Source organism: Abrus precatorius, unplaced genomic scaffold (assembly GCF_003935025.1).
Source record: "Abrus precatorius isolate BTA unplaced genomic scaffold, Abrus_2018 Scaffold10, whole genome shotgun sequence".
NCBI lineage: Eukaryota > Viridiplantae > Streptophyta > Magnoliopsida > Fabales > Fabaceae > Abrus > Abrus precatorius.
In genome coordinates, this window is record NW_020874292.1 from 19,100,824 (window position 1) to 19,219,858 (window position 119,035).

The 119,035-nt window shown below is 31.2% G+C and overlaps 11 protein-coding genes across 26 annotated transcripts; 4 read left to right on the forward strand and 7 right to left on the reverse strand.

Moving 5' to 3' along the window:
- Nucleotides 1–5,192: 5,192 nt before the first annotated feature.
- On the reverse strand, nucleotides 5,193–5,828 carry LOC113851997 (protein DMP3). The gene has a single exon (XM_027482258.1). The coding sequence runs from the start codon at nucleotides 5,826–5,828 to the stop codon at nucleotides 5,193–5,195; it is 636 nt and encodes a 211-aa protein (XP_027338059.1).
- Nucleotides 5,829–9,507: 3,679 nt separating this feature from the next.
- Nucleotides 9,508–14,680, forward strand: LOC113868907 (bromodomain testis-specific protein). 3 transcript variants are annotated; one of them, XM_027504905.1, is made up of 8 exons: nucleotides 9,508–9,753; nucleotides 9,933–10,614; nucleotides 10,716–10,793; nucleotides 11,306–11,549; nucleotides 12,388–12,484; nucleotides 13,013–13,145; nucleotides 13,643–14,050; nucleotides 14,208–14,680. In XM_027504905.1, exons 2-8 carry the CDS (start codon nucleotides 10,003–10,005, stop codon nucleotides 14,403–14,405), a joined length of 1,770 nt encoding a protein of 589 aa, XP_027360706.1. In that variant the 5' UTR covers nucleotides 9,508–9,753; nucleotides 9,933–10,002; the 3' UTR covers nucleotides 14,406–14,680. The 3 variants fall into 3 exon arrangements, with proteins under 3 accessions (XP_027360706.1, XP_027360700.1, XP_027360715.1); XM_027504899.1 differs by having other exon boundaries at nucleotides 9,509–9,753; nucleotides 9,973–10,614; XM_027504914.1 differs by having other exon boundaries at nucleotides 9,526–9,732; nucleotides 9,973–10,614; nucleotides 14,208–14,651.
- A 438-nt stretch (nucleotides 14,681–15,118) lies between these two features.
- On the reverse strand, nucleotides 15,119–19,692 carry LOC113852632 (tRNA pseudouridine synthase A). The gene is made up of 10 exons (XM_027482951.1): nucleotides 19,376–19,692; nucleotides 19,236–19,292; nucleotides 19,067–19,144; nucleotides 18,570–18,623; nucleotides 17,012–17,094; nucleotides 16,572–16,671; nucleotides 16,420–16,482; nucleotides 15,727–15,999; nucleotides 15,554–15,614; nucleotides 15,119–15,453 (listed from the first exon to the last, which is right to left on the reverse strand). The coding sequence occupies exons 1-10, from the start codon at nucleotides 19,598–19,600 to the stop codon at nucleotides 15,350–15,352; spliced, it is 1,098 nt and encodes a 365-aa protein (XP_027338752.1). The 5' UTR covers nucleotides 19,601–19,692; the 3' UTR covers nucleotides 15,119–15,349.
- A 13,545-nt stretch (nucleotides 19,693–33,237) lies between these two features.
- LOC113865031 (YTH domain-containing protein ECT4) lies at nucleotides 33,238–45,182 on the reverse strand. Of its 4 annotated transcripts, XM_027499393.1 has the most exons (10): nucleotides 45,060–45,182; nucleotides 44,829–44,879; nucleotides 44,077–44,132; nucleotides 38,259–38,441; nucleotides 36,913–36,991; nucleotides 35,990–36,210; nucleotides 35,163–35,684; nucleotides 34,536–34,748; nucleotides 33,865–34,038; nucleotides 33,254–33,653 (listed from the first exon to the last, which is right to left on the reverse strand). In XM_027499393.1, exons 6-10 carry the CDS (start codon nucleotides 36,092–36,094, stop codon nucleotides 33,531–33,533), a joined length of 1,137 nt encoding a protein of 378 aa, XP_027355194.1. In that variant the 5' UTR covers nucleotides 36,095–36,210; nucleotides 36,913–36,991; nucleotides 38,259–38,441; nucleotides 44,077–44,132; nucleotides 44,829–44,879; nucleotides 45,060–45,182; the 3' UTR covers nucleotides 33,254–33,530. The 4 variants fall into 4 exon arrangements, with proteins under 4 accessions (XP_027355186.1, XP_027355194.1, XP_027355178.1 ...); XM_027499385.1 differs by having other exon boundaries at nucleotides 33,238–33,653; nucleotides 44,077–44,879; nucleotides 45,060–45,098; XM_027499377.1 differs by lacking the exon at nucleotides 45,060–45,182 and having other exon boundaries at nucleotides 33,310–33,653; nucleotides 44,829–45,034.
- Nucleotides 45,183–52,099: 6,917 nt separating this feature from the next.
- LOC113865013 (probable ion channel SYM8) lies at nucleotides 52,100–59,036 on the forward strand. 6 transcript variants are annotated; one of them, XM_027499337.1, is made up of 13 exons: nucleotides 52,172–52,662; nucleotides 53,183–53,251; nucleotides 53,338–53,952; nucleotides 54,229–54,411; nucleotides 54,576–54,635; nucleotides 54,728–54,931; nucleotides 55,520–55,768; nucleotides 55,991–56,095; nucleotides 57,300–57,494; nucleotides 57,840–57,932; nucleotides 58,041–58,084; nucleotides 58,175–58,307; nucleotides 58,419–58,913. In XM_027499337.1, the coding sequence occupies exons 1-13, from the start codon at nucleotides 52,282–52,284 to the stop codon at nucleotides 58,635–58,637; spliced, it is 2,550 nt and encodes an 849-aa protein (XP_027355138.1). In that variant the 5' UTR covers nucleotides 52,172–52,281; the 3' UTR covers nucleotides 58,638–58,913. The 6 variants fall into 6 exon arrangements, 4 of the variants coding, with proteins under 4 accessions (XP_027355131.1, XP_027355148.1, XP_027355138.1 ...); XM_027499330.1 differs by having other exon boundaries at nucleotides 52,100–52,662; nucleotides 55,997–56,095; nucleotides 58,041–58,307; nucleotides 58,419–59,036; XR_003504954.1 differs by lacking the exon at nucleotides 58,419–58,913 and having other exon boundaries at nucleotides 52,170–52,662; nucleotides 57,856–57,932; nucleotides 58,175–58,261.
- A 1,712-nt stretch (nucleotides 59,037–60,748) lies between these two features.
- On the reverse strand, nucleotides 60,749–63,664 carry LOC113851254 (metallothiol transferase FosB-like). Its single transcript, XM_027481725.1, has 3 exons — nucleotides 63,374–63,664; nucleotides 61,006–61,337; nucleotides 60,749–60,908 (listed from the first exon to the last, which is right to left on the reverse strand). Exons 1-3 carry the CDS (start codon nucleotides 63,550–63,552, stop codon nucleotides 60,817–60,819), a joined length of 603 nt encoding a protein of 200 aa, XP_027337526.1. The 5' UTR covers nucleotides 63,553–63,664; the 3' UTR covers nucleotides 60,749–60,816.
- Nucleotides 63,665–84,406: 20,742 nt separating this feature from the next.
- Nucleotides 84,407–90,317, reverse strand: LOC113846136 (uncharacterized protein At5g49945). The gene is made up of 3 exons (XM_027474080.1): nucleotides 89,209–90,317; nucleotides 85,112–85,315; nucleotides 84,407–85,011 (listed from the first exon to the last, which is right to left on the reverse strand). Exons 1-3 carry the CDS (start codon nucleotides 90,157–90,159, stop codon nucleotides 84,781–84,783), a joined length of 1,386 nt encoding a protein of 461 aa, XP_027329881.1. The 5' UTR covers nucleotides 90,160–90,317; the 3' UTR covers nucleotides 84,407–84,780.
- Nucleotides 90,318–92,537: 2,220 nt separating this feature from the next.
- LOC113851998 (WEB family protein At3g51220) lies at nucleotides 92,538–93,260 on the forward strand. Its single transcript, XM_027482259.1, has one exon. The coding sequence runs from the start codon at nucleotides 92,538–92,540 to the stop codon at nucleotides 93,258–93,260; it is 723 nt and encodes a 240-aa protein (XP_027338060.1).
- Nucleotides 93,261–95,897: 2,637 nt separating this feature from the next.
- LOC113853125 (nifU-like protein 2, chloroplastic) lies at nucleotides 95,898–98,077 on the forward strand. Of its 5 annotated transcripts, none has more exons than XM_027483585.1 (4): nucleotides 95,898–96,130; nucleotides 96,231–96,330; nucleotides 96,630–96,940; nucleotides 97,626–98,077. In XM_027483585.1, exons 1-4 carry the CDS (start codon nucleotides 96,047–96,049, stop codon nucleotides 97,812–97,814), a joined length of 684 nt encoding a protein of 227 aa, XP_027339386.1. In that variant the 5' UTR covers nucleotides 95,898–96,046; the 3' UTR covers nucleotides 97,815–98,077. The 5 variants fall into 5 exon arrangements, with proteins under 5 accessions (XP_027339386.1, XP_027339385.1, XP_027339387.1 ...); XM_027483584.1 differs by having other exon boundaries at nucleotides 95,928–96,130; nucleotides 97,617–98,077; XM_027483586.1 differs by having other exon boundaries at nucleotides 95,928–96,130; nucleotides 96,231–96,321; nucleotides 97,617–98,077.
- A 456-nt stretch (nucleotides 98,078–98,533) lies between these two features.
- Nucleotides 98,534–106,662, reverse strand: LOC113853123 (ribosome biogenesis protein BOP1 homolog). 2 transcript variants are annotated; one of them, XR_003502483.1, is made up of 18 exons: nucleotides 106,427–106,639; nucleotides 106,199–106,333; nucleotides 106,003–106,092; nucleotides 105,752–105,906; nucleotides 104,560–104,677; nucleotides 104,327–104,428; nucleotides 104,048–104,204; nucleotides 103,828–103,936; nucleotides 103,640–103,742; nucleotides 103,352–103,502; nucleotides 103,138–103,270; nucleotides 102,895–103,001; nucleotides 102,404–102,474; nucleotides 102,265–102,325; nucleotides 101,526–101,753; nucleotides 101,328–101,412; nucleotides 99,809–100,618; nucleotides 98,534–99,044 (listed from the first exon to the last, which is right to left on the reverse strand). XR_003502483.1 is itself a non-coding variant. In XM_027483582.1 (18 exons), exons 1-18 carry the CDS (start codon nucleotides 106,628–106,630, stop codon nucleotides 98,959–98,961), a joined length of 2,274 nt encoding a protein of 757 aa, XP_027339383.1. In that variant the 5' UTR covers nucleotides 106,631–106,662; the 3' UTR covers nucleotides 98,534–98,958. The 2 variants fall into 2 exon arrangements, 1 of the variants encoding a protein (XP_027339383.1); XM_027483582.1 differs by having other exon boundaries at nucleotides 100,440–100,618; nucleotides 106,427–106,662.
- Nucleotides 106,663–108,574: 1,912 nt separating this feature from the next.
- LOC113853124 (ATP phosphoribosyltransferase 2, chloroplastic-like) lies at nucleotides 108,575–116,597 on the reverse strand. The gene is made up of 11 exons (XM_027483583.1): nucleotides 116,268–116,597; nucleotides 115,850–115,909; nucleotides 115,339–115,452; nucleotides 114,925–114,990; nucleotides 114,717–114,824; nucleotides 114,522–114,605; nucleotides 110,069–110,170; nucleotides 109,816–109,929; nucleotides 109,649–109,729; nucleotides 109,360–109,479; nucleotides 108,575–109,038 (listed from the first exon to the last, which is right to left on the reverse strand). Exons 1-11 carry the CDS (start codon nucleotides 116,475–116,477, stop codon nucleotides 108,943–108,945), a joined length of 1,155 nt encoding a protein of 384 aa, XP_027339384.1. The 5' UTR covers nucleotides 116,478–116,597; the 3' UTR covers nucleotides 108,575–108,942.
- Nucleotides 116,598–119,035: the final 2,438 nt, after the last annotated feature.

Here is a 119,035-nt window from a genome sequence, read left to right on the forward strand (position 1 = left end):
AGAAGTACGAGATAATGCAAGTAGGTTGATAAGTTTATAATTAGGCCCTTTTTTGCAGCCTATATATTCATATTTGACCTTTATTTTATTTGATTTTTACACTAATTTATATATTAATTGTGCAGTTTGGTATAAAGAGGCCGTAAGTGGATTTTGGGTGCATTCTAGGCCCAAATTGATGGAAGATTAGAGCTTCACAGCAGTCATCACGCCTAGACCCATTCAATAAGCACGAGGGTGCTTCGAGTCCATACACGGTCGTACTTAAGGCCTTGCATGGCCGTGCTCATCTGTGAGAAGCTTATTTATGAAGAGTTTTTAGAGTTTTCAAATCCTATAAAATGGAAGATCTGAGGCACCATTGGGGAACTGTTTTTACATCTTGGCTTTGGCTCTAGAATACATCTGATCTCGTCTCTCTTGCACGGGATCTTTGGCACATGCTTAGCGGGACTTGGAGTTTCGAATGATCGTACTTAAAGACCGGAAACACATGTTACACTCTAATTTGCTATTTCTTTTTATTATAGATTTGTTTATGATTGTTTTAGTTCTTTTCTTTAGCATGAGTAACTAAGTCCATAACTAGGGCTATGAGAACTATTGTTTATGAATTTATGAAATTTTGATGTTTGAATCTAAATTTGATTTCCATTTTATGGTTAGATTTTATCCTATTGCGCTTCTTTCTTAATCCTAATTAATTGTATCATTAGGTGACCGTACCTCAGTTAATTAATAGATCTATAGGGTAAAACGAGACAAAGGATTAGATGGACCAAACTAATCTTTCTCTTCTAATCGTTATTAAATTAACAAGTTCGTAGGCTCCTAAAGCTTTCTTAAATTAATGTCTTGCATGACCATTGGGGATGTTAATTTAGAGAAAAGAATATTAATATTGCATGATCATTAGGTATTAATAGTATTCGTAGGAATGATTGGTAATCACAAAGAAATCAAATTTAGAGTTAAATAAAAAAATAACATAAATGATTGAATGAGAAAACCCATATGCCCTAGGTTCCTCTCTGATAAGTTTAACCAAGACGTGCATTGTATTCCTTACTCTTAGTTTTATAATTAATTTTATAAATTTTTGTTTTTAATTAATCTCGTATATTTGAAGCTTAAACAATTGAATTAACAAATTCTTAGTAATTGAAAAACAATCCTTGTGGGACAATATTTCGAGAACTTAATTTAAGAACCCTTTATTACTTCTCAATTCTTCTCACGTGATCAACCTTGACCCGGTTCAAGTGAGAGAAGACTTATCCTACGAGGTGTACCTGGTAAGGATTGTGGATCACTGTATCAAGCAGCTGAGGGGCAAAAGGATCTCGTTGGTGAAAGTAATATGGAGTGCAAGTGATGAGAGAGACGCCACATAGGAGATGGAGAGTAGAATGAGAGAGTTATATCCGGAATTGTTTATATGATTTCTTGAATTTCAGGAACGAAATTCCCTAAAGGGAAGGAGAGTTGTAACACCCCGAATTTTATAATGATATTTTGATTATTAATATAAATATATGGATTGGTACTTGAATGTGCGTTTGACTTATGTGGTGATGTGTATATATGTGTATATTACAGTTGAAATGTGAATGTGGACTTGTGATTGAGCTGGAATTGATTGGAAACATAGGTTAGTGTTTACTATCAGGACATTCTCACTAGAGCGAGATGATTCTGAGCAAGTGGCGTGACTCTATTATGTTTTTGCTATAATGAGAGGGCAACAGAGAGATGGTGTTTTATGAGTGCAGTTTCGCTGTAGCGAGATTATGCAGAAACCATAATGTAGTTTGGTTTGATATTTTCACTATAGCGAGAAAGTGTCTCGATGTAACGAGAATATCGCAACTCCTTGGGTATTTGAGGGGTTTAGGGTTCGAGAAACTTATTTTCCATTCTTTCTTTTTCCTTTTTTGATTCTTTCCACCTCAACCCATTTTCACCAATTAAATAGCCTTCAAAGCCGTTTGTGCGCTTGAAGGTTGGAATCACGTTTGGCACGTTTAGAGGTAAATTTTGAAAGCTAAGGTTTTAGTTTTTTGTCTCTTTCTTCGTTTTCTCGAATTCTCATGGAGATTTTCCATGTGTTTAGGATGAAGCACTGTGTGGGGAAGGTTTTCTACCATTATTTCATATTGGGTCTTCATTTCGAGGTAAGGAAAAACTCTACCCTACCTCATTGTACTTAAAATTCGTTTATTGTGTTATGTATTGCAATGTGATTAGGATAAAACGTAGGATGATGTGTATTTGATGAGAATGGTTTGATTGTGATTGGATTTTGATAGAAATTTAGTGTGGAATATAATGTGATTGATTATATGTGCTAACATGCCATTGGTTGATAATGAATAATATGAGATGGGTGAGAATATGTGAATGACATGTTGAGTGTGATTGTGGTTGTATTTGAAAACATTGAAAATTATGAATGGTTACAGAGATATACTAGGGTGTAGAAAGTGGGGGTGATAGAAATACCTTAGGGAAGAGAGGGTAATAGTGACACCAACAGTAAGCGTGGGTGCACCATAGGCCATACATTCTTCTTCTGACTTGGCCTCTAACTAATACCTTTGTTAAGGGGCCTGTGACCGCATACGTTGTATCCGTAAGGTGGGGGTTAACCGGCGACCATCCATGGTATGAAACTAAGTAAGTTCTTGAGGTTGATGGCATCAAAAAACTATGATCAAATGTAGTGAGCGCACGTGAGTGTGTATATGAATTATTTGATGGTGAAGTAAGCGCATCTGTATGTGAACTGAAGGGGAATGTTAAAAAGTATTAGTTCATGTTTGTTTGACGCATGATTTGAATTATGTTAGTAAATGTGTGAAACATGCAAGGTGAGTCTCACCCTTGCATTTATTTTTCATGTGACAAAGATGATCAACATCAGACTCAATGAAGGGGATGAATGAAATTGCTATATGACTTAGGTAACTATTTTTTTTTTAAATGTATAAATTAAGTCTTGTAGCAATGATTTGATTCAAACTTATAACCCTCTTATATTTTGAAATACTCATTGGAATATTGCATTTGAATCAAATTGACTGAAAATTTTATTATTGTTATCCCTTTATGAATTGTGAAAAATGAATTGTACAAAAATGATTATTTGAAAATAATTAAAGTGTTACACAATTTCCTTTCTAAATCACAATTACTTACCAAACATAAACATAAACTAATGAACAGAACTAAAATTAAATTCAACATAATTATAAACTTAATTATTACCTAAGTTTGCATATTCTAACAACTTAGATGCATGCATAACATTAAGATCTAAAGCACGCATAAAGGGTGGTTCCCTAAGTAGATGTTGCCTAATCAAATAAGCCTCCTCATCGTCAGTGTCATCATCAAAATCCTCACATTCACTTTCTTCGTCACTTCCATATTCTCCTTCAAAGTTGTTGTCATCACTTTTAGTGTTGTTTTGTTTTCATTCTATCTCGTTGCTAAAACTCGCATATGCTTCTTGTATCTCATCATTTTTTAAAACAACATATAACTCAATGGGAAAAGTTAGATGATGACAATATTGGTGTATTAGAAACATTTGTTGAACATCATCATCATCATTGTATTGCATGAAATTACCAAATATTGAGGTTGGATATCGATACGTAATACTTTTTACTATTTTTGAAAACTGAACTTTAATATATTGACTAAGATAATACTTCAATTCTCCAAATGATATATTGTATGGAATATATAATGTAAATGTTATACTTACACTTGTATTTATTACAATCTCACCATTAAAGTATACTAAAATTGCCACACTCATCTTTTTCTAAGAAACACAGATGAATGAAACTAAAGAACTAACAAATGCTTCAAAAATTTTCATTTGTGATTTACTATTAATGAGATTGCAATATTTATAACCTCAACAATTAAAATTTACCAATGGTGATTTTATATTAGGTAAAATATTGTCATAAAAAAAATTTTTAAAAGTCACAATGACGCTTTTTTAGATTGATTTTTACTTTTTTAAAATAATAATTTTATACATTTAAAATCATTGATAGCAACTTTTAGGAGTAAAAAAATTTAATTTTATGTATTTAAAATAGCCAATAAAGTCTTTTAACTATAACTAATCAATTGACAATCAAAATTATGATTGGCGTTTTTAAAAAAATATTTATGTAATTTTTTTATAAAAAAGTTATATTTTGATAAATTCAAAATTAAAAAAAAAAAAGAGCTCTAAATATATATTGAAGTCTTAAATTTGAATTTTAGTAAATATAATTATATTAAATATTTGAAAAGCTTTTTATACATATGAGGTACTTTTGAATGGGACTGTATTTCCCAGCCCTAAAGGGATGGGGATATTTCACCAGGTTGATTTATGGCTATGCAGGGGCTAATCTCACGGTTCAAAGTTAAACAACCATGACCCAAGGATGAAGCCCAAATACACTCCCTGAAGCTAAGGCCGTACCTCTTGGGCCTTTCAGCCTTCTGCCTTTTCTGATTCAGCGCTTGACAAAAAATAATTGGAAATATTTTGTTTTCAATAAAAATACAATTCAGATCTATCTATACATTATCTCCTGTAATATCTTTTTCTATTAATCTTATAAATTAAATATTTAATAAAAATATATTTATATCTTAATATTTTATTCATTTAATAAATAAAAAAATATATTAAAGAGATTTAAAATTATTCTATTGAAATTCTAAATATTGTGAATGTACAGCTAAGTTGGAAGGCTAACTAACTTTTAAGATTGGAAGTGGAAGAGAAAGCGACAGGATCACAGTTTGCGTGTAAGCCAAAAGAATATGTTGGTAGAAGCGTCAAATTATTGATTAATATGATGAAGAAGATCCACAGTGCGCATTAAACAACAAAAGCAACAACTCCGTGTAAAACTAGAATCCCTGTCCATTACAACATGATTCTTTCCAAGTTTCAAGTCATCAGAAGGAGAACAGAATAAAATATACAAGAAAGAGAAAGCTGGAGGAGTCTAATAAACAAACAAACTCCCTAGTTCAATGGCAAATAGAACAAACAATCGAAAGAATCAAACATTTAAATTGGGGTTGTTGCCTGATTCCAACATAGTCAACTAATAAAAAACTTAAAGAAATCCTTAAAATCGAAATGTAGAAAAAAGAAGAAGAAGAGATCATTTGCCAGGTGTAACGGGGAAGCCAATCCCGTGCCTTGTGCTTGGAAAAACGAGGAAGAGCAAGCTGCAGATGAGACCAATCCCAAGAGGCACAATATCAAGAACCTCCTGAGTTTGATGCTGAGGCGTTGGGTAAAAGCAGCTCAACACGTTCCTGTCCCTCAAAGCCACTGCAGAGAACACCAACACGGACAAGAGCGCGTGGACACAATCGATGAACCTCAGCTTGTACTTCCTCAGGTCGGGTAGACTTGACGCCTCCGTAGGACTGTCAAATAGCCACAGGCCTTTCAGAGTGGCCAGCCCATGATACACCTCTCCATTCGAGGCCTTCACTGTGTCCGTCATGCAGGCCACGAAGCATGACAGGCCCAATAGGACAAGCAGGCCCAATGAGAGGGGCCGCGTAACGGAGTCACACACCCCGTTGTTCGTGAAAACGGGCGTCAGAATCTGGAATGCTAAGAGTGTCCCCGTGGGAAGCAAATTGGCCAAGTTCGCTGTGCTGCTTAGGGTTTGAGAGAGTCCACTTCGACCTTCTACTGCTACGGCTACGGACCTAGGTTCTGCGTTTTCCTCTGTGTCCGATTGCTTCCTCGGTGCGGGTTCTGTACCTCGTTGTCTCACCGACATTGATTCTATATATCTGTTCTTGATTTAGCTCAGTTCCACAAGAATTTGATCAATCTTCGCGTCCAATGTGTGTATGTATCCTTGGGGGTAGCAAGCTAAATTTGAAATACTTGTAGATTCATGGTTGTGGGTATATATATATATGAGAATGGATTATTAGGTGATTGGTTGCTTGTGTTGATGGGTTTTGCTGTTTCCATGGATTTTCCTTCTGTGTTGCCGAAACTCAATATATAATGATATCGTGTAAACTCAAGGCAGACACGCGTGTAAATGTATTATAAAAATGCATATTGTTAACCTAATTACGCATTGCATGTTGTTTGGTCTTGCTTGCTTCGTGCATTCCTCTCACTTTTCTTTTTAACTACCAGCTTCATGTTAGGAGGGAAGATATTAGCAGCTTTCATTTTTTTTAAAACCAATGTTTGATGTTATTTGCACGGCAATAACTTTTACACCAATTTCATGTTGTTGATTTTGTTTCAATTTTTCAATTTTTGGAAAGAGTTTGATTTTTATGAAAATATAACTTTTAAAATAACTGTTATAAAAGTTTCCGACCACTTTCCAGTTATACATCAATCAATAATTAAACACACTATAAAATTTTTACAATGATATTAAATTCTTAAATAAAATCGAATTATTTGATGAAAAATCGTAAATATATGTTTAAAATAAAAATAAACATTTTTTTCATTTAAAATATCATATGTTTAATAAAAGGATAGAAAAAAAAAGAGAGAGTTAAATAATCAAATGCGTGGCGTGTGGGAATGTTAAATATTCTCAACGGAGGGGTTGCGAGGATGATTAGGGCAATCATCAGTTTCAAGTTTCGGCAAAAGAAACAATTTTCATATAGCAAGTCATTAGAGGGAAAACTTCTACAACGTTTCTCTTTTAAAGGGGAATAATATAATTTCTCCAAATAGCATCTACCTTACTTTTTAGCAGTAAAGGTTGCATATATAAAGATGTGTCACGCGTCTAATTGAATAACAAAAGAAAAAAATGTCAAACTAACCAACATGTTGTGCGAAAATCACTTTGTAGTTGACCAAATAAACTAAGCCTGAATGATTTGTTTTTTTTTTAATTATATGTATCTTTCTCTAAAAATTTGAATTCGACGGAACAATTCTTATAAATTAATCTACGTTTCGACACATTTTTGTTATTAGTTTGAAAAGTCATTTTAATACATGATGCATATAAAAAAATTATAATTATTATATATCATATAAATATTTTCTTAATTATTTAAGATTTAAATTAAAGAACTGAAATAAAAATGTCGTATCGTAAACTAGTTAATATATACTCATGATCGAAGTTTAAAGAAAAAATTTGTCAAATAAATAGATAATTAATTACCGTGGATTTGAATTTACTTCAATTTATACTAAAATATATGTTTTATACATTATAATCCATAGTATTTAATAAATTTAAAGTTTAAATATGTTTTTAATCTCTATAAATATAAGTTATTTTGTGATAAATTTCTATAATTTTTTTTTAAGATTTAGTTTCTAAAAAGTTAAAGATTTAGATCTTAATTTTATTTCAGTTAAATATTGAGTTAATATTTTCACGTCACTGTCACTGTTATTTTATTATTTAAAATTTATATTTATAAATAAATCTTCTTAAATAAATTTTAAATATTTGCAAACTGGAGTTTCACATGTCGAGAGAGAGCAGGGGCAAGATCTTAAAACCCTGTGCATGGCCATCAATGACATATTATATAAGAATGAGGATATTGTGTGGGGTCCTTCATTTGTTGGACATCACCCCCGATTGCTAGTTGTCACTCTTCAATCTAATGTAATAACTATTATAAAGGAAGATTGTGCTTCTTACAAATATCCCTAACCAAAGGCACAATTTTTCTAATGTGTTAGTCTCTCTCTTGACAACTGCGCAAACATATGGTACTGCAACCCACCATGAAACCAATCCATCTAAGTAGAACACTTAGACATCACATTAGAATTAAAATAGTTCAAACAACTAGACATGCTGAATTCCAGCAACAGAAAAACTAGCTACCACAAACAAAACTTTCTCCCCCTAACTAGGCAAGCAAGAAACTAACAAATGGTACCAAATCCAAAAATGAACAACCCCAAAAGCTCCACAATCCTGTTAGGCACATCTTTCTTAGACAAAAATAATAGAAATTTTGAATATAAAATTAAAGATACCATAATTATATATAATACACATCATAACATTTAATTCTAACTATATGTAATTAAATAATTGCGTTAGACGCGTATTTGATGATAACCTCTAAATCATAAACAATCTGATGAGAATTTGCGTATTTTAAATGAGCGTGTACTACTTGATTGTTATTATTCTACATTGATAATTGTTTAATGGGACAACAGTTATATAAGCTTAATCAGATAAGAACAGAATCTCTCACTGAACACATAAAATGATCCAACTCATTACGAATTATTCACACTAAGAACTCAATTACAAAATTTATATAATAATAATTATTATTATTATACACATTTATTTTATATCATTATTAATAACAATATAATTATAATAATTTAATAATGCTAATCCACAAATTAATATAAATATTAATATTAATATTAATACTAAAAAATATAACACATATAAGATTATGCAAACAAATTAATCTTAGCAAAACACATCACATGTTCTGTCGTGGCCCTTGCATTCAAAGAGGTTAGTGCGATAGAGGTATTTCAAGAAGGTGCGATAATCAGAGGAGACGGTATAGTCACGGAAGAAATGGCCGATAAAGAGTGGAACGAGGAGGTGTGGTGCTGTCTAAGAAGGATAGAAAGGGGAAAATGCATCAATGGTGACTTTTCTGGCGAGGTAAGAAAAGTTGAGAGAAATTGATATTTAAAGAAAATTTAAAAATTTATTTATAAATATAAAATTTAAATAATAAAATCTTATAAAATTAAATTACGTGACATATAAGAAATTCTTAGTTTGCTTTCTATTAACTAAATTTAATAGTTAATAAGAAGGAGTTACTGTATAAACTAAATTTTAATATTAATAAAAAAATTTATAAAAATTATCACAAAATATATTATATTTGTAAGACAAAAATACAATTAAATTTAAATTTAAACATATGATATTAATATATATATATATATATATATATATATATATACTTTAATGTATTTTTTTCTTATAGATCCATATTTTAGTGTGCCAAGTTCGAGACACGTCTAACACCCAAAAGATCTATATTTATTCAACTAGTTAATTTTATGGTAAATTTTTATTTATTAATAAAGTGAATCTAAAAATACACTTGACATGTTTAAAAAATTTAAGTATTTAAAATTTTATGTTAAAATATATGCAAAATTTTTTTAGCATGATAAATTTATACATCATCGTCGAATCATAAAATTTTATGTAATTAAAATCTTTTAATTTTTATAATAACTATATAAAATATTTTATTTAAATAATTTTTTAATTTGTTATTCATTTAAAGATTTTTACACTAATAATGTATTAAAATTAATTTTTTATAATCACTTAAATTTTAGTATATATAGTTATCTAAATAATATTATGTGATTCATAAGAAAATATTAGGAGATTTACTAAAATTTGCACATAGTATATATATATATATATATATATAAAACCCTAGATCAAATGAAACGAGGCGTTTTGAAGCTGAGAAGATAGGAGATGGGGTTCCATGGCGTGGTTGTCTTCTTCCTCCTCGACACCGTGAACTGAAAGGTTGACAGAGTCAACAGTGCACACCCCCCTTTTCCCACACAACGAATTCCTCCGTAGCTGCGTTTCGGTCAATTGTGCAATCGAAAGATATCAACACTTTCCTACAAATACCGAATTTCCGTTCCTTGTAATTGCTCCGCTCAGCTATGTAATTTGCTTCCTTCTCTTCAAATATATAATCTTTGTTTGATGTTTTACTCGTTTTAGTCCATTCAAATCACGCTCCTTGTCCTTGGGAAACATATGCTACCATGAAAAACCTCTCTTTTCTGTGCTTAGTACATTGTTTTCTAAGTTTTTAATGACTTTGAAATGCATAAATTACAGAACTTTGTAGTATGGTGATGTAACTTGGAATTTGTCACAGTCACATTGGAATTTGGTTAGAGCATAGAACATGAAGCGCAAGCGCGGGCATAAGAAAGGGAAGGCGAAAGGCACCGCCAATCATGTAATTAGTGTTAATGAGACACTCAGAAATGAAGGGGGTCAAAACAACGAAGAAACCTCTGGTTTGGATGAGTTTGATAATGATAAAGATAACTCAGGAATGGAAGTTGACACACCTTCTTCCACTGGGACAGATCAGCATTACAATCTTGCTAACATAAATCCTGATGGATCCATTGATAAGGCCGTGGGGAAGTCGGTTGGGCGTGTTAAGGTGAAGCTCAGGACACCTAAAATGTTGGACTCCCAACCCACCTCATCTGATGCTCCTACACAAAGTGATACTGATAAGAGTAGCCAGCAACATGGGCTTGAGAAACAAGGTGTGAATGCCGAGAGAGTGGAAGATAGTGCAAATTCGTTGCCTAATATGAAACTGGGTACTCCATCAAAGAGAGCTGGTAGCATCAAAATTAAGGCCTCAAAGATCTTGGGATCAAATGCTGACCAGGCAAGCAAACCGTTGTCAACTCCCAGTGAGATTACCCACCCAAAAGAAAGAAATCCCCCTCAACAGCATCCTCGATATAATAAGCAAGAATTGGATGCTTCCTTAGTGGTGTGTTGGAGCTTTAATTTTGGTTTTCCTTCTTGATTTCATTTGCTTTTGTCCCACCATTAAATTCTCAATTACAAATGCATTTTGTTTCTTCTGCACAGGTTATTAGGAAGGTAATGAAAATGGATGCAGCTGAGCCCTTCAATGTTCCTGTTAATCCTGAAGCTCTGGGAATTCCTGTAAGTACATATTTTTTTACTCGTAGATTCTTTTTCTTTTCTTTTTTTTCATCCGGATGACACTTATGTTTGGTTCCCTTAAGACATTAGATATTTGTCTTCCTCAACTTCTGCCCTTAAACCTAATGTTTGCACCTTTATCTTTCGGTATTTTGTTTTTCTAAATTCATTTTGTTTAATCGTGTACATCATGCATACTTCAGAGATTATTGTTTAATTAAACTTCTCTTCATCCATTATGAAGGAAAAACAAAAGTGAAAAGTAAAAGCAAAGCAATTATAGTACTACATTTTACCTGACTGCTTTCTACACACACTGGGCAAATACTTGTTATTGATTAACATGTCTTAGCTGTCTTTCTCTTTCTTGATATGCATAAAGGTTATATTCTACTAGGATCTATGATATTTGTTCATTGATGGAGACTAACTTGATTTATTGTAGTACATGGAACCATTTTTTTTTTTAATTATGAAGACTTGTGTCTAATGTGATAGCTGTCTCGAACCAGGACTATTTTGATATCATAGACACACCAATGGATTTTGGAACTATATGCAGCAATCTTGAAAAGAATGACAAGTATATGAATTCAGAGGATGTATTTAAGGATGTTCAATACATTTGGGACAACTGTTACAAGTATAACAATAAGGGTGACTATATTTTGGATCTTATGAGGCGAGTAAAGAAGAACTTTATGAAGTACTGGACTGCTGCTGGGCTATACAGTGAACAACCAAAGGGGACCAAGGGTGAGAATTGATGTATATGTATGTATTTGTGTGTGTGTAAAATATTCCCCATCCTTTTTCCTTAGTGAGGATGATAGATTAAAGCATTTACTGATGTCACTCTTGGCTGTGCTTTATTGGGATCCATTTCGCATGAAATATGTATCTATTCCCTCCTTTTTAATATTTTTGTTATACAGTGCTTTTAAGAGGAATCATCTGCTCGAAGAAGATGCTTGCATAGGCTTCGTTTCTGTGCAGTTTTTTTTCCCTCTCGTCTGTATCTTTCTGTGTCCATCTTCTATATTTTATTTTATCTGGACAGGGTGGGGAGGAGAGAGGGAAGCTATAAATGATAAACTTACTACTGCCATTTATGAAATTTTAGAATGATGGTTCTATTTCATCTTGTCATGTTTGTCTAATTTCTAACTAGACCCAGGTATTGTCTAAAATAGGATGAAATGGAATGGAATCTGACTGAATCTATTCCATACAATACTTTTATTGTTTAGTAATCCCCTACCATTATGTCACTTCCCAAACAATAGAGTGGAAACTTACTCCATTTCATCATAAAATAGCCAAACAACTATATGGTAATTTTGTTCCATTACATTCTATCCCATGTCATTCAGTTCTACGCACCATTCAATATCCAAACATATTGGAGAGTCTGGGAGCTGCCTCCAAAGCTACCAATTCTCTTATCTTAACTGGTCATAGCCCTACCCCACAAATGAAGAAAATTACTTTTGTATACATATTCTTCTGAAAAAAGATGATTTTCATTTCATGTAAGATACTGCACAGTGGTATTCTGATAGCAAGTTGGGCATATGTTTTCCTTATGGATCAGGTACGGAGAGGACTACTGCAGAAGACAATGCACTCTCCGGTGATGGAAAAGTAGGGAAGGGTGGTCAATTGAAGCAGAAGACAAAAAAGCGTCATGGGTGTGCATTCCCAAACTGAAATTAACCCTATTTATTATATGATATTACAATTCCTTATGGGATATTTGTTCTTACAATAGGAATGAGTTGCTATCATATAAACTAAATGAAATCTCCTGTCCATAATGTTCAGTGTATTATGATCAAGTCAACAGTACAAGTTTACATATAGAGATTGTAGACTAATATACTTGTTTCCCAAAAATTGATATCGTCTGATAGTGTATTTTTCTTAAAGATGAATTATGAATCTTAAGTAAGATAGAGGAAAAGAGAAGCTTTCGCTAACTTTGGGGAATTGCATTTCCTTTAGGGTAATTTCTGTAAAATGTATCTTCTAGTTCATTTGTAAATGGAAGTGATTCAAAAACATATTATTAATAATAATGAGTTAATGACAAAGGTTGCCATGCTGTTAACTCTTTTTTCTCATCCCTTCAGTTTCCATTGTATTGATGGTGACAACTGTTAATGGATAACGTGGTTCAATAAAATTATTTGCATGCTCACGTTTTATCCTTTTCGCAGAAGACACCATAAACATGATTGTTTATGTGCTATTTGTGTTCTAAAGCGACGTAGGAAAGAACGGGAGGAGAATGCACGAATTGCTAAAGGCAGTTTTGGTGGTGATAAGCATGCTAGAGAGTTTAAGCAAGAGGTATTTTAATGGTTTATTGTCTAGATTTTATCTTTTTGATAGGGATATCTGTCTGGAAATTTTGGGGGCAGTTTTAGGGTATAGTTCATGTCTCACTTTGGTAAATGTCTTGTCTGAAATGACATGACGGCAACTGATTTGCTTATTGTGTTTTATAGCTTTTGGGTACTTCTTTTCTAATTTGATATTTTTCTTCATGGTTATTGTGCTGTGATTCGTTTAGAAAATGAAAAAAAAAAAAAGAAAGAATATAACTGAACTGGTTTTGTATCTCTCTCGTGGTGCTGTATATTGTGCCATTATCATTAGACAATGCTTTTCTAGTGGCTTGAAGATGATAGTCTGCTGTTCAATTTCCATTACCTTTGGTAACATCTGATCCCAGACATTAAATGAGGGCCATGGTGCATATATTAAAGAAATCCTACTTTAGTTTTTGGCCATGAAATCCAAATAGACGAATCATTTCAATAATTTTGTACTGTCTTGTTTTAAAGGAATCAATGCTAGTAGAGAGTCCTGGTGGTGAGGATTCGTCATCAAATATAGATGAATCAGTGGACACCGATGGAGATGTTGATGAAGACAAAGGAGAGGTGGTTAAGATGGAGATCAGTGAGAAGGAGTGTAGCCCTTCTGAGAGAAAGCATGAGGGCATTGATGTTGATAATGATGGTGACGATGATGACCAGGGCCTAGAGGAAGGAGAGGAGGAAGAGGAGGATGGAGAGGAAGATGAGGAAGAGAGTGAAATAAACAATCAGAAGAGAGAAACTGATGACACCTTAAAGCATGGTGGAACCTTGGCAGAGAAGTCAAATGTTGGAGATACAACTGTTCATGATGAATATAAAACAAATCAAGAAGGACAAGCTGCAGTAGTCCATCAACAGAAGCAGCATGAGGTATTACACACACTATTTGATCTGGGAAATTACAGTATTTGCTTAACCCTTCATGCAAGAAATCAAACCCTGGGATGCGGTTGCATTAAGTTTTGGTAATGATTATTTGCATATTTTCAGTTTCTGGGCGTACTTATTAGTTCAATCTATTTTGTAGGGGTCACAAGATAAAACTCAGAAAGCTAAGCTCCTAGAGAGCTTATATTGTGAAAACCCCAAGCTCTCGAGCTTATGTGGAATTCTCTTCCCCCAAAATAGTCAGTCTGTCTGGAGTGGACCACACTCACTAATACAGCGAAGAAATTCTGCTCGTACTAGTTCAATTCATGCTGCTATTAGGACTTTCATGGATTAGCTTCTTGTTTTGATCGATTCTCTATACTTCCTAGCAGTCTATGTTAATATTTAGGCAGCCATTGTAACCCTACCGTGACAGAAACTGAGTTAAAAATGATCTACCTTCTAATTTTCAATTTTTTTTAAGATAAATTTTAGGTTGGAATTAGTTTTGCTTATTTTTTATTTATTTTTCTTTTCTCATTGCTGTATTACGAATGGACAAATTACCAAATAATTTGTGCTTAACACCGTTTTACTATTTAAAATTAAAAACATACCGCCAGTTGAAGTCATAGTTCAAGTAGTGTTGAGCTTCTACGATTCATATTTTCCCGTACTCTTTTTGTAGATATCAGGGCCTTGATCGCTAGATTTTTAATTTAAATGAAAGAATATATTAGACAGTAAAACGAGCTTGGAAATTCTACGTCACATCATTTACTTAATTAACCACAAGACCCAACAAAATACATTGATCATTGCTTCCTCTAAAATCTCGTGTCAGACAATCTCTTTAGATCTAGAAATATTCTCCAAAATCCGATAACTGGTAATCTCTTCTAATTTTGAAAGGCTAGCCAATGGCTTAACTATGCAAATACCATATGGCTAATTTGCTTGAACTCTTGACGCTCTTCCGGCAAATATTAAACAGAAATCTTTTTTACCTTTCATTTGAATTTTTTAGAACAAAGATATTCGAGCAAAACAAAAAATATGGAGTTTACGAAAGACTTTAATCGTTCTCTTTTGAGTAAAAGAAAACAAAAGAAAAAAGTAATGATGGGAGGCTGAGTATCGGTAAACAAAAACTAAAGGCTCAACATTAATCCACTGCTAGTGGACCTAAATAAAATCCTTATAAATGGCACATTTAAACATGACAAATTCCAGTCCATCTCAACCTACGTAAGGTTTGCTTGAATCCCTGCGTGTTTCCGAAAGACCCTGAAATGTCTACTAACTAGTAGGTAGATCATATTTTACCTCTCCTAGGTAGAGACCACATGCCGGGGCCATTGGACTTGCGGCTGTAACAGTCTTTGCATTCAAAATTCTTTCAACTGAAATAGTGCACCAAGTGAGATAACTTTTAGCCCAACAAAATCAAGCGTTCGAGGATATATTTTAAAACGCGTGAATAGAGATGGGTAGCATGATTACCGTCTGGAATTGTTAAGTTTCCAGTGCCAACAGCCTTGAGAACGCCAACAAGTAGTCTAACCTGAAATGAATTAACATCTGTATTCAGACCAAAATGGATTCTGCATGCGGCATTTAAATCACAACGCAGAACATAGAACTTAGAGACCTCAATTAAAAAGCAGAAACCCAACCTGATGGTACAGAAAAGAACGTGCCCGTGCTGTTACTACCAAGCATCGATGTCGCCTTCTTTTGCCAAATCCTGCATCTTGACTAGATGATGTTACTTTATCAATGCTTGGACTAGAACTAGGAGGAATGTCAGTTTCAGAGTTGCTTTGGCAGCTAGGAATATCACCATTGACTTTATTATGTTGTTCTCTATCCGTAACAGATGGAAAATATGGACTTTCAGTTACCTCACTGACACTGAGCTCATCTAAAGTTCTAATGGGTGATTTTGCCTGTAATGGAGCAATTCTAAGTCATATATTATGCATAGTTTGAAGTGACTAGGCATGATATGTTATCGAACTTCAAAACAGAAATGATAATTTTGAAAAAAAATAAAATTCTAAAAACACTTCAAAAAGAATGTACACAAAGCATTAAACTAAAATAAATCCTTTTAGATAAGAAAACTCAAGAATGACTGCTATTTGATAATTGTGAAGCTTGTCATATAAATCAGTGCATATTGTGCTTCCTGCATGGAAATCATCAATAACCTTAAAATGTAACCTTCTAAAATACCTATATGCACTAAGATCATCCCTGAGAGGAATTTAGAAATGGCTTGCTTTACAAACAAGGTTACATATTGAGTTAAAACTACTTATTCATAGAATTTTATGAATTGTTGTTTATTGGAGAAAAGAAACAACCTGACAACCAGCTGCTCTGAAGGAACTAAAATCATGGTGTCCAACAAGAACTCTGCATGCTTCCTGCATCAATTTCATCAATAACTTAGCTCTCTTTTATGGAAGTTCTGACAGTATAACAATCTAGTAAATATAAGGAGCTATCAACTAACTCGCATTGCTGGAAGATTAAGCTCCTCAGGTATGTGCCATGCTCGATCTTTCTCAAAGGTTGACAAAGGCTCAGGCCCAGACAGCAAACGATAGGAGTATCTGAAAAGAAGTTTCCACATAATTATGAATTGTTACAAATGATCATAAACAAAACAGAATTCTATGGCAATGAATGGAAAAGTAGCCACTGTCAGAAAAACTAAGATAAACCTCACTGTATATTGACACTGTCACTATTACATATAATGAAGTACAATTTCACAGGTCAAGGAAGTCATGCATCAATAGTCTAATAAATGAGCTAAGAATGACAATTTTGTATCAAACAGAACTTTACAAAAGCCTGAGCTGTCGTATATATTACGACAATTGATCATCAAAGCATGCATAACTCGGTTTTAGTCTATAGAAAACAAAATCTAGATTCTTGAGTACTCACGTGCGCTCTTGTGCTTTATATCTGGCATGAAAATCAGATGGAACACATCGAACATCAATAACCATTAAGTCACTGTCATGCTTCTAAAATAAATCAAATTGCCAAAAAATATCTGTCAGGAGCCTTCAATCACAGACAATATACTCAAGTGACATCAGTTAATGAACAGAATTTTAGAAACAGTTTTGGTTTTCAGAACTGCAACTCCAACTTTGTATACAAGCAAATCATGAAGTTGGTAATGAACTTTGGTCAACAAATTTGTATAAAAAGATATTTGTTAATTCACTTTTCCCGCAAAACATTACAATTAACATCCAAATTTTTATCACAAAATAATTCTCTGTTTTTTATTTCTCAATTATATTGATACAAATTCTAAAATACGAAATAAACTACAAATTCTCAATTATTGCTCAAGAAATTGGTCCTCTTTCTTGAAGTTTTGTTAAATTTAATTAGGGTTTCATTATGACCTATTTCTTGGGTTTTATATGTGATTTTATGTAAAAAAAATTTTTTAAGTCCTAATTGGGTTATCCTATTGCAAGTAGCCTATTCTTGCAAATTGAACATGTATAGGCTTAATCTAATTTTCTTATGATGAATTTTGGTTGTGGTTTATTAGTGATATTTAGATTTATAATCTAATGGTTTCTTATGCCTAAAGGTGTCCTTATTTAGTCACATGGGTCATGGTTTCAAGGCTCAAAAATTTTCCTTAAGGTTTCAGATGTTTTAGTAATTTAATTTAATTCCTATTTTGTCAAGTGTTTATGAAATCTTATGTATTTATAATTTGTCTAAACTCTACCTTAGTTTAGTCCCAAATTATTCCCTGCAATTATTTATTTGGCTTACTAAACATCTGACCATGAACTTTGGTCCTTTCTGTAATTGCCTACGTAACTATTTTAAGTTTTCTAGTTTATTTCCTAATTTAGAATTTGTATCAAAGAATTGAGAAATACAAATCAAAGAATTATTTTGAGATAAAAATTTGGATTTTACATTACCAGGTTGACATTCATTCTAATTATAAACATAAAGAATCCACACAGATGGAAAACTGTCACAAACAACACATCTACCATGTATGCAAAAGTATTACACAAAAACCAATAACTCAGGCATTAGCTGTCATGCAAGTTTTGGTCTCAACAAAATGCCTCTAGCAAACAGGTCAATATGATTGAGATACTTTGAAGCATAAAATGATGGAAATTAAATTGCAATTTATATCTTTTTATTCAAGCCAATTACAAACAAATCGCAAGAATGTGCTGTGTGGCTAGCTGGGGTTCAAAAGCATGTTTGATTACATATTCAGTAATTATTTGGCATGGATAAATGTGATCTTGACAATGAAAAATCACAACAAAATAATTAGAGAACAACTTTCAATACTAGAGACTAGAAAGAGAAAGGGAGATACAGAACCCAGCTCTCTTTACATTTTCTTCTTCCACATTACATAAAGATTCATTTTGTGAAAAAGAGAAGAAGCACCATATTTATTTAAATAATCTACAACTTACTAGGTCTCAGAAGAACGTACCTGTAAGAAATGGTTCACAGCCCTTCTAACCACAGCAGGTTCATGAGGTGGTAGCTGAGCTTTTACAAAAAAAAGAAAAAGAAAAATGAAGTTATTAAGAAATAATACTAATTGCTTTAGTCATTCCCTTCAGTCAATTTAATCAATACACTAAATTAATAAAGCAAAAAATAAAAAATAAAAATGGTTAAGTCAATCAGCAATTATAACAATGATGGGGAGACACACCCAACTCCCACACATCTGAGGAAAATGCAAAGCTGACAGCCAAATAAGATGCAGAGAGTAGCTACTGAGCAACAATATGAAATACACCAAGAACATTAATTAATAGATTGAAGATGTTTGTAAAAACATTAAGACTAATCGAATATGGCTATGACAGGCACGAATAGCTTATTTACAAGTTCAAACTCAACATTGTGGATGGAGTGCAGCATCCATACAAGATGAGCACATATACGTTTAAAGGCAACATGAGCTTTAAATTAACATACCACTTCACCAGGCCTCCTTTTGCTGATGCGTTCAATATCCACGTGACAAACATTTGACAAGGCATGCACTCCAGCATCCTGCACTTGCACAGTTAAGATATATATGTAGTGGATTTCTTTTCTCATTTTGGGTCGAAAGAAAACAAAAATAGTGATTAATTACACTCACAGTTCGGCTTGAACAAAAGACAGAGACTGGCTGGCCAACAAATTTACCAAAAGCTTCCTACGTGACAAGACCACACCATAAAACGTTTTATTGTAGTTTTGGAAATGTCTATGTAGAATGTCCAAGGGCGATGTTGTTACCTCAAGCACACCAACGACGGTACGGCAATTTAGCTGTTTCTGAGAACCAGAAAAGCGAGTTCCAATATACTCAAATGCAACCAAATAGCGTTGAATCCTAGGGTTTTGGCTCATCCCTTGCTCTTCGTGGTCACCGTCACTAGGATACTCCACTTTTGATATCTTTGAGGGCCTATTATCACTGCATTCTTCGAATTCCAATGTATGCTTCGGAATCTGTGTCATCGAATTCACAGTTCCAAGCTCCAACCTCAACCCGATGGTTTCGAGAGGGTGTAAGGGGATTTTCCTTTCCTATTACCAGGCCACTAAAATATATAAACGTATTAAAGATCCAATTCTTTTTATAAAAATAAGAAATGATACGTTTTAAAATAATGGTTAGGATTTAGTTGTTGATATTTTTAAAATGGATAAATTTTTACTTTAGTTTTTTGAATATGTAATCCGATTAAAATTAGTTTTTAAATTTTAATATTTTAGTCATTAAAATTAATTATTATTAATTACATTAATTTTTGTTATTAAAAAATAATAAAATTGAATAATTAATTAATAATTTATGATATGTGACAATTTATTTTAAATAAATAATAATAATTTTTTATAATATTTTAATAATAGTTCATTTTTATTTATCTGTCTTACTTCATTTCAATTGTAATAGTCTGACCAGGATCCTCTCATGTTCGATTTCGAACATGACCGTCATGTTTGAAATCAAACATGAGAGGATTCAAATCCATAATAGTCTTATTTTTTCTTTTTATATTTATCTATTTTCTTTAATTTAAATTTTTTTTTTCAAACACAATTCAACAAACTCAAGTTTTTATCAACTCAAACATCATCTTTCAAAAATTTCTCTTTCATTTTCTCTCCATTATCATACCCATTAAAATCACTTTCAAATCTAACATTTTCATACAACATGGTCATACTCTCTAGATCTCATCGCCCTCTCGACCCTTTAGCGTTGTCTCTTCCAATTATGAAAAATCATCTAATTTTAACAAAATTAGTTTCTATTATGTCTCCTTTGTCATTCAATTCATTTCAAATCTTTACAAAAATCTTTAAGCAAGGCTTAGATATGGTGATTCAGATAATAAAACTTAAGACAAAAGAACTTTGTAGCATGAATGTCATTGTAGGGATTGTGAGAAGGAAAAAAAAAAAGATGTCATAGAAGAAGGACAAAGAGAAGTTAAGGAAGAGACCTTATTGACTAAAAATGTTAAAAGTCAAAGACAAAAATAAATTATTTTTGAAAAATTATAAAATACGTCATTTTATGTCTAAAATAAACTAACACATGTCACTTAATATGACATATTAGTTTCTGTCATTAATTGTACTCTATTAAATGATGAATTGGATAACAGAAATTTAATACTTTATTGTCTTGTCATCATTATTTTTTATATTTTATTATGTAAAAAATTAATATTTATATAAAAGTATCTAAATTTTTATTTTATTTTTGTCTCTGTCTTTCTTTTTTTCCTTTATGCTAATCCATACTAGCTACCTTAACATAGAAGGACCACCAACATTGATATATTAATAGTGAATTAAGTGGCAAACCCATATAATGCCCAAGTGCATAGCTGCTTAAGTAAGGGTATCCTATTGCTAAACACCCGGCTATGTATACACATCCTCTGTAGTTTTGCACGAACATGACCTTATAGTTTGTTTTCATCTAAGTGAAAATGCATAATATTCGCTTAGACGAAGAAAAATTCGCTTAAGTGAGAAAGAATTCACTTGACAATGTGTGAAACCCGTCTAAGCGAGATAGAAGATGACTTAAGATTATCTCACTTAAAAGAGTATTTTCTCACTTAAGCAAAATTGTATTTGCTTAAGCTTGTCCAAGCGAAAATAATTAATCTTAAGCGAATTTGGGATAAGAGCCTTTGATTTGAATCCCGTAATTTGTTTTAGTGAACTCATATTTGCTTAAGCAAAATGGGATTTGTTTAAGTCAATCCAAGTGAATTTAGTTAATCTTAAGCAGTATATTCATTCTCCTGCAGTATATTCTGACTCGCAAATCTTCACCAATCTCAGCTTCCCCTACAAGCATATATGTAGCATACACTACCCTATGCTCTTCATGACAACCCATCACATTAAAGATTTTCTCCACAGCAGCGATTCATCTTTGTGCTCTTAAGGATCAAATCCACCTTCAAACTTTGAAGGATTATGCTTAGTGAATGTAGACAGTCCTTGGTACTTTGCTGATTTACTTGCTTAATACAGGCTAAAATCTAATTGGTTGCTCCCACTGGTCTACCTCTACTTGCCATATTCTAATTCAAATAAACAACATCATATGTATGTTAGCAAATCCATTGTTCGCATATGTATACACATACACTTTCAATTCAAACAATTCACACAAATCTCTATTTAGGACTATCAAATGGATTATACTAATAAACAATTAACTTATATTCCTACAAAGCAAGAATATAAGTACACACCACACAAGCAAATTAGTCTCATACCCTAGACTTATTAGGACAAACTGCTCTGATACCATTTTGTAACATCCTTCTAAAATTTAAATAATTTCCTAATGTAAATATATAATTTTTGAATTAAACTTAATTGAAATCATAAGGAATTTGAATAGTTTTGAAAATTTTTACAGGTATATGAATTCAAATTGATAAAAGTTAGCAAATTTTAAACCTTCATTTGTATAAAAGTCTCATTCATAATAGGAATAAAAAATGTAATTTCATAACTTAAATTTAAGTAAAATGAAAGTTGAAATTTCATATTACATACACATATATTTCAAGTTCATAATATGGACAAACTATTTTTTAGTCAATTAAGTTTCTAACTATAGCTAGATATAAATTAAAATATCAAATAATTAATTACTAAGTATTACGCATACACTTTAAATCCTCATTTACAATAAAGTTTATCAATAGAAATATGAATTTTAAATAGAACTAAATTAATATCATTACATTCCTCAAAATAAACTAATCCTAATAGAGCAGTTCTCTTCCTTATAATTCATCGCAAGTATTATCCAAAGTCAGATCCATCTTTTTTCATCTCTTCATTACTTGAAAATGTTTGTAAGGGTGAGCATCCTTTATCCCACTAAGCTTCCGTTTAATTAAAACAGTTGAAATAATATAAAATTATTATCTCATATAACATGCATCAAGTTAGAAATAATATAAAACAATTTAAAGCAAACAAAGATCATTCATACACATCATTTCATAATTAATCATATATAATCCTTTAAACTCATGCCACTTTTTTCATTTTCATTCTGAATTATTCTCCAAATAAGAGTACTCTAGATACTCACGGGCGCTAAATAACTGTCAACATACTTTTTCTAGTTATGATAGACTTACGCTAGCTAGCATGGATAGTCATTGTCAACCACCACACACAGATACAATGTGTGCTTTATTAGACATTTATAGCAAATATATAGTCAGGAGTCTAGTCAGAAAATGTGTGAGGCCTTTGAATGCTTTCACTACCGATTCTGTACACATAAGCTATTAGCATTTATCACTCATTTTTCCAGATTTTCTAAATCGCCTCTGGACTCTATACCCTCAATATATCTTTAAATTATCTATACGATAACTCAACAATGACACACCAAAAAATTCATATTGCTCACATCAATCAATATTTCCCTAATACAGGTGTTACAATCATATTAATCAATGTATTACAACATATGTGTTATAATATCATCTGTCAATGTATTACAACACATATTATAATCGCACCAATCAGTGTTTTTATGACACGCGTATTAGTTTCTCTTTTTTCCTTTTACTTACATTTTCTCAACAATTCATAGATATCCATATCAATTTCATTTATCTCTTTTTCCTCATTCATTTCAATTATGTCAAATCAATAAATCATGCATCATCATACAATTAAACAAAACATGTCTTAAAAGTACACACATTCAAACTTAACCTAATTCATACATATGTAATACAATATCTTTTATCATTCAAAGACAATCAAATCATTTATATCAATCTCACCTAATAATCAAACTTCTTAGTCAAGCATATAATCAGGGAGCACATCACAAGTCCAATACTATGCACCGAAGGTCAGACACTTTCGGACTTAGACCAATCTCGCAATTCATAAGGTATTTGCTGGAGAATACACTCTCTCAGTCTTAGTAAAGTCTTCTATCATAAAGTTTAGCATTTTCAACTTTTTCATCATTCAACACATATATTATTCAAAAAAGATAATGACTTCCAATATATATATATATATATATATATATATATATATATATATATTTGTATATATGTGTGTGTGTGTAATGAGTAACTTGTCTATAAAACTTTTAAACTCATTCTTGCTCGTGACTTTTACAATAAACTTTGTCTTAAGTAATTTTAAACAAATCAAAACCCTTTTTTACATCAAAAAATCATTTTCAACATATAATTTCAAGAAAACTCTATAAATTTGCTATTTAGAATAAGTTAATATGGTTCTTTCATGATCAATATACATATATAGATAAAATCTAGAGTATGGGAATAACTCCCCTTACCTATAATAAGTCTCTAAAACTAACTCCCTTTACCTGGAATAAGTCTCTGAAACTAAGTTCTTTGTGAGCTCTTAGAGAGAAGCTCCACATTTTGACCAGAGATACTATCCAAAGACTAAAGTTCTTCCTAATATCACAGAGTGGAGTATTATTACAAAAAGAGAGAACAAATAAATAGGAATGAGATTCAAGAGCTAAGCTCAATAAACTTACTTAGATTTGAGTGGAATAGACTTTCGAGTTCAAATTCGAGGAAGATTCAAGATTAGGGAGACTTTCTCTTAGAAGGGAGAGAGGAAAAATAGAGAGAATAGAGAGAGAAATGTGTTTTGGTTCTAAATGAGGGTTTCTAAGACAGAAGTTCTTTAAATACTCATTAAACTCGCAACTTTCTCGTTATAGCGATAAAGTCAGACAACATTTTTCTCTTGCTGTTTGTCATTCTAAATATAGTGAGAGTGTTGTTGAGTCATCCTTATCCACTTCTCGCTACAATGAGAGGACTCCAGAAAGTATGATTCTAGATTATCTCTCTCGCTATAATGAAAGATGTCTCGTTGCAACAAGATTTCTTGCAGTTTACACCAATCAAACTGTCTCAATTTCAAACAACATGTACAGACAACTAACATACATTATAATAATATAAATAACAAAATAAGTGAGTTACAATAGAAAATTGACATGTAAAAGGCCTTATTGAGTTGTGTGTATGCCCGATTGTTTATTACTACAAGTTTTTCTATGTGAGTGATATGTCATATGATGCAAGAATCCATTTGTGTTATGTCAAGCATGGATGATGACAATGGTGGTCGTGTTGGTAATGTTGTAGGTGTTGCAGATGAGGGGGGTTAAGAAGGTCCAAAAAGATGCTCTAATGGGTTGATATAGTAATTTTTATGAAGTGGGCATTAATGAGTTTGTCCAATTTGATTGTTTGGTTGGAGCAAGCAGGAATGATAACACCTTAGGAAGCATAGAGAGCAGTGATGAGAACTAGGAATCTTAAAGGTTTTGTTGCTGCTGCAAAAGTGGATGGGTTGGAGATAACGAATTGGTAAATTTCATCTTAAATGATTATGACTATGTCAACACTTATCTTCTCCACAATGTCGCAAATGAGATATGCACGAGGCATACAAACATCTAGATTTGGTCCAAAATATTCAAATTTTGCCTCTTGAACCTCATTGGCTTCGTAGTTGCATTTATCTCATCTGATTTTTTAAGGTTGCATAAGGTCTTAACTATTTTTTCATCCAAAAACCTATTAATCGCTTTTTGCTAAAGTCATAGGGTTATCTAACAAGGCAAAAATATCCTCTTGCCATAAGTCATTGTGTGCCTTCGAACCCAAGACTTCCTCTCCGACTTGTCTTGCATCAATGACCATGCATTTGCATAAATTTCTTTGACAATTTCTTCATGAATTTGGTTGGAGAGATTTGCCAAGAATTGTCATTTTTTTATAATTATTTCTTGCTTAAAATTGTCATACTCTCACTCCTCTGAGACCACATTCTGCTCCGGAGTAATTCCCTTAACTCCAAATAAAAAATCTTTGACCCTTTGCCCTATTTCTAAATGTAATTCTATCCCATGATGTATGCATAGGTTGTGTTTATGCTAGTGATGGCTATTGTTGGTCATTAATAGGTTCCTCGTGTTGTTGGAAACCTTGGCCAACTTCAGACCTTTGCCTTTTTCTTTGAGGAATAGACTTCTTAGGTGTCATTCTAAAATAATATGCATAATTTTAGAATAAATTAAGCTTAGTAACAAGGTAGAAAAGGCATAGTATTTTTGATATTTTTGCTTAAGCGAAAAGAGTTCGCTTAAGTAAGACAAATTTACTTAACGAAACTTGCCTCCCTTTACATATATCTTGTTTCCAAAATTCGATTAAGTGAGAGCTCATTGCACTTAAGCAAATTTATCAATGTAGAGAACAAGCATGCAGGAAAAAGAGACAACATGCATCCAAATAACATATTTTCATCGGTTCAATGAAAACATGTGTAAGATGAAAACACATAAAAGGCATATAATCCAAATGAAACTAACTTTTATAATGTTTTAAAAATATTTTTACATCAAAAGAGATACCAATAACAACAAGAAGAAAAAATTGATAAATGTTTCAAGAAAAGTACCTAAGGTTGCAATGTGGCTTTGAAGCGATTTTGGGTGTAAGGTTATAATTGAGAAGACAAGAGTTTATTCTAAGAGGAGAGGAAAAGGAATAAATGAAGAAGTGCAATTGTTATTCTTCATTTTAACTTTTAAAAATTTTAACCATAGTAAAATTCACTTAAGCGCCCTACACTTGCTATAAGAAATTATTCTCTTAAGTGAGAAAATTAAAAAAAAAAAACACTAGAGTGATTCACTCACTTAAGTGAGAAAAGACTTACTTAAGTGGATTTTTTTTTTTTTTTGCGCAAAAGGCACGTATAGTGATGTATTGATGAAGAAATAGATATGTAAAAGCTTTCCTTCTATGAAACATTGAACTAATATATCTTCTGAAAAGATTGGGTAAGGAAAGGACCTATTTGATATTGAATGCCTTGGAATGTCCTAAGTATTTTTGTGTCAAACAACTTTTTCAAACACATTTCCAACCTTAGAAAAGTTACATTAGTATAAAGATGAACATTCATTTGACATTTTTCTTTTGTTTAAGAATAAGTGTTGGAGGAATAAATATTTATAATATTTCTTCTCATTTTGTTGAAGTAAAGAATAGATGTGAATATGGATGTCACATAGAAGCCAAGACTTAGGTTAGAATTTAAAATTTTTGATGAAGTATGACAATTTTTGTGTGAATATGGAAGGACAGTGAAACTTGGAGTAAAGAAATAACATTTTAACAAGTGAAAAGTAGATGATTTTATTTACATCTTATAGATATGTTTGTTGTAAAGATGGGCATCAAAAGGAAGATAAAAGAAATTCACAAGTTACTAAGCACAAACTATATACTAGAACTGAATGTCTTGCAAGAATAACATCATCTTTGACAAACAACAAATTTGTTGTACATGACTTTGTTGAAGAGTATAATCACTCATTACAACTTCTAGAGCAACACATATTTGATTTGTATCGTAAGACAATCAAAGTCCAAGCTCATGAGATTGATTTGGCTAGTCCTCAGGGTTGCAACAAAAGTTATCATTTTTAACTCATGAGCATACTTGCAAAGCATCGAGCTAATGTTTAATATACTCGTTGTAGGGTTGGGTAAAAAGTCCAATTATGCAAGTCAAATCTATAACTAATCTTAAACCCGTTTTAAAAAATTGGATGCAAGTTAAACTCATTTTTTTTTGTTCACCATATTTTTTTAACCAAATTAATATTTTAAAGCTGAATTTTTCTTTATTCATCCAAATTCATATTATTAATGGAGACACTACCTCATATCCTGATTTATTAGATCCCGCACCAATATTAATTGACAATTTTTTCATAACTATGTTTTACAATTAATATTTTTATTAACCTTAGTTGTTATAAATAAGATTAATTATTTAAAATAACAATTTTAAAAATATAATTATTACATTAAAGATATAAAAACTATTTTTAAATTAATTACTATTATTATTTTTATATATAAAGTTATTTTTTTAATTTTTTAAAATATTATAACATTATTGTTTATTATTTAATATTATTAATATTTATTTAAATTTAAACTTTCATCATAAGCTTTGTTTATTAAAAATAATTTAAAAATAATAATAAATATTTATAAAAAAATTTATAAAGTTTAATAAAATAACAAATATTGCTGTGATCTTTTTAAAATGCACTAATTTAATGCAATTGTGCAATACAACAAATTAATTTTATCTTAGATACTAAATTTATAAATGTATTAAAAATGAGTTTTACCTTAAAAATTAGATTTAAAACTAATTTAACATGAAACTAGATTAAAAATTAATTTAACATAAAATATTATATTTAAAATTAGTTTCAATCAAAACCAGTTTTAAACCAAATTTAAATTGTAAAACCAATTTTAAATTAGTTTTTTTTTTAAAATAAAATAGATTAGTTTAAAATTAAGCTCGTATAATAGGAATTAAAATGGAATCGGATTAGTTCTCTACTAATACAATCTATGCATAGTCTACTCACTTGGATGCAAAACATTATTTGAAGGTAAAGAGACAAAAGGGGATGGTATATGAAAAAGTTAGTTTTTTAATGCAATACTTTCAACAACAGTCAGTAGAAAATATATCATTTTTTATGTATACCAAATGGATATCAATATACAAATCACAAATATTTTTTGAGTGAATTCAAAGATGGTGATTGATTCTGGGTCATTTGGTGAAGTCATATTCTTGAATACTAAGTATTGTACCAATCGAGGTAATAGGTCTCTAACATTATGTTCAAGTTTTAACCATTATTGAGGTGTTGTTATGTTTAGGGCAACCTTGTTGTATGATGAAACAATAGAATCATTTTAATGGTTATTTGAGACATTCTTGAAAGCACACAATAAAAAAAAAAGAACAATATTTACAGTTCAAGATCAAGCAATGACCAAGCTTGAGACATATCATGTTTTATGCACATGACACTTAATGCAAAATAGAATAAAATACGTTAGCAATTTGATGAAATGAGTCTTTTTAAGATATTTGAAAAGATATGTGTATGAGTTTGACACTTCAATTGACTTTGAGGAGTCTTGGATGTCTATAATTACATAATACATGTTGTTAATTTATTCCATACAAGAGAAATTAACATAATGTTACCCCAAGAATATATTCATCCTTGGAATGCAAAGTACTTAACTAAGTGAAAGCTTAAATTCTGATTTCAAAGCGTATATGAAATTTAGTGTTGACATAAAATAATTTTTTGGACATTTTGAACGAGTTGGCAAGTGTACAACAAGTCAAAGTGTGAGTATGACTCTCGCCACAACTTAACTATGTTGCTATATGAGTTATCCCTAATACTAATAAAAATGACCAAGATTTACACACACAGTGTTGAACTTATTCCAACAACAATTTGCTCAATTATTGGCTTGTTGCATATAACAAAAGATTTAAAATTCTCCTTTGATTGGATATGTCATTATTAAAGCCAACTAACAAATATCATAGATAGTTACATTTTATTGTTCTTTAACTACTATATTTTACTCTTGTAAAAAGTCTAAAACATTTAGCATACTTTTTTCTCATGCTTTGAAAGTGTTTGAAGCCAATTGTGTAAAAATTGTCCCTAAAAAATACATACTTAAGATATGGACAAATGAAGGCCGTTGTGAGATTATTCACAATGTAAAAGGAATAGAGGTGGAAGGATATCCTAAACTTAATACCACACGCCAATACTATCACCTAGCATGTAAATTGATTAGGTTGGCATCTGAGGTGTGTCCTTTACAAGAATACTGTCAATTAGTTGAAAACAATTTTAATACTTTAATCAACAAAATGTGCAAAGCTTCACTCATAAGCATAAACTAATCACAAGAATAAGAATGATGCAGAAGTTATGGTCAATAATGATGATACGTAACCTCAGGGATTCAAGCAACGTCCAAACATCAAGAGAAATAGGCATAAAGATTAAAAAGTTGTGTTGGACTACAAGAAAAACAAAACAAAACAAAACTCCAATTTTAGGTCAATCCACATCTCAGTATTTTTTATAATATTTTTAATATTAATAAATATATGTATTTTAAGTTGCTTATTATAACCATATAATAATTTTTATGTGAATATATTTTAGGAATATCAATCAATGTTTTATAATCCATTTGAAGTACCATGTGTCACCTCCATGTTATGATCCACCTCACACATTAGTCAATCAATTTAGTTTCAGACTGTTCAACTTAATTTTACATCAATAAAATTCTCTCTTTTTCTCATGCATAGTTGTTAATAATTTCTCTTCTAGTTTTATAGGGACAATTTCATGATGCCAATGGTTCAATCTTTGATCAAAATTAATTACGCAACTACCAAAACTTCTTTTTGTTTCTTCATGTATTTATCAAGTGTAAGTTGAAATACTACGTCATCAAATGTATTTAGCTCAACCTTGTATGTCATCTGTTTCTGAATAATAATCACACTTTTTGCATTATTCACTTAAGCAAGTAAATTTTTCTTAAGCAAATCCCAATTTGGTGCATTTTAGCCAAGTTGGCTAAAGTGAAAACTACATTTGCTTAAGCAAATCAATTTAACTAAATGACACGATTTTCAACCACTGCTCTTTGTCTCAAATTTGCTTAAGATTAATTAAATTTGTTTGAATTAACTTAAGTGAATTACAAGATTTAAATCAACAATTTTCTGTTCCAAATTTGTTTAAGATTAATTATTTTTGCTTTGATATAACACCCTCAATTTTATTGCCTTTGTCTTTGAAAAAATAGGAATTTCGGTGCAAGGTTTCTCGGTCGAGGGTGTTTTGGACCAAGCATTCTAGGGCTCTCTCGCTCAAGCGAGAGAAGATAATATTACCCCAACTGTTCTCTCGTTTAGGTGATTATAATTCAGGTATTATAATACATTGACAGATGTAATTACAATTCATGTATTGTAATGCATTGATTAATATGGTTATAATATACGTATTATGACATATTGCTCAATTTAAGAATATATGAAATGATATGAGCCTAGTGTATGATTGAAAGTACTAATTATATGATTGTTATCGTGTTTGAACTGCTGTAGAATTCGTTAGTACAATATCTGAATTAGCATTATCTTAGTGCATATTGTATTAGATAATATTTATGTGTTACATGATTTTTTTTATAAAATAAAGGATTTGGTAGGGCGAGAATATTCACCCTTATAATTATTTTTCAAGAAATGAAATTGAAAAGTAAAGGAAGGTTGATTCGATCTAAAATCATACTCTTATTGAGATTGTAAGGAAGAGTTGCTCTGATAATGTTTAGATTAATTCAAGGACTGTAATAATTTTCATTAAATTCTATTTTTAATTGATATGATTATGTAGATATTTAGTAAAAATTTGTTATAATAATTAATTCAAAGTATTTGTAATATTGATAGTTAGTTAATTTAATTATAGTTTACATTCTTTTTACATAAAAAATTATCCTGCTAACCAGCAAAGTTTTCACTCTAATTATAGATTTAATTATAGTTTAAATCTAAATGTATACAATATAAACTTTTGTTTTCACTCTAATTTTTACGAATCTAAAGATTTAGAAATTATTCCTTTTAAAATTTTAAACGCCTTTGAGTTTTCATAGATAAAATAAAGAAATGTAATTTTTTCCTTTTCACTTATAGTCCTTAATCTATAAATATTAAATGAATTTATTTTATTTTTCTTCCTTCATTATAAATTACTATACGTATTTGAGATATAAAATAAGGATGTTACATTAGACATGCTTAAGCCATTTTGCTTAAGTTGCTTAAGCGAGATAACTTCAAATCTTTTTCTATCTCACTTAGGCAAGTTTCAGACATTGTCTTTTTTTTCACTTAAGTGAATATTACACATTTTTGCTCAAATAAGAAAAATTTTGCTAAAGCGAAAACTAACTCCAAGGTCATATTCATTCCAAAACTTTTAAGGATTCGTATCCTCTAGCTACCCATGTCCATTTGTGGAGCTATGCCACACTAGAATCATTAATATTTGCAAAAACTTTTAATATTCTCAGACACATCAACCAGAAGCCATATTTTTTGAAGGAAATGAAACTAAGAATGATATATAAAATGAAGTTAAGAAATATATAATTAGAAAAATCTAGAGTTAGGTATAAAGGCTTATAAATTAGAGATTCTGTTAAACATAATCTATGTTATTAACAATTCAGTGGTTCAGTAGATTCCTAACTATTGATTCACGATAAAGAACACCAAAAGGTACTACTCGCTTTGTTTCTCTTTACATGAGGAAGAGAACAACTTGATTATAAATCTGTAGAATCCATTACCCACTCCTAGTTCTTAGTTACTAGAATCAACTGTTTCTACCTATGCTCTAGTGTCGAGTTCACCTAGGTGGAAACCTAGCTCTATTTATATGTAGAAATGGTTGGTGAAACTGTTGGACAAACAAGACTTGTCATTCAGGCTTTATCCATACTAGAGGGATTCTAGAAGGATTGATGGGAGAGTTTCCATGAGTTAGGGTTTTAGTTGGAGAGTTCATAGATTAAAAAAAAGGAAAAGAAAGAAGAATCAAGAGAAAAAATAATTTTAATTTTTTAGAGACTTTTTTTGTAAATTTAATTTTTACATAATAAAATATAAAATAATAATCATGATGCAACAGTATATGAAAGTGATGAGTAAATTTTTGTTATCCAATTTATTACTTAACAAAACATAATCAACAACATGGACTAAATTTTTACATTTTTAAAATAGTGGGAACTAAATGCTAACAATTTTTATTAAGACTTATCTTAAAAGGTGCTACTTTTATAAGAAATAAAAACATAATTAAGTCTATATATAATTTTTGTGTATACTAAAAATTGACAAAATTAATTTTATTTATAATAGTTTATAATAAAATTATTGATTAGTTGTAAAAAAAATTATAGAAATATAAAATATAACTTTTTATACTCAATAATATAATAATTATAATACATAATAAAATATTTTTATATTCATAAAAGGTATATTATATCATTAATAAATATTTTATGATGTATGATAATTGAATAGTATATTATAATTTGAAAGAGAAAAGTATGAAAAAATAGACAAAATATTAGTCATAATTAAAGTAAAAAACTTTGAAAATGATGACTGGAGATAAAACCTTACTTTATATATAATTAAAATAATTTAATTTTTTTAAAATATATAATTATAATAGTTTATTTCAATAAATATACAAGTTTAAATTTGATTCTAGAGACAATTACCATTAATAAGTCAAATTTAAATTTTTGTTGTTTTATACAACTTACCTTTTGAGTTTGATTATGTATACGAGGCATAAGTCATTCTAATTTTACATTAAAAAGTTATCAGCATACACTTTTTATGTTTTAGTATTCGTTTACTTTTTTTTCTTACCTCTATCTTATTTTCTAACATAAAATTATTTATTAAATATTAAATTTATAAATTTAAAAAATAGTACAATCGCATAATAGGCCAAAACCTAACAAGAGAAATCAACCAAACAGAAGATAACTCCCGTATAAACCAAATTTGGAAATTGGAACTGGGAACGCATTCAGGTGAAACAAATTGATAGACACAGCCCAAAGCCAATGAATTGTGCATAAACATAGGAGACATCGAGCCATTCTATCAAATACCTCGTCATTTCAAAGTAATTTATAAAAATTTGGACGGCCTTAAAATGTGTCATTATCATGTTGTTGACATAGCACACAAATCATATACTAATAATTAGAAAAGAACCGAGTGTGAGAAGCTCTAAACAAACCAAACTGCAAGTCTTCAACTCTAAAATGAGTGCAGAAGTAAATATCTAGCTCTCTTCCTCTCTTCGCGCCATATAGCAATCTGGCTATCTTAAGCCCTGTTTTCCAGGGGAATTGAGAGAGAGATTCTTTGTAAGCCTGACGAGAGTAACTTGCTCGGTACCACTTGATTGCATCTCTATTTTATTCTCTCTTGCTTTGACAGTGTTCTGCAGAAAATTAAAAGACAAACGATCACAAAAGCAAAAGCCAATAAACGAAAACAAAAAAGGGAAAATGTTTTTACAGAGGTATAGGGTGGCTTTAATTTAACAGCCTCACAATATTTCAGTTGTGTGTACTAACGGCAAATCACATATCTTCTATTTTCAATTGCAGAAATAAGTAAGAAGCATTATAGAAAATGGAAATGGAACTTACTTGGTAATGGTTATTGCGATATGCTTCCGGTTCTGGGCTTGGATGCTTAGTACTCCTTTGGGAACGAAACAACTTCTCTCGCTTCTCATAGAAGTCAAAATCATCCAATAGAGATGTCTTTGCCGAATAACTTTTAAAAATATTCAGCATCTCCAGGCCTTCCTTCAGTCCAATCTGCAAGCCAGATTAGTATTTAATTGATAAATCATGTCTCACAAAACTTCAGGTCAATAACTATAATACTATTCATATAACCAACGTAAAGGCCATCATTTTATATAGATATATATCCTAGCGGTAGGCATCTTTGAGTAACCTTGTAATTGCCTATCAAGAAAAGTAGGAATTAATAAAAGAAACAAAAAACTAAAAGATCACACTTCATCCAAAATAAATACATAACTTTCTCCAAAAGTACGAAATTTTCTCACTCAAAAGACACAAAACATTGACTCCATAGGATATGAGCTATGTCATTTACTCAAACTATTTATACATACCACTTTCAACTTTCTTTGTCAGTCGGTAAATATCAACTAGACCCAACTTATATAATTTGGGCCATCTCCAATTCGGCACAATCTTTTCACATGGTCATGCAACAACTATTTTCTTCGGTCTCTATAAAAGCAGGCATAGGTGCACGTTAATGTTGTCAAAGTAAGAATTACCTCTTGTGTGTCCCTAGTGAAAGTTACAGGCTTGTTCTCATTGCTTGGAAGGATGATATGCACAAACTGGGTGTTGGGAACATCTTTTATTATATGCCACTTAATTGGGAAGAACCCGTTGTACTTGTCCAATTTCCAAAATTTCATGTCTTTTTCGAAGTCCACTGGCCCAAACATCTCAGCTACTCCAACAAACTGTCTGCTAGCGTTAACCTGATATGACAACAAAATGCATCCAGGGTATATGAATATTCAGACAATAGCTTATTCTACAAAATATATCCAGCTGATAGTCTGAATGACAAATAAGCCTAAATCAAAGATATCTCTATCATAATTTGAAATAGAACAAATGTTTTTGGCATTTTAATCAGGCAATTCAAGAAAACATTTTATTTTTGGCTATAATTGGATATAAATATAAAAGGAAAACATGAATCAATGTTCATCTTCATCTACTGAGCTTTTGAAGATAATTTAACCTCAAGAAAGAGGAGAAAATATAACAATATGTCAATATCTAAAAATTCAATATAAAAATAGGCTTTTCTTTCATGTAACACTACTTCTTAAGAGAGAGAGACAGACAGATAAAGTTGCAATTTGCAAACAACTATTTGAACTCACCGAGAAGAAGAGGAAGACTGGACACTTCACACCTGTCTTTCTCAATTTAGCTTCTGCATCAAGGAATGCTGCATTCAGCTTCTTATTTCCAATTGGAGTACTTGTCCAGACATTATATTTAACACCTTTATGAATGTCATCTTCATTGAAAGATTTAATCACATAAAATTTTGCCATTTCATATTCAGTTTGAAAATCTGAAAGGTTATATTGATCTCTACATATTGTGTTGGCAAACTCATCCTTAACAGCTGACGATGGTAGAAGGAAATTGTTGTAATGACCCCGAGGACCTCGAGTCATTTCCATTGACATTTCAGATTCTCCCCTCCGGAAGTTTGTAGTAGTATCATTTACACTAGATACTCTCCCATCTGGTCTGTAGTTAGTAGAGGTATTTGGCCTGAAGTTAGTAGGGGGCAAAACATGACTTCTTGGGTTGGCTATTGATGAAAATTTTCCCGCTTGGTGATACGTCCTTGAAGGAGTGGCTACTGTAAAATTAGAAGGCAAATGAGGAGCCTGAAAATAAAAAAGTCACATGATCAAAACATCATAGTTCTAAAGCAGATAGTGAAAATATAAAATACTTAAAACAAAATCAAGTTTATGGAATTTTTTTACCCATTTCTTATTTGGATAAGTATATTAAATAAAAGTAAACCACAGATACTAGATATTAATGAAACGGACAAAAATACCTTTCTAAATATTCATCATCAATGCAACAACTCTCCCATCCCTCAAAATGAATAAATAAACACAAAGCAGTGATACCTACTGATGTCATAAAAATTCTGAAACATAATAATCTTCAAATTGATTACCTTGTTTAGAATTTTCATATCTTTTCTCACATCAGCCATATTCTTGGATAATGTGCTGGTTAAACTGCCATCTCTATATGTAGACTTTAAGCTATTTGGCTTCATTAAACCATGAGATTTTGGATAATATTTAGGTACAGAACCCTTCACAGATTTGTTTTGGATACCAGCAGAAGTTGAGACTGATGAATGATAGGATAGAGCTTCAGATTCATGCACACCTGGTTGTTGAAAATAGCCAATCTTAGAAAGGTAAGATTTCTGACCAATGCAATGCCCATCAAGACCCACAATAGTCCCAGATAAACTAAGGTTATATAGCCAGGAAGAAAATAAAATAAAAAAAAAGGCAAACCTTCGATAGCATGACACAATGCTCAAAGCTTGAAAGCTATATCATAAATATCTGCTATCCAAGATACTCAAAGGTTTGAATGTGTCAATTATAAATCATTACAGTATTACACTCTTGGCAAGAAACCCTTTGCTTATGTCAAGCATAATAATGCCTCCATCTAAGTTTCAGATTTTGTGTAACTGCCACATATTATAACTTCACTGATTTTTCAAAATAATAAGTTTGAACCAAATATGCAAATATCTCCAATTTAGTTCAAGGGGGCAAATAATCAAATTCATATGCTTTTGTATTGGTTAAAATCAACTGTTAAAAAATTCAAGATAATACTTTAATAAGCCTTGGGGAAGTGAAATTTATTTTCAGATGTGATCATAAATGCAGTTAAGTTTCAGGAGTATTGAGCCTAGTTATAATTTTAGAGAAACTTAAATGAAAAATACATCAATATGATTATCAACATTTTACGTGGACCAAGAACTATTTAATCATCTTTCATGAGGAAGAATAACAATTAGGTGTATGATGAATACAATCTCTTCAACTGACTCTTGATCTGCCTCACCTGTGAAGCCAGTAGCAACATCTCCAGAAGAGGTTGCTGATGATGTCAAGTCAGAAGAGATACAATCTTTTATAGAAACCTGCAGAAATATTATAAAAAGATTCGAGTGAATATGATGACATCATGACACAAATAAAAGTAATGATGAGGGAGAAAAAATGAGAAGACATAAGATGAATTTGCATGTTGAAATACACAACAGAGCTATCTATTTATAATAATACTCAATGATTACATAATATTATGTTATCTAAAATCACACTATCTATGCTTTCATTATCTATATAGTTATCTTATTTACATAGTTATCTTATTCACATTATTCTCAACACTCCTCCTCAAGTTAGAACATATAAATCATATGCACCAAGTTTGTTATATACAGAACTAATATGAGGCCCCCTTAAGAATTTAGAAAAGATATCTGTCAATTGATCATTAGAGTTGACAAATCAAGTAACATTATTTCCGTTAAGATCTTTTCTCTGATGAACTAATGAAGTGACAATTTATCTCAATAAGTTTGGTCCTCTTAAGAAAAACTGGGTTTGAGGCAATATGTAAGGCAGCCTGTTCATCCATGTGTCATCTCCAAACTTCAATGATTTCAGTAGCTGTTTGAGCCATATGAACTCACAAGTTGGCAAAAGCCATGACTTGATATTACGTCTCTACACTTGATTACATAACCACACTTTGTTTTTACTTTTTCACAAGATTCAGTTGTCACTAATAAAAATACAGTACCTAATAGTTGATCTTCTAGCTACAGGAGAGTATGCCCAATCTACATCTAAGTATCTCACAATTCGACTGTGTCCCTTATCTTTATAAGGCCTTTACCTAGAGCTCCTTTAACATATTTCATGATTCGAATAATTGCATCTTAATGTTCCTTACAAAGAGAATTGATAAATTAACTCACTACACTTAGAGCAAAGGAGATATCAAGAGTGAGATAAATTAATTTCTCAACAAGTCTTCTATATTTTTCTCGATCCCATATGAGGCCATGAAACTATACAAGGAAGTAGACAAATATTCTTTGACATTACCTCTTTGTAAAATATAAATAGAAATACCAAATTGAGTTTTCATTTTATTATAAAAAGATTGAAAGATAAAAATACAAATCAAAATGGTCTTTCATTAAATAAAACTAAATAAAACTAAGTACATTTAAAAAAATCAACAATAAAGGTAACAAAGTATTTTTATCCTAAACTAAAAACTACATAACTAGGACTCCACACATCTTAATGAATAAAAAAAGGCCGACAAAGCCTAATTTTTAACACGACTAGGAAAATAACTACAAACATGTTTACCTAATTGACATAACTTACGATTTAAAGAAGACAATTTAGAGACTTAGCACTAGTAGCTGCAAGTTGTCAAGATTGGGATGGCCCAGTTGAGCATAAATCATTAACGGAGTGTCCACCGTTGAACTAGTCTGAGAGAATTGTAAGCCGGTACATATCTTGGAACTCACATCCAAAGCAAATCATCCTCCCCAAACTCTGGTCCTGCAAGGTAATAGAATCTTTGATAAACGAAACAACGCAATTAAGAAAACAAGATGATGAACAAAGAGTAGATTGATGGAAGACTCACCTAGGAACATAAAAGACATCATCAATGAAAACAAATGGAAGAATGGATATAGTGCCAATATCTCTAGGTTGTGTTTGAGAACCATTAGTCATAGTGACAAGGGGGTAAAGAATAAAAAAAAAAGAGTAAAGAAAAGAGATTTATTACCAGAATGTGATCAATGATCCCAAAATTAAAAGCCCTAGGATTGGGAAGGAGTGGGAGATGTTAGCAAAGGAATTATTAGTTTGCGCAACTAACATGGTGGAATTAGAAGACCAATGAATTTCACACCACTTTAGAAAATTACTATGTGAGACAAACAATGCCTAAGGAGTAGGTAGTAGTTCAGCAAAATCAGAAGGAACTTGTGAAGAAGAGTGGACAACATTGGCCGCAAAGGGAGTGAACATGAAGGGCATAGCAACAATCAATGGTATGTTCAAACTACAGTGGTCACACTTACGGCAAGATTTTTCAGGTTTGCAAGAGCAAGTACATCACCATGATGGGACAATCAGTGGTATGATCAAACTTATCACAATGGTTACACTTAGGGTAAGATTTTTCAAGTCTGTGAGAGTAAATACGACCACCCTAATGAGACACCAAAGTAGATGAGTCCACAAGAGGAGAAGGAACGACCTTGATAGTGTCTAGTTTTGTTAACAAGTAAATGTTCATTAAAATCATAAAGAAGACTAGAGATTTGACACAGATAGGTAGCCACAAAATCTCCAAGAGCGCGAAACAAGAACAGTCATAAAGTCGTGACATATCTCATAAAGCCATTGAGTGGTATTAGTGTAAAGAGACCTAGTCTGAGTTCATGTAGCTTCACATGACTCATGAGCGTAGAAAATAACACAGGAGGATGAAGAGTAGTCTTAATAATGCAACAAAGTCAGGTGTCAATCTTCTTCCAATAAGGGTGATTAGCCTTAGCAGTAGTTTTAGCATCCATAACAAATGATCCTCGTAATATTGCCTAACAAGGCAAAAATGAATATTTGAAACCAAGCAATATAATTTCTACCATTTAATTGCTCAATGGAGAGAGGAGCAATGACAAGGTTGGTAAAGATGGTTGGTTCATCCTTGAGAAGGTTAGTAGCAGCCATGGGTAGTGTAGAGGAGAAATAAAAAACGTGAACAGCATCAAGAACACTAAACAAGAAGAAAAATAACAACAAAAGAGCTAACAAACCATAGATCCGAGAAGAGTCCATCCCAATGATCTTGTCAATGTCAACAACGATTGAATGCACTGCCACACATTGCAGCAGTGATGGAAGAATAAAGAGACCATGCCTGCTTGAGGAGGCATATGTACGCACATGAAAGCTATGATGAAGGTGGGACCAGTGCCGTTAGGTGGCCCAAATGACAACAAACCAATCAAATGGTCAAAGAGCAGAAAGGTCATTAGAAAACGGTTGCCACCGGAAGGAACAATACTTGACAAGGAGAAAAACAACAAAAAACTGACCAAAAATCATGAACTTGTTTCTGGAAAAAAATAAGTTACAACAATTGGCAGTGGGTCCACCAGGAATGCACGGATTAGGAATACCTTCTTGTCAAACTCTAGATACGGTGTTGAGAGAAAAAAATAAGACATGGAATGAATTCATGTCTTAGAATACACAACAGAATTATCTTCCTATAATAACGCTTAATGATTACATAATAATACATGATATTTTGTGATCCAAAATCACATTATCTATAATTACATTATCTACATAGTTACCTTATGTACATAGTTACTTTATTTACATTATTCTCAACTCTACACATATCAAAAGATATCAAGAGAGTGTTTCTAGAAAAACTTGCTTGTCTTTGCAATGGAGGAGTTACACAAGATGTTACATCAATTTACAAATAAATTTACACAAATTAAAATTAGCTCCTAATGTCTATATATGGTAATAAAATAATTTACATAGATTTACAAAGCCTATATTATAATATTAATAACCTCCCTCAAATTGATGCTAGTAAGTCAACTAGCAACAGTTTGCCAACAAAAAACTGATGTCACTGTCTCGTCATTGTTTTGGTGAAAATATTAGCTACTTGGTGACCATTGGAGATGTAAGGAGCAAAGATAGTTTGATTGGATGAGACCTCTCTGATACAATGGCACTTGTATTATCATTTATCAACATACAAAGGGGTAGAATCAGATTGTGAAAAGTCAAGTTCCTCTAAAAGAGGTTTGTAGCCAAACAATTACAGAACAAGCAAATGACATTGTATGGTATTTATCCTCAGTAGATGATTTAGATACACAATCTTATCCAAAAAATCAAAGCATCACCTAAGAACATACATTAACCTTTAGTAGACCTGCAACTATTAGAACAACCAGCTCAAAAAACATCATTTGTAAACCATGAGGTGTAAAGGTGTACTAGACGGAAAAAATAACCCACGCATAAGTGACTTTAGAAGGTAGCAAATAATATGACAAACAGTAGCAAAATGAAGTTACTGAAGAGTGGACATAAATTGGCTAACTTGATGAACAATGTACAAGATGTCAAAGTGAGTCATTGTTAGGTATGCAAGGCTTCCAACCAAACAACAATAAAGAGTAGGGTCAGGGTGGTACAAATCTCCTTCAATTTTGCTATGTTTGACATTTACTTCCATAAGATTATCCTCTGAAGTATCACCGTTTAGAATTGCTAAAGTTATAAGATCTTGGATGTACTTATGTTGACTCACAAAGATGTCATTGGGCTGATGATGTGCTTCTAACCTCCATAAAATATGTGAGATGATTCAAATCCTTCATGTGAAAAGTGGAATTAAGGTTTTCTTGAAACTTAGATATCAAGCCACTATCCAAGCTAGTAATGACAATATCATCCATATAAATTAGGATGAGAAGTATCCATGTAAAAGACTTATGAAAGAAAAAAGAATAATTATATTGACTTAGTGAATAAGAGAAGTTAAAAAGCATACTACAAAACTTCTCAAACCAAGCTTGAGGCGTTTGTTTAAATCCATATAAAGACCATCTTAATCTACAAACATCCTGAGAAAAAGAGCTAGGCAAACCAAAAGGAATTTCACATAGATTTCATCTTTGAGATCACCGTGGAAGAAGACATTTTTCACACACATTTGATAAAGTAGCCAAGATTGAGAAGTAGCAATCACAAGGATAGTTTTGATTGACTATAGTTAATTTGGCCACAAGAACAAATATATTCTTATAATCAATATCATGTTCTTGCTTATTACCAAGAGCCACAAGATAAGTTTTATAACGATCCAAAGAACCATAAGAATGTAGCTTGACAGAGAAAACCCATTTACTTCTAATGAGTGTCGTATTAGATGGAAAAGAAATAATGTCCTAAGTGTGATTCTCCCGAAGTGCCTCAAGCTCTACTTGGACTGCATGTTTCCAACATTCTTATTCTATTGCTTGTTTATGACTAGAAGGAACAAAAATAAATGTCAAAGTAGCTAAGAAGGATACATCATACAAGTGAGAAAAAATCATAGCAATTTGGAGGTCGAGATGGTCAAGTGCATCGACAAACAAGAGGTAGAATAGGATCTTGTGTTAGGTCATAATCTTGAAGAAAACCTAACATGTTACAGCGTCTTTCATACATGACTCTAGGTTTGAAACATTTCACCATGGTTGAATTATTGGAGAAGTGAGGCATAAACAAAAATGAAGGAGATTGTGGTTCAACATATAATTGAAAAAAAATATATTGATCCAAAAACAAAATAACATTCCTATAGACTCTCGTGCCATAAGCATGTGAATCATAACAAATATAATATTTTTGTAAATTAGAGTAACCTAGAAAAGCATATTTAATAGATTTAAGCAACAAATTTATCAGACTCGTGAATAAGGTGTACAAAACAAACACAACCAAATGTATGAAGACTAGGAGTGTATTCATACAACTTATAAAATGGAGAAATGTGTAAAATAGAATATGATGGTTTATCAAATGAATAGTAATAAAAAGAGCTTCGCACAAAAAATGAGGAAGAACAAAAGAACTCAAGAAGAGTTCTTACCACATCAAGAAGGTGACAATTCTTTCTCTCAACGTCACCATTTTGTTGTAGTGTTGAAGGACAAGAGCACCGAAAGATTATCTCTTTATTCTATAGGAAGGCTAAAATTCATTTTCTAGACATATATTCTCCACTTAAATCAGATCTCAATGAGAGCTAAAGAACATTTAAAAATAGAAAAAACTTTTGACTTGGACCAAAGAAAACCCATGAATGTAAAGTGACTATAGTCATCTATAAAAACAACAAAATACTTTGTAATATGTATGAGAAATAATAGGTGCAATACTCCAAGCATTATTATGGATCACATCAAAACATTTAGTTGCATGGGATGTAGTGGTAGGAAAAGGCCGAACTTTACTTTTGTCAAGTTTGCATGTGATACAATCAAAGGAAACACCAAGAAAGTGAGAATTTGCATTGCCTAATCAACCAGTTTTTAACTAAGTACTGAGCACTTGAGAATTTGTGTGGCCTAGGGGCTTATGCCACTCTTGATTTCCAATTTTAACATTAGTACAAACTAGGGAAAGTAAAGAAATTGAGGGCAAATTGGATAAGGAGAAAGTTGTACAAGAAAGAGTCACCTCACTTTATGCCTCTTCACAATTATTTTTCCAGACACTGGATCTTGCACAATACAATCAAAAGAAGAAAATTTCACATTACAATCATGATCTACTAATTGCCCAACACAAATTAGATTTGTACGTATGCCAGGAGACACAAAAACATTAGTCATGGACGGAGAAATCTCACCAATAATACTTATAGGCACAGAATTGCCATCAACAGGATGAGTTTTCTAGTTTTCATCACATTTTCACACATTGGACAGAGGGACAATTGTATTTGGCATATGATTAGAGGCTCCAAAAGCCAAAACAAAAAAAGAGAGTATCATATGTTGTACCATTTCAAGAGTGAGTATGTTTGGGTTTGAAGGTGTGAAAGTGAGTGGTGCAGGAGTGGATGAAGTAACCGGTGTAGTAATAGAACCTGAGGCACCAACCGAGGCATGATATGCAGTCCCTTGCCTCTTTTCAGGTCGAGTAGGACATGCGTGAAATAATTCAGAAACTTTACAAGGGAGGAGTTACAGGAGATATTACATCAATTTACAGCAGATTTACACGAATTAGAATTGGCTCCTAATGTCTATTTATGGTAATAAAATAATACTGCAATAAATAGGTATAATTTACATAGATTTACACAGCCAGTATTACAATATTAACATCAACACGTAATAATAAAAATACAAGAACAAATTTTACCCATTAGTCCCACTCTACAGTGAGCAATCTTATACTTGCAAACAGAAGAAGAGCTATCACGCCTAAATAATGTGTATTGCAGACTGAACAACACTATCACATTTGAATAGCAAAGATTCACACTTCTTGTTTACTAAGGAGATGAAGGAGGCAGATATAAATCTTATAAAGAATAACAGAAAGAGACACACATTCACAGAGAGAATTATGAAAGTGGACATACATCTTCGTCATTCTGCTGCTGACTATGATCTGTAGTTCCTGTTGGCACAGACTGACCTATATCACATGGTTAAGTATACCATAAATAAAACAATTATCTGAAACCTGACTAATAAGAGAGAAACCAAACAAAATCACCCTGACTCAATGAGACCTAACGTCAAACAAATCACGTCCTAGGACTTGTTTCACATTGTTACGATCAAGCAACCATTTCAGATGTACGAAAGTATCACCTGTCTACTTTAACTCCTAAAAAGAGGGGGAAAAACAAAAACGATGCACAATGAATAGGGGTCATTATTTATGTTATTTGTAGAGATAAATAGTTATTTTTATCTGTTGTAATTTAGGAGCTTCTCCTTAATTATAGGCGGCTATTTATTTATTTTGGAATTAACACTTTTTATGGTATGAACAGGGTTTTGACTATGTGATGTGACTATTATCTCTTTCATTTTATCATCAATATTGAGAGTTTAGAGTCTATGGTTGTTCATCAAAAAAAGAAGTGATGAATTATACGACAGCTTGACACCATTCACTGTCGTTTTGCAATGAAACACAATTCCCTGACTGTAAGGAATTCAAGTTGGAAGTCATGGTGTGTAATATAAATGCAAGTTAAACATAATGTTCCAAAATATGGGCATTGAAGCATTTTGAAAAAGTGTGATACAGATAATGGCAGAATAATGATTTTGGAGCAATAAAAAAAAAAGTGCATAGGTGAATTAACAAAATAAAGGATACTCTTCTGAAACTCCTTGTGACGGCTCATGAGTGTTTAAAAGCAGGCTCAGCCTGAAAAAGAGAAACACGGCACGGATATATTATCTTATCTGCAAAAATAAAACGCAGACACACACTTGGTATGAATGAAAAAGTGATGGATTTGTATGGTGATATGTGTTATTTGAGAGGCGAAGGGATTACTGAAAAGTGTTGCAGAATGGAATGTGTTGGCGGAGAGAAGAAGCAAACCTAGAAAAAAAGCGGCTACGGCAACTATTGAATAGCAGAGAATTGAGAGACGAGCCAACAGGGTTTGTTACACTTTACTTGGCCTTCTCGGCTCTACCGTATTTGTATTTCGCTGGTATCCTTATCACTCGTTCCTTTTCCGTACATTCTATGGATTTGTTAATTTTTTATTAAATTATTTTGTTTAAATATATTAAAATTTAAATATAAAATATATATTTAAAAACTCATAATTATTATTCATTAAATAATAATAAATTTTATTATATTAAATATAATCGCATTGAAAACAATTATGAAATATTTTATCACACACAATATTTTCTTTCTACTTCACATATTATGTCCAATAACCCAATCAATTCTTATTAATTTTTTATTTATTTTATGAATTTTATAAAATATAAATAATTATAATTTCAATTTATTTATAAAATTATGTTGATAAACATATTAAATATTTATAATTTTTACTTAATTTTACATGAATATATCAATATAGATAGATTATTTGTTGAAATTTATTTTGTTAAAATATAAAAATTATAAATAAAAAAATAAAAAACTAAAATTATTAATTTATTAAATAATTTATATATAATATAATATTAAATAATTTAATTTATCATGTAAGTAATATATTTTAATTTTATATTAATGCTATAAGGTAATTTTCTTACATATATTTTTTTATTGAAAATAATTTTATTAAAAAATTAAAAATATAAATATATATTTAAATTTAAAATAATTAATATAAACTTCCATATATCATTTTTTAAAAATAATTTTAAAAAAATTAAAAAATACATAATTGTAAAAATATATTAAGAATTTATATTTAAAATATAATAATTGATAAATATTTATATAAATTAAAAAATTAAATTTAAAATTTAAATTTAAAAATTAAATTATTATTTTAAGTATAAATTTATATATAATACATAATTAATCATTTTAATATATTGTAAAATTAATATATTTTTTATTTTATATTAATATTATAGTGTAATTATTTCTACATATATACATATATAGTTTTAATCAATTTTTATTTTTTTAGTTTTAATTAATTTTTATTATTATTATTTTAGATAATTTTTATGCATATAAGCAACAAATTTAATATAAATAATTATTTAAATTTATCAATTTAATTATATGTGATATATAATTAAATATGTAATTTATCATGTAGTTAATATATTTTTAATATTATATTTATGTTGTAGTGTAGTCAAAATTTAATTTTATCCATTATATGTCAAAATTAAATATTTATAAAATAATTTAATAAGAAATATAAAAAAAAAACTTATGCAATGCATAAATATAATTACTAGTAAATTTGTTTGTATATTGTACAGATTTGTTTATAATTTTTAAAATTACTTTATTTGAAATATATTAGAAAAAATTATATTTTAAATATAAAAATATATTTTAAAACATAAAACAAAATTTAAAGCAAAGATGTTTTTATTCTTTGATATGAATTTTTTATAAGAGTGTATAGTTTTTCTTGTTTTTTTTAAGTAAAATTTGAACCTATAAATATTTTTTTTTCTAAAAAAGTATGTATGTAATAAAAAAATTATATTAATTCAGAAAAATAAAAATCATTTAAAAGTGAGTTAGTATATATAAACATATAAATGACAAAATAAATACAATTTATTAAAAAATATATAAAAGTTAATACATTTCATCCATTAATATCACATTAGTATTAATTAATTATTTTTTATGTATATTTAAAATGTCCTATATTTACAGTTTTATTTTCAATTAAAACTAAGATTGTTAGAAAAAAATTTGTTAATTTTATTGAAAATACTTTTCTGCTAAAAAGAAAATAAAATAATTAAAATAAATAGATTATTATAAGTTATCAAGGTAAAAAACATATTTAGATCTAATTGTTTTAGATATTGTAATTAATAATATATAAAATAATAATTTTATAAATACTTGTGTTAATTGTTACACATGATATTTTTTCTTCTAATATATGTAGCTTTTTAATTCACGTTTTATTAAGTAAGTATTAAATTAATTCATAATTTTTAAGATAAAAAATTGAGGTAATTAATGCGTTATTTCTGTTTTTACCATTTTATTTTTATCTTTTTCACTTTTATACACAATAGATTTAAAAAATTGTTTAATAAATATAATTTATAACCAATAATTTATTTTTATTTTTACTATAACCAAAAATATAACATTTTTATATACAGCCAATTTTTTTAATTCATTTTGTTTAAATACAATTTACAATTTTTTTTAAAATATTCTATGAGCATCAAATAGTGCAATAATTAAATTTAATCGATTCTCATTACTTTTTTTAAGTCATTCTTATAAATTATAAAAAATATTAATTAATCATAAAGTTATTTCAATAATATATATATAATTAAATTATAATTTTTAGTAATTTCATATAAATATATCAATATAGATCTATATAAAAATATATTTAAAATATAATAATTGATAAATATTTACATAAATTAATAAATTAAATTATTATTTTAGTATTTTAATTTATCATGTACTAAATAAAATTAGCATTTATATTTTATATGATATATAATCAGGTATTTTAATTTACCAGGTACTTAATATAATTTTTATATTATATTAATGATATAGGATAGTTAATTATATACATATATATAGTTAGTTAATTTTCATTAATTTTTTTAAAAATATTTTTTAATATGAGTAGTTATAAATTTTAATATTAATAATTCTTTAAATTTATTGTCACTTTGCATGGATTCTGAATTTTGAAACATGAATCTCTGTCCACCGCTAATTTTAACACATGCTTTGTATGAACAATAATTTTCAATTGCCATCAAACTACGTTAGAATTTGTATACAAATTGATTCTAAAATATATTAACATGATAATAAAACTAATTAACGAACAATAATTATAGATAACAATTAATCTATGATAACGTGCTATAATTACTATAAATAAAACGAAAATAGTTACTAGTTATCTACCATTTTAAATATGTTAATTTTCACACAAAAAAAAATAAAATTAACGTGTCTTTTTTTTTTTTGCTATATTTTAACGTGTCTTTTTTTTTTTTTTTAACTTCTCATCTGATTTAATTTGGATCTAATCCTACTCGCATACTTGGATATAGTAGGTAAATCTATTACTAGAGATTTTTTGTATACACAATAACTTAAATATGAAACATTGCTTAAATAATACAAAGTTGCTTACCAAAATTTTAACGGTCCTTTAATCATGTATCAAGATTTTAAAATAATACTGTATTTATTATTCATATGATTTACAAGTTAAGACATATATGTTAAATGAATTATTATATAAAAGACTACTAAATTTTTATTTAATTTGATTATTTTATTAAAAAAAGATATTTTACTTTTAATTTTTTTAATTGTTTACCACTTAAATAAATATTACTAACTAAAATTTACTATCAATAAAATATAAACTACAATACACGATGTTACAATAACTTACATTAATTTAAAAAATTAAATTTATAATAAAAAATAATAATTACTTAATTTTGAATATGTACTAATTCTAAAATATGTTTATGCAAATCTATGGTTACATGAATTATGATGATTAAATTTCTAAAGCACAGTATTTTTTTAATAAATTTAAACTAACTACTTTACGTTTTATGTTTTTATAAAATTTAACTTTTTTACTTTTTTTTATCTCCTTCTTTACAACATTTTTAATATTGTAACATGCATCGGTCAAAGTTACATGTATAATTTAAACAGCTTATCATATAAATGATTTAAATCAATAAATAACTCAAATTTTTATGAATAATTCAGGCTTAAATAAAAAATTAGCCTTTAAACTATGATTTTGGTACTTAGACTTATATTGTCATTTATTTCGGTGTTGGACTATAAAAAAAAATTGTTTTAATAAATTAAAAACAACATACTGATCACTTATAGAAAATAAAGATAAATCCCGTAACAAGTGAAAATTATAGATAGTGAAATTAAAAAAATTGTATACGAAGCCAACATTTTCATAATAAAAAACTAAACTTAATAAGTTTTTTTTTAAATATTAATATTTTATTCAAGATAAATTTAGAATATAAGGGGTAGTTTAACTAGTTACAACTTTAAAGAGAATTAACAATATATATTAATGAATCATTAATTCAATTAATATATATAATTGATCTTTTTAAAAGTCCTACTGCAGGCCACTTCCAAGAACATACTTAATAGAATCAAACATTTTATTAATATTTAACACATTGCTATTAAAAAAAATATTATTTTACTAAAGCTAAATTTTTTATACTACCACAAATCATACCATTACAATTTCCTTCCATCTTTTTTTTTATGTTGGATTCTATACATGCTTAATAACATCTCGTGCAAATTTTTAGGTAACTATCAACTGACACTAAACTATTTAAATATCATGTACCACAGTTTCATAGAGACACCACAATGCAAGAAAAAAATGTAATATGTCATTATCTTCAGTATCACACAACTCACAAACTTCAGAGGGAATCGTCAATCCATGTTTGAGCTAATTCTTCTACACTAGGACTGCATTAAGCAATAGATACCAAATAAATACCATTACTTTTTTTGACACACTAACCTTCTAAATCATGCGTAAAGCTTGCACTAGACCTAACTCCAAATCAAACTTAATAAGTTAAAAATGAAGATTGACATCCACCTTAATTCTATGACTCATATTTTCAACTTTAACTTAAAAATATTTAAGATACAAAATAATTAATTAAACACAAATATAAAGATGTTCATCTTCCACTTATATACTTTGTTGCATGACATAAAACCCATTTTTTCACCTTTTTTTAAATAAAAATATTTTTATTTTTAACAAAAACCACATTTAAAAAATTAAAATAGAAAAATAGATCTCTAATTATTTTAAAAAGTTCTTTTGAATAATTTTTAAAAAATTAAAATGTATAAATATTGTTTAAAACTAAAAATAATTTATAATTGTAAATAAATAAAATATCTTTTACACTTTAAAAAGTCTATAAAATATAAATCAAATTTTAAAAATAATTTTTTAAAAGAAAAATATTAACCTAATCTCTTAAGACCCAAGAATTAAACATGATAATCTTTTACTAAAAATAAATTATTTTTATCTTAAAATATAAAATTATAATAAATATTATATTTCTAATGAAAAACATATTTTTATAATATTTAATTTCAATCTTAATTTCAAAGACTAATTTAATAAAATATTTTTTAAAAAAATCCACTGATCTACATAACATATGCAAAATTAATTCTATTTATGGAGTCTATTTAGTATGTTTGGTTCAGCGTAAATTCTTCCAAACATACATTTATTGGCCAGAAGCTATTCAAAAACAGTGTAAAAATTACGCGCATTTGACTTTTGGCAACGTAAATCCAAACACATGATTAATTTTTTGTCCTCGCAAACAAAAGCTAGCCAAAGCAATATTTTTGAGTAAAAATAACTATAAAAGGTGTTTTTATTTTTATTTTTGCTTAAGAGGGAGTCTATTTATATTTTACCATTCTATAATTTAACATTTTATCAATTACGCACCTAAACTTTCATGGGTACTAGAATTTTTAGAAGTTTAAGTTAAATTAAACAAATTTTTAAGTTCTATTAACTTTACTTAATTCAATTACTATTTTTAAATTTATTAAATATGACCAAAATGATACCGTATATAGTATTTTTCAAATCACTTAAACTTAAATCTAAGGAAATGTTGATGAACAAACTATTAAAAATTAAGTTGAGTAAATATTAGATTAATATAATTTATCCAAAATTTAATTTTTATATAACTTGTCGAATTTGATTTAACAGTAATTAAGATCTCCATTGAAAGAAGATTGTCTCACAAAAAATTGCCGACAGACATACAAAAAAAGACCCCTTTATTTGTTTTTATTTGTCTACTTTTAAAATATTTGTATGACTTTTGTCATATTTTTTACTTGCCTTTCTAATAAATTTGTAACTATCTTAAAAAGAATTATAAGAATAAAAAGAGAATTTAAATATTTTATTTATAATTTTTAATGCATATTTAAATAATACATAATAATAAATTATATATAGTAAGTTTTTATTAAAATTTATAAATTATTATAAATTTTAATTTATTGATAATATTAATTAAAAATCATTATTTATTAATTTACTACGTGTCTTTAGACATATAATTAAAAAAGTGATCTTATTTATCTATTTAAAAAATGTAAGACAATATTAATTATTATCTCTAATTAAGTTCTGATTCTTAAATACTTACACTTTTGTCATTAATGAGAGAAGTATTAATAATGGAGGTTATATAAAGAAGTTAATAATAATAACCTTGATATTAACGAAGAATACTGAATTTATTTTTCAATCCTAAGTGAACAAATTAAAAAATGACAAGAGTAATTAAGATGTTTAATCAATTTAGTATGATTTTAAATATGAAAAGAAGAATATGAATTTTAAATATAAATATAGGCTGATTTTATTAATTGATTATATTTTTGTATTTTTTATGTCATATTTTTATAATCAATTTATTATTTGAATTTTTTAAAATTAAATTCGAAGATCGATGTTGGTATTTTTAAAAAAATAATATATATTACTTTCAAACGATACATCATTGAAACAAAATTGATATGTTGGTAAACATTTTTCTTAAAAAAAAAATCGTAAAAATGTTAGTATATGAAATATTTGAACCCTTGTTAGATGAAAAAACGTAGGTAAGGAATAAAAAAGAAAATAAGTAAACATATATTGGGAAAATTTGAGACTGACATTGATGTAACGAGGATTGATTGAAGTTCATATAATCATCTTCACGCAATAATGGAGAATAAAGAGGATGAAAAGGTTTAAACTGAAAAAACCTGACATATGAAGAAGGGTTGATTGGTATCCACGTCAACATGAGAAAAAAAGTTAGAAACAGTGTCTGCGCTTTCTCTCTCTAACTGAAGAAGGAGAGAGAGAGAGAGAGAGAGAGAGAGAGGCCACCTTCACCCCACCCATGAGTTAATGATCCATCACTCGGAGTAGTCAGCATCACAGCCCCACAAAACGAATACCAATAAATAACTTATCTTTCTGTCTCAGCTCAACCGCGTCTGTGAACTCTCAAGTTCTAACTAACTAAGAATGCAAAAGGGCAATGACGAATCTTCGAATCTGAGTCTGAGGAAGCCACCGTTGAAGAGGACCAAAACACTTCCTAATTCAAAACCCTTCAATCTCAGAGTATCCGTTGACAACGCCTCTGCTTCACCTCCAACCAATGCCCATCATTTCTCTGACTCAGATGAACAATGGAACTACCCTTCTTTCCTTGGCACCACCACCCGCAAAAGAAGACCATCCGTCAAACCTTCCAACACCCACAACCTTAACCTTCCCAAGCCCACGCTTGTTCCACCACCACCACCACCACCACCTCCTCCTCCTTCTTCCACTCTCTCTTTGCTACCCCCTTCCCTCCTCCCCAGACCACAACACCATAAGCGCTCTCCGATCTTGTATCTGGTTAGTTAGTTTGTTATCTCAAAGTTTCACTTTTTCATTTACTTTTGCCATTATATTCCCTCAGGAAATCTGGTTATTCTATATTCTAAAAAAGGTATTAACAATTGTGAAGGACATATTTCCTATTGGGGTTTCTTTCTAGACTACGTTTGCTTACTGTTTTGCCATGTCATAGACAAGTAAGATCCCCTGTAGAACCCTGGTTATTCTTCTATAGAAGTGAACAACTGGTGCTTAAAAGACTCTGAACATCTGATAACAATCACTATGCATTTATCAGTTGAAAGGTGAAAAGGTTTTCCCACGTAGCCATTTTGGATAAAGGATGGGTTTAGATATACAACTTAATTAAAAGCTTATTCAATAACTCTTTTTACATAATATCTTCTGCCATGAGTTTAACTATTATGGCATGTATGACAGATGAAGTTGTAGAGCTTTTACTATTCTTTTGTTGCATCTTCTACGAGATTGTTTTTGTGACTGCTTCATTCTGAATCATTTGAACCTTTCCTTGCAGCTAATTATCACTTGTATTATTTTTGTACCTCATTCCGCTTTTCTACAATATAGGCTTGCAAAACTGGAGGTAAGCTTGCGATTCAAGATATTTAATCTGATAATTGACTTTCTGTTTATGTTGGATAGATTCTATATCAGTTTCTTTGCTTGCAGGATGAGAAACTTCACCTGTGCTGTGAAATTGATTTTTGTCCCAGCAATGGAAGGGCATATTTTGAAAAAGAGGGCTCATTTTCCGATATCCTGAATGCTGACAGTAGATCAGTTGCTTTGTATATTGTGGTGGTCACACTAATTTTGCCTTTTGTGTTGTACAAATATCTTGACTACCTTCCTCAAATAATTAATTTCTTGAGGAGAACAAACAATAACAAGGAGGATGTACCATTAAAGAAGAGAATTGCTTATATGGTAGATGTGTTTTTCTCCATATATCCTTATGCAAAGCTGCTTGCCCTTCTCTTTGCAACTCTATTTCTTATAGGATTTGGTGGTTTAGCATTGTATGCGGTGACTGGTGGTAGCTTTGCTGAAGCACTTTGGCATTCTTGGACTTATGTAGCTGACTCGGGAAATCATGCTGAAACAGAAGGAACTGGGCAGAGGATTGTTTCTGTCTCAATTAGTTCAGGTGGTATGCTGATATTTGCTATGATGCTTGGGCTTGTTTCAGATGCTATATCAGAGAAGGTAGATTCACTCAGAAAAGGGAAGAGTGAAGTGATTGAAAAAAACCACATACTCATTCTTGGGTGGAGTGACAAATTGGTAATCTCCTCAATGGTTTTCCATGAACTGTTTTGGGTTTTTGATACTTGAATAGGAATGTGATGTTGAGTGTCATGTTAGGGAATATGTTTTATCTGATAGTTCTTTTTTTTTTTTCAGCTTGATATGGATCATCTAGCGGAATTTGGCTTCCTTTCATATATAGACATGCATGATGAAACTTTTTCTCTGTCAGAGTTCTGTGTATCTGAATGCATTAGTCATTTTTCTTCATAATAAGGAAAATAGAGGTTGATAAGTGCTGTTTGATTGCAGGGTTCACTTTTGAAGCAGCTAGCAATAGCAAATAAGAGTGTTGGTGGTGGTGTTATTGTGGTGCTTGCAGAAAAAGAAAAGGAGGAAATGGAAATGGATATAGGAAAGCTAGAATTTGATTTCATGGGGACGTCTGTAATTTGTAGAAGTGGCAGTCCTCTTATACTGGCTGACCTCAAAAAGGTATTAGGATGATGCCTTTGTTCTATTTTCAGGGTAAAGGTACCTTTTAATATAATCTCTGTGAACCATATAATGTGGTGAATAGGTTTTGAGTTGTTTGCCTCTACCTTTTTTCTTCCTAATTATTTTCGACGTTCTCATATTTAATTTTTATTTGTTCTCAGGTTTCAGTTTCTAAGGCACGTGCAATCATTGTATTAGCTTCAGATGAAAATGCAGATCAGGTCATTTACCAAACTCATTACCCCTTTGTTGTTGGTGACTAACTCTTCCTGAGGAACTTCTTAGTCAATGTTTTTCTCAAATTTGTCTCCAGAGTGATGCACGTGCTTTGAGAGTTGTTCTCAGCCTTACAGGTGTAAGGGAAGGCTTAAGGGGTCATGTTGTTGTAGAGATGAGTGACCTTGACAACGAACCTCTAGTGAAACTTGTTGGCGGAGAACTCATTGAAACAGTTGTCGCACATGATGTAATTGGACGTTTGATGATTCAGTGTGCTCTGCAGCCTGGCCTTGCCCAGGTAATTCAAACAACTTGATCCCTTTAGTAAGCATTACTGAAATTGGGACTTTGGGAAAGGGAAAGTTGGTTAAGACTTATGATAGTTAAATTATTAGTTAGAGGGAGTTAGTGACATAGAAAGGAGAACATAAGTAAATTGAGCATTTTCTCTTTGTGAAAGGAGAAATCCTTTGTAAAAGGGGAACTCTTGGAAGAGAAATCTCTCTCCTTTGTTCTTATTCTTTTGCAATCAACAATGCAATCTTTCTTTTTTTTCTTCCATTTTCTAATGCAGGTTCCTAATGGTAGGCCCCAGCCCTCCTTCACCTCCTTGTGACGGGTCACTCACCTATTTTCTTCATATATGTTTACAATAGCTACAGTGTGCTTACTAAGTCACATACAGAATGCCTCAACTTTTACCGAATGAATTTCTGTATGAATTAGTAATATATAGCCTGATGCATAGGTACAGAACTGATTACCATTTATCTGTCCTTCTAGCGGCTCAAATGTTGAGGACTTCATCACTTCTCTGTTGCATTTGGTTTCCATGTACCTGACCATGGTATCACTCATTATTTGTTAATTTCCTTCTCTTGGCCAGATATGGGAGGATATTTTGGGATTTGAGAACGCTGAGTTTTACATCAAAAGATGGCCGGAACTGGATGGTCTCTTTTTCAAAGACGTATTAATTTCATTTCCTGATGCAATACCTTGTGGAGTTAAGGTTGCTGCAGATGGGGGGAAGATTATCATCAATCCAGACGACAGTTATGTTCTCAGAGATGGGGATGAAGTCCTCGTCATAGCTGAGGATGATGACACTTATGCTCCAGGACCTCTTCCAGAGGTTATCTTTCTGTTCTAACTCCCCTCGTTGAACTGGGTCCATTTAGTATGATTGATTGCTCCATTGAAAAATATGCTAATTTGGTGCTTAGAATGTGTAGTATGCATTGCACATTGTCTTGGATTTATTAAATCAATGATAGTGGGTCACTCGTAATAAATTTCTGCTGTCAGACTCCAGCAGTATATATTGCATGTTGTTTTTAATGCTGTTGTATACTTGATACAGGTAAGGAAGGGCCTTTGCCCAAAGATACGTGATCCTCCTAAATATCCAGAGAAGATATTATTTTGTGGCTGGCGCCGTGATATTGATGATATGATCATGGTAATTCTCTAAATTGTTTACATTCTATATTACAGCCTTAAATATCGTAATATTTTTTAACAAGTGGCGTTGCTATCATGCACTATCATATTGACGTTTAGTAGTTTAGAAAGGACTAATTCTCTTCAATTGTTTTCTATACTCTTAGCAAGGACAGTCGGAGTTTCTTTTTTTTTTTTTTCCTTTTTGTTGCTAAGAGTAAGACCATCAGGTGTGCCCACAACCCTTGGAAGTGGTACTATTTTGAGTATTTTCCACTCAGGTGGCAGCCTTGCCTTGGGTACAATGTGCTTCCATGGGTTTCAAGCCCATGCAAGCTGGTGACTTTATCCTTAGGAATCCTGCCCAATGACATTTTTGTCATAGTTGTGTTAATAGGTTTATGGAGTCAATTTCTGGAATCTAGGCTGTTTGATTCTATCTCTCTCTCTCTCTCTGCTGAAAATTGTTTCATAGAATAAAAATATCAAAAACTTGATTTTTGAATTTTGTTTTAAGAATTAAGGTTTGAAAGCTTGAGGCAGCCCGTACAGGTGTTATGGTGGTTTGAAATAAGAGTAGAGAATCCATGAATACAAGTTAAAAAAAAACAAATAAAATGCGTTCTTAATTTTCTACTCTAATAATAGATTATGGAGAATAAGTTTTCAGAACACATTTACAAAATATAGACAAACCAGTTTTTTGGTGTTTTTTAGTTTTTGAAAACTAAATACTATTTTAAAAAACAGTAATCAAGAAAGACCTAGTATGCAGTTGACATTCTTTATCTAGGTTATTGCACCTAATGCATGTTAAATTAGATATCTTACAGTAAAAAGATATGTAAACGAGGCAGAATACCAAAGTTTCAAATTTATTGTTTATTTATCTATGAAGAACAACATCCAATCATCTCTACTGGTCTAAATAATTGTGGTTTAACATGTTGAATTGAAAAATAGAATGTATACATCAAAATAATGCTTTTATGATAATGCTTTTATGATAATACCCATGAAGATAGTACTCGGTAAGAAAATGTACTTACTCAATAGACTTGACTGATGCCTTGAATTATGCTCTTCCCCTCCGTGGTGGATGGCTGTGGCAATGGTAAACAGTCGCATAACTTTAATCTAATAGATAAATCTCCTAAAATATATGTAATTTGATTCTAATTTCATAATTTTGTAAGATTTCCTTAATCATTGTTGTTTCATAGGTTTTAGAAGCACTCTTGGCTTCCGGTTCAGAACTTTGGATGTTCAATGAGGTTCCTGAAAAGGAAAGGGAGAAGAAGCTTGTTGATGGTGGACTTGATGTTTCTGAGTTAGAGAACATAAAGCTAGTCCACAGGGAGGGCAATGCTGTAATTAGGCGGCACCTAGAGAGTCTTCCATTGGAGACTTTTGATTCTGTAAGTTTTGAATCTTTTTCTCTTCATATTTATACCATATCATGATTTAAATGAATTGGGGTGCCTCAAGGAAGGAATCCTCTAGATAACATATTTATGCTTTTATGGCATCTGCATTCTTACCCACATCCAGCTTCCTTTCAAAAAAAAGAAAAGGTGATCTAGTTAGATTGATTTCCATGTGGCTGGTGGATGGGATAAAATAACCATCCTGTCAAATATTAATATAAGCAAAATAAGAGTTGAAGTAGGATTTAAGTTTCATATAATATGTGTAGATTAAAGACAGTTGAGCAAAGTAAACAATATTTTGTCTTCAACTGTATACTAACTCTAAGAGGACAGATCCTTATTCTTGCAGATGAGTCAGTGGAGGACTCTGTTGCTCATTCTGACTCAAGATCTCTAGCCACTCTTCTGCTGATTCGTGATATACAGGTATCCAGTATCCACTACTGTTGTATTTCAGACTAAAGTTATGATGTTCATATCACTGACTACCGTAGCATTGTTTTGTGAACTGAATTTCTAATGACCCCTTTGTAGTCAAGACGTCTACCATACAAAGACACAAAGTCAACTTCTCTGAGGTTATCTGGGTTCTCTCACAACTCTTGGATACGTGAAATGCAGCAAGCTTCTGATAAATCAATTATAATTAGTGAAATTTTGGATTCTAGGACTAGAAATCTAGTGTCTGTGTCTAGAATCAGTGATTATGTGTTATCCAACGAGCTGGTTAGCATGGCACTAGCAATGGTGGCTGAAGACAAGCAAATCAACCGTGTTCTCGAGGAATTATTTGCAGAGGAGGTATCTCTCATTTGAACTTATTCTTGCTATGATCCCAGTTGAATTTCAAAATTTGATTTTTCAGTTATATTACAAAATAAAAATTACATATATTGTTTGTTGATATGGCAGGGAAACGAGATGTGTATTAAACCAGCAGAGTTCTATTTATTTGACCAGGAAGAAGTGTGTTTTTATGATATAATGATAAGGGGTCGTGCAAGAAAGGAAATTGTTATTGGCTATCGCCTTGCTAACCAAGAACGTGCTATTATCAACCCTTCAGAAAAATCTGTGCCAAGAAAATGGTCCCTTGGTGATGTTTTTGTTGTTATAGCCAAAGGCGATTGACAATCATGATTTGGATACACTGGACCCCTACCATGGCCCTCCGTTTCCCCAAGGTACTAACTAAATCACATTTTCGATACTCCTACAAATTCAAGTAACAGAGGTTTTCCCTTTCAAAGATTCTTCAAGATATTGGTTAATCTCTTTGTTAATGTCCAATATGGCAATATTATATTTATAACGTTACTGCAACTTGTAAAATAATCTTCCATATATCGACACACGTTAGGTGACTGGGGAAGAGTTCAAGTGGTGTGGGGTAACCCTAACATTTGTACAACTCATTGTTCTATGAGAAAGATTTTGCTGTAATTGGAAGAGGTTTACGTATAATGGGAGAGAAATCTATCAACACATCGATACACAAATTAAAAATTTGAATATAGTTAACTTTTATACTGTAAATTTGAGTTTTCATTCTTAATTCCCATAAAATTGTCTTGTTTTCTTTTCTTAAAACTATGTGTCCGATAATTAAATCAAATCAATATTAACTTCTGTTAATTAAATGTTCATTTGAATGAGATTTAATTTTCCTAATTTCTGTAATTGATACTTAAATTTCTTCAATCAATATTAAATATAACAAAATATTTATAAATCACCATAAACTATAATTATATCAATTATAAGATTTTTAAATTAAAAATTTCAATATATATAATTTGTTTTTCTGATCATTAATATAATTTTTAAAAGCATTATATTTATTTAACTTGTAATATTTTCACTAACTTCCCGCACAATACACGGGATACTTATTAGTTCTAAGTTGATTGTCAATCTTAATATATGTCCAAATTTGATAAAGAGAACTAATTCTGATCTGAAGTATAATAATAAAAAATGTCTAGCTATGAATAATTAAATTTTTTAAAAATAACTAATATTTTAGAGTATATATGTATAACATATTCGTTCAATTTGAATTTGATTGAATTTTAAATTTAAATCCAAAAAAGAAATCTGATCCATCTAATTATTTAATTTCTCAATTCAATTTTCATTTTTTATTTTAATTATATTAGTTTAGCTAACCAAACACATTTGCATGGGAAAGTGAAATTGAAAGCAGCAGCTACTCGTCGGTAACTCTCATTTATGGCATGGATCTGGAAATTTGTAGGTGATGGATGGCTACATTACTTATGCTTTATTTTATGTTTTTAAAAATAAAACAGCGAAAATAATAAAATAATGTTCTCAGTGTTTTTATAAATATTTAAAAGTAAAAATCAAATAAAAATATATTTTTATAATTCTTTATAAAAATAAAAATATATTATTTATTATAGTTAATTTGAATAAATTTCTCAACAAGTATGTATAAAAATTAAATAATAAAATAATCAAACTCCTTTCATAAATTAAAATTAACTTATGCTTATCTAATTTTTGAAAAAAAATTAATCAGGTTAATGTATAAGCCCACAATATAATATTATCATTTCTAAGAATATTCAATATATTAAGTCTTGTGCACTTGCATGATTATCTGCTTTATATCCAGTCTAATTGTTACGGTAGGGCTCAAATCTATTCGACAGCATTGTTATCTATTTTTTAAATTTAACATAAAATATCAGCACATGTTGTGTCAAATGCAATACTGGTTTATAATTATGCTCAGTTGTTTCAGTTGTTAGTTGATTAATTCCAAAAGATATTATATTGAGAGACCAAAGATAAGAACATTTATAGGCAGAATTTTTAAAATAAATAAATATTTTTAAATTAATTTTAAAAGGAATTCCAATCCTATTTTATTAAAATTAAAAAAAAAAAACAAAATATGACTCTCTTTATGAATAAATGTTCAAAATAAAATCCAATATACACATACCGGCATAGACAATTGTTAAATACTATTGTCACTCTTTACTATCCACAAATATTTATATTTTCATTTTGAGGGGTCATTAGTCATTACTCTTACACTTTATTTCCAGTAAAAAAGGCTTTCACAGAATATTGTCTCTACTGTTATTATACATTCTTTTATTAATTTTCTTAACACTCTATAAAAAAAATATTAAATAAAAATATACATTACATTCTTTTTTTTGTAATTTAATAAATATAAGCATTTATAGGAAGACGTTACAAGAGGATTAAGAATTATTTCAAAAACATTTTACAAAATGATGAGGAAAATTGCAACAAATCCCATTGTCAAATCTCATATTGAAATCTTCAACATATCCACCATCAAATTCTCCATCATCAGCAAAGCTTCTTCTGCAAAGCAGTTAATCTTCAAGGTTCCTTCTCCTGCAAAACCGAAATCACCCAAATAGAGAATAATCTTATTATTATACCCATTACTTGCTCAAGTTCCTGATTGATGGGAAGGGAGAAGAAGGCCTACCATAGAAAGATGGTGCTTGATCTTTTCTGTAATTGATACTAGCCTGATTTAGAGGGCACGAAGAAATAGGAAGCACAGGGAGATTTTGGCAGTTGCATATTTCTATCATATATCCATCTGGGTCATGGAAGAATAGCTGATCAACTTGAATTCCTCCATCTTCCACCACTGCTGTCACATACTTTATGTTCATTGCATCGAGTTTTTTTAGTACAAGTTTCATGTCAGAGCATTGAAAGGAAATATGATTTTCTTTGGGGTTGATCTCTCTTTTTGCCACCGGAACCTTATCTGACTCTAGTAGGTGAATGCCAATGCCATGATTGAATAACCTGAAAAATATATATATCTTAGTTAATAAGCTAGTTGTTGTTTGTGTGCAACATTTATTATCCAAATGAAATGCATGCTCGCCACTCTGGAGGGGAAAAAAAAACCAGTTGTGCGATTTTGGTATTTCAAGAAAACAAATCATTTACGCTATTTTTCTTTATATCATACTCTATTCCTTCTTAATTAATATGGTTTGAAGTAGGTGCAGTGGTGGGGGCAAATTATGAATATAATAGCAGATATGTGAAAATAATACGAGGGCCCCTCAGATTTAATTCGCTAACAAAATATATATTTTTCATGAGTAAATATCGTTGAAATAAAAAGATAAATCAGAATGAAAAAGAAAGATCGTGATATATGGAATGGATAATATGATGTAAAAAAAAACAATAGATAATATAAGATAAAATCAGGATTATTCATGAAATCTTGCTATAGCCCCCCAACAAGCCTTCTGAGTTCTGACCCAGTGGCCTTAAACTTTTTATTTTTGGTTGTTAGTATTGAGTTGATTGATAATCGCAACATAATAAGCAATAGTACTTATGACACACAAAAAAGCAAAAAAGCAATAGTACTTATAAGGGCTAGGCCAGTGGATGAGTGGGTCATCTCATTGCACTCTGTAAACAGCTGCCATTTTATTTTCTTTGTTGGTTCCAGTTAACATCCAATCATCATATATTCATAGCCAATAAGAAAAATATCTGCACTCCTACCTATCTATAATGTACGAATTCATCGCTATTGATTAGAGTGGGGAGCCTCTCTTTGTTACTCTATTTTAATCTTTTACATGCAAGCATTTTTTTTAATTTGATGGTGTATAAAAATGTTTTTTAATCTAATTATTGAATGTACAATCATTTTTATCCTTATTTTTACGGCAATTTTTCTTCTTCCAAATTTTTAATACTTGCTATATTTCTAAAGACTCAAATTTAAGATTTCAAGAATTGATATAGAACAACTTTAGCCACATGATAATCAATAGTAAGAAAAAAAATTTGTACACAAAATAATTAAATTAAAAGTAGATACTATGTACAAGGATCATATAATCATGCCAAAATAGATGTAAACTTTTAAATGAAATTTTACAAGTGTGACCACTTTGCCCTAGATATAAAAAATTAATCGTTTAATTATAACAATTTTCTTACGAACTTTTTTAATATATATATTTTTTTAAAAATAGTGATTATTTTTGTAAATAAACTATTATCCTAAAATAGTGAATATGCTAAGTATTGACAACTTCAAATTTCAACACCTAACATTGCAAACAAAAATCGCTCGAAGTTAAAAAAAAAATCATTATAGGTTAAATGCCTTTAATGGAATTTTTATGTTTCTAAAATTTTTAATAAATTTTAGTTGTTTGTAATAATTATCTTTTAGAAAATTATTACTCATGTAAATAAGTATAAAAATTCCTTCAACAATATTATTTATCAAAACAAGTCCTTATAATTTACTTGAGTTTTCATAGTTGCTACAGTTTAAGTTACGGAATATCAAGAGGCTATCAACGAATAAGAACTTAATTTTTTTTAAAATGTATAAACCCTATCAAAAACCATGTAAACAACAAAAGATCCATTTTAAATTTAGTAGAATATATATAATTGAAATTACTTTTTACTGCGTGTCTGTGAATATGGAATCTGCTGGTCCTATACAAAGAGTGTAGGACTGTTCTGAATTTAAGTGTGGCCTCGGCAGAACATCTAACAATGTACTTGGTAAATGCACTTCTAGTTTAACACTAAAGTGAAAATGTATCCTATCTAATGTTGATTTTCACTCACTCACTACTCTTCTAGACCTTCCATTTTCATTCATGCGAAACACATCCTGAAAAGGAAAGTTGTTTAGGGACTGTAGAAACAAATGGCAGATATTTTGTTTCATGCAAGAAGTGCTTCAATTTTTAAAAAAAACCATTAATGGGTGTTTATAAAAATATGTAATTGACACTTTTTTTTCAAAGCATTGCATGAAAAATCTAGCAGAGTAATTGGGAACGTACCATGCCCCTTCAAATTTGAAAGAAGATGGCCTCTTAATGAGCACAAATCCCAGCACATTCTCATAGAATTTCACAGACTCACTCACACTCTTGCATACATAAGAAACGTGGTTCAGTGAAAGCATTGGCAGAGGCATTTCTTTTGATGAAACCAATGACCCTTCTTCCATTTGCCCCATATCTCTGTTTCTCTCTCTCTCACACACACTCTCTTCAAACACTCACAATGCCAAATTAAGGGATATGTGTAAATGTGCTGCTTAGGAAGCAACCTCACAATGAGTTTATATAATGGCTAAAAGGGTTAAAACTAAACGTGTTTTTTTGGAGGTGAAGCTAAGGGTGTTGCTTTTGTATACTTTACAGAAAAAATGAAAAGGAGAGAAAGTATGTGTTCACAGGTCACACCTCATCGATTCTATCCTCAACAGCCATCTGTTTCTTTTGTCGTTTTTGGACGATGGGTCTACTTGCCTTGCAAAACGTGGCACACGTTGTAATATTGTCTACAATGAATCCGAGAAATCAAAACAGTGTATTTTAAGATAATTGATGATCGTTTCTTTTCTCTTTTCACTTTTTATTTAAAAGGATAATAATGCTACTGTCTTTTATTTGTTCTTTATTGTTTTGAGAAAATATATATTTTATCAAAAAATTAATACTTCAAATATTTAAAGACAAAAGCTTTTAAAAGATTAACAAACTTTAAAATATACTTTGGTAATAATTTGTTAGAAAATTGATTATTATATTGTGTTTGAAAAACCAAATGAAGGACAAGTGTTTTTTTTTATCATTTCTTTCATAACCAAAAAAAAAGTTTTATAATTATCAATAAAAATTACACGTGATTGTGTATAAGTTGGTGTAATGATGTGTGATTAGATTAATTAGAATATGACAGTTCCTCTCTCTGAAATTAGAATATGATAGGAGCCGACCACCCTTTTCTTCTTTAGAAAAATCTGAGATATGATTAATTTGACTTGGCCCACAAATTTGAAATTTAACCTACTGCTCTATTTTGGGTGATTGTAAATATTCTTTTACTCTGATTTTGTTAAACAAAATCATTCTCTTCTAACCTTTTAATATTGTCTTTATCCTTATAACACTTCAAAATTACATAAACGGTTAGTAAGAACTAGAGTTACTTTATCAGTATATTATATGATTCTTTGATAATTTAATTAAATGATATGTTATAACATATTTTAAAAGTTATAATATTTATAGTTTGATTTTAAATATTTAATAAATTAAAAATATTAACATATTAAATATTTAAAATAAGTTATTTGAAGTATTTTTTAAAAATAATTTTAAAAAAAGATAACTGCGATAATGTTGAAGGTGATTTTTTTTCACAAGAAACTCAACTTTGTTTTCTTAAATTTACTGTTTTTTATCTTTGTTTTTTAAGTTAGTTTGTATATTTTCTTTATATTTTTAATACCTTTAATAGATTCAACACTTAAAGTTTAAATTTAAGATTAAAAAGTTGAAAAGAATACTCAAGTTAAGAAATTGAACAAAATCAAATAATTCTTATTTGGAATAGTGACACATAGGCTTCGTATATCCTACTTGAATATCACTTACACCTGATTTTTTCCTTCCAAATAGCATACAAAATTGTTTTCCAAATCCAATAATCCAAATAATCATACTCTCTTTGTCTTGTCATATTTTGAATTGTGATCTTTGTAAGTAAAATTAATTAAATTTAAAAATATCGTATACTCGTCTCAATTCCCTTAACAATAGACAACTAGGCTAAATCGGTATAGAGATAATAATTAAAAAGACATAATATAAACTTATTACATAAAAAATAATTAAAACAAGTAACATAATCACAATAACTCATTCTATAGTCCTAATTCCAGGTGTTGGCATGAATTGTGCAACTTTTGCATAATCATATCCCTTTTCATTTGGTAAAGATGGTAGTGGATTTTGCTAAAGTGATGTGGGAACATTTGCAATAGGTGACCTTGTCCTAATGGTTAATTTAGGCCAAATTATACCTCTCTTTTCTTGTGATACTGCATCTATTAGCCCTTCTTTTGCAGGTACAGTGGATGATTGTTGTGTTAAGGCTTCTTCTACAGGTATGGTGATGGACTGATGTGTTGAGTTATTGTTTTAGACTTGAGAGTTTTTCATTGTTTGCTTTTTTAGTACAGGACAAGTCTGTTTGTTGTGCTTTAGAACTCCACAACATGAACACCTAACTTGTGATAATTTTCTTTTCAGTTTATGTTTCTGTGGATTCTCAGTTGTTTACTTTCCTTATTCATCTTTTCTTCTTTGCTTCTTAGGTTTGCCTGCAGTCGTCTTAATAGCTGGTGGCAGTGGTGAAATTAGCTCACTTTTCTCCCAAAAATCTTGACCTTGTAATGGTTGAACATGATGTTCATAGGTTGCACAACATGCTTTAATTGTTAACCATCCATGGTAGTAATCTTCTGGTCCCTCATTTTTATATGCTATTGTAGCAATAGCATGCATGCAAGGCATACCTGTAAAAATTATAAGAAAAAAAAAATCAAACATTATATATGCTATATATTCATATAGATTTAACACATTAACCATCATATAGAATTAACTAACCTGTTAATTGCCAAAATCTACAAGTGCATGTGTAGCTGCCCAAGTGAACAACAACCTTAGTTGTGGAACATTACATTTCAAATTTATGAATGTCATCATCACATATGATAGAAGTTTAGTTAAGAAAAATTTAATGTTATACTACTAAAAATTATCAGAAAATTAGGATTATGTTTACATGTTCATATTGTTGTCAACTTAATGCTTTGTTGTTTTAATTTCTCCAGCCTACTTTGCTGTATAGGAGGCAACTGGCATGCATGAGCTGTCAACTTCAACTTATTGGTAGTAATTGTTGTCATAATATAGTATTAGACTTCTTCCAGCATTGTTAATATTAGTTTACACCTTGCATTTATAATCTTTGAGTTAAAGACCTCGCAATTATTGTTACAGATGTTATCCACTTTTGGCCATTTACTAAAGTATGCCTTAGTCCATGCCTCCTTTGGTCACTTCTCTAAGTATGCCCATGCCTTGTCGTTTATTGTCTTTATTGTGTAATTGAATTGTAAGATGATGGTTGATCTTGTATATTCCCATACAAGGTGCTTCACCTTTCCATTGCTTACAGAAATTTTGCTATAGATGTCACATATAAAACCTATGGTGTGCATCTCGCATCACTTCTTGCAAAGCTAGAATCAAACCCTGCAATAAAATACGAAGTTCATTTTAGTCCTTAATAGAATAAAAATCATGCAATTTAGTCCCTAAATGATTTATTATTCATGCAATTAAGTCCCTGTCAATTCTAAGGAATGAGTAACTTCATCCTACGTAGATGTTTACCTTCTGCATGTCAGATATGAAATTTCAACCATGTTGCTTATAATCTCTCATATCTTCATGTAAAAGTGATAAAAACCAATATCAATTCTCTTTATTTCAACATCCACAACATCATAGCTATTACCCATATATGATTATTAGCATCCTGTCTTACTGCTGTCAATAACTATCTTCGGTAATAACCTTTTAAAAATGCATCATCAAGCTCTATTATTAGTCTGCATCCAGCCTTAAAGTCATTTTTGCACCCAGTAAGGCATATATACAATCTTTTAAACTGCGGTGGACCTTCAACTTGAGGATCAATTTCCATTTTGACAATTGAACATGGATTATTTCTCAAAAGTTCTCCACAATAGTCCTATAACTTCCCAACTTGTTCTTTCTCACTTCCCTCTACAATCTCTCTTGTCTTAACCATTGACCTGTATATTTTGGTATATTCTATCTGCACACCAAATTTCTTTTTAAAGTACTCAACAACTTCAGAATGTTTTATATTAGAGTATTTCCTTAGTTTTATAACAAGCTTACCTACAGCCCAATCTTGTGTTGCTTATTTTTTTTAAAAAAAACCCTGCCACAACTATCCTTACTAAGAAAATTCTTGATCTGGAAGCTATGTGAGACATTATTTTTTGTACAATATATTTTTCACTTACAGTTTTCATGTTTACACTTAGCTCTTGCTCACACTTTGTCATTTTTTACCCATCTTATTTCTCTTCCATCTGAATTGTATAATCTTTAATACCTTTTTTAAAAGATTGTAAACTTTCAAACTCCATTCCCAGCTCCAAGTTAACATTTCCAAATTTTGCAGATTCATTAAATTGGGAGAAAACTTGTTTGTTACTATCTTCATCATTTGAGTTTGCTGGAGTTAGTAATTCTTCAGACCTCTATGAATTTTCAGAATGCTCTTCTCTTTCTTTACATTGGTATGTTTCCCTATAACCCACCTCTCCTACATCTTCCATACTATTTTCAGAAAGTTCCTCATGTAAATAATCTTCTTCATCAATATAAGTAGTTTTTCTTTTACCTTTACCTTTACCTTCAGTTTTTTTTTATCACTTTCCCTTTTCCTTTTTATTTTCCCATGCTTTTTTTTTTTTTTCTGTTTTTGTTCTGATGTAGCAGATTGGAGGTTGTCTTTCCTTACGCTTATTCGCAAACTTCTTCATTTTATTTCTCCAGCTAATTTACTTAGAGTCGCCTTTTCCTTTTTCTTTTCCTTTTTGTTTTCTCTTGACCTTTTTCTTCTGTTGTTTCCTTTCAACTTTTACTTTTACTTTGTGGACTGCTGTTATATCTTCAACTTCTAATTCTTCAATTGTTACATCTTCAACTTGTACTTCTTCCATTGTTGGTTGTTCAACTTCAATAGCTTCTTCTATTGTTGCTTGTTCAATTTGAATTTCTTCTTCAATTGCTGTAATATCAACTTCAGGGCCTTCCAATATTAGAATTTCACTGTCTTCAAACAATTGTGGTTTATCAATCTCATGCTCATAATATACATGCATCTCCCTTCTATTCTTTTTAGCAACAGCCACCATTTCCAACACATCAGCATCATATTTTAATAATTTCAAACCTTCATCACACTCTTTATCAAGGTCAGATCAGAATATATTTTTTATGTTACTGAAATACTCCATTATCTTGGCAAAGTTTATGAAGCTAAAAATATCTACCATATCTTCATCAACATCAGTCTTAACCTCAATTTTATCTCACCTGTACTCCTTAATTTTATTTTCTTCCACAAATTTTTCTTTATGGTGAATGTAAAACTTAATTATCTGCATTTACATAGAAACAATTATAAAAAAAGTCAAGAATCTTTTGCAACTTTAAACTAATTTAATGAATAAATAATGAAAGTCATGTATGCACATTAAAAAATGGGTTAAACCTTGCAGAAAGGAACTATTTTCATTAACATTATCTTCTTTAATTTTAAAAACCAAAAAATCATAAGAAATATAAAGGGACCACTTTCTACCATCCCTTATTGTTTTCTCGATAACAAACAAAAAGCATTTTTCAATAACCACATTCACACCGATTAAGGAGAGAAAAAAAACAACTAAAGTTCGTCGTTCCCAAAACATTGAACACTTAGGGTTCGTCGTCCCTAAACTAAAAAAATGATTCAATGAATTAAAATTTTTTTTTTACCAAATTCTCTATTTGTTGGCCCTTCTTCCACTACAACAAACTTCAATCTTTAAATATTTCACCCTTAAACACAACTACAAACAAGAATTTAGGTGAGATTCTACGTGGACTTAGGGTAAGGTTCTTCTTCAACAAAAATGAGGAAATATGTGATTAAATTTGGGCAAAAAAGACTTCAATGACAACGACATCATTTTGCAATTATTTGTGCCACGCCAACTTCTAAAAACGACGTCGTTTCTGCCAAGTGAGATTCTGACGTAGCACTTAACGTGACAACTCAATCTTCTGTGACAATTTCTTAATGGGGTCTAACGTCAGGGACTAAAATGAATGACGGAGAAAGAAGTTGGAGACTAATGTGATATTTTAAATGTTTCAGGAATTAAAATACTGGACTCAAACTCTCTTAAGGACTAAAGTGAGGGTTTAATTTACATATAAAATTTAGAAAAAAATTGAAAAATGCTATCACTATACTCCTATCAAAATATAAAATAACAATTTTTGAACTCTTAAAGAATAATTTCACAATTTTTTATGAAAAATTAAATCATAAATTTATAAAAATTAATACTATAAAATAAAAGTTAAAATATTAAATCGTCAATTTTTTAAAATGTATATAATAATTTAAACATATTAACTCATTTATACACTACTTAATTATTAATTTATTTTATTTTTAAACTAAAAAAGTATTATAATATATAAAGATTAAATTAAAAATTAATCTTTGAATTTTTTTATTTCGTTTCAATTCTATAACTTTTAAATTATATTTTAAATGTGTATTTTCTTAGGATATTAAGCTTTATTAAAGTTTTTTTTTTTCTAAACACATTTTACACAACAATGGTTATAGTTGTTCATGAAGATTGTCAAGTGTAACTGAAAAAAAAAATCTTATTGTCTTTCCTATTTCTTTTTTCTTTTTAATGTGTCAATTTTTAAATTATAAAAAACTAAATAGATTGATTTCAGCCAAAAAGAGGCAGCACGTGTTTGATGTGCACATTTGACATGTCAGTGCCTTCCTGTCGATATGAACACGTGTTTTTTTCTTATGAAAATCATTTAACGGTTTGCTTCAAGAAAGGAAAAGGAAATATTTATATGGAATTTCAGGCGAAGAATTACTTAAATATGACTATTTTTTTACATAAAATTACGTAATATAGTCTTTTAAATCTTTTTATGAATAAGATTCTATGAATATAAAATACTAAAGTTTTGTGCGCAGTGTGATTTCATTGTGACATGTATTTATAAAGAGAATTTTTATAACCCTGCGTGTGCATAAATAGTGTTCATAGTTTTTATATTTTTTAGTCCCAAAATTTGTGAATGGCGTGATTTATTCCTGTATAAAGGCTAAGTTGAAGAAAAAATTTGTTAAAGTATTAAGAGGCTGAAAAATTTGAGAGTGAAAGGCTGAAGAAGAAGAAAAGAAGAGTAATTAAGGAGAAGAAGTGTTTTATTCTTTTTAAATAGTTAGAAAAAATTAATGAATTAAAATTAGAGTATATATTTTAATTAAAAAAAGAAAAAATAGACCATAAATTCTGAAAAATATATTTATCAAAGAATTATGTAAGTAATTGTATCATTTAGATTTTTTATATCATTAGTTATATTATAAATTATTTATAAATGTAAATAATTGTCAAAGATAAAATGTATGTATTTATAGAAAAATTACACTTATCAGTATTTAATAAAAAATATTATATTTTTTGATTAATTATAATATTTATTAACATTTTCTCTTTTATTTTATATAAATTTTTTAACATTATGTATATTAATAATTTCATATTAATAATTTCACGTTGAAATAACAATTTTTATTTGTATATTTTTGTATCTTAAAAGTTTGTTAACATATATTATAATTTTATCTCAATGATATAATATATATTGTATTAATAAATATTTACTAGTGTCAATTATTTAATATTTTAACTATTAATTAATTTTTATTTTTATTTTTTATCACATGTAATGAAATAATTATGACTTTGTCACTTATTAAAGACGCCACTTAAGACTGAAGTATATGACATTTTACAGAATATTACTCTTAATTATATAACTCAAATTTGTCAAATATAAATAATTAACCTCATTATTAATATACTTATTAAAATATGGGTGAGAGATATACATTTCATTCTTCTTGTAAAGAATGCACGACCACGTTAAAAGATACTGCTATTTTGCTTAGACTTTACATCAATGGTATGCTAGTGATTGATTATACTAATCCAAATGTTGTACTAATGTAGTATACATGTGAAAGGTTACTAAACAACTAAACTAGATCAAATGATATAAAATGTTCATAGATAAGTTTAAAGTAACTGGCACAACATCTTGGTTGACTTCCAACTAATTCCAATATCAGGATAGCATAACATGACCGTAAATATATATTATATTTATTAAGACATGTTCTAATGCCAAATAAGAGTAATGCCTATGCACATCCAAATTTTTTAGAATTTTTTAAATAGTTGGATTTCATCATGCCTTGCAAGTCTTTATAGGTGATCGTGTCACATGGTATGAAGCTAAAGAATTTTGTGGTTGCATGATACTGCTGCAGGTATAAGTTTGGCACCAACTATAGTGGTTGGCTCTAATACCAAGTGAACAAATTATATTTTTACTTGCCCTCAAATAGAGATACCACTCATATCCATAGAACACTCCATATAGTGATCTATATTGGTAATAGATCATATGAGAGTCAATGAGGTGGGGATTTAATATATATTGTTAAATATGTTGTAATAACACATTTGATATTGTTATATATATATATATATATATATATATATATATATATATATATATATATAGAAATACGTGAGAAAGAACGTAAAAGCTTTGACATAATATAAAAACATCTGGCTCATCACCCTCATCTGGTTCCGTAACAATACATCTGTTAATTATTCATAACTTGTTCAACTGGATCTGGTTATTTGTGGACTTTTTTTTTTTTTTTTTTTTTACAAAATTCTGAAAAATTCTTTCACTATAGCCACCAGCTTCTTATGTTCTTAGTTCCTTTTGAATACAGCATCGTCAAATTAGCCTTACTGCCCTTTCAACCATACGGGACTTACTGCTACAGCCCTATTCAAAAGAACGAAGAACTGCTGTACTTCCAGTAAAAGGTTTTCATAAAACATAGAACTATACAAAAGCAATATTTCAGAACCATTAGTTCGTGGCGTTGTTACAGACAGGGACGACCATAACTGGTCTCACCCGAAGGGCCTGTCAGCTGTCCAGCCTATAAACCATGGTTACAGAAATTTCATAAAGGAATTTAAAGTCCAGATCCAGAAGAACATAGCTATAAACGATTAACAGTTATATTCCTACTTCCCCATCAGGCTCTGATACCAGATAACCCGAAGTGGACCGAGGGAGAGACGAAATATAAAAGACTGAAAGGAAAGTAGGCAGTAGCAGGACTACTATATGAAATGCAGAAATATAAAAGTGCAGTATGTAAATAAACGAATTAAAACATTAAGAAACTAGAACAGTGGTATAACCAACACAGATCTAGTGAGGAGAGAAGAGAAGAAAGCCGGAGCGACGATAGTCCGAGCAGGACCGGCTAAGAGGGAGAAGAGAGGAAAATAATCTTGAAACAGCAAATTTTATTGAAAGATCTCAAAGAAGAAGAAGGCTTACAAGGGATTATCTCTCAGAGCTTCTCTCTCTTAAATCTCTCTTATGTTTCTGAATGAAAGGGTACCTCACAATATGGTCGAGGCCTCCTTATAAAGAAAAATTTTGTACTATTTCTACAGTTCCGGTTGGTAACTGGAACTATTTACTACAGTACAGGTTTAAAGATCTTGGATGTCGATGCCAAAAACAATCATCTTCATTTTGATCTTCAATATTAGTTTCTTGTTTTGTAGAAGATTCTCCTTCTTCTTGGCTTTGTAAGAGTAGGAGAACATCTTGAAGGTTTTTTTTCATTTTTTCTTTGGTGTCGCATCCTGATAAGAAGGCTGCAATTTTGGATTTCTAGTTGAGGAATTGAAATGTTGCCGGATCTGCTAAATTTAATAATTTTGGATTTTTTCCAAAATATTCAGCAACTCTATCTGGACCAGCATGGTCAGCATTGAATTGATTCCACCATTTGACAAAGGAATACCTATGCAACAAAGGAAGAGTGTTTTCATTTTCTGTTTTGCCATATCTGTATTGCCATGAGAAAACCCATGCTAAGGCAAAATCAGAGAAGTATTTGAGATCTGCTGGAATTCTTGATTCCCGCAAATATCTGCCTTTATAAATTGTATATCCTTCTTTGACGGGTGTAGGAAGGATTTCTTCAATTGGTCCAAAATAGTCCCACCATTGTAGAAACCAATTTGGAAAATCATAATTCTGATTCCTTTTAAAGTATATCAACCAAGAATGTCGGTTGAGCTTGTTTTGAAACCAGAAAGTTCTCGTCCAAGCATCAATGTAGTCCCAGTAATTATATCCTGCTGGGTCAAAAGGTTGGGAGAACTTTTTATAAGAGTTTAAATTTTTCCCAAATGCCTTTGGAGTTAAGACTTTCAGAATTTGGATTGTAGAATGGGTTATGTTTGAAGGATCTTTATGTTCTTTGTAATGTTTAATGGAAACAGAGTCCGAATCCACTAAAACAAATTCATAAAATTGTCTGGTTCTGTTTGCCGCATAGGGTCTAAAATGGAATCCAGGTGGGAAGACTTTGGTGATAGCTTTGTATGGGTTTTTGTCCCAAAATTCGGGTTCCATTTGTATAACTGAGGAAAATTTTCCTTTGGCTATATAATGGTTTGGATTTGAAGTTTTTTGTTTTCCTTTTTGAAGGTCAAGGGTCCCTTCTGTTTTATTGGTTATTGTTTTCTGGGTTTGACTAAAAGACTGGAGTATGGTGTTTAGGCTGGCTAAATCTATTTCTATGTCTTCTTCAGAGGCAATGTCTGCCCATGATTTATTTGGTAAATTACTTAAGCTTCCTTGTTGGACAGCTAAGAGCGTACTAATTGGGAGAGCATAATCTGCTTTGGTTTGTCTGGTGGTCTTACCAATAGAATCGGTCTTTTTGGAGGATTCTTTTGGAACTCCAGATTGTTGTGTTGATGACTCAACAATTTGGATTGCTTTTTGAGTCGATGACTCAATGGGGGTAGATGACCCAAAAGAAGAGGTTTTTGAATCTGCCGAAACAGATTGTGGTTTTGATTTGTTTAGAGTCAGGGCTAGCCTGACTTTGCCGCCTCTGGTGGTTCCTCCCCTGGAAGGGGTAATTGCCTTTCTAGGCATCTTACTTATCCTGTAAATATTCACGGGTAAGGTAATCAGGAAGATAGTTTGAAGTGCCTTTGAGATACTCAATGTCAAAATCAAAAACACTTAAAATTGCTTGCCATCTCGCAAAAATTTGTTTTGAGGCAAGATTTTTAACATCCTTTTGTAAGATTTCTTTGGCAGACTTGCAGTCTACTCTAATTAAAAATTTTTGATTTAATAAATCAGATTGGAATTTTGAAACACATAAAACAATTGCCAAAACTTCTTTTTTAACAGTAGAATAATTCTGTTGTGCAGAATTCCAATGTTTTGAAGTATATGCAATGATATGCTCCTGAGACTCGATTTTTTGTTTAAGGATACCTCCATAACCTATGTCTGAGGCATCACTTTCAACAATTTTGAAGGCTTGAGGGATGGGAAGATATAGGCAATTTATCTTCCTGACTTTATTTTTAATTTCTTTGACGACATTGGTGTGAACGTCAGTCCAAGGGGGAGGATTCTTCTTTAGCCTATCATGTAAAGGCTTGATGATGTTATTCAGGTGGGGAATGAAATCCCCTACGTAATTGAGACATCCCAAAAACCTTTGTAATTGGGTTTTGTCAAGAATTCTGTCAGGAAATTTATCAGCAAATTCAATGGACCTACTGATAGGAATAATGGTACCTTGGTGGATATTATGTCCAAGAAACCTGACATTGGTTTGAAAGAGACTAACTTTTGATTTTGAAACGGCAAGGCCGTTTTGTTTAATAACATTGATAAAAACACTTATATGTTTGAAATGCTGATCAATGGATTGAGAAAAAATTAAAACATCGTCAATGTAGACAATGACAAATTTTGAATAAGGATTGAAAATGTCGTTCATGATTTTTTGAAACTCAGAGGGAGCATTTTTCAGACCAAAGGGCATAGCATTCCATTCGTAATGCCCAAAGGGAACAGTAAAGGCAGTTTTGTACCTATCATTTTCGCAAATTTGGATTTGCCAAAACCCAGATTTCATATCGAATTTTGAAAAGATCTTAGCAAAATTAAGTCTGTTAAGAAGATCCTTTTTATTGGGGATAGGATGCCTAATCCACTGAAGGACTTGATTGAGGGGTTTGTAATTGATGACAAGTCTGGGAGTACCTCTCTCAATCTCCACAGGTTTATTAACATAAAAAGCGGAGCAAGACCAAGGACTCTTGCTTTTTCTAATAAGATTTTTGTCTACGAGATCTGTAATCTCTTTCTGACAATAATGAAGGAGTTCTTCATTCATCTGTATAGGTCTGGCTTTAGTAGGAATCTGGCTATCCTTAAAACCTGACTCATAAGGAAGACTGACAATATGTTTTTTCCTATTCCAGAAGGCGCTGGGTAGGTCAGAACATATAGAAGTTTGGATGTTTCTTAAAAGGGATTGGATTTTCTTCTGAAGTGAAGGACCTTGTAATTATTTTTCAATGTTGGCAAAAGAAACTTCTTCTTTTAGAAAATTAATTTGATTAATTTTGTTTTGAACAAAGTTAATATTTTTTGTAAATGGTTTGTTGGAAAATTTGAAAGTTATCTGTTTTCCTAAATGACGAGTGGAAATGCCATCTTTCGAAATTTGTAGAGGGAAAAGAGCTTTTATAAAAGGTGTTCCCAGAATAACTTCGTTTTTTAAATTTTTTACAAGAAGAAAGTTTGTTTCAATCTTAAGCCCTTGATTTTCAATCATGGCTTTAGAAAGCTTGTAATTGATTTTCAGTTTTGAACCACTAGCAGTGCTGAGTTTTTCAGAGGTTTTTTCAAAATACTTTGTAGGAATTAATCCTTCTAAAATACAGTTTGAATCAGCACATGTATCAAAGAGGGCCAAGGTATCAAGAACAAAATCATCAATAACGATTCTGATATTAATATAAAATTTTTGTATTTTGACCTTGTTGATCAAACACATAAAGGTTTCTTCTGGATTATCAGAATCATTATCTTCAAGAAGTTCTACTTTCTCAATGTCAGAACTATCATCTAACTGAGAAAGAATAACTTGATGAATTTGCTGTTGATCTTTGATTTCTCTGATCTCTTTTTTGAGATTATTTATCTCAATCTGGAGATCTTGAATAGTGGTTGGTTTAATACTAGAATTCTTTTCTAATCTTTTAAAAATATTTGTAATGTCAAATTTATTTGAAGTGAAATATTCTTTAGGTTTAGGTTTATTTTCTAAAACCTCTTTGAATTTATTTAAAAATTCTTTTCTATCTTGAGAATCCGAAATAGAGCTTATTGCCTCAAAAAGAAGATCCTGTTCTTTTGTTAAAACATTGACCTCAGAAGTATCATCACTATCAGAAGAGGAAGCTTGGTCGTCATTTTGAATTTGGTTGACATCTTCCTCAGATTCTTTAACAGAATCTTCATCAGAGGTGTCAGCCAGAAGATTGTTAATCTGGTCTTCTAAAGAAGGCTCTAAATTGAGACTACTAATTTTCTTTTTTAACCTGCAATATTTGCTAATATGGCCAGGTTTGCCACAATTGTAACAGGTTATGCCTGTTCTGGGTTTTTTGGGAATATTGGTGGGGATGACATTATCCCCTTGCTTCTTAGGATTGGGTTTCCTGTTATATCTACGCTTGTAAGGTTTTTTGTAAGGTTCAACAGCCTCTTTCTTAGGGGCATGTTTCTTCTTGTTGGGAGAACAGGATGGAAGACCAAACTGTTCGCAGAAAGAACCTAATTCTTTCTTGCTTAAGGCCTTTTCTTTGGCCAGCTGTTTCTGGAGTTTATCCTTCTGGCAGGCCTTAATACCACTATGGATAATGATAGCAGTAAGCTGTCCATAATCATAATTATCATAATTAATTTCTCCAGTAGGAGAACGACTTCGGAGTTTACTTCTAATAAGATCTCCGAAAGCCTTGGGAAGCCCGTCAAGATATTTTTCTTTCCAGTAGGCTTGGTTACAATCTTCTCTGGTTAGGACCCTAGACATAAAGGTATCTTTATACGATTTGAAATGTTCTAAGGAATCACATTTGAGGTTTGAGAGTAACTCTCCTGATCTTTCCCTCCAAAGAGAAGGATCACCAAGAAAATGTTGGGATATTGTGTATAACAATGTATACACAGCATCAGGGAGATGTTCATTGTCACTGACAATGTTTTTCCCTTTATCATCAATTTTAACTGCAGAGAGGATGTTTTCTCTATCAGCTTCAGTGAGATAATTATCCCACCATCCTTTAAGTTGGCCAGTAAAACCGGCAACAAGGATGTAAACAATGGTATTTTCAGGCATATTTTGATTAGTAAAATAGCCCATGGCGACAACTGACATATTCTGAAGCTTGGCAATGATATTATATTCAGATAATCCATCGATATTCCAAATATAAATATCATTAGAGTTAAAACTTTGAATAAAGTCTTGTTTTTCTTCTAAAACAAGGTCAGGGGCAGTGGCTCTATTATAATAAAGTTTGGAGGAATTTTTCCAATTGTTGATTGGATTGATGGCTAAGACAGAATCTGTTTCAGAACAATGTTCTGAATCAGCCTTGGAAATGGCATTGACAGTTTTGGCAAGAGACCTAGTTCTGGGTTTAGCACTAGATTCTTCAGAGGGCTGAGGAGTGTCAGGAATGGTAGTGAGTAGGCTAGTAATTTTACTAAGCAACTCATTTTGGTTTTCCTCGTTTACTTTGGTTTTTTCTTTCTGCCTAAGTTCTAAGATTTTCTGCTTAGCTTTGGCATTAATCTTAAAAGGTTTAAACAGAGGTTTTTCTAATTGTGGTTGGGAGGATGAAGAAGCTATTTCTTCAATTTTAGGTTTGACAGGATTAACAGAGATTTTTTCTCCTAAAACCTGAAGGTATTTATTGGTATAATTGGCCTGTTCCATGAGGCCTTGGATGTCATGAGGAGTGATAGACTCATCAGGATTCTTAGACTTAAAAGGAGTAGCAGTAACAGGGTTACCGCCTTTGTCTTTCAAATTAGGCAATTAGTATTGAGAAGTGGGTGGCAAATCACTTTGGACTATTTGTCCGTCTTTGATTTGCCAAGATATGACATTAGCAGAGGAAGTACTAATAATATCCTCTTGCCAAGGATAATCAATATTGTTATGAATGGTATAAGCATGATACCAATCAAAGAATGGAATGTTTTGTTTGACCTTTTCGAGAAATTGATAAAATTTCTCTTGAATATCGGACCTATTTTTTCCCTTATAATTTTGAAAGAACCACTCTCTTTGAGGTCTCCAATCCTCAGAGTAGAAATCTTTCCTAAGGGTTTCCTTATCTATAATGAATTTATGAAATAACATCATAAGACTCATTAAGGGAAGAGTAGGTTGGAGATTGGATACTCTGATTTTTGTCTTCTTTTTCAGAAGTCTGGTAAACATTTCTAGGAATCCTAGAAGAAGTATCTAAACCTTGAAGGTCTAGAGAGGGATCATGATTTACAGACCTAGGAATATTAGGCCTAATATAAGATCTAGAAGAAAAAGATCTTCTAGCAGAGACAAAGTCAGATCGATTACTATAAGCATCGATCCTTGAGGAGAAAGAGTTTCTCCTATCAAATGTTATTTCAACCTTTCCAGAATTGTCCTGTGAGATATCCTGTATTTGAGGAGCAGGACGAGGAACACTGGGTGAGGCTTTATCCATAACCCATTTTTCTGGGAGAGTAACCTCATCCCATTTAATAATTCTTGGTAGAGAAACATTGGCTTTTGTCATATCAGTGATAAATAAAGTAGTTTCTCCTTTTTGAGGCTTGAGAAGGACTCTAGAAGCACAAGAGTTCATAACCTTATACTGAATCCTATAGATCAAGGCTGCGGGAATAGATCCCTCTTTCATGTCTAACCCATGAAAGCAAATATTGAGAAACAAGGAGTCTAAGATGTGTTCATCCATAAGACTCACAGTTTTGTTGGGAAAACAGTTAAAATAAATCGGACCTTGTCCGAGACTGGTTTCAACTGTTCCTATAAGAGAATCATCAAACTTATTATGACGAATATCTCTTAAACAAATTAAGACAGCAGCATCTATGCCTATGTCTATCAAAGGTTTAATTGCTACCTGAACACATCCTATGTGAAGGTATTTATATTTTCTCTTATGATCGTTGAGGGAGGATTTAGACAGGAGATGAAATTCTTCTCATATACCTTTCTCTAAAGGGATATTATTTTCAACAGTCTTGATAATATAATCAGAACTGTTTTTCTTGGGTTGATCTTCAGGAACATATAATGTATCCTGTGGAATGACTGGAATGGTCCAGTCATCCATACTTTGGTTGATCTCTTCGAAACGAACTTCTTCGTCAAAGAGGTTGTGCTTGGGTGTGATTTCAAGAGAATGTTTCTCCTGGTCATCAAAAAGATTGGTTTTAGTTGGAGAGGAGGAGGAGGAACTGGAGCCAGATCGCAAAGAAATACGGGAGAAAGAACGTAAAAGCTTTGACATAATATAAAAACATCTGGCTCATCACCCTCATCTGGTTCCGTAACAATACATCTGTTAATTATTCATAACTTGTTCAACTGGATCTGGTTATTTGTGGACTTCTTTTATATATATATATATATATATATATATATATATATATATATATATATATATAATATTCTTATAATGTAGTTTATTTGGCAACCATATAGGAATAATGCTATTGATGCCCATATTCTAGATGATGTAAGAGGCGAATGCCTGGTGTGATTAACTATTAGCCCTTTTATATGTTTTGAAATATTAGAGTGACATGCAACTAATCAGGTAATGAGCCAACTTAGATTTTCTCAGCCTATTTTTCTTCTAGCCCAAAATCTTGAGGATTTTCACAACAAAGACTTATATGGATTAAGATAAACAAAGAATTAAGACTGATATATGTTGGTTGAGTGACAACATGGGATCAAGATATCAATGTATCTTCTAGTCCAAAATCTTGAGGAATTCCACCTGCGTATTGTGCATGGTACATAGTGTATGCAATACCAAATGAGGAGTTATATTAGTCTCCTCAAAGGGAGCAGTAGTGGCCATTTGAGTGGGATGAACAACTTCACAATAAACACCAATATTAATGTCTGTAGATAGAAGGCCTAGGAGTCATAGTTCAAGATGCAAATAAACAGAAAGATGAATGTTTGGTAACTTATTATGCACATATGAATTTATTATAGATGATGCTCAATTCGAAGACAAAATTTGTCATTGTCACTTTGACCTAAACAAGGAGACATCCAATGAAAAAAATGGTTGTGCATCCAAGTACTAGTACAAGATTATATGTACTAATCACAGTTTGATACATCGACTAATAAATGGTCCATGTCAATCATGTCTTGTGATATGACCCAACGAGTTAGCACATTTGATATATCTTTTCATGCGATAAAGCCTGAACTTACTAAAGATGAGGTCGCAAGAGATGGAAGTTACAAGAGATGAAGCTATAAAACAAGGAAAAGAGGATGATGGTGGCAGAAGACAAAGATGCAGAGAATTTCTTCCATGTAAGTTACATTCATTTACTCATGCTCCTCGTAGATATAGTCCATCACTACTAAAAAAGAAAAAGAGAAAAGGAGGGTAGTGATGTTAATGTATTTATTATACTTGTTTTATTTTAATATAAATAAACTCTATCATTATAATAAATAAAACAAATAACATACTACAATTAAAAATAACTAAAGTATAAAGCTAGTTTTTGTCATTTAAATATCTTCGATAACAGTTTTGATAAAAATAAAATATTAAAAAAACACTCAAAATTTGTTAAAGATGATCATAACGAAAATGCTATTCTAACACTCAAATATGGTGTCGGGGTATAGACACCATATATCTATCTCACAATAGCCAGTTGCACAAATTCAACTATACATATGAACACAGAATAACAAAGCTCGGGAAAAAAAAATATTCTCTTCTCTTCCACCCACTTCTTCTTCTTTGTATTACTCTCTTTGTTATGGATGCACCATCATGTTCTTCCTTCCACTTTCTTCCATCTTCTATTCTAAGAACCACCACAAATCCACTTCTCCTAACACCAAGGTGAAAATTTATTGTATTTGCTTTGACACTCTCTCCTCTTTGCTTATCCCTCCTTCTAGCCTCTATTTTTTAGGGACTCCTATCAAAGCTCATCCACCACAAATCCATTTCTCACAACACTGTTTAAGAATCCCTCCTTATATCTATATTTTGACATCTAGTGCACGATTTGCACAGTGAAGACAACTAACTTGTCATTTCATCTATCAGGTGCTAGGTTTACAATCATTACACACTATGTTTTTCTCTTTCTATTGTGGATTTGGGAATTTTTGGCTGAAATAATTTCTATTTTGCAGTTTAACAAAATATTTTTCTTTCACCCCAAATCTGCATAATTTCACCATTGCTTTTACTGTTCTCAGATTTGCAGAATCTTTTTTTTTTTTTTGTAACTTTCAAGTTTTTGGATTGAGTTTATTAAACATGTTTTGGCTTTGTTGGGTTCAACGAGGAGATATTGACTTGTTTGTAACTTAAGTGTTATTTTGGTTTATTTTGCAAAATTTGATGTTAGTTCAGTAGTTGTACTTTTAGACTTAATTAAAGTATACTTATGCACTAGGATTTACAAATGTTTATATTTATTTAGTTGATTATTGTGTTTTGAAGATTCAACACTATTTTGATAGGTTATGTGAGATTTGTACATGCTTTTGTTGAAGTAATTTTAGATCCTATTAACTTGAAAGTTAATAATTCTTTTGGTGGGTATCGGTAATATATACGTGAATGTAGTATTTTTTGCACTAGATGGAGTTATATGTGTATATCGTTTTCTTGTCATTAAAATTTTTTTGCATGAATTCAAATGATGTACTAAATGTTCAATTGTGTAGCATACTAAGAACTAATTTTGGTTATGTTTGTGTATACTGTTGTTTTGACTAATGAAACAATCCATACACATGGATTGTGTGTGTGTGTGTGTGTGATTGGATGAAATATGTTGTACTTAATTGCAACATCTTAATATTCTGAAAATAGGTAAAGATTTAAATTGTCAAGTTCACTCAGTCACTCTTTTGGATCTTGTTTATTGTTTTACTCCTACAAAGACATGCTATATAATTGAATATTTTACATTGATCAACTCATATATAAGTATTTGCAAAGTTGGTTATTTAGGCAATGATCTTATAGAAAGTGAGACCATAGATAACGCCAGTTAGTTTCTAAAAGGATGATTCATCAGTTTTAGTTTGCATTATGATGTTTTTGTTGCTTCTGATATCAAACTTTCTATATATTATTGATCATTCTCGTAGTGATTTTAATTACCCACATTTTAAGTTGTAATTATTTTAATATATGTTTGACTACCTTTTATTTACAGTACCATTTTTAGCATGAGTTGACTCTTGATTTAATTTAAATTATATTATTTTTGTACTGATTCTTAAATAAAATAGGTGAATACCATATTTAAAAATAAACATTCATCCATTCCTGCCACAATAAAGAAGCTTTTCAATTTAAAATTGAATTTCTTGACAAAAGGAGATGCATGGGGCCAATGCCTTTGAAAAATACTTTCACATTTGTGATACCTTTAAGATGATTGTCCAGATTTGTATCTACTTCCTTGATTATAATATCTGACTACAAATTTTTTAAAAATTAATAATTTTTGAAATATTATAGTCTATATGCTTAATTGTATTAAAAGTTGGTTCATCATAAAAAGTGAAAAGAAAATAAAGAGGGCAAAAAGTATAATTAAAAAAATAAATAAAATTAACATTAATTATCAATCGTTCAATATAATTAAAATATATAAATAAATTTAAATTATATATTTTATTAGAATATTTTTTTAAAAAATATATAAAAAGTTTAATTCATTTTAAACAAAGAAATCCTTAGACGTGGTTAGTTTTCTAAAATTTGTATTATGATCGAGTACTGAGAATTTTCTATAATGTGAGCATAGGTCCTTCTCACATCCATCTTGCTGCTCTTATTGGTTACCTATTCTATATTACTTATCCAATGTGATTATTATCTTGTTCCCAAGACTCAAAGAACATAAAGACTTGGGTTATTTCAAATAAATGAGTAAACTCCGATTCCAGTATTAAAATTATAAATACAGATCATTTTAATCTTTAATTTTTTTAAAAATTTATTTTAATTATTGACTTTATAAAATACCATTTATTTTTTTCCTTTTTAATATAAAATGTTATTGAAAATTTTAAAAGAATTAAAAATTTATATAATTAGAGCCTATAGTAATTGACACTTACAATCTTAAAGATTAAAATAAAAATTTAATTTAGAAACACTATCTCACAAGTCTAAACTACCTAAATGATCCCTTCTTATCTATGCTAATCGTATTATTTATATCTTAACCAAATGTAATTTTATTTTGTTCTGTTCAAGATTTTGATTTGAAATGCTTGAAAATTAATTTACGACAAATCTATCACTTTAAATAGTCCCACAACCTTACAAAGAACAATTCAAGAAAAATTTTGTTGTGATGCACATGCTGAATATCAAGTAATGACAACAGCTAAAGCCTAAATTTGAAAGTTTAGGCAAACTAAAACTCTGCCTCTCAAGTCTAATTTATCAACAATTTTATTGTTTGCATTTGAATCGAGTTTATGATTGTTTCTACTCAATCCAAAATTGAGACTCAATTTTTTAATTCTCAATCCCAACCTATTAATGTTAAGACTGACTGAACGAAATTTATAGATATAATATAATCTCGATATTATAAGAACTAAATTATGAAATTGATATATTTTATATTATAAATTTTAAAATAAACTAAATCAATATAAATGACATAAATTGGGTCTTAAAGTCTTATTACTAATACATAATTACTTAAAAAGTGCAAATTTTTAAAAAATGGAGGATACCAAGTCAAGACAATTCGACATATAACTCAGACCAATCCTCAAAATATATCAAATTTTATTTTAAGAATTCAAACCCATCAAAATTAGTTTTAAGCTGGGACGGATTGGTGAAAGGAAGCATGTCATGACCCCATACATATAGCAAATAGCAAAGAAAAAAATTTCAAAGGCAAGTTCATTAGGCATTTGTCACCGCATGCATTTTAAGCATGTTTGACAAAAGGAAAATGGGAATTCAACACATTGTCAACTAGAAACTAAGACCAGTAGATTTAAGTTGTTACCTGGAGCTCATAAATGTCCCTAAAATTGAAAGTTTGGTACATTCAAAATCCACCAACACGTGGTCTCGCCTATCTAGCTAATTTGGGAGGAAATGCCAACTAAAAAAGTGCATTGCTCTAAATTCTACAGAAGGCAAGGAGGACCCAACTATAAAGTAAGCAAGGAAGACCCAACTACAAAGTACGCCCGCAGTAGAGAGGGGCCTTCAATTTTACCTGTGAATGAAAACATTCAAGAATTAGGCACCTCGGGCCATTTTCATCCTTGGCATTGCCTTTTTCATTTGACGAGCACGCTCCTTTGCTTCTTTCTTTCGAATAGCCTCTGCACTGAGCTTTGCCTCAGCCTCCTCCATCATCTTCTTCCTCTCTGCCTTCCTTCTCTGCATGGCCTCTTGTTGGGCACTTCGGAGTTCTTTTTGTGCCTCTAGAGCAGCCTTTTGTCGTGCAGCTTCTGTCTTAGACCGAGCCTGAATTGCGCACACCAGTCAATCAAGGACCAAGCATAAGACGTTCACAAATTACAAGCCAGCATATATTGGTAACACAAGACAGAGAAAATCCACCCACCTGGGAACTTAATTTATATCTTCCAATCAAGTCAATATAATATGGAACAAGGGCAACCAGTCGAGTCATATCAGCCATGTTCTTAGCAGATGGAAGCACAAACTTGAACAACAAAACTTTCTTGTGCGTGCCAGGGTGCTGGTCGGAGAAATGCAATGAAATTAAACCTTTTCCAAATTTCTCAAAAGCTTTTTCACCAAAAACCTGCAGTATATCATTAATAGCTGATTTTTTAGTCCAACAAATAACCTTTAATTTTGACAGTATATGAACTGTGCAGATGAACCAAAACACGCATTTTGGCAAAACAAACTTTAAACTTGACATAATCCTGAAGACACTTGCATGCATAAATAAACCCAAATGTAATGGAGCTAATTACCAGCAAGTTGAAACACGTTTTCATGGTTAGTTCACATATATGACATCAAAAGAATATGCAACTAGCAAGCACTCTCGATGGAATGAAAAAGGAGAGCGAAGGAGTATCCCAACTTATATCAGAGAAATAACCACATTAAGTGCTGACTCACTGTTGAACATGATAAATAATATTCCTCTTAAAATAATTGGATATATAGTTATTACTAGCCATAGTACTGTTTTAGTAATCTACATCCCAACAAGTGATACAGTTGACCAAAATATATGCTACAATTTAACAACAAAAATAACAAATTCCAAATGGCTGGGCATTGTTGGAATGCATGTAAACAGCTTATCATATCTTAAAAGTATGTTAAGATATTCCTTAAGATCAGTTTCCATATTACCTATTATCTCTGGCACGTAGATTGGATGAAAGATAAATAGGGAGAGAAGAAATAAATAGAAGGCTGAGAAATATAACAGAAATATGATGAAAAAAAATGTATTGTTTGGATAGATGAAAATAAGAAAGAAGTGGAGAAAGTTCTCACCACTTATTTAAATTAATAGAAAATAGTAAAAAAAAGTAAATTGTGTAAAATATTTTTTATAATAATTAATTTAACAAGAGAAATTATTACTATTATATCTTTTAAATTTTTTTAAAAAAAGAAGATATATTATATTAAAATATTATTAAACATGAAAATATTAAAACAACCCCCTCCCCATTTTACCCCACTTTAGGGGGAAGTTTTTTACAAGAGATACCCCCACTCTTCCTTCCCCTCCTCTCCTCCTTCCATCATTCAAACACACAATATACCCACCCTCTTCCCTCACTACTTAATCCGAATTCTCTACAGTTTTGGCACAAATAACAACCTGCAATCCAACGAATTTGATAAAAAAGTGATTTTTACTTAAGTTAAAAAATTCACTTAAGCTAAAATGGTTTAGAACTTCATCTTTTTTCTCTTTAAACTACGAAAAATTTAAGGAACATTTATTTCTCATCAATGATTACTTAGTTACCAAAGGTCCTTGCATATATCATCTCACAAAATATTCTAAATGAATTTGTCTAGTGAACCACTTATGCTGAGCATCGGTGAGGTGTAACCATTTGAAATTAGGTTAAATTTTTGAGAATGATGATAAAAATTATAGGGATCATGACTTTGAAAAATTAGTTGAGAAACAGTTGCAATATTACATGATTTGAGACCCTTAGGTCTTTGTAATATGATAATCCCTACTTGATCCAGAAGATATAATGGAACCAAAGAGAATTGAGAAAGTTTTGATTTGCATATTGAACATTGGGGCTTTTATTGCTTTTCATTTTCTAAAAGGCTATTTGAAAATGAAGTCAATTGTACATGTATAGCTAGCAATAAAGATTATCACAAAGTGTGACTATAGGATCTTGCATAAAGGTTCCTCAAATTTTCCATAATATAGAAAGAAAGAATATGAAATTTTAAAATTTTTTGAAATGTTAATTTAAGCGATTATTTTTTGCTTAAATGAATATCACTTTTTTGTCAAATTTGCCTAAGCAAATTTGGATTGCAAGCTGCAGTTTGTGTCAAAACTGCAAAGGATCCAGATCCCTCACTTTTCTCCCCCCAATCAAACATACCCCACTAGGATTGGTCACTCTAATTTCTCATCTTATGATTTGTTTTCTTAATTAGTCAGGATTTTAATTAATGTAAATAAGGGTTAGGTAGTGTTGTAGGATTTAAACACTCATCAATGTATTGTAAGTTGTAACACATTTTATTGCATAATAAAATTATACAAAGCGTCAATTCTCTTTATTCTCTCTTTCAATATCCAAACCCTATAATTTCAACACGATATTAGAGTGATGCCCTCCTCTGTTACCTGTCCCATTACTCCTTTATTGCCAAAATCCCTAAAATTTAGAGTTCTACTTAATTTTCATGATCCTTTCTCAAATTAACTTTCTCTCTTGCTGTGTCCTTTGGCATTTGGTCACCAACATCGCATCGTCCTTTTGGCAGTCCTCAATTGTGTTCTTCATTCTAACCAACTATTTCATTGGTTTTGTCCCCCACTGTAACATCTCTGACTCACTCTAGCATTGGTTGTGTATTTTACCAACATGTTCATACATTTTATGTCCTTCTGTTTCTCTCAGGTTCTGATCTCCTCCACTATGCATTTTTTCAGTGTTTTTAAATTAAAATAGATTCTGTCCTCTAAGTTTCAGAGTTTTGACCTCCTCCATCGTGCATTTTTCCTGTGTTTCAGACAGATTTGAGCTGAGTTTCACTGGAGTTTGAATTCCCTTTGCCATGCACTTTTCCGCATGTTCCAAATAGATTCCAGATTTCCAGCTTAGAGTTTCTCTCTGGGTTACAGTCTCCTCTTCTATTCATTTTTCCTACATGTTTCAGCCATTCATGTCATTGGCAGGAAATATTTTGGCAACTTTTCCAGCATGACCACCACCATTAAAACTAATCTCAGGGTCATCAGAACCTATTAATCCTCACAAGCTGTTTTGGTGCAAATGTGGTTCTTCCATGTGTCATCGTCCTTCTTCCCGTGTGGTGGTGCATCCAGACTGGTTTGTTTTGTCTCACTCCTGCTGAACATGTTGCTACCTCATCACAGATCTGCCCTTGGTTCAATGATTTCTGGGTTTGTGACTTCTTATGTAGGTTTTTTTTTGCCATAATTTGGTTTGTTTCACTGCCCTCTAGTTGACCCATGACCTACTTTAATTAGATCTGCTCTCTTTTGTTGAAATGCACTGAGATCAGGGAATCAGATTGACTCCATAGCTTCCAAGAGATACGAACCTAGCCTCACAGCTTTGACAGAGAAAAAAAGTCTAACCTAGCATCTCTCGATCAATACATATAAAACCCCAAATTTTCAACAACCTCAAAACTTGAAACTCACTTTTTCTTTGGCCTATAGGATATCTATGCCTTACGGTGTTTCATGCATTTTGCAACCTAGTAATAAACCTAATGATTGCTCTGCCTCTGCCTCTTTATATAAAATATCAACAGTCAGCAAAGAGAAATAAAATAGCAATGATAAGAATGATGACTGAGGGGAATAAAGGATGGCATAAAAGGGGTCATTTGCTGAATTAAATAAGTAACATTGATCAATAAACATCACACTTTTGTGTACATACACACAGACACACTCCAGAATGAACAATGCTCTATAGCATTTGTATCTTGGGTTTCAGGGAGGCGGCATACTTCCAGCTGTATCAATTAGAACATGAAAGAATCCATTTCAGAGCAATTGATTTATAAATAGCTCAAGACAAGACCAACCTATATAGATCCACTTCTCCTCCTTTATCTCTCCTTATATAATTCAGTCTTATGGAGAAGTTAGGAAGTAGAAATAAATTGAAGAAATTATTTCATTTACAGCTGAAGGTTTCAGTCTCTAACTTTTATATAGAGATGATATCGAGTATGACCACTGACCTCCATTCAGAGCAACAGCTTCAAATTAAGGAACTTATTTATGAAGAGCTTATCACACGAGAACTTATTCTTGATCTTATCAAATGTGAAGCTTACTAGGGGCATATTTGTATAAACAACTTAAGTAAGCACTTATTTCATAGAAGTTATCAAATGAGAACTTATTCATAGAAAAACTATGCATCACGGTTCACTGCAAAATGCAAACGTAAAGTGATAACGAGAGAGAAGTGAAACCTGATCAATGACGGCATCGGTAATCAAATCAGCAGCGACTTCCTTGGACTCAGAAATAACAGAGAGGTCATCAACAACCCACTTTCTGGAATTGGGAGGAGAAAGAACACTCCCAAACCTCTGCAAATCCCTAACGTCCTTCTGCATGGCTTTGGCAGCCTTCTTCTTAGCCATGGCAAAAACGACATGATCCATGGCGTCGTCGCTCATGTAAACCTCAAACGCGATCTCGTCCCTGCAGGGAACGATCATGTTGTAAATCCTCGCAATCAGATCGTGCCTGCTCTTCAACTCCAACGTCGCCAACAACCCCTGGCAGTACCTTCTCCCGCTCGCGTAGAACTTGAACGTCGTCTGCCCCTCCTTCAACAACAACGGCGCGTCGTCGCCGCCGTCGCCGATTCCCAATAGGCTGAAATTCTTCTCGAAGATTGAGTCCTTTGCCGCGAACTGCGCCGCCCACGAGAGGGCTATGTTCTCGTTCTCGCGCTTTCCGGTGAAGTAATTGATGGCGAACATCACCAGGAAGCTTCCGCAGACGATCTCGACGGTGAAGGAGCGCGTGGGTTTCACGTTTTGGGGGTTGTGAGGGGTTGCGGGATCGGAAGCGTTTTCGGGGGATTTGGGATCGGTGGGGACTTCGGGGGTGGGGTTTTCGATGGGTACGCCTTCGAATTCTTCGTCGTCCCAGAAATCGAAAGTGGTGGTGGTGGTGGTGGGTGGGGATTTGGGAAGATCCGAAGCTGGAGGGTCGGGATTAGGATCGGAGTGGGGAGTGGGTGTGGAGAGTTTCTGGGAGGGCGGTGATCGGAGAGAGGAAGGATCGATTGAAAGGTCTTCGAAGTCATCTTCTTCGGCTTCGAAGCCTTCGAAATGGGAATCGGAGTGAACGAAGGATAGGAAGATAGATAGGAAGCAGAGGAGAAGGAATAGAACATTTGGATTTGCCATTGACACCCACACACACAGAGATAGAGAGAGAGAGAGAGAGAGAGAGAGAGAGTTTCGATTTGGGCTACTTCGCTTACCACTGACCGATTTTGATAGGTTGCTTTGCTCCTCCCAGATACGGGTTAACGGGTTCTATGCCTCTCCATAACCATAATTGCCTTCCCTTTCTGGTAGTTTATATTTTCATAAGTTTAAAATATTATCATATTATATTTTACATATTGTATTATTAAATTTAAAGTTTTTTATACTAAATTATATTTATATAAATCACCTTAGAATATATTAAAATCATATCCTAAGTAAGGCTAAAGAAAAAATTTAATTTTATAAGTTCAATTCATAACTAATGCTAAATTAGTTTTAAAAATTTAAATTTGTATTAAATTAGTTTTTTTATTAAGATTCTAAATTTACTTTTTGAAATAATTTTTTTTATTTATTCAAATTCATATGTACAGAAATATTATTTTATATTTTTATTTATTAAATTTTTACATTATATCAGTTCACAAAATTTTATCTTAACTATATTTTACGACTTAATATTATTTTATTAATCTTAATGTTTATAATTAAAATTAAATATTTAAAATAATATTATTATACTAAAAATTATTTATTTTATTTTTATAAATTTAAATTTAAATTTTTATCATCAATTCTATTTATTAAAAATAATAATAAATATTTTATAAACTTCTATAAATATAATATAATTATAAAAATATTACTAAAACTTTCTTAAAATACATTAATTTAATGTAACAATGCGTATAACAAATTATTTTTATTTTAAAAATTAAATTCACAAATATATTGAAAATTAGTTTTGTTTTAAAAATTAAATTTAAAACTAATTTAACAAAACTTAATTTAAAACTAGTTTTAACAAAAACAAAATTTAAAATCAATTTTAAATTAAATTCAAAATTTAAAACTACTTTTAAATTATTAAAAAAATAAAATAAAATAATTTAAAATTTAATTCATATAATTAATTTGTATAGTAGATAGATAATAAAAAATAAAATATATGTAAATATTTATTATTTTAATATAATATAAAAATAAGAAAAATTATATTATTAATAGATTAAAATATATGCAAATATAATTTAAATTATTTATTATAAAATTTAAATATTTTTAATATAATAATATAAAAATATTTATAGCATATTTTTATTAGATTCAAAACTAATTTTAAATCAAATCTAAATTTTAAAACTAAATTCAAATTGATTTTGAAAAAAATTAAAATGGATTAGTTCAAAATCTAATTCATTTAATTAGATTTTAAATATATTTAGATTAATTTTTATGAATTAGATTTTAAATAGATTTAGATTAATTTTTTGAAAATTCAATCCATGCATACCCTAATCTTAAAAATACTAATCATATTTGCCTAAACACAAAAGAAGGTAAAATCAGTTTATATTTATGTCACACTAATTGCTTTCAGTTAGATTATTTGTTCACACTTGGTCAAAATTAGTCCTATAAAAAATGGCTTAAACAATATCAATTCCTACGTATTGAATTAAACTTTTTTACACAATATCCTAGTTTACCCTCACGTATAAAAGAAAAAAACATTTTTAAAGTATTTTTAAAATATTGCCTAAATTTTGATATATTCATATAATGCACATGCTTGTTTACAATCCATTGTTCCCGCAATGCAAACAAGTTGCAAGTAAGATAAAGAAACATCTTTTTGGAAAGAATTGGCAAGTAAGTAGATGACGTATAATGGAAAAGAAAAATGAAGAGGGCATTACATGGAACACAAATAAGCAACTTTGTTTAATCAAATATTTGTTAATCATGTTTAATAATTACATCATCTACTGAGATCACACCATATATATAGCGTAAAGCCGATTCAATTAGTTGGAGAATTGAGCTAACCATTCAAGTACCTAGTCTAACCCATCTGCAGGATTTTATTCTTCTTTCTTTTTTCTTTGGCTATGCTAACCAATCAACCATCTACACCAACCTATAACCTACAAGTATCATCACATCTATCCCATTAATTTTAGGCTATTTGAGCAAAATTAACACTAATTAGATGGTTGATGGAGACGAGAAAAACACATTATGCAGTGCAATGGTATTAATGGACAAGCATGATGCTACATTACTGGTAGTTTGGGGGTCATATTCATGCACACAAAATAATGTATTTGTCTTAGCCTTCAAAAAACAACATGCGATGGCATCATATCTTTCACTCTATGTAAATGTATGCATCTCTTCCAAATCAAATATCAACTTTGAAGTAGAAGCAAAGAAACACACAACGAACCCAACCAATTAACCCTCAAATATTGAGTCGCACCTCTCTTTCACGCACTCATACCTCAACCATGGAACCTCAATCTCCAACCCTCAACTCCACCTCCACCGTCGACACTTCTCGTCCTTTCAGCTCCGTCAAAGAAGCCGTAGCCATATTCGGCGAACGCCTTCTCCTCGGAGAAATCTACTCCTCAACCCCAAGTCCAAAGCCGTTGAGGCGAGAGGCTTCGTGGAGGTTGTCATCATCAACATCAACACCAACACCAACAGCAACACCAACGCCAACGCCACCAAGTCCAGTGAAATCCAGAAAAGAGCAAGAGAAGGGGAATTCGAATTCGGTTCTTGAAACAATAAAGAAGCTGGAGGCGGAGCTTGAGGAAACGAAGGTGGAGCTGAAGCTGCTGAAGGAAAGAGGGAGCGAAACGGAGGTGGCGTTGGCGACGCTGAACGCGGAGCTTCACAAGAACATGTCAAAGTTGGCTCAAGCTGAGGCGGCGGCGGCGGGGAAGGCGGCGGCGGCAACAAAGACGGTGAGGTTCGATATTGGGAGAGAAGAGATAGTGGAAGTAGAGAAAGAGAAGAAGAATGAGTACCTGAGAAGGATGGAAGATTCAGGGAGATTGAAACTGGGTGAGATAATAAGTCTGGGAGAAAAAGACCATATTTTTGGAGGGAAAAAAGTGAGGAAGCAGAAACCCATTATCCCTCTTGTTGGGGACTTGTTCTTCAAGAGAAAAGGCTCTTCTGCTACCAATCACCATAATCCTCTTTATGCTTCTCCTTTCTAATCTAATGCTTTTCTTTTCTGCTTGTATTATTCCTCCCCTCCCATGTGTGTCTTTCTTTGAATGTCTTTGTTTGTACAATTACACTTTCTATCTATCCACGTAAAATTAATCATCACACTCTTCAATTTGAGTACAGTGTGTAAGGTATATGTCTGAATCCACTTCTCAATCAATCAACTAATCAATTATAAATTCAACATAAATTAACCTATATTAGTCACTCTAATGAAACTAGCTAACTTTAGACAAGTAACAATTTCTTGCATAGCACTTTTCAATCTACCCAAAATAGAATAGCTCTTTCTAACCCTCAATATTGAGTCATCACATCCATCCTCATGTATACTTAGAGACATGAATACTTCAAAATTAAAAGTGATGTATTTTTTTAATCAGGATTTATAATCCTACTATGTCCGGAAAACAATGTCATCTATAGCAACATTTAACATTTAATTTAATAAATACACAAACAAATACTATTACCTTTTTAACTCCAAATAAAACAATTTAAATTTTTTATATTAAAATTAATTTCAAAAAATTATATATACATACTGTAAATATAAATTATTATTACATCTTAATTAATATTTATATCAAATTAGTTAAAATGAATTTTATATTTACATATTTTACCTATAAATTAATTCTTTTATTTGAGTGTCTTATATCAAATATTCCCTATATACAAATAAATTTGTCATAAGTAAAAAATATTATATTAACATTTAACTTAAAAAATTACATCTCCTACTTTTATAGTATAAAATTAATATTTAAGGAAAATATTATTTGATATTAAAACAAATTAGTTAATTTATATACACACACAATACATAAAAGTTATTATTACATCTTAATTAAGAAAATTAATTTTTTAACATAATTATTAATACAAATATAAATTTACTTAAAATAATTTATAAATTTATATGTAATACATACAAATTATTATTACATCTTAATAGACAATTGAAATTTTAACATAATTATTATTATAAATATCAACTTAGATAATATTTACATATTCTACTTATAAATAAATTTTTCATATAAAAAATTATATTTACATTTTTAACTATAAAAATTATATCTCCTACTTTTTTAGTATAAAATTTATATTTAACGTTTCTTTTATTTGATATTAAATTAATTACAAAAAATTATATGTATAGCACTACATACAAATATTTATTGTATATTAATTAAAAACTATTCATTTTTAAAATAAGTATTAATACAAATAACTATTACATCATGATTAAAAAATAAAATTATTATTAAATCTATTAATACAAACTATTACTAAATAAAAACATTTATAAATAACATATGGTACATAACAAAAAATAATTTTTGGAAAATAAAAAACAATACAATTAAACTAAATATAATTAATTTTTGTTATACAACCTATTACAACATTATACAAATTATAAGTTACATGTTACAACCTATTACAATAAATAAATTATAATTTATACAAACTATCAATAAATTATAATTTCTCTAACAACATATTCCCTGTATACAAATTACATGTTAGTAAACTATAAATAGGTTGCTATTTTTTATTAAACAAATTTAATAATTTTCCTAAATATAAACACTATCTATATTAAAATATTAAAAAAATTAAAAAACTAAATATTGTTACTAACCTTTGTTGTAGTACACTTCTTAACACTAACTACTCACAAAAAAGGCCATGTAATTCTTAATCTTCAATACTTAATAAATTACAAAATTAGACTTTTATATTCTTTTTCAGAAATTTAAAATAAAAAATAAAATATCTAAAAATACATATTAAATGATTGATATCTCAAATAAACATTAAGAAATTGACAAAAAAAAAAACCTAATTTAACTTTGTACTTCACAAATTTTCAGAAAAAAAGAAAGCAAGAAAGAAAGAAAGAGAAGAATAGCGTAGATGTATGGAGGAAGAAGAAGAAAAAAAGGGAAGGAAAAATGGATCACAAGAGCTTAATGTTTGTTTAAATATGTGTCAACAGATCAAAAAGTTTCACAAAAGCTGTGGCGAAACTTATTTTTGCCAGGACAATCACGAAACATGCATAATGTTGTCAAATGTCCCATAAACGTTTTGAAAAAATTAGTTTTTTAAATTTTGTCGACAACTTTCACAATATTAACACGTGTTGTCTCCTAGTTTTGCTCTACTGAAAGTGAAATTTTGGTTAAGTTTTGCCAATATTTTAGCAGAACTTTTATGTGAGTGACATGTAACACAATTTTAACCATTTTTCAATTTTGACAACAATAGGTCTTAGGAAATCTTGTATTTTAAAAAAACAATAGTTAAGTAAAGAAGCCAACGATAAGTCTTATTAAAAAAAGAGAAAGAAACGAAACACGCTGCATAAACTATTTAAAATGAAAGTGATAAAAAAGGATGGGCTTTAAATAGAAGGCCCAAAGAGAAGGACGCACGAAGAAGAAACGTAACTGTTCTTCCAATCGAGAAAAAAAAATTGTTTTTCGAATCTAATTTAAGAAGAAATTGTTGTGGACCAAAAAGAAGGAGAAATTGATAAGTATCAAATATAAAATGAATCTATTTTATGTTTTTAACTTATGTTAAATTACCAATCGTATAAATTTATTTTTATCTCCCTGTTTTTTGGCGTGCACAACATTTCTCCCATATCAGAGAGCACAGGCGAAAACATTCTCCGAAAGATAAGTGAGAAAAACAAAAGCAGCTGAACCTATTTCGATCGCTTTGTTAGGTCAAAAGATTTAAGATTAGCACAGCGATGCAAGCTGTGGTGCTCAATACGCAATCCTATTGCAGAGGCCTAGAACCTCCTTCGTGTTCTCGTTCCTTCACCTTCAAAAAGGTTTTTTTTTTTTTTTATTCCCTTCTTTTTTTGTCGGGGTTTTCGCGTTCTTTTGAATTAACCTTGTTCTTATCTAGTTTTGCGATTTTTGCTTTCGCAGGGCACAAGATTTTTCTGCAGCCATGTTTCTTTCAGGAGGAGAGGTAACCTGCTGCGTCCTTCTGTTCGGATTCAGTTACCACAATCTACTCGTAGGCATGGTTAGTCACTCTTCAATTTCCCACTTTCCTAGATTCTTCCTTCGATTCAATTTGTTAGATTCAAAAGCTCTATTGTTGGATTGAAATCTCTGACTAATTTAGCTTCACGCATAATAAACTAATAATCTCTGTGCCCCATTATCCAAGTATCATTTGTATATATGTTGATTACTATTATCTTTGTCGTGGAGGCCTTAGTTTGTAAATATTGCTTCCGTCAATTTCAAATTCAGCTTGAGATTTTTCATGTATATGACAATTGGGAATCGAATGTCATCTTACTTATTATGCCTGTACAGTTGTAAAGTGTGTTGCTACTCCGAATCCAGCTGTGGAGTTGCCGTTAACTGCTGAGAATGTAGAAAGCGTGTTGGATGAAATTCGGCCGTATCTCATTGCAGATGGTGGAAATGTGGCCTTACATGAAATTGATGGCAATGTCGTACGGTTGAAGCTGCAGGGTGCATGTGGCTCATGCCCAAGTTCAGTTACTACGATGAAATTGGGCATTGAGCGCAGATTAATGGAGAAGATCCCTGAAATAGTGGCAGTCGAACCAATAGCTGATGAAGAAACTGGTCTTGAGTTAAATGAAGAAAATATAGAGAAGGTTAGTTCTGTGTTTCATTATGATTATTATGAATATACTTCACTGGTAATTCTGGATGATTCATATGTCGAATAAAATAATTGGTTTTTGGTCATCTGTCAAGAAAATATTTTCTTTCCGGCAGCAGACATCTGGTGGAATTAGGATATTGTTGTTGTTGCAAAACACATGTATAGGCGTGCCCATCCAAAAGGGGCTTCAAGAGGAAAAAATCACATCATGGGGAATATGAAAACTGAAACATATAATTATTGAGTGAACTTAATTGAACTATCTTAGATATTTCTCAAATCTGTACACGGTTTTGTTGATGGAATGGGATTTCAGATTAGCACTGGTTGTTAATATGGGGTTTAGACCTCAATATCAAGTCCTGCATTTCAGTAAAAGAAAGATGTTTTTGTTCTAAATGCTATTCATATTATTATATCTATAGGATTATGGTTACTTAGACCTGTCTAATATCAAAATAAGTACGTTTTTCATTGGTTTTATTGAATATGGCATAAGCTAATATATAAAGATTAGCATCATCTTCATCTAGTTTAAATGTTAAATTACTGTTGTTGCTGTCGTCGCTAATCGCTGGAACCCTCAGTTCTTGTCTTAATGAATACGTGTAAATTTCCATAATTAGTATATCAATAAAATGTTCACTCAGTTTAATATTTATTAACTGCTTCAGGTTCTCGAGGAAATAAGGCCGTACCTGGTTGGGGCTGCTGATGGATCTCTTGAATTGGTAGGGATTGATGAGCCAATAGCAAAGGTCCGAATCACAGGTCCTGCTGCTAGTGTTATGACTGTGCGTGTTGCTGTTACACAAAAACTACGAGAGAAAATACCTGCCATAGCTGCAGTTCAGCTTTTATGATATGTTGATTCGAAACAATAGAACTATCATGCCATTCTTGTAATTTTTCCTGAACAACACTAATGGAAATAATGTGATGTATAGTATATATGCAGCCACAGGAATTTTTTCTTTTGCCTGGGTAAATTCAATATTTATATGGAGCCATAACCACGCAATGGAAGGGTTCTAGTATTGAAGCCAAGCTACTCATATTTCCTTTTAATGACTAAAGCTCAGTAATGTTAAAGGCGTGATAATTTTGTTATGACAGCCTGTTTAACAATGATTGGATTTAGGTAAACTCTAATATATATATTGACACCCCTAATATAATGTCAAAAATTTGCAAATCATATACGCATGAATCCTGTGATAAGGGTTTTAGGAGAGTTTCGACTCCAAATTTTGTTAGAAATAAAAGAACTTTCTCCTAGGTTCAACACTTTGGATTGTTTTTTATCCATATTTTCTATTTAAGAATAGTGTATGATCTATGAATTAGATTAAAATAAGATTCCTTTTCTCCTTTTAAAGTTTAATTGATAATGAATTTGCATTTATTTCAATGTTATCGCTATAATTTATTTATAGAATTCACGCTTGCAGAATTTTAATATATTTTCAAATACAATTACTTTTATCGTGTCAATGTTTTCTCACGCTCTTAAATCACGTTGGATCATTAAAAATGCGCTTCATTTGGGCATAGTACACCCGAGCAGGGAGAAGCTTCGTTGCAACGTAGAAACTGCAAACTGCATTAAAGGAAATCAACTATAAAATAACCATACGCAACACCACATCCAATCTCCCCCAAAATAGGCATTCATTAGATGTCTTAAAATAATTGCCCACTAATAGCTATGTATAAAATACATCAAAATTACAGTTCTATTTCAATTGCAGGCTAAGATACGCAGATATGAATTCCAGGAATGATATTTCACGCTCAAAATTTTGGAAAGACAAGTGAAGTGTGGAAAACATGAGAAATAATCTGGAAAATCAGCGCCAGAAACTCGCTCGTCAGGTGCCCTTCATTTGGGCTAGCAGTGCTTTCAATTTAACAATAGAGGAACAAAATTGCAGATGATGTTACAGGCTTTCCCTCATAGATGTTATCTGCCTATCACATGCATGTGTAAGAATATCGGTGTTTATCTTAATGACAGTAAAGTTTAATCAGTTTATCAGCACCAGCTGTAAATAACCAGGGCTGTCTGGGGTGAAATTTACAGTCCAATATCCCTGCAAGGCAGACAACTTAGGAGTAAGATAAGGATTTTTTTTTTCAATTGTTAGCATATAAGTTATTATTTTCTAATGCATTGTCAAGTAAGCACATGACGTTTAGTAGAAAAGAGAAATAACAAGGGCATAACATCAAACATAAATACTTTTAAGGTTGGTTGATCAACTATTTGTAATCATGTCAACAAGTTATATCTACAAGGATCATATGGTGTAAAGATGAACTCTAACCCTTGAAAGCCGATTCAATTGATTGGAAAGTTGGTCTAATCATTCAAATGTTATGTAAAGAATATTTTTTGTGGGTGGTATTTTTAATCATATAGTCCAATCAATCTAGGATAGCGGCAAGATCCTAAAAACACTATAGCAGGATGACCTCTATTCTAAAGACAATCAAAACAGAGAAAGAAAATAGATCAAAGATTGTTTAATCACCCAAAAAAGCTCTAATGCAAATAGTCTTACTGGAAAATGTCTCACTATCATAAAAAAAAGTCTATATCTTGTCGGAAATAGCTTGGGTTACAGTGGAAATTAAGAAGACAACAGGAAGATGTCTCGGCTCATGTTAGAAATAAGTTGAGTTTCCCCGGAGATGAGATGACAATCAGAACTTGGCCAAAAATGGTGACTTGCACTAGAAAGTGACATCAAAGATGGAAGACGAAGAAAGAGAATGACAGAACAAAGATGGAGGTAGGGTTCCAACTTTCAGAAATATAAGAGGGCAAAATCCCTCCCTTAAAAAGCATTCCAACCTTTAGAAAAGGAGGGCAAACTTGCCGTTTTGCCCTAGGATGAAATAGCAGCCGCTAGGGCTGCAATTTGCTTAGCTTTCTGTCACAATTTGCGGAACAACCGCTGCTACAATGAAACCCGACAGGAATAGCGGCACCAGCCAATCAGGTGCCAATCTGCTCCACACCTCCGTGATAGGTGCCGCTATGACGCTATTGACTACTCTCGTCCAACGAATTACAAAATTTTTCTCTTGTTTCTTTACTTTGGCTCTGCTAATGAATCAATAATCTACAAACCAATCTATAAGGACACAAATAAATGTGCACCAAAGCAGCAAGTAGCATCGCATCTATCCCATTACTCTGTTGACAAGGCTATGCCATTATAAATGAATACTATATTTTGGGTCTTATGGTCCTTTTCACCTTTGTAGTTGAATGCTTGGCTCGATCTTTTTCCTTGTTAGACAAGGCTAAGCCAGTATAAAGAAATCCAATCTTGGCACTTTTGATGCTACTTTTATCCTAAACCAATTTTATAGCTAAAATGCTTGATTAACTTTTTTCAAGTCGGCCTGAACTATACTTTCCACAAAATTGGATCTCAACTTCTATTAACACCAAAAGACGCATCATAAACAGGTCTCACCTCTCCCATTTGAACTTGTATGGCCTCGTAGAATTTCCAAAGGAACAATAAGAGGATTTTGATTGAGATCAGAATAAACCATTCCATGAAAAACATATGCAGTGCAGTCATCTGAACAAGAAGCAAACAAGGGATATGAACGATGAAAGACCACATTGTTGATATCTTTTGGGTGACACCTGCAATATAATCAAATTATTAAAAAATAATCCATGTCATGACATTAAAATACAGAAAGCAAGGTTTCTAATCCAAGTTGTTGCCAAATATCTAATATAGCTCATTCAAGCATCAAAGGCGTTCACCAATAATTAACAAACAAAACATGTCCATCTTTTATGTTCTCTATTTCCTTTTAGTTTAGTCTTTTCGAAAGAATGAAGTTTTGCCCTATAAATATGGGCTGGGCTTTGCTAACACTGGAGAACTAGTTAGAGTGTAATAAATGTAAAAGTTCAATCCACAATTGGCTGAAGAATTTAGCACGCTGCATGAAACACAATTTTCAACTTAGATTATAAGCCAAATAAATATAGATGTCAAACTTAGATAATTAATATAATAAAAAATTATAACCATAACATTAGATCAACACAAGTTAACACATTCATTTGCATTGATAATTTTATAACCAGCACATACATGCCCACATTAAAATTGGTAAACAACAGAAATAACCATGCCAAGTTTTACACTATATTAGAACTTCTCACAGATTTCTCTTTCAACCATTTATTATTGTTTGTTTCTGTTTTTAAGGTAATAATTTCCTCCTCGCATTCAGAAAGCTCTATAGCTCACACTATAATATAATCTGCATTAGAAAGCAAGGAACCACCTTGGCACAAATTTGAAATTGCTTTCAATTAATGGATAAAAGGGACTTACTTAAGAATTTTATATGGTTTAGATGAAAGGTCCATGTCAAACCAACACATCTTTCCTTCTTTGCTCCCCACAATTAAATTATCACCTGCAAGGAATGCATGAAGACAAACAATTATGATCTATAATCTTCTGTATTTATGAATAGAAGAGAAACTGATCACAAATTACAAAATAATTTCTTTATAACAATAATCATACCTCCAGGATGAACTGTAATGGATGAGGCTTCACGAAGCCCAGTATCAAGCTTTTTTATGAGCTTAGTCTTCAATAAATCATACACACGAACACTCTTTTTTGTACAAATAAAGAAGATGGAACGGGATGGATGGAAGGTAGATCTAACCGCAAGTCCATGTAACTTGAATGGAAGTTTTTGAGTAAGCTTCTTGGATAACTGGTGTATCAGAACTGCTCTTGATTCACGTAAAGAACTTGTCAAGGAAAAAACAAGCCAAGCCATAGTTTAACATCCTATACCGCTAATTTTAATTCCATCCAGTAAAGATAAGAAATCAGTGAAAAATTTGGTAATCAAGGATAAAGTACCCACACACTAAACACAGCTATGAGTAATGGAAGATTAATATGACATGGAATGGGTGGAATGACATGACAAATAACACCCATGTCTAAATGGTTCTATTTATGCTAATTAGATGAGTCAAGAGCTGGCCATGCCTCATGTTGTGTTGAACCAAGGTATATTATACTAACATGTGTGCAAAAACAAGTATGAGCACATTTATGTGCATATGCCCAACAAGAGGCAAATAAAAATTTCAAAAGCATACCAAAAATATGTATAAAAAAATATTTTTCATAAAACAATCAGCATCACTTTCAGAAATGTAGTCATTATTGTCATTGTCAAGTAATAAACCAATTATTAATGAGGTATGCATCAGTTTACTGAGGCAGCACTCAAAAAGGATATCTGCTGGCATCACTGTTGAAAAGTAGTCACCTTTCCGATGCCATTCTACAGCAGTAACAGTCTGCATGAATACATCCACTAATGTTTAATTTAATTAAACTCAAAAACTTCAATCAACAAGAAACCAATATGGAAATACCTTAAAATGTCTTAACCGTAAACCCCCATGTTTATCATCTTTAAGCCAGCTTACACTAGGTGCTTTGTTGCCTGCAAACAAAAGCATGGTTAGAAAATAACAGAAAAAACCAGCATGGAACATCAAAAGTCATCAGTAATGACATATATATCAAGTCAATATCTTTACATCATAGTAGTCAATCCCAAATAGTGGCACGAAGCGGCTAACCTTCAAAACACTACAGGGCAAATTCAGAATTTCTAAGCAAAACAGAACAGTGGCGACGCTACAGGGTTGCATAGCGGAACTGCACCGCTACGCCGCAATAGCGGCAGCTATTGATAACTATGCTTTACATAGTGACCAGTTAGCTTTAAATTTTGAGCTGACCCTTTTTTCCCCTTTAATTGAAGGTTGAGTTAGGGGCCATAGGCCAATTTGAGCGTTGGGATCCCTGGGGGCATTCTTTTGAATAAAGGTTTCAAGAAAGAAAGGACAATAACACTGACCAGAGTCATCTGATGCTGTTGATGAGTCAATCCAGAGAAGCTCCTCAATCCTTTTCTGCTCTTCTCCATCCCCCAAACAAGTATTTAGTATAAGCACATCTTGTCCCCTAAATTGAACATTTGCCATTGGTTTATTTTCAGAATCAAACCACATGCATTCAAGAGGAAAACTTTTAGGTTTTAAGTTTTTTTATTTTAGAAAAACAAAACATGAACCTTCATAGTCAACAAAACCAGACTTACACAGAAACAGCCAGAATATGAATATCAGGCAAAGGGTTCCAAGCAACACAGTTAACAGGTTCACCAACCTCCCACCGCCTAAGACATCTGCCAGTTTCAACCTCCCAGATACGGACAGTTCCATCACTTGAACCTTTACAAACAACAAATAATGAGGGACCCACCTCCATCCCAGCTTAATTGAGACTGAAATATATGTCATCAGCGTGCATACCTGAAGCCATCCACTGCCCTGAAGCTTCAAGCGAAATTGATGTAACTGCATCTTCATGGCCTTTATACTCGATATAGCATGTTATGGGATAAGGTTTAAGCTCCTTCCGATTTGGAAGCTTTGGCTTTAAGGATTCAGGATCAATATTAAGCTGGAAAGAAAGAGAAAAAGTAAATAAATAGTACCAATTGTATGTATAATAAAATCTTAATGTAAGTAAAAGTAAAACATTTGCAATGAAAACAAAATCATTAAATTAGTTCTGCAACATGGGTATTCTTCACTCACGCGTTTTTTCCGAACTCGAGGGCACAAGTACAAGTCCAAACAACGTTCAAAGGATTCCTTCATAGCATTCTCATAGGCAGGGATGCTCCTCAAAGATGTAAACCTGACCAAAGTGATATTTATTAGTTCATCTGTAGAAAAAGGAAAGGGGCATGGGGGCAAAAATGTTTCTACTGCAGGCACAATACCTTTTTGGAATAAACTTGGGCCGGTCTTCCTCATACATCAATTGATAAGAATTGATCTCTTCTTGGGTAGGAATGTATTCTAAAGGAGGATTATAGGACTCTTCATGGCCTAAGAAGCAGGGTTAAATTATTAACAATCAAGATACCTCAAAGTCAAAGGTAAAACTAGCATCATCTATTGGTAGATTTTTTATCTTCAAAATTTGTCACATCTAAATACCAGGTAATTTCTGCTTTGGTGCAGGAACGTAAGCTAAATGATTTGCTTTTTCCATTGAACCAGAATCATCTCCCCACAAGAGATATGGACCATCTTCCTCCTTAGGCTTGTCAAAAGTTATTAATCCCTTGCGGATTGCTCTAACATACTGTACAACCTGAAAAATCATAGAAGTAAATGAGTGAGTTATTAGAAAAACCAATCTGTTTTGTCTGTCTAACCCCATACTAGTTGACTCATTTTACATCATGTGCAAACGGTAAGCAAAGGAATTATCACCTTTTTAGCTTCCCATTTTGAAGGAATAAACCTCCTTTTTGGCTCAGGTGCATTAGACAATGGATGCTTGGCATCATCCCATTTAAACCAGTCAACGTAATCCTGAATAATAGAAAGGAGAGATGAAATTAAGGAACAAAGCTACGCACAATGATTGCATTTAAAACCTTATTCTTCAATATTGGCAGCCAAAAGAAAAAGATAAGAAAATGAGATGGAAAGTAAATCCAAACCGGATATGGATCAAAGTCAGTATGTGGAGCCCGATTCTTGAGAAGTCTACGAACTATTTTGATTTCATCTTTTGTCAGCTCCACTTCCTCATCATTGTACTCATCATAGACCTTCCGCCTTAATGTTTAAGAATGCAGACAAATCAAAAATGTTTTATAAAAAGGAGTTAACATTAATAAAACTAGCAAGATTATTCCTTCACAGAAGCATATGTAATAAGGGGAAGAAAAGAAACAACTTTAAAACAATATCACAACAGGAATCATGCAAAAACAAACCAAGGTATATTTGTAACTAAAGCAAAAATATCATAGCCATGATTATCTTAGAAACTTATAGTAGATAGTGAAAGCTCAGTACCGGTATCAAATGAAAGGAAAATGAAAAAATGTGGAAAAATAAACACAAAATTTCTGGTTTTGATATTTCATGTTCCTAAAATGTCTATGGAAAATTATTGTTACACTGAACTCTTTACAACAATATAACAACCAAAGTATTTTCTCACTAGATGGGGTTGACTTGGACCAAATGTTGCCACTGCACTGTCCAAAACCAATTATTCAGCAAGGCCATTTGATGGTAGACCTTTTTTTATAGTAGTTTTACCTAGTCTTGTTTGGTATACCTGTACCTCTAATTATTGAACTATTCTCCATGCGATCAACTCTTCTAACTGGAGCCTCTAATCATCATTCTCTTGGACTTGTTTAAACCATTTTACGGGTGATTCAACCAACTATTCCAATAATGATCACTGGTAGACTTATTTGGTGCAAATTTGGTTCAACTTATTTTGAAGAAAATATTATTTATTTTCGTCAGTTCTTGAGAAAACGTTGGATAAAAAAGGAAATTATTTCCCAAAACAAAAAAGTTCCCAAACCTGCAGTTATGTTCCAAAATTATCCAGTTTAAATTGTTTTAATCTATTATAAATCTTTGTGTCGTCCAGCGCAAAAAAAAAAAAAAAAAACGCATTCTGATTCAAATTTTAGGCTTCAACGTTCTTGAAGACATACCAAATGGAAATATTAAAAGATCTCTCTCTCTCTCTCTCTCTCTCTCTCTCTATATATATATATATATGGAAGTTGTGTGTTGGTGTTCATAAACATTAGGAGAAGAAAAGAAAGCACTAATGGAAACTGAAATAAAGAAAATATGATGACGTAGAAATATGAAACTAACCAATTCTTAGAATCATCAACATTAGCCAGAAATGAATCCAACTTGTCACGCTTTTCTTTTTTCTTAATCTTCTTGCCCTTGATGTCGTATCCAATATGAGGTTCGTCTTCGTACCACTTCAAAGGGACATCTCCAACAGTGTTTCGGGGAGCCACCTGTAAAAGGAAAAACAAAACAAGCAAAATTCAACTCCATAGAACGAGGTAAAACCAAGTAAAACAGAAGATGACTATGAGTATGACGGTGACCACCTCATCCTCGGACGAATCACTCTCAGCTCCTTCCTGATGGAGATCGGAGATTTCACTTCCACCAACTTCTTCATCGGTATCAACAATGTCCTGCAATGATTGCTTCTATGCATATTAGTTATGCCTGAGCGAAGATGAGAATAACCACACCACCACAGTTATTCTAGCTAGGTTATTAAGAACAAAAGCAATGTACCTCATCTTGAGATGATACAGCTTCTGCAGGTTCTACCTCGCCAGAGTGATCGTTACCAGGGGAACCATCTTCTAATTCCGATTCAGATTGAGAATCCAGCGAGTCCGAAGAGTCGCCGTCATCTTCAGAAGAGTCCTACAACCAGAATATGAGAGCGCGTGTTCCGCATGAGTATAGTTACAGTTGCACATACTTGAACGAATTCACAATCCATTGATGGTAGAATACCTCATAATCAGAGTCGGAATCGGATACTGTTGGTGAAGGAATCATCTCAGATGAAAACGGAGCATCCTCGTCGTCGTCTCGCGTCATGGTCTTTTTCCCCTTCATCTTTGCGGATAGGGAGTTAGGGTTTTGTGTGGAGGAGGGAAAGGGTTTTACAGTTGGAGGCTTAGAGCACCCACCGCACCGCAATTCCACTCCCTCCATTTTGGGCTCCGTCAATCGGGCCCAACCACAAACGAACTACTTCAGATATTTAATATTAAGAGTATTTGTCGACAAAAAATTATTTATTAAGAAGTATTTTATTTGAATTAATTTAAAATATTTAATATGCGGATAAGTGAGCAATAATATTTAAATTTTTATTTCATTCAAAAAGAGAAATGAAGTCAAATATAATTATTAAAAATATAAAAAAAAATTGTGAGCAAAAGCCTAATACAATCATCTATAAACAAGGTTTCAAACATAAAATTATACTAATAAAATCTCAAGTGTAAACTTTTCTATATCACTTCATCCCAAAAACCATGAATAATTCTTGAACAAACAATTATGCTTAATTCAAGACCAAACAACTAGAAAATAGTTCCTTAGATTAAATCTATCTATACTTTTTTTTTAATGAATCCTTTTTTTTTTCTTTTTATTGTTTCCTTTCTTTCTTTGTTATTAACTGTATTGCAATATTCTCAGTGTATTTTTAATATTATTTTGATATTTTAATTTAAAATTAAAAGTAGAATTGATTTTTTTTAACTAGTTTAGTAGTCTGCAAAGTACACTGGTATTTTGTTTGAGTAAATATACATATGATTTAATAATTTAAATATAAAGGCTTATATTTTGCAAATGATTATATATTATATATAATAAAATGATTTTAAAAAATGATTTTTTTAAGATTATTTTGACTTAACTCTATAACTTACAACTTACAAATAGTATGGATTAAAGATTTAATCAAATTAAATAAATTTAAAATAATTAAAATATAATCAATTGAAAATAATATGTTTATTGCATAATGTCAAAATATTTAATTAAATATCAACAATCAATATATATTTATCATTATAAATTTAAGAGATAAAACTCTTAAAATTAAACTCTAAATTTGAAAAATATAAAAATAAATATTCACAAATAATATAAAAATTCATAAAGTGATAAAAAAAAGTTAACTAACAATTTTAATCTCCAGAATTTAGAACTTAACAAAGACATAAATAAAAATAAAATCATCAAAACAAAAAAAAATGTAATCGACACATCATTTCAAATTAATTTTAATTGTAAAATGTACATGTGTCAAATAGTGAAAGAGAGTAGTTTTATTAATTCTTCAATTCTCAAATAGTAAACTTTTACTGATAATATAGAGGTTAATTTGTGTTAAAAATTATTTTGAATCGTAATTTCATATTGCATTAGTACAACATGAAGTAAGAAAAATAACTACTTCAAGCTTTTATAATTATTAATTAACATATGAAAAACTGCTACATTAAAGAATTAAAATGTATTAAACGGGAAATATAAAAGACAAGTCTCCCCCTACCTATATTTTAAATAAAATATTTATCTTAGTGACATTAACATAAATTTAAGAGAGAAAAAATTGAAATTAATCTGTCCAGTAAGAATACACAATAAACAGTTTATTGAAGAATATATTACAGTGATACTTTTATTGGTTAGACTTATTTTTAAAGTTATTAAGATTATAAGATATTAAAAATGCAGGAAAAATAGTTTTCAATCTAATTTTAAATGGTTATTTTATACTATTAATTATATTATTTCACTTTAAACGTTTAATTATTGTATATTGAATAGTTTTTGAAATGATTTTAACAATTACTTTGTTTTCAATTTTATGTCTTTCATTTAAAGAATGGAATTGAAATTATGTTAAAGTGATAATTTTACACCATTATTTTTCGGACAACCTTAAAGCATAAAATTTATAAGTTAATTATGAAATTAATTTTGAATTATAATTCTATTCCGAAGTACATATTCACAACTTATTCAAGTTGAATTGATTGCCAATCGTTACCGCTTATAAATAATTCTATGGACCTCCTTTGTACTTACTGATTTAATTCATTTTTCGGCTCAGGATCGTATGTGTCGTTCATTTGAAACATGGCCAGCTCGCTGCGGTCAAAATAAAATACACTGCAAAACTAAAAATTACAACACCGAAGCAAAATCCCACACGCATAAGGACGAAGAGAATAAAGTCCTCCTCAAGCCATTACCAGTGTTATGAAGAGAACAAAAGGAAACACATGCTTGCTACAAAACTTTCAATCTACATATATAAAGCGCGGTGGAAATAGGAATTCCTCTACGAAAACCGACCTAGAAATGCAATTTCAGTTATCTAAGCCTCCGTTTTGTTATACTTGTCTTTTGCAGCCTTGACCATAGATTAAATGCTCTTCAGCATTGGCAGTATCTGAAAAACAAAACACCAACAAACGGCTCCATGAATCGATCATAACTGGCTACAGCCCAAGTTCAGAAAGGAGCTGGCGCCATCTTGGAGTTTCTTCATCAAAAATATAGGTCAAGGGTGATATAAGAACTCCACTGCCTCCAATCTGCATAATATGAACGAAGTCAACAGGAAATCAGGTGTGAGAATCACAGATGAATAAGAAAAAAATATAGTTTTTCGATATGCATAAGCTTTGGAATTTCATTAGGTCGAATGGCCTAATAATTTATCCAGAACCAGTGAAGGAGTATAGCTGGGTTGTCTTGTCTGCACTCTGCAATCTGCTCATTCAACAAACACCACGCATTCTATCTGTCTCTCCTAATTTTCCTCCCATGTTTCCCCCACAAGCTCACAACTATCTTCACCAACAAGATAATAAATCCAAAAAACAAGTGTTTTTGACATTAGTTCAAAAACTCACCGCTCTAAGTTGTTGTATAGACTTGTATAGTGCCTTCTTAGGCACACATATGACTATAGCATAGTAATCAGCTGTTACCTTCCCATCTCGCTTGCAGAAAACAGGACTTACAGTGGGTCCCTACAGATAGACAATCAAGTGTGCCTCTTACAATTAGGAAAGAGTTTATATCAAAAGATGATTCATGACTTAGAATACATCAGATTTTGCTAATGCAGAAAGCAAATGAATGAAATGATGAAAGCGGGAAGAATTAGCACTGGGGCAAATATTTCATCCCATAACACACCTGCAAGCCAGATAATGATGGCTGACTCAGTACTCTCTCAGCCACTTCCTCTGCACTGCTTCCCCTCATGTTTGCAGTTACCTGTCAAGTTTAGCATTAGAAAATGGAATGAAAAGAATGGCAATCACTGGAGGAGTTGGGGGGATTGGGAATTATAAATTATGCACCGTGAACTGCCCAATGGCCCTCAGATGTGCCTCCAATCTCTCGAGCATCTCATGTGTTGTTTCAAGTACTCCTTTCCGTTGGATCATTGATTTCCTGCTTGCAACAAGAACAGCCTGAAAAACATTCAATTGTTAGAGTGAGATAAAATCTGACAATACATAATGCAGAAGCAGTTGCTCAGTGCCTTCTTTCTCTAATAGTAAAACCAACAAAGCATGATAGTCAAGGTCAGAAAAGTCAATAATTGCTAACCTGACTTTCCAATACAACTCCACCTTCAATTTCCTTCAAGTTATTTTCTCTCAGTGTAGTCCCACTACTTACAAGGTCCAATATAGCATCTGCTATCCCCATCTAAATATAAAAAGACAAATAGCAGCAAAGACGCAAGAATCATAAGCAAAGGAATACAGTGGGAAAATTTTTGTCCGGAAAGGGGACATAATTTCTACAAAAAGATTCATTGTTTGCACAATGACTTGATTAAAATCCTAACAAAAAATAACACTAATAAATGTTGCCACAGAAAAAAATTCCTTAGTATGTTTTGTCATTTCATTAAGAGCAGTTTGCAATGCCAACAAACATTTGGTGCAGTAGTTTTATGCTGGTCACCATAGCATATAGAAGGGAAACAACAGAAGCATATAGAGCTAATAATCTCTTGCATTGCATGGAGAAAACACATTTTTAGGGAACAGTCAAGAAATATATAATTTTAATTTTAAATACTATATTTGTCATCATTGAATGCAAAAGATTGACTGCTCTATGCATATCTATCAACAACTAACCAGATAGAAAGCACTGTAATTTGCAGTCTTTCTGTTAGGTAACCCCCATTAGTAGTTTGTTTAAATAGATTACTTAGTTATCAATTAGTTAGTTATACTAGTGGGTTAGTTAGTTAGGTGAGTTTGAATATAGCACGTTGCCTATAAATAATAAAAGGGGTTGAGAGGAAGATGTGATCTGGTGATTTCAGAGGAAATACAAATTGTTGTGGGAGAGTCCAAGCCTCTCGAAAGTCCTGGGAATCATTTACATTCTTTTCAGAATAAAAACTTTTCTTTCTACAATTCTTATCCAGTTCTATCAATTGGTATCAAAGCTCCGATCTTGGAGCTGTGGGTGTAGAGTTCTTGCACATGATTCCAACATTTGATGGGAAGGAGGATTATTGGTGGCTGATCCAGGTAGAGCAATTTTTTGAACCCATTGGAGTACACATGAGGAAGAGAAGCTATCAAGGCAGCAAAGGCTCTAAGAGGTGATGCTCTCAACTGGTGACTTACATGGAAATGGTGCAACCAATATGCAGAGTGGTGGACATTTGTGAAAGCACTGATCAAATGATTCCAACCAGAGTATGATTTTGATCAACCATTGTGGGAAAAGGTGCAAGAAAACACAACAGAAGATGAAGGCTTAGAGAAAATAGAAGCCGTTGCTCAAGGACATAAAATGAACACAAGAAAGCTACAAGAATTGGGAGAAAGCCAACAACATTCTGGACAAAAAATGAAAAGAAAAAACAAAAGCAAAAATGACATTCTTGAGATCAAGAATCACAATGGCATAGATAAGGGAGGGGGCTTTCTTTGGGTTGTGAAGTGGAGGCAAAGGTTGAGGAAAGCCCTAGCTTTGGCATGAGCAGTGAACCTAGGACTGATTCGATGACAACAGTGGAGGGTTCAGGTTTGGGCAGTATGAAAAACCCATTCCTTCGCCATACCCACATGATTCAATTCCTTCCATGATGTGGGGTGATTCAACATCTATAACAAAAATTTGCATATCAAGTGAGGTGGACAAGCTGCTCCTACCTGAACCACCTGATTGTGGTGAATGTGTGGAGGCCAAGGCAGTACATGATGGAGATGAAAGCAGATAAAGTAATCATTCCACAAGGCCAACAAATAATTAGTGAGGAGAAGGGAGCATGGACAAGATTGGAAGTTCCTAGGAGTGGTGGAATTCATGAGGTTGAGGTTTAGCAGCCATGTCACAACTGAAATCCAAATCAAGAATTCAACAAATCTTGCCTATGTTGTGTTCTTGTTAGGGTGAGAAAAATTGGTAGACGAAGTACAAAAGCTGTTCAGAAAGAAGAACGAGAAACATAGGATTAATATGAATGTTTTGACTACACAGTAGAACATATATTTATAACATGAATCAATAATACAGAATATACAAATACTTAGTTACAGTAATTACAAAAATACTAATTTCTTTATTTACAGTATTACTATAATTATATAATTCTACCCTCTCCTTCAAGTTAGAGCATATAAATCATATGCACCAAGCTTGCTACATGTAAAACTAATTTGAGGACCTCTTAAAAGACTTGGTATAGACATTGTCAGTTGATCATAATTTACAAAACTAGTAGTAATGTCTCCGGATAAAATCTTCTCTCTAACAGTGTTATCAAATGGCGATTATGGCACCTAACACAGGGTATTTTTCCCTCAAGCCACCACAAGCATGGCAGTATTTAACGGGTTGTAGATGGGCAGCTATTATGTGCATGGCAGCCATGGCGGAAAATGTCAGTTTTTGAGGAAAAAATTGAAATGGACCTCTGATCCGACCCGATTGAAAGTGACCCAAGAACCAAAAAGCATACTTATTGATAGCGTTGCTATTGCGCCACCACAGAACGATGGTCAGCCACGAAATACTTGCTGTTGTGAAGTGTTTCTTCCATAGTAAAGATCGAGTCCTAATCGCAAATAAGTTCTTGGTGTGGGTACACATTTTTGAAGCATGATGGAGAAAGGGAGTGAAAGCCCAATTTTGCCCCAGCTACAATGTCATTTAGGGCTTTTTTAAGGGCAAAATGAAACTTTTATCCCACTTAAAAGTTTTTCTTTCTCTTCTCGAGCAAGCGTTATGTTCTCTCTCATGCTCTATTTTTTCTCCTTCTTCTCTAAAGCCAACTTCTCCTTCATCTCCTTCTTCACCATTTTTGCTGGAGAAGACATCCTTTCCAGCATCTATGAGGAGGGCCCTATTTTCCATTTTGCTTCTGTTTGCTGTTTTCTTCTTCAAACAATGTTTTGTTTCTCACTCAATATGCTCCTTTAATATATTTCAAAATGTGAATTACTGCATTCCAATGTCCGTCACAAGGAAAGTTAAAGAACTGACTCACAATATTGCAAAAGAGATGTATGGACAAGTAACTATTAGATAGTTTAATTTTCTAACCAATCTTCTATACCTTTCTAGATTTGAAAGTGACTCTCCTTCACTTGGCAGAAGTTTGGTATTAGGATCCCATAGGAGTATCAATGGGTTTGGCCCCCTTCAATCTTGTTCCCTCTAGGATATTCATTGCATACTTCCTTTGAAAAATCACAATCCCACTCTTGGATTGTGCCACCTCAATCCCCAAAAAGCATTGAAGTCTACTAAGATTTTTTGTTTGACAATACTAACAAAGGTGTTGTTTTACCTGTTCAATGTCATGGTGATTACTTCCTATAATGACAATGTCATCTAGATACACAAGTAAATTCAATCAGAGATTGAATGACAATAAATAACTGAGTGGAAAGATGTCAGTGATGGATAGCAGCCATAGATATAAGTAGCCAGACAGATGTCATTTTGGCAACAAGAGGGAAAATGTCACCGTAGTCCAAGCCAAATAGGGAAGAATGAAAAACATAGGATGAATCCATATGTTTTGACTAAACAGCGAAGCATATATTTATAATAGAGATTATTAATACAAAATATATAGTTACGTAGTTACTGTAATTACAAATATACTGATTTTTCTATTTACAGTATTACTATAATTACATGATTCCAACAAAAGAAAAAATGGAAGTCCAACATTAGTTCAGCAGCAGCAAGAGTGGGAAGAGAGTACAATATAGTCGCTAAGTTTGGTTGTACAATTGATGCCTTTGAAGAAATTATAGGGATGAGGCAATATTCAAAAGGTGTCACTTCACTAGATTTTGGGCCACAGCTCATTTTTGTGCTTCATGGGGAAACTTATGCACCTGTTGCATCTGTAGCTATGAGAAAAAGAGACAACCAACTTTTATGCTTTAGACAATGGAACCCTAGTGGAGTTGTAATCCTTCTCCGTGACAACAAGGTGAAGCTTTAGGGAGGGGAGTATTATTAGGTAACCCCCATTAGTAGTTTGTTTAAATAGATTACTTAGTTATCCATTCGTTAGTTATACTAATGGGTTAGTTAGTTAGTTAGGTGAGTGGGTTTGAAAATGGCATGTTGCTTATAAATAATAAAAGGGGTTGAGAGGAAGATATTATCTAGTGATTTGAGAGGAAATATAAATTGTTATGGGAGAGTCCAGGCCTCTCGAAAGTCCTAGGAATCATTTACATTCTTTTCATTTAATGGAAACTTTTCTTTCTACAATTCTAATCCAGTACTTCTATCTACAGTTTGAACATCAACAATTTCAGCTACTATACACTTACAAAATATTTATCTATTGGGATTGAGATAATATTTAACTATGAAAGTAGTATATTAAGCTATAGAACAAAGATATAATATCTACAAACAATTATAGCAAGCAAGATCACCCCAAATTCCAACCGTGCTAGAAGCCAAAAGAAAAATCTTGTTATAATACAGTATTATCAATTATATTCTTGATAACTAGAAAATTTAAATGAATAATGTCTAATAAAAAAACACTATCTCTCACCGCTGGAGCAGCCTCCAATGCTCCATCAGCAGTTGAAAATGTCACATGCTTAAGTCCATTCTCTTTCATAAATTTGGGCCCCAGCTGAATAGTAAATCCAAATTTCAAATCAGATTTCCTCTTTTTAAAAGCTATCAGTAGAAATCTACCACAGTGATAAAGATTAGAAACATTAGTTGAACCTGAAATACTTACATAGGTGAATCCAGTAGCAACTCGTAGAGGCTTTTCTTCCGTCCATTGAGGCATTTTTGCTAGCTCCTCCATTGAATTTATATTTTCAAATATTCCATATTGGGGAATCTGAGATAACAGAGGGTACTCTAGATAATTGATTGTCCAAAACAATAATAAGAGAAGAATCAGAATCTAGTAATTTTACAGCATCATAATTTTAACTCACCGCAAGGGATAGATGGCAATCACCATACTCCAGAGCCTCATGGACAATGATAAGATCTTCATTACTCTAACAAAGGAAAATTATAAGATAAATATTTTGATTCTCAGGTATACCTTGGGGAATTTATCTGCAATTACAGTTAAACATAGGGGCACAGCAAATTTTCAAGCTGGAAATTTGTGATATAAGTTAATTAAGCCACATACAACAATTGAAAAAAAACATGTAAAATAAACACTCAATGGAACCTGACTGGGGAACAATCAAGTTTTATTACTCCAGGAGACAGGGAATAAAAGTAGCTATTAAATGAAAGAGCCAGTAATCTCAAGGGAATTTGTTCATACTGTAGAAGGAAAAAACGATAGCAATCATGATTTCAATCAGCCAAAAAATGTTCATACACATGCTCACCTGGCCATATTCACTGACTGTATCAAGTCCCACAATACCAAGGTCAAGATCTCCAGATAACAATTTTCTTACAATGTCTTTAGGCCTCTGAAACCAAACTTCCAAGTTGGACAGCTGCAATGGAAGAAAATTGATTTATGATCATTTAGCAGCACTTGGGCAAACAATTAAGGTGAGGTCATCTACAGGTGTTAATCAACACACTTATTAATAGGCTTCAAGAAAAACAGCTTCATATAGCACGGCATAAAGTGGCACTGTGGGATGGCAAAGAGCCATATCAAAATTCTACAAAATTTGTTAACTTAAACTAACAACCACAAAATGTAAATGTTCACATAATAAGCAAAATGCACACACACAGTGAGAGCCTGTAAATCACTAGTGAGCTCTCACATGATAGGTGACTGCTCTTTTAACAATGCAAAACATAAGGATGGGGTATCATGGAGTTATGATTATGACTCGAAACTGTGGAATCTCACAAAGCGAAGGAAAAAAGAGAACGCACCTGGGGAATTTCAGCAACATACTGTCTGGGATTGACCTGCTTCACTGACAATTGACAATTCTTCAAGGACAAAAGAAGACAGAATTACAGTCAGTAAAAGACAAACCCCGAAAAGAGGAGGAAATTAAAAATTAAGTGCATTTATTGATTCAACAATTACATGCGTATTTGCTTTACACCAGGAATCAACTCCCTCCACTATGCACACATTCCAACGTAAAATATATGACCGAGATTAATTTAGGCATATATCTCAATTTGGTGCCAACAACAAAGCTTTGATTACGAAACTCGAAATTTGAAGACATAAACAATGTAATCTACATGAACAGGCACCAACTCAAACCAACCATAGACAAGCTAACTGGTAGTACCGAATCGAATTCATGTTAAGAAAATAAGAATAAGAGTTGGAAACCTTGAGAAGTTCGAGTGTGTCAGAGGACATGCGACCTTTGCTGGGCAAACCGAGACGGATCTCTTTCCGGTGGGAAATTCTGCCGCCGGGGTTTCCATTGAGGAGTTGAGGTTCAGCCTGAGGCTGAGGCACGGAGAGTGAGGCGTAGCAGCACCAACTACTGGATTTGACGGAAGCGTGGAGAGGGAGATTCATCGTCATCGTCAACATTGCTCGCTATGTGAGATACTGAATACCAGATTACACACCCAAACGCCGCTTCGTAACACACAGATTTGCAGCGACTGTGCAAATACGTGGATGTCCACTTCCACGCGTTCCTTTTCTCTCTTTTTTGGCCTCTACTGAATTCAACTCTTTTATTGCACTCCATTAGTTTTTCCTTTTTCCCTCTTTTCCTATTTTTTGTCGTGTTGTGTAGGTTCCGCACCGTTTAAATACTATTATTTTTTTTATTTGTGTTTGCAGTGTAATTAGTTAAATTTATGAAAAAATAGTCAAAAATAAAATTTTTAAGGTTAACTAATTTACTCGACTTTAAAAATAAAGATATTCAATTAATTTAAAAAATAAAATAAAATTTAAGATTACACTTGATTTAGATTAAATGAAGCAAATTTACAAAGATTCATTGTGTGCGAAAATCGATAAAATAAGCCAGTTGTTCTTAAATTACATTTCCCTTCTAATCATCTTATATCATATGATATGACGTATCTCATAGACTAGATAAGCTTTAGAATTAAAAATAAAAATGTATAAAAAATAGAAACTAAAATAAAATAAAATTATTTTTAAAAAATTAAAAATTTGTTAAAATGTTAATACTAAAAATATATTTAAGTCTTTTATAAAATATAAGTGTTTTTAAAAGGTATAAATGTTTATATTTTTTATATTTCAAATACTTTGAGACATATTGTTTTACTATTTTAATGTATTAAATGACAAGATAATTAAATTTGAGATGCATTTATATTTGTTTCTATTTTATCTTATCCAAATTTAATAATTTAAAATAACATTGGGTTAATTTCACTCATAAATAAAATATACTAATTTTAATATTATAAACTAAGTAGATACGTTCGTGTGTTACACGGGTTTGTTTTAATTTTATTAAATTAATTTATTTTAAAATATAAAATATATAATTTAAATATAAAAATATATCAATATAGTAAAAAACTTATTATATTAAATATAATTACAATGAGAAAAATTATGAAATTTTTTTTTATATAATATTTTTTGTATATCTTATATATTTGTTTATCTTTTTTAATAATAAATGTTTTTTATTTCTTTTATTGACATTATTTTAGATAATGCAACATATAATTAACTATGATTAAATACAGGTTTTGGTAAATATAATTTAACATAATTTAAAGATTATCCTTGATAAAGAGTATTATTCTATTGCATATTCCTGATGTCTGATTGATGTTCCTAAATAGCATATTTGACATTCTTTCTTTGAGTTGTAAGTAATAGAAAGTAAATCCATTAAAATTTAAAGTATTCAATAATTTTACAGGATACATAAGCTCTTGTTTTTTGATTTGATTTATCACAAAAAATTATTAATAAATAAGTAAACATAATTTCAATTTATAATTTGTATGATAAAATATTAATTATAAAAGTTGTTATGATAAACTCTATACGTGTATAATTGAATTATATTAATAAATAAATAAGCAAATATTATCACAGTTTATAATATTAATACCAATACATGCATCAATAAACTTTTATAATTATTCTCTAATTAAAATAGAGAAGTAAATTAATTTTAAAATATGAAATAATTTTAAATAATTATTTGTTAATGTAATAATAATTGAATTAATAAAATTAAGATAATATTTATTAAGATAATAATAGATTTAATAATATGTTGCATCTTACAAAAGACTAATAAATAAATAAATAAAATTTTAATTTAAATATATATTATACCGTCATTAAAAATTTATTAGGTCTGTAATTATTTTAAAAATATAAATATAAATTTAATATATACACATTAAAATATTATACCGTCATTAAAAAAAAAAAGATGTGTTCTAACAATTTTGACGCAAATTCGGTGTATTTGAGATTTGATGATTGCTTTCAGATATAATTTTTGTGTGATGTCCTTGTGTCTATCTCTATAGTCTAATATTTAATATATCATATGGTCTTACAAAAATAAAAAGTCAATATTTAGTAAACCTGATTTAAATATTTTTTAAAATTAAAAAATTTATAATTTTAAGCATATAACATAATAAACATATATTAATAAAAAATATTTGTATTAAATTAATATTTTTATGTATAATACATGTATTTTGATTTACATCATGGGAATTAACTTTAAGTCTACAAAATGAATAAATTTTTTCATTAAAAAGCATGGTTATTTGCGTTTGTAATTAAATACTCTTAGTAAAATTTTCAAAAACATTAGAACTTGTATTCCAATTTAAAAATTTTGAATAATCATATAGTGAGAATATAGAATTTTAATAAACAAATATAATTTGATATGTTAATATAAAAAATATTTTTATAATATTTTAAACACTAACCTCAATCTTTCGTAAATCGTAAGTCTTTCTATAGTTGTGAAGATTTAAACTTTATACTCATAGAATTTTAAAAATACGTAAAGAAAAATGTTTATTAACTTTTGAAACAAATGATATATATATATATATATATATATATATATATATATATAAATTAAATCCAAAATTTGAACTTAATTCAAAGTT

Excerpts from the sequence above, each read along its gene's own strand:
- LOC113852632 (XM_027482951.1), bottom strand. The coding sequence starts at position 19,600 with ATGACACAGATTCCGAAGCATACATTGGAATTCGAAGAATGCAGTGAT. Across the intron at positions 18,624-19,066 it reads AAAGGAGGCCTGGTGAAGTG|CTACCACCTCATGAACCTGC; the intron begins GTATGTTAATTT and ends GTAAAAGCTCAG. Across the intron at positions 16,672-17,011 it reads TATAAAGCACAAGAGCGCAC|ATACTCCTATCGTTTGCTGT; the intron begins GTGAGTACTCAA and ends ACTTCTTTTCAG.
- LOC113865013 (XM_027499323.1), top strand. The coding sequence starts at position 52,282 with ATGCAAAAGGGCAATGACGAATCTTCGAATCTGAGTCTGAGGAAGCCA. Across the intron at positions 56,096-57,299 it reads ATATTGATGATATGATCATG|GTTTTAGAAGCACTCTTGGC; the intron begins GTAATTCTCTAA and ends GTTGTTTCATAG. Across the intron at positions 57,933-58,040 it reads TGCTGATTCGTGATATACAG|TCAAGACGTCTACCATACAA; the intron begins GTATCCAGTATC and ends ACCCCTTTGTAG.
- LOC113851998 (XM_027482259.1), top strand. The coding sequence starts at position 92,538 with ATGGAACCTCAATCTCCAACCCTCAACTCCACCTCCACCGTCGACACT.
- LOC113851254 (XM_027481725.1), bottom strand. The coding sequence starts at position 63,552 with ATGGGGCAAATGGAAGAAGGGTCATTGGTTTCATCAAAAGAAATGCCT. Across the intron at positions 61,338-63,373 it reads TTCAAATTTGAAGGGGCATG|GTTATTCAATCATGGCATTG; the intron begins GTACGTTCCCAA and ends TATATTTTTCAG. Across the intron at positions 60,909-61,005 it reads TCAAGCACCATCTTTCTATG|GAGAAGGAACCTTGAAGATT; the intron begins GTAGGCCTTCTT and ends TCGGTTTTGCAG.
- LOC113865031 (XM_027499369.1), bottom strand. The coding sequence starts at position 44,856 with ATGAGCCGTCACAAGGAGTTTCAGAAGA. Across the intron at positions 36,992-44,076 it reads AGCAGCAGAATGACGAAGAT|GTTTCTATAAAAGATTGTAT; the intron begins GTATGTCCACTT and ends ATATTTCTGCAG. Across the intron at positions 33,654-33,864 it reads ATCGCAATAACCATTACCAA|AACACTGTCAAAGCAAGAGA; the intron begins GTAAGTTCCATT and ends AATTTTCTGCAG.
- LOC113853123 (XM_027483582.1), bottom strand. The coding sequence starts at position 106,630 with ATGGAGGGAGTGGAATTGCGGTGCGGTGGGTGCTCTAAGCCTCCAACT. Across the intron at positions 104,678-105,751 it reads GTTGATGATTCTAAGAATTG|GCGGAAGGTCTATGATGAGT; the intron begins GTTAGTTTCATA and ends TTAAACATTAAG. Across the intron at positions 100,619-101,327 it reads AAACCATATAAAATTCTTAA|GTGTCACCCAAAAGATATCA; the intron begins GTAAGTCCCTTT and ends ATTATATTGCAG.
- LOC113846136 (XM_027474080.1), bottom strand. The coding sequence starts at position 90,159 with ATGGCAAATCCAAATGTTCTATTCCTTCTCCTCTGCTTCCTATCTATC. Across the intron at positions 85,316-89,208 it reads CCGATGCCGTCATTGATCAG|GTTTTTGGTGAAAAAGCTTT; the intron begins GTTTCACTTCTC and ends GATATACTGCAG. Across the intron at positions 85,012-85,111 it reads GATATAAATTAAGTTCCCAG|GCTCGGTCTAAGACAGAAGC; the intron begins GTGGGTGGATTT and ends TGCGCAATTCAG.
- LOC113868907 (XM_027504905.1), top strand. The coding sequence starts at position 10,003 with ATGAAGCGCAAGCGCGGGCATAAGAAAGGGAAGGCGAAAGGCACCGCC. Across the intron at positions 12,485-13,012 it reads AAGACAAAAAAGCGTCATGG|AAGACACCATAAACATGATT; the intron begins GTGTGCATTCCC and ends TCCTTTTCGCAG. Across the intron at positions 13,146-13,642 it reads CTAGAGAGTTTAAGCAAGAG|GAATCAATGCTAGTAGAGAG; the intron begins GTATTTTAATGG and ends CTTGTTTTAAAG.
- LOC113851997 (XM_027482258.1), bottom strand. The coding sequence starts at position 5,828 with ATGTCGGTGAGACAACGAGGTACAGAACCCGCACCGAGGAAGCAATCG.
- LOC113853124 (XM_027483583.1), bottom strand. The coding sequence starts at position 116,477 with ATGTTGACGATGACGATGAATCTCCCTCTCCACGCTTCCGTCAAATCC. Across the intron at positions 114,991-115,338 it reads CAGTCAGTGAATATGGCCAG|AGTAATGAAGATCTTATCAT; the intron begins GTGAGCATGTGT and ends TTCCTTTGTTAG. Across the intron at positions 110,171-114,521 it reads CATTGGAGGCTGCTCCAGCG|ATGGGGATAGCAGATGCTAT; the intron begins GTGAGAGATAGT and ends TTTTATATTTAG.
- LOC113853125 (XM_027483584.1), top strand. The coding sequence starts at position 96,047 with ATGCAAGCTGTGGTGCTCAATACGCAATCCTATTGCAGAGGCCTAGAA. Across the intron at positions 96,331-96,629 it reads ACAATCTACTCGTAGGCATG|TTGTAAAGTGTGTTGCTACT; the intron begins GTTAGTCACTCT and ends ATGCCTGTACAG. Across the intron at positions 96,941-97,616 it reads ATGAAGAAAATATAGAGAAG|CTGCTTCAGGTTCTCGAGGA; the intron begins GTTAGTTCTGTG and ends AATATTTATTAA.